This window comes from Sminthopsis crassicaudata, chromosome 4, assembly GCF_048593235.1.
Source record: "Sminthopsis crassicaudata isolate SCR6 chromosome 4, ASM4859323v1, whole genome shotgun sequence".
In the NCBI taxonomy this organism is placed as follows: domain Eukaryota; kingdom Metazoa; phylum Chordata; class Mammalia; order Dasyuromorphia; family Dasyuridae; genus Sminthopsis; species Sminthopsis crassicaudata.
The window spans coordinates 270858295-271002473 of NC_133620.1; the positions used below are offsets into that span (position 1 = coordinate 270858295).

General features: G+C 34.6%; 1 protein-coding gene across 1 annotated transcript; it reads left to right on the forward strand.

The window, feature by feature from the left end:
- Window positions 1-13964: 13964 nt before the first annotated feature.
- On the forward strand, window positions 13965-82065 carry ADGRF1 (adhesion G protein-coupled receptor F1). The gene is given in 18 exon segments (XM_074310724.1): window positions 13965-14194; window positions 19662-19776; window positions 36687-36782; window positions 38298-38355; window positions 40204-40353; window positions 42203-42376; window positions 50205-50227; window positions 50229-50294; window positions 50428-50439; window positions 55030-55088; window positions 58295-58446; window positions 62219-62382; window positions 64581-64769; window positions 66357-67730; window positions 69368-69409; window positions 70724-70786; window positions 76409-76472; window positions 78183-82065. Coding segments are annotated over 17 exon segments (2802 nt in total). The 5' UTR covers window positions 13965-14194; window positions 19662-19734; the 3' UTR covers window positions 78257-82065.
- The last annotated feature ends 62114 nt before the right edge of the window (window positions 82066-144179 follow it).

A 144179-nucleotide genomic window follows, 5' to 3' on the forward strand; every position in this document is an offset into this window, starting at 1 on the left:
AGATTTTTCTTTTTTCCCCACTTAATAATATTTTTCCCAGTTACATATAAAGATAGTTTTAAACATTCATTTTTTTGTAAAATTTTGAGTTCTATTTTTATTTCTTTCCTTTCTTCTTTTCCTTCTCCTCTCCCTAAGACAACAATCTGATATAGATTATATATGTGCAATCATTTAAAACATATTTCTATATTTGTCATGTTGACAAAAATCAGAACAAAAGGGAAAAACCATGCAAAAGGAAAAACAAAAAAGTGAAAATAATATGCTTTGATCCACATTCAGTATACATACTTCTTTCTTTGGATTCAGATAGCAGTTTCCATTACTTATCTATTGAAATTATCTTAGATCATTGTATTGCTAATAAGAATCAAGTCTATTATAGTTAACCATCACATAATACTATTGTTACTTTGTACAATGTTCTCTTGGTTCTGTTCACTTCACTCAGCATTAGTTCATGTAAGTCTTTCAAGGCTTTTCTGAAATCCGCCTGCTCATCATTTCTTATAGAACAATTACAGGACAGTTCTTTTATTAAAGCAATAAACTAAATTCTAGATGTCAAGTGCTTAGTATTATTTTTTTGTACAGTCCCTTCAGTCATAGCTGACTCTTCATAACCTCTAGTTTAAGGTTTTCCTGACTACGAAACTGGAGTGGCTTGCCATTTCCTTCTCCAGCTCATTTAACAGATGAGGAAACTAAGGTGAATAGGGATTAACTGATTTGCCCAGGGTCTAATAAATGTCTGAGGTCATTTGTACTCAGGTTCTCCAGATACCAGGCATTCCATCCATTGTGTAATCTAGCTATCCCAAGCAGAATTCTACTTAATAGCAAATACCATGTCTCATGTTGAGTTATGACTGTACTAGAGTGAAGAAGCATTTACTAAGCCTCAACCTTATGTTTTTTTGTAGAAATTCAGGGAGCATTGAGTAGACTCATTTGAGAAGAATGGGAGTCATATGAAATAATGATAGAAAGCTAAGCTGACACCAGATTGTGGAAGGTTTTAAAATCTAAGGTAAAGAATCATTCTGGAGAGCAATCTGGAATTATGCCCAAAAAGTTATCAAACTGTGCATACTCTTTGATCCAGAAGTGCTACTATTGGGCTTATATCCCAAAGAAATACTAAGGAAGGGAAAGGGACCTGTATGTGGAAAAATGTTTGTGGCAGCTCTTTTTGTAGTGGCTAGAAACTGGAAAATGAATGGATGTCCATCAATTGGAGAATAGTTGGATAAATTGTGGTATATGAATGTTATGGAATATTATTGTTCTGTAAGAAATGACCAACAGGAGGAATACAGAGAGCCTTGGAGAGACTTACATGAACTGATGCTAAGTGAAATGAGCAGAACCAGGAGATACATTTCATTATACATTTCAATACACTACATTATACATTATACATTTCAATAACGATACTGTATGAGGATGTATTCTTTTTTTTTTTTTTAGAAATTTTTCCCACAGTATATATGCATGAGTAATTTTTTATAATATTATCCCTTGTATTCATTTTTCCAAATTATTCCCCCCTCCTTCCACTCACTCCCCCCTCCCCGATGACAGGCAATCCCATACATTTTACATGTGCTACAATATAACCTAGATACAATATATGTGTGTAAATACCATTTTCTTTTTGCACATTAAGTATTAGATTCCAAAGGTATAAGTAACCTGGGTAGATAGGCAGTAATGCTAACAATTTACATTCGCTTCCCAGTGTTCCTTCTCTAGGTGTAGTTATTTCTGTCCATCATTGATCAACTGGAAGTGAGTTGGATCTTCTTTATGTTGAAGATATCCACTTCCATCAGAACACATCCTCATACAGAATTGAAGTGTATAGTGATCTTCTGGTTCTATTCATTTCACTCAGCATCAGTTGATGTAAGTCTCTCCAAGCCTCTCTGTATTCCTCCTGCTGGTCATTTCTTACAGAGCAATAATATTCCATAACTTCATATACCATAATTTACTCAACCATTCTCCAATTGATGGACATCCATTCATCTTCCAGTTTCTAGCTACAACAAAAAGAGCTGCCACAAACATTTTGGCACATGCAGGTCCCTTTTCGCTCTTTAGTATTTCTTTGGGATATAATCCCAATAACAGCAATGCTGGGTCAAAGGGTATGCACAGTTTGATAACTTTTTGGGCATAGTTCCAAATTGCTCTCCAGAATGGCTAGATTCTTTCACAACTCCACCAACAATGCATCAGTGTCCCAGTTTTCCCACATCCCCTCCAACATTCATCATTATTTGTTCCTGTCATCTTAGCCAATCTGACAGGTGTGTAGTGGTATCTCAGAGTTGTCTTAATTTGCATTTCTCTGATCAGTAGTGATTTGGAACACTCTTTCATATGAGTGGATATAGTTTCAATTTCATCATCTGAGAATTGTCTGTTCATATCCTTTGACCATTTATCAATTGGAGAATGGTTTGATTTCTTATAAATTAGGGTCAGTTCTCTATATATTTTGGAAATGAGACCTTTGTCAGAACCTTTAACTTTAAAAATTTTTTTCCCAATTTGTTACTTCCCTTCTAATCTTGTTTACATTAGTATTGTTTGTACAGAAACTTTTTAGTTTGATGTAATCAAAATCTTCTATTTTGTGATCAATAATGATCTCTAGTTCTCATGAGGATGTATTCTGATGGAAATGGATATCTTTGACAAAGAGAAGATCTAATTCAGTTCCAATTGATCAATGATGGACAGAATTAGCTACATACAGAGAAGGAACACTGGGAAATGAGTGTAAACTGTTTGTATTTTTGTTTTTCTTCCCAGGTTATTTTTGCCTTCTGAATCCAACTTTTCCTGTGCAACAAGAGAACTGTTCAATTTTGCACATATATATTGTATCTAGGATATACTATAACATATTTAACATGTATGAGACTGCTTGCCATCTAGGAGAGGGGCTGGAGGGAGGGAAGGGAAAAATCGGAACAGGAGTGAGTGCAAGGGATAATGTTGTAAAAAATTACCATACATATGTACTGTCAATAAAAAGTTATAATTATTTTTAAAAAATAAAATAAAATTGAAAGAGAAATTTTAAAAAATCCAAGGTAGAACTGTTTGCATTTTAATCTAGAAGCAGTAGAGAGCCATTGAAAGGTTCTTGAAAAGAGGACATGTTCAGACCTATGCTTCATGACAATTACTTTGGCTGTAATAAAGAATGGATTATAGAAGAGAGTTGCTAGAAGATACTAATTAGGAGAGTATTTCAATAATCCAGGTAAGTGGTGATAAGAAACTAAAATAGGAGCATTTCAAAGATAGGGCAAGAAGATTAAATTATTTCTTGAGGGTCACACACTGTCAGAGGTAGGAATTGATCCCATGATCTTCCCAACTAAAAGTTGAATACTCTATGCATTGTAAGCCAGTCTCATAATCACTACCTTCAACTTTTCCCAAAGATAGCCCTTACTCCACAACACTGGAAACTTGCTATTTCACTGCCCTGCTCTTCCCAAGAGTCACTCAGAACATTTTACTCAAAGTGAAAGGATTTTTCTACTCCCTGAGTTATGATGGTACAATACTGGGCCTGGAGTCAGAAAGATTCATCTTCCTGAGTTCAAATCTAGCCTGAGACACTTACAGGATGTGTGACTCTGAGCAAGTCACTTCCCTTGTTAACTTCAGTTTTCTCATTTGTGAAATGAGTTGGAGAAGATAATAAAAAACCGCTCTAGTATCTTTGTCAAGAAAACCCCAAATGGGGTCACAAAGAACCAGATTTGATGGAAAGATGGCTAAACAACAAGCTATGGTACTTTTTAAATAATTAGAATAAATGATACTGAGTAATTCTTTCACCTTATAGGTTTTAGCTCTGAGAGATATAAAAGATCACCTTTTTCTCCCATTTTACGGATGAAAAAAGCTGAGTCCTAGAGTGGTGAAATAATTTGCCACAAATCAATAAGCAGTAGAGAAGGTATTTGAATCTAGGTCTTCTGATCCCAGATTCGGTTATTTTCCCAATACATCAAACTGTCTCTATAATTTCTTGCTGTCCTGTTTCTGAGCTGTTCCTGTGACATTTTTCTGCTATGTTTAATTTGTTTATTCTACTCTAAACTGGTCATTCTTTTGTTAAGTATCCCATTGAGTTCAGAATAATATAGAATGTAACCTCTTTGAGAGGCAGGAACCATTTCATTTTTGTCTTTGGATTCCAAGCTCTTAGCATAGTTAGGAACAAGGTGGCTTGTTTGTTTGATTGATAGAAAGAGCAAGAGTCTGAATCAATTAATTTAAAGCAGTCTCACTTTGTGATTATTTTGCTTCAATAAATATAAATTTTATGGGCAAGTTCTGCAATGGGCATCATTGAGTCATTTTAGTCATACCTGAGTCTTCATGTCCCCATTTTGGATTTTCTTGGTGAAGATACTGGAGTAGTTTCCCATTTCCTCCTCCATCTCATTTTACAGATAAGGAAACTGAGGCAAGCAGGGTCACATAACTAGCAATATTTGAGGGGAGATTTGAACTCAGGTCTTCCTGACTCTGGGTCCAACACTCTATCCATTGGACCACGTAGCTGCCAAAATAATACCTTATTTACTTTAACACCTTACTATCTTATATACCTTACTACCCATGTAATCTTTAGGAAAGTAGCTAACTTTTCTAGGTCTCAGTTTCTTCATCTATAAAATGGGGAGGGAGGAGAATGTAGAAGAGAATAGATGATTTCTAAGGTCCCTTCCATATCTATATCCATGATTCTATGATTCTATCAGAACCTTTAAGATTTCATAATAGAGAAAGGGCCTCAGAGGTTCTGGGCACTTGGGAGCAGAAAAGGAGAAGCCAGTGTGGGAAAACACAGAAGAGAGAAGTAATTTTCCAGAGACTCAGCCTTGATTATCTTCAGCCATGGACATGCACAATAAAACAGAGTTGTGCTGAAATCTTAAAATCTTATGGCATTAGATCAAGAAAGAGTGTAAGATTCTGGATTTGGAGCTGGCTACCCCATTTAACCCATTCATTTTATAGAAGAAGAAACTGAGGTCCAGGAAGAAATCACAAGATTTTAGATCTTAGATCCAGAACTGGAAGGGACTGCTGGGTCAATCAAGTACAACCCCACTCCCCCATTTTCCAGATGAGTAAATAAAGGTTAAGAGAGATGTAATGGCTTATTCAAAGTCATTTAATAAGGTACAGAACTGGGATTTCAGCTCAGGTCATAGTAAGATAAAGGACAAAAATGTAATGTTAATTTTCAAATTATTTTCTTCCCAAGGGAAAACAAAACAAAACAAAACAACTCAGTATTTCTTCTAATGTAGTTACATTATGCTTAAAAATATTTTAAAAGTTAATCTTCCCACAGACTAGGAATGGGAAATGATCCTGAACTCCACATGTTTCAGTAGCAGGTTCAAACTTTCATATTTATTAAGGATGGAAATATACAAAGACCAGTCTTGCCAAAGATCAAGAAATCCTTTACTGCCCATCTAATTAGTTGATTTTACTATGTGGCTTTGTCCAGATAGTTTGACCACTAGATGTCTCCCTCTGCTTGGGGGACACTCCAAGGACCAAGGGTCAACATGTGGGATGGCTAAAAAAACAACAATCAAAGAATGTCCTAATCTCTGGCCACATCTTTCTCAGATGTTTGTCCTCCAGAGGAAGTTTAGCACAGCCGGGATGTCAAAAAAAGCAAAATTAAATAAAATTAAATAAAACAAAACTACTCAGGATTGGAATCAGATTTCTTTTGTTCTGGGGGAGGTTCTCATCAACAGGAATGAGCCTGTCTGGCATTCTGCACATCATGTTTGGTTTGATTCACTGATCTCATGGACACAGCATTGTTCTTCTCAAGGTCTGTTTGTATTATGTTTCTCCCTTAGTCTGGCTTGTGCAGAAATGCAGCTCCAGGGTGAACTTGAGGACTCTCAGGGGCCTTCTGGAGAGAAAATTCAGCAGGCTGGGGAATTACATTAGAGGGTTGGCTCTTTGATTCAAAGATTCTGAGACTGATCCTACTGAACTTCCTGTGCCTCTGAATACTGTCTTGGAAAGGGCATGATGTTATTAGGAATATCACATGTCCTTACTCAGTTCTCTCCAACCTTGGACACATTTCATCCACTGCTATGGACAATCTTCTTGGGATGAGCTCTTTGGCATTTAGTTAAATTGGAAGGTATGGGTGGTTGGTGCTGGGTCCATCAAGTTCATGCTTGATACTATTTGATAGGGCCTTCTCATTGTTACTACAAAGACTCTGAGAGTCCAGCCAGAAAGCCCATCTTATAGATATGGTTGAAATTTATCTATAAGTTTGTGTAATGACTTGTCTCTATCCTGAAAAGATTTCTTGTAAGTACCTCTTCTTCAGCAAATTCACATTGCCAATAGGATAAGATAGGATAAGGAGTAGACCAGTGATTTCATCTGTGTCAGAAATAATAGCAACAATTTCAATCATTTTTATACCTCTTTAAGGTTTGCAAGCCCTTGATATGTTATTTTATTTGATTCTTACAACAACCCTCTGGGCTAAGTACTTTTATCTCCATTTTATAGATGAGAAAACTGAGGCTCAGAGAGATTAACTTGCCCAGGGTCATACAGCCAGTAAATTCCTGAAATAGGTTTTTCTTATTCCTAGATCAAGGAATTTCCCCTATCAAGTGAGGTTGACAATCTTTCTGCAAAATATATCTTACAGGATTACCTACTTTTCCCACTCTGATACAAAATATGAAAGACAAGATTTGAACCTAACAATTTTAACCATCATGTCATATTGTATTTCAGAGAGAGGTTCTAGAATAAGGCATAAAATCCTAATGTTGTTACTTAACATCTTTAAATGATCTATCCAGCCTTATTATACATTTTGAGCCACCACATTTCACAGATTTTACCTTCTCCAATTTCTATGTGTGACATAGACCATCCCCATTCCTGGATGTATTCCCTTCTCATCTTTATAGGTTGGAATACACTTTCTTCAAGATCTAGCTTAATCATCACTTCTTTCATAAAATTTCTGTTTTCTCCATTTGAGAGTTTTCTTGCTTTCCTAAATGCTGCTAGCATACTTTGTCTAGACTTTCCTTTGTCCTTGTATACGCTTGTATATGAGTACGATTTATATGTTTGCATATGACTTGTTTCTATCCTGAAACAATTTCTTATAAGTACTACTTATTCAGCAGGTTCACATTACCAAAAGAATAAGATTGGGTAGGGAGTAGATAGTGATTTCATCTGTGTCAGGAATAATAGCAATAATAACAATCATTTTTATAGCTCCTTAAGATTTGATCATTTCAATTGTATCTGGGGTTTTCTTAGAAAAGATATTGGAGTGGGTTTGCCATTTCCTTCTCCATTTGGTTTTACAGATGAGGAGACTGAGGCAAACAGATGACTTCCCTATAGTCATAGATGTTTGAAATGTTTGAATAATAAATGTTTGAAATTGAAAGCTTTGATTCCTAAAGCCAGTTTGCATGGTTATTAAGATAACTGCTTCCAAACCACCTGTATTTGTTTTTGCGTCCTCTTTCATTATTTGACAAGTGCTGAACACCTGTGTTTATCTCTTCACTCAACTGCTAACATCAAGGAGTCTAAACCTGTGGTATCTCCTTCTTAACTTGCTGTCATTGGCCAGTAACAGTGCCTGGAGAGATTGATGACTTTTTTCCCCTGTCTATTGAATTAAAAACATTTTCCCCAGCTGCAACTGTTTCCACAATCTGACAAATGTTGATTTAAATCCCCTTTTCTTAGTTCTAATCAATGCTAAATGCAGAGGGAATAGACTCCTGTAGAGTGTAAATGAAAATTCATTTCTTTATCAATTATTTCAAGCGGGCATACTCTATTCCAATAAAGCTGACCTAACAGATGTTCCCTGTACATGGCAATATATAAAATGCCGTTTCCTTTCTCTGCACTTTTATACAAATGATCTCCCATTCCCAGAATATATACCCTCTTCTTTTCTGCTTGGTAGAATCCTTAGTTGTCCTTTTAAGACACATCTCAGATGTCCCAGGTAAACAAAGTCTTTTGTGTTCTCTTTATGTTTAACAGTTCCCTCCCTCTTGAAATTACTTTGTATTTACTTAGTACAGTCCATGCTAGGTCTTTTTAGTAGGTATAAAATTATTATGGAATCATAGATTTAGAGCCAGAAAAGATCTTAGAGATAATTGACTTCAAACCTTTCCTTTTATAGATCAGAAACCGAAGCCAAGAGAGAATGAGGAATAACATTCATATTAATAACCTGCATTGATATAATACTTTGAGGGTTGCAAACATTTTGTATAAATGTCTTATTTTATTTTTATGAGCTATTATTGTTTTTCACATTTGAGAAAACTGAGGCAGATAGAAGTCTTTACTTGTTCAGGTCTAGTAAGCCCCAAAATGAATTTAATCCCACCTTCCTGATTCCTGGTCCTCTATCCATTATACCATGATGAGTGCCATAAGAACAACAACTTTCATTTTTTATCTTCACACAGCACCTGGGACGTAGTATAGGTGCTCCAATGTTTGTGGAATCAAATCCTATCCTAAAATCCTCCACAGACTCTACCAGTCTTCCCACATATCAAATTCTGGTCTTATCACTACATTTTAAGACTTTAGATAAGTTTAGCTATCCTTATCAACTTCTGGCATTTATCTAACTTTCGTCCAGTCAGGCAAAGTTCCTCCCTGTCATTTATAATATATCCTATCCTCAGTCTTATCTCAGATTATTCTTCATGCCTGAAATAGACCTTCCCATTATTGAATATTATTTTCTTAAGAATAGTTAACACAGGTCTTTTTTCTCTATCTGCCAAAATATCTCCTGGTTTTATTCATACCTCCATAATAAATCATTTTCTAACTAAACTGAATATTTCACAAATGAATGACTATTTATTACTTTATGAAAAATAAGTTACCCATTACTATCAGCTAATAGTATCTAAGTAATTTGCATAGTAGTTGTGCTTAATTTGACCTTTCCATTTCTAACTATTGGCATATTTAATTAAGTGACATCACTGTCTTTATTAGGATATATTATCACATAAAAATAGTATTTTCTGAGTTCGAGGTGATAAATTCGCACTTTTTAGTTTTCAACATTAGCTTTCACTTTTTGTTGTTATGTCCTTAAAAGAAGACTGAACAATCAATCAAACAAATGAATCATTAACTTGGACATGAGATATCAACAGCAGCACCATTTACTAGTTTGCCGATCAAGAGGCATTAGCTCATAGATTTTGGATTTTTTGGCCACATGTACTTGTTCTTGCATCTCCCACAGAGTAGAAAACCAAATTTCTCTGTTCAATATAAATGGTAATAATGATGGTTATATGTTATAGTGTTAGAATTAGAGAGTGTCTAAAATGGATAAAACAGAAAAAAATAATTAGATAATTTTGGAAAGATGTTACTTTAGCTCAGGACTGAACCACTAAGGTCGTAGTTGCTATTTATTTGTTTCTTATATTTGAGCATTTTGAGTTGGTTTCCCTCTTAAGGAAGTAACCATTGAAAATAAATGGGAAAAAGATAGCATCAATGAGAGAAAAAGCCAGCTGGCAATGCTTTTCCTAATGCTTTAAGCAGCTATTGCCAGTTTTTAAGTCATGATAGTTATTTATTATCTTCTTGGAGAAAATCGAGATCTTGTCCAAATCCACTTGTGTCTCCCTCTAGGAAATGAGCTGTTGATGGGTCAGCCCTGGGAAATCTATTGTAACCTTACAGAACATCTTTCCCATGCTTTTTGAGTGAGTGGCAAACCCATTGGAAGGGCAGGAGGAAGATATTTCCTTTTAAGCTATCCTCCAATCCCCATAATTCTGTGCCATGGACCCCTTTGGCAGTATAGTGAGGCTTCTGAACCCCTTCTTAAAATGTCTTAAAATGCATAAAATAAAATATACATTCTCACAAAAGAAATATAATTATATTGAAAGATAATTATCAACATGTATTGGTCAACCTGCCATTTGGGGGGGGGGGGAAGGAGGGGAAAATTAGAACAAAGGTTTGGCAATTGTCAATGTTGTAAAATTGCCCATGCATATAGCTGGTAAATAAAAACAATTAAAATGTATATAAAAATAAATATAGTTATCAAAAATAAGTTGTTTTTTAAGCTCAGGAACTACCAGGTTAAGAATTTCTTTTCTAGCTATTCCTTGAGAGAAGTTATTTTTCATTCATCACATCTACCAGAGCTGTGATTAGGAATTTCTGCATCTGGCTCATAACAAGCTGAATAATACCCTTCCCTCAGTTGGAGAGTAAAAACTCTGCCCTGTAATAAAGAGTAAGAAATCTCAGGATACTTGTCATCTTGGGACCTCACCCTGCCATTAGGGAACTTATTATTTTTAGCTTATTATCCTTGACCAGTGCTTGAGTTCTATGTTGAAGATATGGAAATGCTGTCAGATATTTCCAAATTTAGTAACATGGGCCACAATCCTGATCACCCCGCTCTGCTTATACCCCTGATTCTTTGTTCTCTTCACACCTCCTAAAATGGAAAATGAAAGCAATTTCAATATGCCCCATGGATATCTTCAGATAAGCCCTAAATGTTGGGGCATACCAGTAGGAAACACAGCACTGAAATTCCAAGATGGTAACCTTTCTGTTCTCCAGACTCTCAGAAATTCCACTTCTCTTTCCCTGAGTGTTTTCATACATTTTCCTGGGGTTATCTCCCGACCCCTTGCCTGCTTCTCTTGTCTCATTTTAAAAGTGCACATAGTGGGTACTCAGTAAATATTTTGAAAATTTTAGTTTAATTTGACTTGATATAATAAGTTCCACTAGTTTGTCTTCTATTTACTGTTTTCTTTCTCCCAGGATCAGTGTTGCTGCTATTTATTCCTGTGACCCTGCCCTTTAGCTGGGAACCACAGCGGTCAGCCTGTAGACACAAAGCCAACACAAATAAACCCAAGATGTTAGAAGATTTAATGAGTGGCTTTTCTTATTTATTCAGCATTTATACAGTGTTCAGGACTGAGGGCTAATACATTCAGGCTCTACTAAAGAGTAACCAACTTCTATGATGAGGATACCCAGGGAACATATGGAAACAATCCAAATCTGACTGAAATGTAAGGATATGTATATTCTATATAGTAAGTGCTTAAAAAATACTTGTTGATTGATTAGTTAGTTGGTGGTTACCCAGTATTCATAGTGCATATGGGCCAGAAGAGGAGATGTCTGGAACAAAAAGGCCTTTCTAACCACCCCCTCAAATCCCAATAACATCCTGGAGGTGGTTGCCTACTCATTGATCCCATTCCCATAAGGTCTGCCTTGCCAGGGCCAGTAGACCAATGCAATATAAATATTGTGCATTCAAAACCCAACCTGTTTACTGTTTTTTTTTTCTGACTCCCTCTCTTTGGAGTATGTGTAGGGAGGAGGGAAGTAATTCATGAGGAAATAATGAGGAATTTAAGCAGGAATAAACATTTTTTTTTTTTAGGAGAAAAACAGTATGGGTTCTTAAATGGTTTATTGGTGAGTCATCTGTGAACCAGCAATATACTCTAATTATGGAACAACTTATCCATGGAGAAAATTAATTATAGACTCTTTTTCTTAAATGAGACATTAAAAATAATTTTTAAAAAGAAGTATATTTGTTCACTTGGATTCAGATAACTATTTTTGACCTCAATGCATTTTATACTAAAATGTGTGCATTTATTAAATAACTACTACATGCAAGATGCTACAGATAAAACAGCAAGATATAAAATATTCCTCATCCTTGAGGAGCTTACATTCTTCTGGGATAATATGACATATAATTCATATAATATTATTCATTTAATACTAGCATTCATATAATACTATTTATATAATACTACAAAATTGGGAAAATGTTTTATATGTAGTATTTCCTTTGAAAGAATCTTGCTTTATTATAGTTGTGTTTTTGTGCCCATTTCATAGATGGGCCATCTGAGGTTTATAGGTGAAGAGATTTGCCCAATATCATACTTCTAGAAAATGTCAGAGGTGGAATAAGAACCAAGCTGAGTTCTCAGTGTCATGTTATCTTTTATGTGATTCGAGGTTCCCTTCCACCCAAGGATTCTGGGTAAGGGTCTAGCTCTAAAATGTTTAATTGCTCTTTTTTGGTTTGCTGTCTCCACCTAGGAATTTAGCTCTAAAGAAATCTCCAAATGCTTACTCTGCCTAAGGGTCCTTTACCAAATGTCTTCCATAGTGCTGTTTGTAACTCTTATGAATAAAGTAATTTTAATTCTAGATTATTTGAGATAATTTTAAAAAATTATGGAGACACATATTCAGAATGGGAATTGAATTCAAAAAAAGGGAGGAAAAATAGTATATTCTGATCCCTCAAAGAAATATTAAAGAAAAAAAATTAATTACAAAACTACTAGACTTCCATTATTTGGGTTCCTTTCTTCACTCTCCCAAGATACTTGAACAATATGAGAATAATGACTGCTCAAAAATTGTTCATTTGCTTACCAAATAAAGTTTGGACTTCTTAGCTTGACATTCAAGACCCTTCACAAGTTGACTCCACTTTACATTTCAAAGCTTTATGAGCTCCAGTCTCTAGTCAAACTAAATTACCCATCATTCCCTCAACATTCTTTGTGCCTATCTATCTCTAGTCCATTCCTTCTGCTATTCCTTGGAATACCTATTCCTCTCTCACTTTTGCATATAAAAATCCTACATAGCCTTCAAGACTCAGCACACAGCATACCCCTTTCTCTGACTGTGAGGAATGAACTCCCCCTTTCTCTGACTGTGAGGAATGAACTCTCTCAACTCTCAGCTTCTACAGACTTGTTCATACTACTCATAAGGCCTTTAATCACTGCCTCATATTAATTGAATGTTTTCATTAATGGGACCTTGGGAACCAAATATCTTTTAATAAAGTCATGGGTGGTGAAGGAGTAGAGTATAAAATCATTCTACTCTCTTTAAAGTTGTCAGTAGCACTGTGGAGGAAATCCTGTGGAGGAAATCCTGTGGAGGAATTACTGAGAATGATCTTAGACACAGGTTAAGGTAGATAAAATACTTCCTTCATTTTATATATTAGACAATAATTGTGGATAATCACTGCAACTTTGAGGCATAGGAAATTCACTAGAATTGGTTAGTTAGATGGTACAATGGATAAAATGCTCATCTTCCTGATTCAAATCCAACCTTCAGCATGTAGTAGCTGTGGGACCCTGAGTAAGTCATTTACCCTGTTTTTCTCAGTTTCCTTATCTGTAAAATGAGCTGTAGAAGGAAAAGCAAACTACTCCAGTATCTTTGCCAAAAAAAAAAAAAATCCAAAACAGGTTCATGAAGAGTCAGACTTGATTGAAATGACCAAACTACAACAAAAACTTATTAGGAAAGCATTTTAGAGGTGCTGGCTGAGAAGAATGTGATTCTTCATTGTTTCTATCAGAGGACTCTGCAGAAAGAGGAAGAGACTTTTACTAAAGAAGTTAAGCAGGTTTTGCCCTAGATTCTTTAAGAACAAAGAATTTGCCTCATATACTTGTTCCTGGCATGTTTTGAATTTTTTTTTTTTTTTCTCATCAGGTTCCCTCCCATTAGTCCCATTAATCAGAGGTGCATCAGGTAGGTGCAAATAAAGTGAAAAGTGAGGTCTAAGGAAGGTCTTTTAGCTGTAAAGAAGGGGAGAATACTTGCCTGGAGTGGAGGTGTTCCTTATTGCCCCAAAGTAGTTCAGGTTTTCCCCCTCGATTCATTTCCTTTTCCCAAGTTCAAAAATCTGCTCTAGCTCTGGACTACTTCCTCTTTTCAAAAATGATATTGATTCTAAGGGGAGGGAAAAGACTCACAGAGAATTCTTTCTCCCTTCCTTCTCAAAGAGGTGTGTCCTGGTCCTGTCTGCCTGAAACTACATATTAATGCTTCAGGAGCTACAGATAACCCAGCAAGATTATGTGTGCCAGGTAGTTAGTTACATAGTTTATGATCTTTATTATTTTTTTAAATTTCCACTAGAAAAGTATAAGTTGCAACTGTACAAGAGTTATGTTGGAAGCAAGGTTCCCTTTGACTACTCACTGAAAAGAGGCACCCAGAGGTAAGCTAAACCCTGCCCAATTGACCCTTCAGTCTCCTGTCCTGGGCAGAGATAGCATCTTATTTAGCATCGTATGTTCCTCTAGTATTTAGTACAATGTCTTGTACGTATTGGGTACTCAATAAATGTTTATTTGATTTGTTGAATGAGTGAGAAAAATGAATGGAGGAAGTTATATTAAACAGTCTTGACTCTCTTGGGCTTTGTAGGGGTAGAGCTCAGAGGTGAAAATTTAGTTCTTCTTAGTGAGATTAGAGAATGAAGATACAGGCAATTATTGACGTAAGTCTGAAAAGAAAAGTTAGAAGATGGAATATGGAGATGAGAGCAAACCTGGATAGCTGGACATGGGTAAATCTTTCCAATGGACTATCCTAAATCTGGTTCTTGATCCTCAACTTCTAACTTAATGAATCTGGCTTAACTTTTACATTTTATGAATGAAGAAACTGGCCCAGAATAGAGTATTAACTTGCCCAAAGTCATTCAGTTAATAAATGTCAGAGCTAGGATTTGAAGATAGCTTTTCAGATTCCAAATCCAGCATTTCCCCCCACTTCATCTTCTAGGATAATATTTTTGATTATATTATATGATGTCATGTTATATTATACTGTAGTATATTACACTTGTATTATATTAATTGTATTAAATATACATATATATGTATATATATATATATATATATGTATATATGTTCCCTTTGGGAACACAATATGTAAGTTTGTTTTACCTCTGCAGACCTTTTCTTCTCTCCTTGAATCACCATCATCCTCTCCATAGAAGAGAAAAAGGTCTACTTGCTTAGCTCAGGCATTTGGTTGTGCAACCTATCCGTAGCTCTCCAGAAATCTCTTGCTATTGAACCTGAGTTAAGAAGACCTTAATTCAAATATAACCTTACATACTTACTAGTAATGTGATCCTGGGAAATCTTTGTTTTAGTTTTTTAATATGTAAAATAGAGCTAATAATAATATCTGTCTCCTAGGATTCTTATGAGGAAAAAATGAGCAAACATTTATAAAGGATTTTCCAAACTTTAAAGTGTTAAATAAATGCTATAATTAGCTATTTTATTATTAATCCAGTTGCCTTGGTAGAACTACTTTCCACAATAGAACTTTCTTATGCTTATGAGATCATAGGATTATCTATGTGTGTAAATATATACATTTTTTTGTTCAGTCATTTTACTTGTATCTGACTCTTTGTGATAGCATTTGAGGTTTTCTTGGCAAACATATTGGAGTGCTTGGCCATATCTTTCTCCAGTTTTTTTTTTTTTTAATAGATGAGGAAACTAAGGCAAATAGGGTTAAGTGACTTACCTAGGGTCACACAGCTAATAAATGTCTAAATCCAGATTTGAACTAAGGAAGATGAGTCTTCTTCTTGACTCCATGTTCAGTGCTCTATCCACTGCTCCATTTAGGTGGCCAAATTCATATGTATATATATATGTATATATATATATATATATATATATGTACATATATGAATACATATGCATATATCTTGTAAATAAAAAGCTATTATATGCATGGGTAATTTTTCAGCATTGATAATTGCAAAATCTTTTGTTCCAATTTTTCCCCTCCTTCCCCCCACCCCCTCCTCCAGATGGCAGGTAGACCAATACATGTTAAATATGTTAAAGTATATGTTAAATACAATATATATATACATATCCATACAGTTATTTTGCTGCACAAGAATAATCGGACTTTGAAATAGTGTACAATTAACCTGTGAAGGAAATAAAAAATGCAGGCGGACAAAAATAGAGGGATTGGGAATTCTATGTAGTGGTTCATAGTCATCTCCCAGAGTTCTTTTGCTGGGTGTAGCTGGTTCGGTTCATTACTGCTCTATTGGAACTGATTTGGTTCATCTCATTGTTGAAGATGGCCACGTCCATCAGAACTGATCATCATACAGTACTGTTGTTGAAGTATATAATGATCTCCTGGTTCTGCTCATTTCACTCAGCATCAGTTCCTGTAAATCTCTCCACGTCTCTCTGAAATCATCCTACTGGTCATTTCTTACAAAACAATAATATTCCATAACATTCATATACCACAATTTATTCAGCCATTCTCCACTTGATGGGCATCCACTCAGTTTCCAGTTTCTGGCCACTACAAAGAGGGCTGCCACAGACATTCTTGAGGTGGCCAAATTTATATGTATAGTCATATATATTTCTTGGTATGTATACTTATATTTTTAATATATTATTTAGACAAATCTTATGATTTGATTAATGTAGAGAACTTTAGGTCAGTAAACTTTTTTAATTGATATAAATTGGCACCTTCTCTGAAGTTTAAGTCTCAAAGTTGATTTGCTCAGTCAGACAACTAGCATTCATCAGAAGCATCACTTGAACTCAGTTCCCTGACTTTACTCACTACACTAAAGCTCTTCTTTCTGCCAAGGTTAATTTTTCTTATTGTTTCCTTGATCCCATTTTCTCTCCTCTACTCTGGGACTCATTCCTCATTCGCATCTTCTTTTTCCCCCCTTTTCCATTGGTTCCTTCTCCTCTGTCTACTGAGGTTTCCTCTAGTCCCCCTAATCTTCCTTTGATTTTTTGGGAGTATTCCTATAAGCTACATGTTCCGTTTCCTTTTTCTTATAGGTTTCTTAAAAGCATAATTTATATTATTTCACTATTAATTTGTTCCTCAACCTAAATTTATCATTTCTGAAATTGTTGCCTCTATGATAACCAGTGGCACATTCTCCCTCAGACCTCTACTTGTTTTGATATCCATGGGCTTTTTCTGAACTTTTACCTCCCTTGATTTCTCTATAGTATTAGAATGTGAGATGAACCCCAATAATCTCTCCTTCTTTGATAATGTGTTATCTATCTGTTCTCCTGCTTTTCTAATATCTCTTTCTTTTTTTTCCCCTCCCATTTTTTTAACATTAGAATTTTTCCCAAGATCCTTTCTTCTTTTCTCTACATTTTTCTTCCTTTCTTATGCACACTATTCCAATTCCACATCTTACTCCCAGACTTCTCTCTATAAAGATTTAGGCTTAAATTTATTTTTTTTAAATAGTATTTTATTTTTCCAAATACATGTGAGATAGTTTTCAACATTCACTTTTGCAAACTTTGTGTTCCAATTTTTTTCCTCTTTCCTCTCCTCCCACCTCCTCAGGATAGCAAGAGATCCAATGTATGTTAAACATGTTCAATTCTTCTAAACATATTTCCATATTTATTATGTTGTGCAAGATCAAAAGGGAAAATAACACAAGAAATAAAAGTAAAACAATAAATAAATAACAATAATTTTAAAGGGGAAAATACTGTGCTTTGATTCACATTCAATCTCCATAGTTCTTTCTCTATCACAAGTCTATTGGAATTGCCTTGAATCACCTCATTGTTTAGAAGAGTCACATCCATCACAGTTGATCATCACATAATCTTGTTGTTACTGTGTAGAATGTTCTCTTGGCTCTGCTCACTTCACCTTGCATCAGTTCAAGTAAGTCTGTACAGGCTTTTCTGAATTTAGCTTGTTCATCCTTTTCTTATAAAACAATTATATTCCATTACATTGATATACCATAACTTATTTAGCCATTTCCCAGCTGATGGGCATCCAATCATTTCCAGTTCCTTGCCATTAAAAAAAGAGTGGCTACAAACATTTCTCAGGCTTGAATTTCCAACTGCCACTTACATGATCCACTGATTTTCCCAGGATCACACAGCTAGGATATATTTGAGATCATGTCTGAACTTAGGTCTTTCTGACTCTAAGCCCAGTACCCTATTCAATGTGCTCCCTGGCCATCCACAATATGAACAATGAAAATAATAATAACAATAATGATAATAATAATAATAATAGTATTACATAGTGCTTTAAGGTTTACATAGCACTTGATATATATTATCTCTCATTTGATCTTCACAATAGCTCTAGGAAGTTGGTGCTATTATTATCTCTAACTCAATTTCTTTCTCTGTATAATGTGGATCTTAATGTCCCCACTTTCCAGGGTTGTTGTGAGGATCAAATGAGATAATGATTATAAAGCACTTAGCACTTTTCCTGGCACATAATAAACACCATATAAATGTTGCTCAATCTCATTTTTAATTGTGTTCAGCTTTTCATGATCCCATTTGGGATTTATTAGCTCTTTTATTGTTCAGTCTTTTTTTTTTTTTTGGACTTTTTATGAGATTTTCTTGGCATAGATACTGGAGTGGTCTACCATTTCCTTTACCAGATAATTTTGCAGATGATGAAATTGAGGCAAACAAGGTTAAGTGACTTGCCCAGAATCACATATCTAGGAAGTGTCTCAGGCCAGTTTTGCTCTCAGGAAGATGAGTCTTCTTGTCTCTAGGTCTGGCATCCTATCCACTATGCCACCTAGTTCCATAAAAATCTTAGTTCTTCTTCTTATTGATTATAAATGTCTTAATTGATGTAAGGGGATTAGGGTGAAACTTTGCTGATTTCAGTATATAACTTAGAAGTTGCTTTGAGTCTATTATAGCATTAATTTATTTGTCAGCAGATTATACATATATAGCTGGAAAGGACAGAAGCAGCCCTCTATTCCAGCTCTTATTGTACAGATAGGTGGAGGTGGAATTCTTGCCCAGGGTCACACAAGTAATAGGGAGTTCAGTCCATATCCTCTGACCCCAGAACTAGCACTCTCTGACTTTCTCATAAAATTTGATTACAGAAAAAATTACAGAATATTAAAGTACAGAGACCATTTTGGCTAAAGGCCTTATATTTTTAATATATTATTTAGATCAGTCCTGTGATTTCATTAGGTAAACAGGATAAAGCCTGGGGGGTGTATCTTGCCCAAGGTCATAGAATCATAAGTAGCAGAGGGAGGAATGCTAATGAGGGCTTCATTTCAAGTTTTCTGTTCTTTCCCTTAAAGTGTACTGAACTTTCTAAGTGTCTGGATTATGGATAAGCAAACAGAATTTACTGTAAATATGAGATATGCTTACCCCCACAGGTATCTTTTGCTTAATGGAATTAGTAAATTTGCCAGAAAGTGGACTTGTTTGTACAAAGCAGATCTTATCTGACCCTCTGGTTTTTTGTTTTTTTTTTTCACAAAAAAGACTACTTTTTTTTGCACTTAATAGTATTTTATTTTATTCTTCCAATTATATGTAAAGATAGTTTTCAACATTCATTTTTATGAGATTTTGAGTTCCAAGTTTTTCTCCTTCTCTATTCCTTCCCCAAGATAGCAAGCAATACAATATTGTTAAACATATTTCCATATTATCCTTGTTGTGAGAGATGAATCATAACAAAAGGAAAATAACCAGAAACAAAAATTAAATTTAAAAAAGTAAAAATAGTATGTTTCAATCTGCATTCAGACTCCATAGTTCTTTCTCTAGATATGGGTGACATTTTCCATCATGAATATTTTTTAATTGTCTTAGATCATTGTATTGCTGAGAAGAGCAAAGTCTATCAAAGTTGATTATCTGCACGTTGCTGCCACTACTTTGTACAATGTTCTCCTGGTTCTGCTCACTTCACTCAGCATCAGTTTGTGTAAGTCTTTCTACTTTTTTTCTTAAACCCATCTGCTCCTCATTTTTATAGCTCAATAGTACATTTATATTCTACATTCATTTATACTACCATTACAGTCATACCACAACTTGTGACTTATTTTTGTTTGTATCCCATCAGTGTTATGGTAGTAGGGGCTTTCTTTTGTGACATTATAGAAAGATGCCTATGGTGTAGAATTCTTGGTTTTAGTCCTGATCTAAATACTAGCTTTGTGACCAGAGCAAAAATAATTTCTCTTTTCTGGACCTTAATTTCTTTTTCTGTAAAATGCAGAGGTTAGAACAATTGACCTCTTAGGTTTCTCCTAATCAAAATCCAGATGTTTTTGAACTTTTAGACTACAGATTAGAAAGTGGGCTAATTGTGTAGGGGACCCAGCTTTGTGATAAATTTCTTGATTGTAAACTATGTTTGTATGCATAAAAATGTCTCTATGTGAGTAGCTAGATGATACTGTGAATTGGGCTCGGAATCAGAGCCCTTGAGTTCCAATCTGGCCTTAGACACTGACCTATATGTGATCTAGTTATGTGATCACTTTCCATTGTTTGACTCAGTTTTCTCATGTGTTAAATGGGCTGGAAAAGGAAATGGCAAATCACTCCAGTGTCTTTGCCACAAAAACCCCAAGTGGACTCACAAAGAGTAAAACATAACTGAAAGCAACTGAACAGCAGCAGTTCTCTGTCTCTATCTATGTCTCTATCTATCAATCATATATCTTTTTACACTGCTGACTCAATAACATCAGAAAGGCTATCTTTTTTTTTAGTTTATTTTTAATTCACATTGTTTTATGAATTATGTTGAAAGAGAAAAATCAGAGCAAAAGGGAAAAACTATGGGAAAGATTTAAAAAGAAAAACAGAACAAAGACGTGAACATAGCAAGGCAATCTTTTATAGAAAAAAGAACAGACAATATGGTAGATCTGTGAGGTTTATAATCATTGGACTTAGCTACTTAAATCAGTAGCTACTAGTATGGAGTAACTTGGCAGAGAGTGACTTAAAAGCTTAGGTTTGTACTTTATCAGCAGAAGACATAGATATCCATAAAGTATAAAGACTCTTTTAAAGCTCAATTTGATAGTGGATATTGAACATGAAAGCCTTTAGGCCAGTGCAAAAATAAAACAAAAAATGTGGCTCCTATTTGAATATATCTGATAGTAAAAATCATTTTATTAAAAAAAAAACATAATCTGTAAGTTTCTTGAGAGCAGCAACTGTGTCTTATAGATGTTTGTATTTTTGGCACATAGCATGATGCCTTGTACACAGTGGTCACTTAATAAATGCTTGCCAAAATGCTAAAGTAATCATACAAGAGGATGATATCATTGACCTTTCACTAACAAGACACATACTTTTGCTTCACCAGTTGTGATGATGAGTTTGTGCTGATTCATCTACACAATTCTGCCTGGTCCTCTTAATGACATTGGCAGATGTCCTCAAGACAATTTGTTGGCTGAGGATGAGATGGTTCATGCTTGTGATCCTGGTCACCAGGGAGGCTGAGATTGATGAGTCTCAAGCCAAGGAGTTTTGACCTGCAGTAGGTGACTATGTAGATTGAGTGCCCAAACTGTTTGTTATTAAACTCTGGGGTTTTGAGGGGCTATTAGGTTGCCTAAGAAAAAATGAAGCTGTCCAGATCAAAAATGACATAGGCCAAATCTCTAATGACAATAAATAGTGAAATTGGTCTCATAAGTAAGCTTTGCACTCAATCTTTTGGGTGAGATAAGGAAATCTTATCTTTGAAAAGGAAAAAAAAATGATGGAGTGCCCTGCATGTAGTACCACTCCATCACTGATTCATTAATGAATGAAGATTCATAGTAGCCAGGGAGTTTAAGTGACTAAAACAGAGATAGAACTCATTCAAGCCTGATTCTAAAATATCTGTTAATACACTTGGTAGCTTAAGGGGAGCTCTGAAAATGGTTCTTTCATTCCCTTTCCAGTTTTAACTTGGTAGCAGTTATGGCAGCATTCTAAGGATTAATTGGTGAGTATCAGACTACAGGGATAGAGTGGAGAAAGGAGGCATATATAGGTTGATTGAAACAAAAGGCTTGAGATAATTGGAAAAAGATCAAACAAACCCTGGTTATTATAAAATAGTTGGAATTACTCAATATTGGAACCTTTGTAGATATACAATAATTTAAGGCTACATAGTCTGAAAACTACATACAACAAAGGGAAATGTGACATGAGAAATTCTGTGTTATCCTTGGAGAGAGGAATTGGATGGTAAACATACTTGTCCCTGTTCTTATGCTTAAAATGAGTCATCTAGGTCAATAAAGTTCTGTTCATTTTTGAAAGGTTCAATTCCTATGATATGTCATTTTAACTTTCTATCAGATATAGTAAAGAAGGTCCATGAGTGGAACATATGATGGAGAGGGATACAAAGTCAATAGACTCAGAAGAGTGTATAATCTCTGATTTGAAAGCATGATTTTTCTTTGAGAGGAAGTGGTAATTGGCTTCTAAGGGCTTGGATGGGTGTCAAACCTATAATTGTACTTACATTAACACTATTTTCTAATCAAAAGAAATGATTATAGGACTTCAGAAGAAACATCAGAAGCCACCTAATTAACTTACTCATTTTACAGATGAGAATAGGCCCATGCAGTTCAGTCTAGACACAGACACAGACACACACACACACACACACACACACTCTTACATTTATAAATTTATATAATTATTATATTTATCTACAATGAGCCATTCCATCTATCTGCCTATCACCTTTTCTAAAGTACCTTTCACCATTATGACTTGGATACTTTTGTTAGAGAAACCATTCAAAAGGAAAATCAAGTTCTCTGGACTTTGACTAAACAAAATCAAATGGGGAAAATGAGAAATAAGCGTGACTTAAAGTTTCTAGGAGTGTCATGTCCTTATTGCTAAGCTGAAGGCTTGGCTGGGAACAAAAGGCTTGGCATCTTTGCTGAAATGCTATTAATTCTCATTTAAGGGAATCTGCTGTTACTCCAGGCCATACCAAACCACAAGTGAGAAGACAAAAATCTCTGCTAACAGAGGTTTGGAATGAAGCCAGTCTTTAAGTACTGAAGCCAGATTTTTTTTTTCAAAACTAAATTGGGCTGGGCTTGTCATATGCAGGGGATGAACACCAAGAGGATGCTAGAGCAATTGCTGGGTTGAGAAGGAAGAGGAAAATTTTCTTAAAATTAGGCAAAAGAAGCCCTTCAAAGGGACCTATAAACAATCAATCAGTAATCATTTATTAAGTATGTACCATGGGTGAAACATTGTGCTAGATGTTAAGGAAAGGAATTTCAAAATAAAATAAAAACTGTCTCTATCCTGGAAGATTTATGTCCCATTGGGGAAACAACAGGTACCAACATATAATATAAATATGTAGTTTGTATATGTATGTAGCCTATAGTATGTAGTATAAAAATATAAGATCATTTTATGGGGAGGGAACCCAAAGCTGAGAGAATCTGGAAAGACTTCATGTAGACTCTGAATGGGCATCTTATGGCTTGCCTTCCCATTGATTAAGGGAAGGGCTAGAGAGAGGGAGAGAATTTGCCATTCAAAATCAAAAAGTGAATGTTGATAAATTTAAAAAAAAATACACATAATTTAGACTATGTGGCTTGAGTTGAGTTTTGAAAGAAACAATTGTATAAAGATCTGAAGTCAGTAGCTAGGAGATAATATGACAACAGAGAGAAAGGTTAATGAGAAATAGAGATCAGAGTTTAATACCCTTGATACAGTAGACTTACAGGTATTAAAAACTCCCTCCACTGACGTTAATCAGCAACAGGTTTCTAACATTCTTTTAGAGTTTCTTCCATTGTGAGGTTGAGTAATTTGCCTATCATCAGAGATGATCAGAGATCATCACTCTTTGTCTTGAGAAACATGGTAGATCATAAGACTAGAAGGGAGGTTCACAAATGGGCCCTTCAAGTCAATGTCTTCATTTAAATCAATGGTGGAATAAACCAGAAAGAGAATCAAGACTAAAGGAATGCTTTGCAAATTATTGATTTTAAGTTTTTATTAATATATTTTGTGTATCACTCATATTTCCCATTGCCTTATTTTTCATACCATCTTTCAGAGCCATTCCTTTAAGAAAATAACTGAAAATGAAGAATTTGAGTATATGTACTTGAATACATATACACATACACTTAGATATACACACATTGTATATAAGTATATATACATTTCTCTCTCTCTCTCTCCAAATGTAACACACACACACATTATATATATATATATATATATATATATATATATATATATATATATATATATATTTAATATACACTTTTTGTTATTGAATTGTTTCAGTCATGTCTGACTTTTCATGACTCCATTTGGGTTTTTCTTGGTAAAGATACTTGAATGATTTGACACTTCCTTCTTTGGCTCATTTTTGCAGATTAAAAAATACTGAGGAAAACAAGATTAAAGGACTTACTAAGGAGCACACAGTAAATGTTTGAGGCTAGATTTGAACTCAGAGAGATGAGTTTTTCTGACTCCAGGTCTGGCATTCTTATCTACTGCTCCACCTAGCTGCCCCATACATATATATATACACAACATACTCACATAGGTATGCATATTTATGTATATACATATATACATATATTTATATGTGTACTCATATAAATATGTTATATACTTACAAATATGAGTATATATATGAATATGAGCATTTTGCTAATATCTACTAAAGCTTAAGTGTAAGTACTCAGCAGGGATTATTTCATTTTTTGTCTTTCAATAAATCATCTTGAGCATATGTTAAATATATACTATGCCAAATGCTGTGCTAAATGCAAGGGATATAAAGAAAAAGCAAAACTAATCACTTTGTCTATTTAACATAGTGTCTAACACATAGGAGATGCGCAATAAATATTTGTTGATCGATTAATTGGATGATTTACAAATTAATAAATTTGTCCATATTTTAGAGAATATAGTGGATAAAGAGAAGGACTTAGATTCAGGAAGATTTGGGTTCAAGATCTGCCTCTGATGCATAAGTAATGATAGGCAAATTACTCAACCTCACAATGGAAGAAACTCTAAAACAATATTAGAAACCTGTTGCTGATTAACATCAGTGGAGGGAGTTTTTAATACCTGTAAGTCTGCTGTATCAAGGGTATTAAACTCAGATATAAAGGTGGCCACTTAACTCTACATAAGCCCTTCAGGCTACATATTGGCTTAAAAAAACACACAAGTTGACAGATTTCTTTTTATTGTTATTATTAATACATCAGTGTGTTAAAAATCATATAGGAATTAGATTTTAATTAGGTTCAGGTCACACTGAGAAGTGTTGTGGGCTGTATGCAGCCCATGGGCCACATGTTTGACAACCTCTGCCCTAATAAAATCATAATAAAATGATCTATTTATACTACCTCCTTACTATCTGTCATTTTTGATGCTTCTGTTCAAAGAAGGAATAAAAAATTTATTGGGGTACCTTGGGCAAATTTTGAAAATCTTACCACGTTAGCAATTACCTAGTGGAGCCTTTACCATAACAGATCTTTGTACAAACTAATGCCTTTGCAATGATGGGGAGAAAATTTTTTTCAAAATTAAGATATGGACTTTAAAAAGTCATGTTAGAAAACAGCACATCATTGTCCCCTCTGTCACGATGAGCACTTTGTCTAACCTTTACCCCAATTCTACATCTGTTCTTGAACTAGGAGTCTTTTTATTTTTATTTTTCTCAAGTTATAAAGAATTGGGCAACTGACTTGGGTCTGCTTTCTGAGGAAGGCCAGCTTAAATACAAAGATGTTCATCACCAGTAGACTGCTTACTTGATGATGAAATCTTTGGCTATGGCAACCCATGAAACAAACAATCAAACCAATACCAAATGGCCCTTGATCCAGTGTAACCCCTTCCACTTCTCTAGTAATAGTTCCAGAATAACAAAGAGAGAATCAGAGAGTGCTAGGAATCATGTTTTTTAAACTATCTATAAATCATTTAACTTTTGGTATTTTGATGGTACCAGATCCTTGTCCAGTGACCAATATGTAGAGACACTTACAGAGGAACTATCTCATGTTAGATTTGACATTCTGGCTACATATGCAACTAGGAGACCAAAGAAAGTTACAATTAAATGTAAGGATGCCTTGCATATTTTTCTTGGAGAAACTAAAATAGTTTGCACTTTCATCATATGTCTAAAACATCATTTCAGAAGACTATGTTTATTCTCTGTCTTGGTAAACATTTGCCAAAAGATCACCAAGTAGATGATCGTTGCTTATATACCAATTTCTGTTCCAAGAGATAAGGAAATTATTTAAAACCACTTGTGAAAACCTTTCAAATTAAATTAAAATATACTTTAATATTTGCTGAATTAAACATAAAGGTGCACATGGAGGATGAGACACAAAAAAATATAGAAAATTATGTCTCAGAATTAAGAAAGAAAAAATCCAGAAATATATAGTCTATAAAGAAGTTCCATGCCTCTATTTATCATGTATACTTTGTCCAAGAAGAGGATTAGGAGGTTCTAAGGGGTGGAGATCCCTGAGTAATACCACAAAAATGAAACTGATATTATCTTAACAAGCAGGAGGAAGTAACTGGTTACTAATGTCAGAATTGTTTCTAAGTCAGCTGTGAAAGTACAATACAACTGGTTGACATTTTAGGATAAAGATAAAAAAATAACCACTGTTTGAGGTTATATAGGATTGGCCACATTGTAGAAAAAAGAAAAAAACATTAGAAAAACTAAGAAATTCATAGAAGACAGAACTCAAGAAAGAATCCAGAAATAAAACTCATATCTTCAAATTCCTATTCACAAATGTACCAAATGTGGTTAAGAAGTAAGATAAACTCGAGATCATAATTCAAAGAACAACATTTGATTTCACAGGTATCACTATTAATTCATGGCATGAGACCTATTATTTCAATATGCTTCTGGAAGAGTCAAAGTTTGGAAGAGAGAGAATTCAGGGGTAGGTTACCACAATCCTAGCACAGTAACATGACATGATAATAGTAATAGTTGTCCAGACATCTGTCTTCTAAATCTTCCTCTTTGCCAAGAGCACAGCAGCTAATATTTTCTTAATTTGCCTTAGTAATAATTTTATTCCTCAAAAAATTGAATTAACAAAGGGAAATTCTATTTTGCATCTCACCAAGGAGAAATTGTGTCAGTGAAAATGACACAAAAGTTGTAAGGAAACTATCATTTAATCTAAATCTAAATTTGTGATAGAATTTTTTTTATTAAAACTTTTTTAAAATTTGCAGTTCCTAGTTCTTTCTCTTGGAGAGAAGCAAGAAAAACAATAGCCTTTATATGTATGAAGTCATGCAAAACACATTTCTTCGTTAGTCATGTTAAAAAAACAAAAAAAAACCAGGGAAATAAAAGGGGAAATATACTTTGTTCAGCGGTCTCCATTCTGGGATTGTCAGTTTTCTATTTAGTTGGGAAAGATTTTGCATCATGAATCCTTTAGACTTGTAGTAGATTACTGTATTGACCAAAGTTATAAAATTTTTTGTAGTTGATTATCTTTACAATATTGCTTTTACTGTGGAGATTATTCTTTGGGTGCTGCTCACTTCACTTTGCATCAGTTTTTCCAGATTTTTCTTAAACCACCTCTTCATCTTTTCTTACAACACAATAGTATTCCATGTGAGAGAGATTCCATGACATGAAGATGGATAGAATCAGGGATAGAGCCTAATATGCACAATGGATTGTGAAAAAAAAAAAAAAAACTTTTTTCAAGTCCCAATTATGTTATCTTCGATAGGAAGCCTTTCCCATTACCTCTTAATTCTGGTTCCTGTTTCTCTTGATTTCCTTTTTATGCTATATATAGTTTCTCTGTACAAGGAATATTGTCTCCCACTATTAGATTATGAGCTCCTTGAGGACAAGGACTATCTTTGGCCTTTCTTTGTTATTCTAGCACTTAGCACAGTGCCTAACATATACAGGGACCTCTTTACTAATAAGTACAAGATAGACATAGCACTATTTTGGAAAAAATATTTGGAAAAAAAGTTTGAAATTTTTAAATCTGCAAGTACATTAGTACTTGATGATAGCTTCAAAGCCCTATTCTATAAATATATTAGGGACAGCAAGGGGGCATGTAGGATAGCATGCTAATCATGGAACAGGAAAACTTGAATGCAAAAATCTATCTCAGACATTTAGTTGTGTGACTCTGGTCAAATCACTGAATTTTACTCAGTCTCTGTTTCCTCATCTACAAAATGGAGATAATAACAGTTCCTGCCTTGACAGGGTTATTATAAAGATAAAATAAGATAACATATATAAAACATTGGGCAAAACTTAAATGTCTATATAAATGCTAGGTATATGTAAATGTGTAAGTCTTCAAAAAAGTAATTTTTTGCAATTTTGCAATTTTTCTTGCCCTTAGGCAAGAAAAAATCTATTGAGTACAGAATTTTTCTTATACACCCACTTTCACAATCCAGTTTTCTATCCTTCTCATTTATTCTTACTTCCTCTCTGATAGAGGGAGTAAAGCATAGTAAAAAGAACAAAAGGATTGGCCCTAAAGGAACTAGGTTCCAATGCCAGCTTTGCTACTTATTACCTGTGTGATCTTTGATAAGTAATATCCTTATGGACCTCAAATTTTTCATCTGCAAAATGAAATGAGATAATTGGTCCAGATCATTACCAAGATCCCTTCCTGTTCCAAGTCTATGATTTTATATATAAAGAGGAAGCAGCTGCCAAAAGCAAATATTTTTGGCACATTTGTGTAAGAAAAAACCCAATAAGTGGTTTAATTAAGAAATACTGTCTTATAGAAATATAATCACAAATACCCATGATCTGTAAGATTAAATTCCATAATTAAATTATGAGAATAATCAAGAAAGTAATTTAAATTAAATGATTATTCTTTTAAAAAAATATTCTGGATAGGATAAGTGGGGAGTGTGAGCAATCCAAAATGAGGATCATTCTGTGATAAAGTGACTAATGTTGACATAAATAAGCAACATTGGCCATAAATACTTTCAGGGCAGGTTATAGAGACAATAGAGAGTTTCTCTCCAAAGCCTGAGAAGCAAATCCTAGTGATTGTTCACAGCAAGCTGAAGGATAAGAATTTTCAGAGAATAAATTTATCCATATGAATTCAAGGAAATGAGAGAGTCTCTACTATGGTTAATCCTTTAGACCAAGGTTTCTGCCAGTACAGCTGGAGAACATTCAACAGAGAGCCCACAGCTGGCCCAGAGAATAATACTATGTAAATACCCAGCATCCTGATTACAGGAGCTAATGAAGCCTATCAAGGAGAGGGAAACAGTTGTTGGATTCTGAGACTATGTGATAAACAGGCCCAGGTGTTCTTAACCTTTCGGGTGAATGTGACAGGGATCCCTTTGACAGATAGGAGTCAATAATAATAATCTCCTTATTCTGAGAATATTAGCTTTAAATGCATAGAATGAAATATATAGAATTATGAAGGAAACAAATTGTACTGAAATGTAGTAAATTAACGAAGCATTTTTTAAAAAACAAATTCAAATATCCAGGTTAAGAACTCCCTTGATTAGGATCAGAAAAGATGCCTAAGGGGATTGTGTTTGTTAAGAATACATATGTGTTACAGGTAAACATTTTCCCTACTTTTCCATTTTGCTCTTGAAATTTAATTCAGTGGAAGAAATAGTACCTGCCTTCAAGAGCAACAGGAAAGGTGGGCAGCCCCTTTGTATATATCTCTCTCTCTTTTTTTTTCACTCTCCCTTCAGTGCTAGTCAAGAAAATTAAAGCCACAGTCAAAACAATGCAGAAATGATTATAAAGAAATTTTAGAAAAAATCTCAATTGAGCAGAGGGGGAAAACTATATGAAGCTCTCACTTTGAACCAATGAGCCATAGCAAGCAGATTTTTCATTTGGGGCAACAACTTTGGAATTTGATTCAAAACACAGTGAATGATAAAGCGAATAGTACATTGGAATTGGAAACAGTACAACTTGGGTTTGAATCCTTAACAGATACTATCTATGAGACCCTGATCAAGTCACTTCACTTTGTGCCTTAGCTTCCTCAATTACAAGAAGTTATTAATGGTGTCTTTCTCACAGTGTTGTAGAGATCAAATGACAATAAGAAATTCTCCTCAACATAAATTAAGCTCTACATAAATGTCAGCTGTTGGGAGAAAGAACCAAGATGGAGTATTAAAGGCAAGAACTCCCAGTGCTCTCCTCTAAACCCCTCCAAATACATTTAAATAATGAAATTATAGAGTGGCAGAAACCACTTTTCCCACCCCAATTTTCCCCTAAAACAAATTAAAAGGTCATCAGGAACCAAGGTGAGTGTAGAGTGCAAAGCTTGAGCAGGTCTTGTAGCAACTGAATCAATAGTAACAGTTGTGATTTCTAGATCTCTTGGCCCACAAATGGTAAGATAATTAGTCAATGGGTCAGAAACATATTTACAGGAGTCCCTTTGCTTGCACCAGGGGCCTGCTCTGTTGTATTACCTATACTTAGATCTGGGTCATAATCCTGGATCTTAATCCAAGTGAGAGGAGCATTAAAATATAAAAACTTGTAACCACAAGATAGTAGAGACCCTCATCATAATTCCAAAGTTGAAAAGAGTGTTTGTGGTTGCTCACAAACAAGTGCACAATACAGGAGAATAATAAACACATATCTTCCTAAATCATACTATCTTGGAAGAAGCAAAATCTTATAGGTCCTTAGAATTACCTTTGAAAACAGTTACAGAAAAAAGCCTGAAGCTTGGGACAATGCTACCTTCACTGTAGAGTCATACTTTACCAAGCATTAAAAGTCAAGAAATCAGTTGTCAAATGAGCAAATAACAGAGGAAAAAAAAAAAACTCTGACCATAGAAAGTTACTATGGTGACAAGGAAGATTGAAACACATTAATAAGAAGACAACAAAGTCAAAGCTCCTGCATTCAAAGCCTCAAGGGAAAATGTGAATTGTTCTCAAGTCATAGAAGAACTCAAAAAGGATTTTTAAAAATCAAGTAACAGAGGTTGAAGAAAAATCAGGCAAAGAAATGAAAGTGATACAAGAAAATCATGATAAAAGAGTCAATAGCTTGTTAAAGGAGGCATAAAGGACACTGAAGAAAATAACAATTTAAGAACAGAATAGTTTAAATATTGAAAGTGGCACCTAAATACAGTGAAGATAAAAGGGCCCTGAAAAACAGAATTGGCCAAATGGAAAAAGATATATAAAAATTCACTGAAGAGAAGAGCTGTTTAAAATTTTTTTTATTTATTTATTAAATATTTTCCCCAGTTCCATTTAAAACAATTTTTACTTTTTTTTTTAAACTGAAGCAATTGGGGTTAAGTGACTTGCCCAGGATCACACAGCTAGGAAGTGTTAAGTTTCTGAGGCCAGATTTGAACTCAGATCTTCCTGACTTCAGGGCTGGTGCTCTATCCACTGCACCATTTAGCTGCCTCCAATTTTTACATTTTTAAAACTTCTAAGTTCCAAATTCTCTTCTTTATCCTCATCTCTAGCCCCCATTAAGAAACTACATGTGAAATTATGCAAAAACATTTCCATACAAGTCATTCTGTGACAGAAAACAGATTTCTCATTCCAATTTAAATATAAATAAAGATAAAAAAAGAGAAATTATTGTTCCAGCAGTATTCAGACACAACCAGCTTCTTCTCTGGGTATGGATAGGATTTTTTATCATAAGTCCTTCAGAGTAGTCAGACATCATTGTACTGCTGAGAATAACAAAGTCATTTATACCTGGTCATCCTAGAACATTGCTATTACTTTGTGTACAATACATTTCACTTTGCTTGAGTTCATGGAAGACTTTCCAGGTTTTTTTCCAAGAGCATTTTGCTCATTATTTCCCATAGAACAACAATATTCCATGACAATCATGTACCACAAATTATTTAGCCATTCTTCAATTTATGGACATCCTCTCAACTTCCAATTCTTTGCCCTGAGAAGAGAGCTGATACAAACATTTTGGTATATTTAGATCTTTTTTCCTTTTATTCTCCCTTTTAAAAATATCTTTTGGTATTCATACTTAGGAATGGTATTGTTTGGTAAAAGTATATGTATGAATTTATAGCCCTTGGGGATAGATTATATCTCTTGATCATTTATCAATTGGGGCATGACTCATTTTTATGAATCTGACTCAGTGTTCCCTCTGTTTAAGAAGGCCTTAACAGAGAAACTTTCTTTAAAATTCTTTGAGAAGAACTCTTAAAAATAGAATTGACCAAATGGAAAAGATATAAAAGCTCACTTAAGAAAATAATTGCTTTAAAGTTAAAGTTGGTGATAAATGCTTAAAGGATATGAAGAGACAAATTTCATATGAAGAAATTAAAACCATTTTTAATCATATGAAAAAATGCTCTAAATCACTATTGATCAGAGAAATGCAAATTAAGACAACTCTGAGGTATCACTTCATATTAAGTTCTTACAACTTTACAACTTCATACCCCTCAGGTTGGTTAAGATGACAGGAAAAGATGATAAATGTTGGAGGAATATGGGAAAACTGGGACACTAATAAATTGTTGGTAGAGTTGTGAACTGATTCAATCATTCTGGAGAGCAATTTGGAACTGTGCCCAAAGAGCTATAAAACTGTGCATACCCTTTGATCCAGCAGTGTCTCTACTAGGTCGGTATCCCAAAGAGATCATAAAAAGGGAAAATAAATGTTTGTAGTAGCCTTTGAGGTGTAGTGTCCAGGAACTGGAAACTGAGTGGATGCCCATCAGTTGGAAAATGGCTGAATAAGTACATGAATGTTATGGAATATTACTGTTCTATAAGATACAATCAGCAGGATGATTTAAAAAAGGCCTAGAGGGACTTATACAAACTGATGCTAAGTGAAATGAGCAGAACCAGGGGATCATTGTACACAGCGACATTAAGATTATGTGATGACCAACTCTTTTCAACAGCGAGATGATTCAAGCCAGTTATAATAGACTTGTGATAGAGAAATCCATCTGCATCTAGAAAGAGAGGGACTATGGGGACTGAATGTGGATCACAACATAGTATTTTCACCTTTTTATTGTTATTTGCTTCCTTTTTTCTTTTTCTTTTTTTCCCTTTTTAATCTGATTTTTCTTGTACAGCATGATAAATGTGGAAATACATATAGAACAATTGCACATGTTTGACATATATTAGATTACTTGAAGTCTAGGCAAGGGAGAAAAATTTGGAATACACGGTTTTGTAAGGGTGAATGTTGAAAACTATTTTTGTATATATTTTGAAAGTAAAAAGCTATTTTTTTAAAGTTTAAATTGAGCAAGTGGTAGCTAGTAACTTTATAAGACATCAAGAAAAAATCAAACAAAACCAAAAAAAATGAAAAAAAAAAATAGAAGAATATGTGAGATCTCATTGGAAAAAAAAAACAAAAAACTGACCTGGAAAATAAAGCCAAAAGAAATAATTTAAGAATTACTGGACTATCTGAAAGTTATGATTTTTAAAAAAAGTTTAGACATCTTTCAAGAAATTATAAAAAAATTACACCGATATTCTAGAACTAGGGAGTAAAATAGAAATTGAAATCACCTCCCTAAAGAGATCACAAAATGAATTTTCAAGAACAGAAGCCAAATCTTAGGTTAAGGAGAAATTACTGTAAGAGCCAACAATAAACAATTTAAATATTTGTAGATCCACGGTCAGGACAACACTAGATTTAGCAACTTTTACATTAAAATATTTGAATGCTTGGGATATTATATTCCAGAGGGCAAAAGAGCTACAATTATAATAAAGAATTGCTTACTCAAAAAAAAAATGAGCATAATCCTTCAGAGGAAAAAGTGGACATTCCATGAAAATTTTGATGAAAAGACCAGAACTGAATGAAAAATTTAATTTTCAAATACAAGATGCAAAAGAAGTATAAAAAGGTACATAGGAAAGAGAAATCATGATAGATTAGATAAGATTAAACCATTTATATTCCTACCTGGGATAATGATATTTATAAGTCCTAAAAAAACTTTCTCATTATCAAGGCAGTTAGAAGTAATACTTATAGATAGAAAAATTGGATCTACAGTGAATGTGATGGTATGATTATGTTTAAAAAATAAATTAAGCAATGAGAGGAAAGAATGCACTGAGAGAAGTGGAAAGGGAAAGATAGAATGGGATAAATTACCTGACCTAAGAGAGACCTGAAAGAGATTTTCCAGGGGAGGGAAAAATGGAAATCTTCCTCTCAGAATTGGATCAAAGAGGGAATAATATACACACTCATTTGGGGGTAAAAATCTATCTTATCATATTGGAAAGTAGGAATAGAAGGGGATAGGAGAAGAGGAAGGGAAGCTAATAGAAAGGAGGGAAGTTTGGGGAAGTCAAAGTTAGGAGCAAAATACTTCTGAGAATGGACTGGATAAAAAGAGACAATGTGTAGGATAAATGAGGGGCACTAAGATGGAGAGAAACACTAATTGGTAGTCATTATGTTAAAAAAAAAAAGAGTTTTTATGGTGAGTTTTCTCTAAATGACAATTTCTCAAACAAATAACCACAAAGTCAAATTTATAGAAGACCCATTCCTCAATTGACAAATAGTCAATTATCTATAAAAACATGCAGTTTTCAGAGTAATCAAAGCTATCTACAGTTATATGACTATTGATTAGAGAAACTGAAGTTAAAATAACTCTGGGCTATCATCTTATATCTATCAGTTTGGCTAATATGACAGAAAAGGAAAAAGGCAGATGTTGGAAGGGATGTGAGAAAATTAAAATACTAATGTACTATTGGTGAAATTCAATCCTTTTAGAAAGGAATTTGGAACTATGTACAAAGGGCTATAAAACCATGCATCCTCTTTGACCAAGCAGTAGCACTATTAGGTCTGTATTCCAAAGAGGTAAAAAACATAAAAACACAAAGGAAAAGAACCTATGTGTTCAAAAATATTTATAATAGCTCTTTTAGTGGTTGCAAAAAATTGGGGAATGGCTGAACAAGTTGTTGTATATGATTGTGTTGAATACTATTGTGCTTTAAGAAAGAATGAGCAAGATGCTCTCAGAAAGACCTGGAAAGACTTAGTGTGAATTGATGGAAAATGAAATGAGTAGAATTAGGAGAACATTGCACACAGTAATAGTAATATTGCATAATGATCTACTATGAATAACTTAGCTATTGTCAACAATACAATGATCCAAGACAGTTCTGTAGGATTTATGATAAAAAGTGTTGTCTATCTCCAGAGAAAGAACAGGTAGAGACAATTCAGAGCCAAGATACTTTTCCCCCTCTTTTTAAAAATTTTCTTGTTTTTGTCGTTTGTGTTTTCTTTCACAGAATAACTTACATGGAGATGTGTTTTGTATGACTACAAATGCATAACATATGTTGAGTTGCTTTCCTTTTTCAACAAGAGGGGAAGGGAACAGGGAGATGAATTTGGGTGAAAAAAGAATGTTAAAATTGTTTCCACATGTAATTAGGAAAATAAAATATTAAATAGGAAAATGTCAACTATCATCATTATTATTGCCATTATTATTGTTATTATTTCCTGGGACTAGTCATACCACATGTGTCACTGTCTAGCAAAGCACTGAGTTACTATGACAGAAAGGAACTTCTTCCTTCTAATTTCGAGGAATAACCATGCCCTGATAAAAGGCACTATTTGCTTTAAACTAATTAATTGTATAGTTAGATAGTCCTAGGTCAGTGGGGAGACTATTAATGGTCACTGGTTTTTAGAATCTACAGGGATATAAAAGATCATTTAATCTAACTTTTTATTTTATAATTTTTATTGTTTTTTTTATTCTTACCTCCATCAAGATGAGGATGGGAGGAGATATCTATTCTTTTACACTTGGCCTTATTCTTATAAAATAAATTTTACATTTGACTTTGCTCTAGGTATTCTTTTAAATTTAACTCCAAACAAACCTACTGTCCCTGTCTATAAGATCATATGATTCAAAAACTACAGGAGATCTTTTATTTGATGAAGAAATTGATATCAAAATAATTTCCCCCAAGATACACAGTTGACAAGATTTGAACTCATGTTATCTAGTAATATTTGCACTGTGTCAGATTTTTTTGAGGAGGTTAGAGAAGCTAGGAATGGAATTTTGCTATTAATCTCATGAATTATGGATAATGTGTTGTAGTTAGTAAATCCTCAAAGAACTTAGTAGATTTTCAAGGTTGGTTGACTCATCTCTTTGTATTATTTATATAATGAAATTCATGAAGCTAAATGATCCAGTGCTTTGGTATTTTAACTTTATCTTCCCTGGAATAATTTTTAAAAACCCTTTCTGTGTAATAAAAAGAGCAGGATGGTCAATGTTTCTAATCATAAAGAAAAGAGGATCATTTTTAAGCCCAATAGTCTGTACATGTACAATTCTAAGAAGGCTGAAGAGTGGTCTCTTTTTAAGATCACAAAACCACTAAAATCCATTTCTTTCTGCAAAGAAGGTTTTAAAGCAGTACTCCCTTTGGTCAGTATAGAATATTAGTAGATATTTTATCAAGCTATTATGGGAAATTTGATCAGTGTAGAAATCTCAGTTTACATTGGGCTCAGTGGTGCCCAAGTTTTTTACATAACCCAATAAAAATTATCTTTTGGGCCCAAACCACATAGAGAGTTGCCTTATCCCTATAATCTAACTCCAAGCTGCTTGCCTTGCCATAATTTAATTTCAATTTACATGTTCTGCTATTTATATTCAGTCTAGGGTACAAAAGAAAAAAGTGAAGATGAAATTTTGGGAGCTCTGTTTGGTATCCCTCCTGACTTTGGCTATGGGATCTGAGGACCTGCTGGAGGTGAGTCTATTTACTCTACTTTCCTTTATCACTTCTAATAGCTCTCATCTTGACTCTTCTGAGATTCTTTAAAAGCCAAGAAACTTAATTTTGGAGCAAAGAACATTAAACTGGAAGCCTCGGTAATAGTCCTGGTTCTGATGCCAATTAACAATGTGACTTTAAAACAAGTGACTAAATTTCCTGCACTTCAATTTCTTGGTGGTTGAACAATGGTAATAGTGAGTCAAAGTTCTTACATCTATGAGGAGTGAAGTGACAAAAAGAACTAATAAAGCCCAGGATCAGCTTTGGATCCTGGAAGAGGTCTTTTACTTTCCTTGAGATGAAATAGTTTCAATTGTATTGCGAGGGAACCACCACTTGCAAGAGAACCATCTGGACCTGAGCTCATTGCTTTAAAGCTGGAAAAGACCTTGGAAATCATTTCCCCATTTTACAAATTTAAAAATGTGGTTTTTGAATTTAAAGTGATTTCCCCCAAATCTCATAGGCAGCTAGCATTTAAACTCTGGTCCCATGTCTTCAAATCCCATGTTTTTAGAGGCAACTAGGTGATACAGTAAATAGATCATTGAACTTACTATACTGGTGCAAGTCCGCTGACCATTCTGATGCCCTTATCTGCAAAATGAGGATAATAACATTATAGTTAATTAATTATAAGTAATATTAAAGACTTGTGATTAATATCAATTAAATGATATTAAGTAATGCTAATTACTTTGCATTATTAGTAATTGTTATAATGATTAATTAATAACATTGCATATTTCAGTTGTTGTGAGAAAGAAATGGAGAACAAATCTTGTTTCTAAAATACAAGCCTTAAAGCATTATATAAATTTTCAATGACATGATATGCCTCTGTATAAGACCCAAATCAAGATGTTCTCTGTACCATCTAGAGACCAAGTATATACTCAATTTTGCTGAGATGCTGCAAAAACATTTCTCTGAGATACAAAAATCCTATTATAGTTTGCATTTAGATCTGTCTTCTCCAATAATTCTTGTGTCTGGAGGGCCTTTTCCCTGCTTTGTTAGTCAATGTCATTTATTTGGAGCAATCTTCTGAACTCCAGGGCAGCTCAAGATTACATTCCTACAATCCTATGATCTTAGACTGTAAATCAGGAAAGATGTGATAGTATTTTGTCCACAAAAGAATAGAGTTGCTTAGTAGGTCTCTGCTTTTGTGGAGAGATTCAGAAGTAGGTACTGAGTTGGTTAGCCAAGGTTGTTGCGGCTACTGCTGCTGTTGTTATTTATTTATTTTTTTTTTATGTGTGCTGTTTTGCATCCTTTGTGCTCCAAAAGTACCAAGACATTAGGAAAGTGATGCTATGACATGCAAATGAATTGGATTAGGTAAAGAGGTTAGCAACTACTATTGAGTTCTGGCATTTCTTTTCTTGAGGATTTGAATCCGTAGTTTCATTTGAGTCTAGCTCAGAAAATGTAGCAAATTAATTTAAAATACAACTTTTAAAAATTCTCTTGCTTCCCTTTCAGAGAAACAAGAGTCTCAAAACAAAAAAGGATCTTGCTGTGAACAAGGAAACATATCCAGGTGAGAGTTTTCAGGTCCCATAGTCAGTCATAGAATCATTTTCTCATTTGGAGACAAAAACTCTGTGTGTTTATGTGCATATGTGTGTGTGTGTGTGTGTGTGTGTGTGTGTGTGTGTGTGTGTTGCAATTCTAGTTAGCCAATTTGGAGAGGAGGTAAACGGATGATCCCTAGGACATTTCCTTGGATATCCACAGAAATGTAATAAGAAATTCTTATACAATATGTATAGGGCTATGGATTGCCACTAATAGTGGTATAAAGGTGAGATCCTTAACATAGGATCTCTAAATTAGCATTTAAATATACATATATATATATATATATATATATATATATATATATATATATATATATATATATATATATATATATAACTGGATTTCAATATAATTGGATTCTTTTATAATCGTGTATATTATATTTTATGAATTTAACATTTTGAAAAGGGGTTCATAGGCTTCATCAGACTGTCAAAGTGACACAAGTTAATGTAAACAAATCATTGTTATAGGGAGCTCCCAGGTGAAGAAATTCCCTCATTCAATGCACATACTCATCTTCTTTGTGATTTAGTCTAAGACTGACTAAAGCACTGAGAGAGTTCAAGTGATTTACTCAGTATTTCTCAGCCAATATGTAAGAGACAAAACTTGAACCCAGGACTTTCCAATTCTAAGGCTATGAATTAAACGATATCTTATGGCATTAGGAATTCTTTGTCCAGGGTAAAATCAGTTGGATGGTGATTTACACACCCAACACCAGTTGGGCTCACTTTCATTTGGGAGTGTTATGACATGACTGCAAGTAACATGATTGTAACCAATCAATGTACATTTATTAAATAACTACTATGTACAAACAGCTAGATGGAATATTAGATAAAATACTGAACCTAAAGTCAGGAAGATTCCTCTTCCTGAGTTCAAATTCAGCCTCAGACATTTCTTAGCAAGGTGACTGGCAAGTCACTTGACTGTGTTTGCTTCAGTTCTTCTGTAAAATAAACTGGAGAAAGAAATGGCAAACCACTTTAATATGATTTCCAAGAAAACCTCAAATGGGATCATGAAGTCAGACTTGACTTTAAAATAACATAATATGTACAAAGCACTGTGCTTGACATTAAGGATATGAAGATAAATATGCCATTAACTCTTATGTTGTACAGGAGCTTCTATAGAAGTGGAAAACAATACTATCTGCACTATTAAAACAGTTTCCAGCTAGCAGAGAGCCTACCTCTCATCCTTTCAAACAGATAAAATAGGCAACTCATCAGAATTATTGTGCTTCATATTTCCCTTTATACCTCCCAAATACATTTTCTCCAGATTCAAGAAAGGAGGAACACTGGGAGAATGGAAATCCTAACAAAGAGTTCTTATGGTGGTAGTGCCCTGTGGATGGCATATGTAGTAGTTCAAAGGTTATAGGAATGGTGGTCTGGGGCTAGTGAAGGACTTTGAGAGATAGAGATGGCAATAGAAGACAACCCAGGATAGGAAATGCAAATGTCTCTCCATCCTAGCCAAACTGGGCCAGATATACAAGTCATTTATTAATGAGTTAAGTTATCTATCTAGAGAGAATTCTTAACTCCAGGGAGCTCTTATAACTTGGGGTTCCTTAATAGTGAAATGTAGAGGTTGAATGGGTATGACATAGAGGCCCCTTCCAAGTTAACAGATTCTGAGATTCTGTGGTTCTGAGAACATTGTATCATACTAGAACATCCCTTTGTATCTATGAATCTAGAAATCCCTTTGTATCAGTTCATTAGCATTTTTTCCCATCTTGACTGAAATAAGAGTAAATTCTTATATTTCCTATTTCTTTCTTTAGGCATGAAACAGAAATATGAGCTGTTGTTTCAGATAACCTATCAACATTCAGCTGAAAAATGGAAATTTCAGAATTTTCTAAAGGCTCTGAAACCTCAATACTCCTGGCCAAATGGGACATTGGAAATTATCAGAAAGAAAGCTACTACATGTGAGCCAACACTCTTTTGTTCAGGATTGGTCTGGGGAATAAGTCAATAGGGATGTGCCTTAACTATTTAGAATGGGGTAAAATTACCTGCTATTATGTGGCACAGTAGATAGATTACTATGAAGACCTGAGTTAAAATTCTGCCTTAGAAACTTAATAATGTGTGACACTAGATAAGCCATTTATCCTCTCAGATCATTTTTTTCATTTATAAAATGAGGAGATTAGCTTTAATGGTTTCTAAGGTCACTTCCAGCACCAAATTTATTATTATACTCTGCCCTTGTCACTTTTTAAGATTTACTTCTTTACTTTTAGAACCTGTCCTATTGCATCTGACCTCTCTGATACAGGATGTTCATATTTTATTCCAACTTCCCCAGTAATTTCCAAATTTCCTAATGTCCTGAGCCCTTAAAAACTCTTACTTTCCCAGTAATTTTTGTAATTTTGTAATTTTGTAATTTTTTCATCACCTGGGTATCCTGCCTCCAAACTCTGGTTTCTCTTCCATTCTCTTCCCAATTGAAACTTAATAACCTTATGTAATTAATGACTGGTAGTCAACAAATATTAGGATCTTATTATGTGCCAGGTATTTATATAAATCATTTCATTTGAGCTGCACAATAATCCTAAAAGATGAATATTTCAAATTCTATTTCACAAATAAGGAAATTGAGGTTTTTAAAGGTGAAGGATTTGTTCCAGTTATATAAATTGTAAATGACAACAGCAAAATACAATCACAGGTCTTTCTGATGCAAATAAAACACTCTTTTCACTATCCCATGCTGGGTTTTGTAGCATCTTAATGGTTAGGCTAATGTTCTGTGCAAATATGAGTAAGTTATTTCATCATTAATGTATACTAATGGCAACAGCTGTGAGAAGATACCTTGTTCCCCCCCCTTATTCCAGGAAATACAAATATATTTTCATATTTGTCTTATGGGGCCCAACTTTTGTGGTCTGACCTAAGAGAATGACTCTTATTGTGAGACAAGGAGAAATAAAGATCAATAAGACAAGTTGCTTAGAAACAAGGCCAGCTCCAGAAGTGGGGGATATCCTTTGATAGAGTCGTGACCAAAGAGAATCTCCTTATCTACAGAGAAATTCTCTGGACCCCACAAAATAAATCCCATAATTCACAAATATTACTTTTCCATCACAATGTCCAATGAAAATATGTATCCTTTCTCCAAGATTATTGAGCTTCTGTTATAATAATTGAATCTGTTAAGTTGATCTTTTACCTTCTTTTAAAACTTCTTATTTTGATAATTGGTTCTATTACTTAAGTAAGGTGGTATCTAGAATCATAGATTTTAAGTGAGAAAGATTCTAGGTACCACCTTACTTACTAGAAGAATTAAAGAGACTTATCCAAAATCACAGATACTAAAATAGAGCCAGGATTTGGATTTGAATCCTCTGACTTCAAATCTAGTTTTCTTTCCCCTTGACTGAGTGACTAAATCCATATAAATCATTTTTTTTCTTAATGATTGAAGATATACATGTTAAACCCAATAAAAAATCCAACCTTTCTTCTTATGTAATATTATTTGTGAGCACCTTTCTTAGTAGGTGCTTAATAAACATTTATTCTGGGCTAATATGGGAAGATATTTTGTGTGATTTTACATGTATAATTGAGATATTGCTTACCTTCTTAAGGGATAGGGGAGGGATGGCTGGGAGGAAGAGAATTGGCAACCCAATTTTTTTAAAGAACGAACATTAAATTATTTTCACATGTAACTGGGAATTATTTAACTACCCTTATAAAATTTTACTTAAAAAACAAATACTTATTCTCTTATCTCTTCCTTCTTCTATGCAGATTGTAGCATCCTGAATGGAACCTTAAGATGTGCTTGTGAGAATGGTTACCACTGGTTTCCTTATACTTGCCTGGACCCCAGGAAATGCCATCTTAAAAAGACTGGGGCACATCAAAGCTGTGACTGTCAGTTGAACAATCTTCGTGACAGTATCAACTTCTGTGAGAGGACAAGTAAGAGCATTAAATACTATACAATACTTGGAGAGGGAAGAATGGGAAAAGCTTTCCTCTAATCTTGACACACTTTATTTCTCACCCTACCAGTGATCCCTAAGAGAAAGCTCCTAATATTTGGGGAATGCAATAGATTTCCAGAGTTAAGATAGAGCCACAGATGGGCATCATGGTTTCTACAAAGTATACTGGATTTAAAGCCAAAGAACATAGGTTCATATCTTAATTATACCTATTTACTGCCTGAAGGATGCTGGACAAGTTACTTTGCCGTTTTGAACTTAAATTTCCTCATCTGTAAAATGAGAGGGTTGGACCCCATTATCTCTAAGGGACTTTTCAATTCTAAATCTATGACTAGGCAAGCACTTGAACTTTGTGTATCTCCTGGCATCATCACCCCCATTTCTTCCTACAGTCTCTTAAAGAATGAGAGAAAGAAATGAGGAGCATGGCATGAATGAGTTAAAAGAAAGTTTAAAAATATCAGAGCAAAGCAGAGATTAAGACTATTGTGCTAAAAGCCAGAGTTGGCTAAGTTCCCTGCTTTCAACTCAGTTCTAATTTTTGGTAGGGGATAAACTAGGGAGAATATCTTGGACTTTATATTTTAGGTGACATTATGAAGCTGCTCCATGACCAATCCAGTGAGCTCAAGCTACTTTTAATTGCTACTTGCCAGAGTGGGTCAGAGAAAATGGGAGACTCAGCTCAAGCACCAGTTTCTATATGAAGTCTTTATTAGTCTTCTTAGATGTTAGTACAATCCTTCCCCAAAGTACCTTATATTCATTTGAAAATATTTTTGTAATTATTGTACACATATCACCTTTATTAGATTGCTTGCCATTTTGGGGAGGATGGAAAAGAAGGAAGGAGGGAAAAATATGAAACTTAAAATCTTATACAAGTGAGTGTTGAAAACTATCTTTAATGTAATTGGAAAAAATAAAACACTATTTAAAAAGAAATATAAATAATTCTATATGGCGTGTTATCTTCCTTATTAAAATATAAGATTCTAGAGAACAGTAATTGATTCACTTGTTACTATCAATGTGATGCCTGGCCAATAGCAAATGTTTAATATTTATTAAATACTTGTTAATTGATTGAGCAAGCAATTAATTAACTCTGAGCAATTCACAGCCTCTCTGAGCTTGAGTTTTCTCACCCCTATAATGAAAGGGTTAGACCAGGATCCTCAATTTGGTGCTAGAAGATAGCTGAGGGGCCATCTAGTCCAATCTCCTCATTTTATTAAATGAAGAAAATAAGATTTAAGGAAATTAAATAATGGATCTTTAAAGTCCCTTCTAACTCCTAAGATTCTAAGTTCTATGATCTATGTGTAGGGCAGTTATAAGACTGTTCAGACTAGAATGGAAGGGACATATTAAAAGATGTGAGTGAAAAGAGTGAAAGATGAGGTAGAAGGGGGACAGTTAACTGAGAACCTTGAATGCCAAGCATTTTGGAATTGTTCCAAGATACCATAGGAAGGAAGTGATTATAGTTGTTTTTTAAACTTAAAGAAATAACATTGTAAAACTAGTATTTTGTGAAAATTAATCTTGCAAAAATATGTAGATGTATTAGAATAAGCTAGAGACTTGGAGGTGAGAGTTGGTACAGAGAACAAGACCAATTAAAGATCTATTTCAGTATTTCATATACTCATTTGGGGTGAGTAGGAAGCTTCTTCAAAGGCTCCAATACAAGCAATATGGTAAAAAAAAAAAAAAAAAAAAAAAAAAAAAAAAAAAAAAACAATCAGAAACAAACAAACAAGGACTACTATAATGACAAGAGAAATGGCAATGAAAGAGAGATACTGCTCCCCTTCCCACTACCTGGCCCCAACTAATTTGCAGAAATATTCAAATAAAGCATAGGAGAGAATTTCAATTTGTCTTCTTAAACCTATCTGATTTCCCCAAATTTCCCCCAATGTGGATAAACCTTTGATTGCTTCTCTACTCCTTTGAACCCAACTTTGCTGTAAACTCTATAAAATCTAAAAGCAATCCTTTATGAATACAGAAGAGGTGTTGAATCAAATGTAACCCTCATGTCAATATGCCTATGCAATGGAAAGTCCAGAAAATCTTAGGGCTTTCACATTTTTCTTGGCTCAAATTCCCAACAGAAACTTTGGGAAAATCCATTAATTAGGCTGTTATAAATTCCCTAAATACCATGCAAACTACCCATAATGTATTGAAAGGACTTATTAAAAGAAAAATCAACAAACCATTTCTGCTCATACAACCAGGTTCAAATACAGTCAGAGCTGGAAAAAAACCTTAGTGACTACTGACTCCAATACCTACTTGAATAAGAATTAATGCCAGTACAAAAGACCTGATCAATAGTCATAGAATCTTTGGCCAAAGAGCTCCAAGGAGGAAGAATCCACTACCCCTATTGGACATGGAGTTAGATTGGATGACTCATTTATGGATTAGTTCTGTTAGGAAGTCTTTCTTTGTATCAAACTTAAATTTATCTCAATGTAAATTCTGTGTTGCTCCCAGTTTTGATATCTCAAGGCAAGAAAACAAAGCTGATTGCCCTTCATTTGAATACTTGAAGCCAGCCATTAAGTTTCCCTGTCTAAAGGTTTGGTGTTTTTTTTTTTTTCCCTTTCTGTCTCCATTTCTTTTAAAAAATTCTTATATAGCACCATCTCAAAGTCTCTTACCACCATGGTTGTCATTTTCTGGACATTTTCCAGCTTGTTGATTTTTTTTTTTCTAAAATGTGGCATCTTAAAAAGAATACAATATTGCAAAAGAGAGGAAGAGTATCCCCTTCTTTATTCTGGACACATTGTTTTTCTTAATACAACTTAAGAGGACATTAGTTAATTTAGTAACATCACACTCTTCATTCACATTGAGCTTATAGGCCACAAAACTCCTTAGACTTTTTTTAAATGATCTAGCTAAGTCTTTCCCATCTTGGACTTGAAAAGTTTATTTTTTTTTAACTAAAGTGTTCATTTTATCACTATTAAACTTTATCTTTTAGGTTTAGTGCAACATTCAAGGCTATTGAGATATTTTGTTGAATTTTGATATTTTTTTTTGTTTACATATGTGATGCCTTTATCCTCTTCACTGATATAAATGACAAAGAACATGAAACCAAACACATCCTCACAAACCCTATTAGAAATTTTTTTTTTCTTCTGTAGTGACATTGAGCCATTAATACTATTCCTTGGATCTTGCCATTGAATCAGTTGCATATATATACCTATTCTCATGTAGCCCACATCCTTTCATCTTGTCCTCAAGAATAGCATGCTAGTCAAATGCTTTCCTAAATTTTAGGTAAATTTTATCTACAGAATTTCCCTGACCTAGAATGCTAGTAACCCTTTGAAAATAGGAAATGAGATGGGTGTGCAAGATCTGACTTTAATAAAACTATTTTGGTTTTTGTAATCATTATTTCCTCTTCTAAGTATTTGCTAATTATCCTGTTCAACAATACATTTTGGAATTTTTCTAAGAGCAGAGCCAATTTCACTAACCTATAATTTTTATAGACCCTATTCTTTAGTTCCTCACCCTTGTTTACTTATGTTAAAATCAGATCATTATCAGTTTTTCTCCAATCCTGCAATGGCTCTCCTGTTCTTTAGGATCTTTTAAAGATATTAAATACCTAAAAATAATAGTAAGTATTAAGGACAAGACTTGAACCCCAATTTTAAAGTCAGTTCTTCCCATTGTACCCCTACCATCCTCCTGGCAGAGCAAACAGAAGCAAAATCAAGTCAAACCATATATCTCAAAAAATGTTTTTATTATTTCTTTGATCCTCCTATTTTCTCAAGTATGATTAAAAAACCTAAACCAAAACACTCTCTCCCTCCCCCACAAAAATCTAACCCTTTGTGTTGTGCTTAGTGTTCTTCACCAGACTTAATTAAAAATTCTAGAGTTGAATTTTTGTTGTTGTTGTTGAAATGTTTTCATTTGTGTTCAACTTTTCACAACCCCATTGGGGGTTTTCTTCTTGGCAAAGACTGGAGTAGTTTACCAATTCCTTCTCCAACTCATTTTACAGATGAGGAAACAGAGACAAATAGGATTAAGTGACTTGCCCAGAATCACATAGCAATTAAGTGCTTGAGGCCAGTTTGGAATTCATGACGATGAGTTTTCCTGACTTTAAGTCCAGTATCTAATGCATATATCCAGCTGCCCTATCAAAGATTAACCATCCATAAATTTCTTCAAGAGAGGCATGATAAATAAGGAGGGAAGACTAAAATCCAAAATGTTGAGTTTAGAATTAGGAAGCACATCCTTAACATTCTCTTGGTTCTCCTCAACCTCCAGCTCTGGGTTTTCTAATTTTCCTAGATCATATTGATTCAAAACCTTACAATTCTTTTTAACTATTTCCTACCCAAGACACCTGAGAAGCTGTCAACAAACATAGAATTGTAGTGATTTCTTTACAATGACCTTGTGATGGAGACTGTGTAAATAGTGTTATTCCTATTTTGGAGTTGGATGGAAGGAGTAAGCATTTATTAAATGTCTGTTATTGCATCTATGTGCCAGATACCTTACAAACATCATCTTATTTGATCTCCTCAACAGTCCTGAGATGTAGATGCTATAATTATTATCCCCATTTGCAGTTGAGGAAGCTGACATTAGCTGTCCAGAGTTTCTGAGATCAAATTTGAATTCAGGTCTAACTTTAGACTCAGGATTCTATCTGCTATATCACCTAGCTTCCTCTATTCTCTTCCTTAGATGAAGAAACTGAGACTAAGTAATATGGTCAGGACCATAAATGCCTGAAGAGAGATATGAAGTCAGAACACTTTCCAATCTGCCAAGTCCTACAGAGGCTATCTCCAGAATTTCTATTAAATTCACTTCCTTTTGCCTACTCATACACCATCCTTGTTTAGGTCATCATCAATAGCATCATTACCATCACCACCATCATCATTCTCTTCATCACCACCTCCACTATTGCCATTACCATAATCATCGTCATCATCATCATCACCATTGCTCTCTTCATCATCACCACCACCACCATTACTTCTACTACCATCATCATTATCACCATCATTATTTTTCTCTTCAAAATAGCCACCACCACCATTATTATTACACTCATCATCATTCTCTTCATCATTACTACCACCACTACCAATATCATCACCATCATCATTATCATTCCCTACCTCACCACCTCTACCACTTGCACTACTATCATCATCATCATCATCATCATCATCATCATCATCATCATCATCATTGTTTTCTTCATCATCACAACCAACACTATCAACATCATCACCACCACCATCATCATCATTTTCTTTCTCACCACCTCCACTGCTAGCATTACTGTCATCATCATCATCACCACTATTCTCTTCATCATTACCTCCACCACTATCAACATCATTACTACCACCATCATCATTCTCTTCATCACCACTTTCACCACTACCATTATCATAATCATCACCATCGCCACTGTTCTCTTCATCAGCACCACCACCACTACCACTTCTACCACCATCATCATCACCATCATTATTTTTCTTTTCAAAATAACCACCCCACAATCATTATTATTGCCCTCATCATTCTCTTCATCATCACCATCACCATATCAACATCATCACCATGCATCATCATTCTCTTCTCCACCATCTCCACTGCTAGTACTACTACCATCATCATCATCATCATCACCACCACTATCAACATCATCATCACCACTATCATAGTTCTCTTCATTATCACCATACTACATCATCACCACTAACATTTTATCATGCTTTAAGGTTTACAAAACATTTTACACAGGATTTCTCATCTCATTCTCAAGGACAGTTGGCTCTTTACACAGATATCCACCTCTTTGTTACCTAGCTACTAGGACTTTCAATGGAGAGAACACTGGGCTTGCAATCAGGAAGACCTGAATTCAAATACAATCTCAGACATTTACAAGTTGTTTGACTCTGTATAAGTCACATAACTTCAGTTTCTTCAACTGTCAAATGGAGACAATAGTAGCACTTGCCTCCTAAGGTTATTGTGAGGAATAAATAAGATAATATTTGTAAAAAGTACTTAGCCCAATTCCTAATACATAGTGGATATCATACAAATATTTATTCCCTTTTCTTCCATCTCCATTTGTTTCCCTCTCTAATTTATGCTCTATACAGCTGCCAATATCATCTTTCTAATACTTGTGCCAAGCCATATCACTCATGCATAGAAATCTTCAGTGGCTCTCAATTATTTCTAAGATTAAATATAAATTTAGCTAGGTATTCCACAGTTAAAGTCTTCCACAATATAAATCCTACTTATATTTCCAACCTAATTTCATATTACTGTCCTTAAGACATTTTATACCTCAGCCAAACTAGATCATTAGAACTAAACATAGAACAACTGATTGGTTTAAGTTTGGAAAAAAAAAAGTATGACGAGGCTGTATATTGTCGCCTTATTTATTTAACTTGTATAGATTATTCATCATGTAAAATGGCAGGCTAGTTGAACAAAAGCCAGAAGTAAAGTTTCCAGGAGAAATTAACCTCTTTTTGCATACTACACCACTCTGATGGCAGAAAGTGAAGAATAATTAAGAACCTCTTTGATGAAGGTGAAAGGGGAGAGTATAAAATCTGACCTGAAGCTTAACATAAACAAAACAAAACAAAACAAAACAAAATCCTAAAACCATGGAAAGTGGTCCCATTATCTTCTGGCAAATAGGAGAAGAAATGGAGAAGTGTCAGATTCTATATTCTTGGGTTCAAAGATGCTTGTAGATGGTAACTGAAGCCATGAAATTAAAAGATTTTTGCTCCTTGAAAGGAAAGCTATAACAAACGTGGATAATATGCTAAAAAGCAGAGATGTCATCTTGTCATCAAAGATCCACATAGTCAAACCTATGGCTTTTCGAAAAGCAATGTATAGCTCTGGGAATTAAACTATAAATAAAGCTGAGTAATAAAGAATCAATGCTTTCCAATTATAGTGCTAGAGAAGAATTTTGAGAGTCCCTTGGATAGCAAAGAGATCAAATCAGACAGTACTTGAAGAAATTAATTCAGCCTCTTTGTGGGAAGTTCACATACTGAAGCTGGAACTTAATATTTTTAACTGTATAATTAGTAGATGTGATTCATTGAAAAAGACCTTAATGCTCAGAAAGATTGAATGCAAAAGTAAAAGGGAATATCAGAGAATGAGATGCATAGATAATGTCATGGAAGGAATAAATGTGGACAGACTTCAGAAGATAGTAGAGGATAGAAGGACCTGTTGTGTTATGGTCCACAGGGTCACAAAGAATCAGACATTACTGAATGATTGAACAACATTATTTCATAACATTTTCTATTTTTTAAGACTATCCTTAACTCTGTGATTGAAAATTCTAGATAAAAAAACTGCCATCACAATCAGGTTATTGAATTAGGTAATAGATAAGGAAGCATTTTAAAACTGTAAAGTAACCTAGAAATCATGGTCATTATCGTTAGAATTAATTTGATTTTAGGACTATCATCTAAATAATCTGAAATATGGCTTGCAAAGGTCAGTAGGCACTGAACAAATGTTTTTAGGAAGCCTACTGCTTCATTTTTGTGTTAACTCTAAACTTGTTAGTGACTTGTATCTAAATTTTTATAAAACTCTCTCTCTCTCTCTCTCTCTCTCTCTCTCTCTCTCTCTCTCTCTCTCTCTCTCTCTCTCTCTCTCTCTCTCTCTCTCTCTCCTCTCTCTCTCTTTCTCAAATTTCACAGAAATTTTTGGCACTTTTAAAATTTCATGAGAAATTTGGAAAAGATCTCCTGAATTCATCATCTGCACTATACTCCATCTACACAATCGGTGCAGATTGAAATCCAAGTAAATATTTTTCTCATTTGCCAGCAAGAATATTGGTTTAGTATTGTTTTGTATTGAGTCCCCTTACAATTTTGAGATTTTGTGATTGTCTATTATTATATAATGAAGTGACGATAGATAGATATATATGTTCATAGAGCTCTACCTGTACATGTTGTTATATATTTGTATCTCTCTTATCTTTATATAAATGATTATATATCTATATCTATACCAAGAAGTCAACTCTTTCATAATCATTTTTATGGGTGGCTGTTGCCACCTCAAGAGGACCAAAATGACAATCACTATGTTAGAGTCGACTTACAGTATGTCTGTGTCTGATCAGACCAAACTCAGAGTGCTCTGCCACAGCTCAGACACAAATAGTCCCTATGAATATTTGGGGTGACTTCTCTAACTTTGTGCATCTCATATTTCTTCTGAGTTAATTCAATTGTACTTTGTTTATAGAGCACAACATTGGTAAGACCAACAGGGTTCTAAATATCTTTTTGAGTATTAGGACAGGCCTAATTTAGCAGCCTGTTAATTCAGATTTATTGTTGATAGAAAAAAAAAATCACAAGTCATTGAAAAGTTAACAAAAGAAGGCCGATCTTGCCCTAATTCAGTAAGGATATTCACAATATACATTCAACGGCAGCTTCTTTAAATGCAGCTCCTCTCATTTGAAAATATTAATGGATCTCAGCAGGACTGGGTGACTGACAGCGCTTGAGAAATCAATCAAGTTGTATGTGTTCTGACTCCATGTGGGTGGAACTTTTAATGTCCTTAGGTGAGTCAAAGAAGGCAAAGACCAATGAAATCACAGGAATAGCTTTCCTGCTTTTTTTTTTTTTTTCTTTTTTTTTTTTTTTTAAGACATTTCAGTTATATTTAACTTTGTGACTCTGAGGTTTTCTTAGCAAAGATACTGGAATGATTCACCATTTTCATCTCCAGCTCATTTTACAGATGAAGAGCAGAGGCAAACAGAGTTTAGTGACTTGCTCAATTAAAGCACACAGCTAGTAAAAATCTGAGGTCAGATTTGAATTCAGGTCTTACTGATTCCAGAATCAGTATTCAATCCAATGCACTACCCAGCTAACCCTGGTTGCTTTTTAGGGAAAACTAATCTTTATTATAAAGAATGGGGAAATCATGGCCAATCATAGTCTTATGGATTCCTTTAGCAGTCTGGTGAAACTATTGGACCCATTCTCAGGATAATTTTTTAAATGATAGAGAAAAATGATAAATTTCAAGTAGAGCTTAGTGAAAATAAAGGTCTAAGTTGATAGATCCCCTGAAATCTTTCCTTGGACCCATTAAAAAGCTATATTCTAGGGGCAGCTAGTTGGTACAGTGGATAGAGTACCAGCCCTGAAGTCAGGAGGACCTGAGTTCAACTCTGATTTCAGACATTTAACAATTTCTAGCGGTGTGACCCTGGGCAAATCACTTAATCCTAATTGCTTCAGCAAATAAAGTAAAAGAATTTTTAAAAAATCTATATTCTAGATATCTTTTCCTCTGCCCATAAATGTGACATTCTTCAACTAATGTGCTTATATTTCTGAGGCCTCAATTGAGCTATTACTTTTTTATAGGAGTTTTTAACATTTAGAATTTTTAATCACAAATTATTTGAGAGAAAATAACTCTGCAGTTATTATGTACAGGTTAAAGGTGTACAGGGATAAACTAATTTAAATTATACTCCCCCCCAACTCCTATAATATTTTAGGATCTTGGTACTTATTGTTAAAAAATTAATGGTTAGGAAAAGATAGCTAAGAAAACAAATTAAAATGCATTAGCATTTATTTAATTTAATAAACCAGCTATGAAAGCTCTGGTGTTTTATCCATGACATGGAGGTGACTTTGAGTTCTCCAAATATAAAGTGATGGAGTAAAGTTCCAGTAGGTCCCACAAATTGGAAAGATTTCAAGTATAATCCATGTACTCAAAGTGTCAAATATTTACAAACCATCTCAGCTAAGTTTTGAAAGAGACTTATTATAAAATTGGTCAGAGGGTAATTACTTATTTGGCAAGCAAGTCCTGGAGACTATTAATTAAGACATAGAAAGATTTAGGTATATGTTGAAGCAGTATTCACACTGATGACAACTTTATAGAATTGCAGTTTAATGAAGGTTAATCTCTATATACCAGACTGAATTAAGAAGAGTAGAATGTGGTATTAGAACAGCATCTGGTCTAAGAGTCAGGAGACCAGTATTCTAGTTCTTCTTTCCTTCTGTAAGATCTTAAAACTGTTGTTTAACTTCCTGAACCTCAGGTTCCCCATTTGTAAAATGAGAGAACCAGATAAAATAATTCCCTAAGGTTCCTCCTACCTCTGAAAGTCTATGCTTTTATATAACATAATAATGTCAGAAAACTATTTATGAAATTTTATGTTTTCATTAATTATTGTTTTTATAAGCTTTATTACTGAAAAAGGAAAGTAAACAAAGGTTTCAAATGCCCCTAATATGGAAGCAAATATGCCACAGGAAAAAAAAAAGTTTTCTCACTGCCTGTTTCTTACTATCTAGGCTATAACCTCAGTAAAAGCTTTTTTGGCCAAATGCCATGCTTTTATATTCTCTGTGATCTCTTTCGGAGAGTAAACATAGTCATTTAATTTGTGTATCTGTTTCTAAAGAAAACATACTCACATGATGTCTTTTAAATGTATGACAATGGTTTTCTTTAAAAAAAATCTAGTGTCCATCCCTGATATTTTATTAGCCTTGAACACAGTAAGTGCTGGATAAATATTTGTTGATTGTTCCCTTTTTACCACCCAGGTATTTGTATTTTTAAAACTGGTTGATTTTTGTCCATTTCTTTTTGTCTATTTTTCATTCATTCATTTATTCATTTATTCAAAAACCTTAATTGAATACTTACTGGAAGAACTATGTAATGTAGTACTTATCTTTCAAATACTGTGCTGGATGCCAGGAGATCAGGGTTCTGGCCCTGACTTTTCTTTCTGGTTAATCTTGAACAGCACAGTTTCTCTCCATGGGACTTAGTTTGCTTAAATTGAGGGGATTAGACTGAACATTCCTGCAAGTTGCCCCAGTTTTAAATTTTGTGCTATTCTAGGCACAAGGGGAGATATAGTGATAAATACATTTGAGTGCCACTAAAAACATCTTCACGTTTTGGGGTATATTTATGGTATTGTTAAATTTTTACTTACTATAAGATATGATTTTTATACTGTAAGGAATTGAAGCAGGCTCCAACAAAGATAGGACCTATATATGAAATTGTAAGTGAGACTCCATACAATATCTAGCCCAAACTTGGGGCTTACTATTGTACCAAAACATATACTTTGAAAACCACTGATTTATAGAAAAGGACTTTTTGTGGGCTTGCTAATAGCTAATATTAATACAGCACCTACTGTGGGATAGAAATTTTACCAAATTTATTTCATTTGATCCTCACAACATCCTGGGAGGTAGATTCTACTACCAGATGCTATTATTCTTATAGTTAAGGGAACTGAGGTAAGCAGAATGATCTAAAGATCACATAGCTAGTAAGTATCTGAGGAAAGATTGAATTAACATTTTCCTGACTCAAGGATTCTATTCACTGTACCACCTAGGTACCACAACCTATCAAATGGTGAAATTGGAATAAATTTGCAAGAATTCCAGTTCATGAATAGGATATAGATCATGACATATGACAGTTGTTTGAAGGAAATGAGAATGTTTAACGTAGAGAAGACTTATAACTGCCTTCATATATTTGAAAGACAATCACATAGAAGGGGATTGTACTTGCCCTGTTTCTCTTCAGTAGACAGTACTAGGAACAATGGAAGGAAGTGGCCTATAGGCAAATTTCTTCTCAATATGAGGAAAACCTTCCTTACAATTTGTTCTGTCTAAAATTACAACAGGACCCTTCAGGAAGTGGTGAGTTTCTCATAAGTCAGAGAGGTTGAATGACCAAGTACTTGTCAGGAATGTTGTACAAGGTCTTTTTGTCTCAGGTATGAGTCAGCTCACACGTTCTCTGAGGTATTTTCTAACTTTGAGATAATGTGATTTTATACAAAAGACTAGTCCTCAGAGAAAAATTCTGTACCCTGAACTTAAGTACTGAGAAAAATTAGGCGATCCCTCATGGAAGTCTTCAGAAATCACTGGTTGGATTTTCTTCAGATTAGGATAATTCAGGTATAAGTGATGGCAGTCAGGTTCATCCAAGTTATCTGCCACAGTCTTTTTTTAGAATTTAATTTAATATTAAATAACTATTACCTCTTTATATTGGGAAAAGGCATTTGGCCCGAATCTGTAAGAGTACTCACCATCTAAACTAAATGCATCTCCCATCCTACATTGTTATTGGCTCATTTCTTCTACAATCCTAAAATAAATAAATAAATAGATTTATATACATACATACACACATATATTCATACAAACATACATATGTATATATACATATATATATACACATGTATACATATACATGCCCATATATACACACATGTATGTATGTATGTATGTATAAAAGGGCAACTGTTATTTGGCTTGCTTGTTTAATTTTTAGATCATATCCACTGTCTTTTCAGGCCTTTCTTGTTCATCTAGTTAATTTCCTATTTGTCTCCACTGGTTGCTCATAAGTCTTTCCAAGGCAAAGGGATTAAGATAAAAGTGTTCCCTCTGTTCTCTTTCCCAGCTCAAGGAAGCCTACAAATGGGTTCCGGGTTTTGATTCTCTTCGTGTCACCCAGTTTCGGTAAGTAGCACAATAATTCCAGAAGGATAGGTCCCTCGATTGTATAATGCAAAAATATCTATTGCCATTCTCCAGTGATTTTACAAATTTGGTAAGAAGTCATTCTTTCAAATATTTATTTTGTCATTTGTACATTCGCCCATCTATCCATCATGCATTTATTCAGTGTCTGCTGTTTGTAAAAGCCCACTATGTAAAGTGTTCAAAAGGATTCAAAGATATATAAGAACTGAATTCTGTTATTGTGGAACTCATAGGCTTATAGAGAACAAAAGATACATACATAGCAATTATGATATATTGTAGAATGAAGAGTCCCATAGGAAAGGGATAGGGAAGATAAAGCATAAAATATTCATATGATCACAATATCACAGATTTAAAGCTTCAAAAATCTTATACAAATATTCTTCAAAAAATATTGTCACAGGAATTCAAGGCTAATCTCTGACCTGTAAATTGGAGAGCTAACTGCTCTAATATTTAAATTTACAGTCTGTTTACTAATTAGGTGACCTTGCATAAGCAACTTAACTTTTCTATGCCTTGGTTTCCCCATCTATAAAATGAAAAGAGCTGAATTATAAGGCTATTTAGTTCACAGTAAAAAGATATTTCACCAATTTACTATTCATTCTACTTTACTATAGACATTGGTCTTTGGACATATTCATAAATCCCTCTCCATTTCATTCTTATCATAAGGGATTGTATTCTTTGCATTTAAAGCTCTTTCCAATCTGACTCCAGCCTACAGTGTAATAACCCATTACTTCACTTGACTCCAGTTTTCCAGGTTTTCCAGGTAAACCATATACCATTACCCACTTCCATGATTTGTACCAGTTGTCTCACTGTTTCTGGAATTTACCATCTCTTCATATATGTTCGCTCATAGAATTTCTAACTTTATTTAAAGCTCAAATAAAGTGTTACTTTCTATAGAAGGTCTCTTTTGCCTTTCCTTTTTAATAACCATCCCTGGGGAAATGATTTTACATCTATTTTAAACATATCTTATATTGACTTATCTGTGTACATGTTTCTCAGCAATAGAGTAGCAACTGTTCCTTATTGAGATTTTGTTTGTGTATCTCCAGGACCTGGTATATAGTAGGTGCCTTAAATGCTTATTGATTGAATTGTACCTCAAGTTAAAATAACTTTAAGATTGAAGCACAGTTGAACAACCTTTGATAAATTATTAAAATAACTTTGAGAACAGTAAACAGATAAAGATATCATAGACAGAAGGAAGTTAAGAAACTGGGGCTTAGAGGAACTGAGTGATTTGCTATTCAATTATAAGTTTTTTAAAAGCAGCAACTGTGCCAGATTTTTTTGTTTGTTTGTTTGTTTAAAGCTCCTACTATAACAAGGTAAAACAATGGATAAAATACTGGACCTAGAGTTAGTATGACCTGAGTTCAAATACAGACCTCATACTCTGGGCAAGTCATTTAACCCTGTTTTTCTCTGTTTCCTCATCTGAAAAAACGAACTAGAGAAGGAAATGACAAACCATTGCAATATATTTGGGTCCCAAAAAGTCAAATATGACTGAAATGATTGAATAATAGAAACAACAACATTATTTATATTAGTAATTTAACAAATAGTTGTTTAGATTAATTGGATTTAATTGCCCAATATCACACAGTTTGTTAATGGCAAAACTGGGACAATAATCCACATGTTCTGATGTCCAACATTTTAACAACTCTACCAGGTTGCCTTCAAAGACATATTACTCTGGAAGAAAGATTTCTCTGATTACAGAGCTCCTTCCTCAGGGCAGTACAGATAGATACTAAGATAGTGTCAATAGTCACTGAGTAGGAAATAAAACTGAGATAACATTATTCATCTCAGTTGGGCAATCCCAGTGACTGTAGCTATTGACAGCTCATTCCTTAGGAATGTTGGCACATAGGGCAAGTTTACTGGGGTCAGACAGAGATCTAATGAGATGTCTTATCCTTTTGAGGTAGATTGAAGAAAGAGGGGAGCCAGAAAGGTGAAAAAAACTGAGAAATCAGGGTATTTATTCAAAGGAGGTAAGAACTAAAATCAAGTGTCAACACAGGATCCAAAGATGTATAACCAGGTTAAAATGTAATTAGGAAATATTTAATAAAATACAAGAAAACAGATAACACTGTAAAATAGTCAATATGTGGTTTGAAGGATCCTTATGTATGGATTTGTTGCTATTCAGTGATGTCTGCCACTTTGTAATCCATTTGGAGTTTTCTTTGCAGAGTTTACTAGAATGTTTGCCATTTCCTTCTCCAGCTCATTTTCCTGATAAGGAAAAGCTAGAAAAGAGTCTGAGCCCAAATTTAAATTCAGGTAGATGACTCTTCCTAACTTCATAGCCGGCATTCTATCCACTGCAGCATCACTAAGCAATCATGTATAGATTTGTGCTTCTTTTTATATTTGAATTTGATGCCACTGGAAAAGATTGTGAGTAAAGTACTGATGCTTTTGATTATGAACTGTAAATATTAAAGGTAGCAGCACTGGCTAGGACCGGGCAGAGTGACTTTTGAGGAAGAAAATGACTTGTCAGTGATGATAGAAAAGGGAAGGTCTGAAAGTAGCACTGGGGAGCAAGGAATATATCAATTGCATCTTTTGATTCTAAACATCAGGATAGGTGAGGGAAGCGGCAGCCAGCCCACAGAGGGTTCCTAGAGATGGAACTTGGATCACAGGGAAGACAGGAGGGCAATAGATTTTTTTTTCAGAAGATGCAAAGCTGAAGGAAACTTTGTTAGTCATCGAGGAGGGTTCCAAGAGATAAAATGGAAATGAAGAATGAGGGGGAAAGGTTAAGGTTGAATTTGTTATGGGCTTTGGGATGGGAAGGACTCTTTGGAAGTAGACAGCATGTACTGCCTTTGAAACAAATCTCACCTGATGATTCCAGTACTTTGTTCAGTACTGAAGGTGGGACTTACTGAGACATCCTTAAGATCCAGGAGAGGACTATAATGACCCTTCAATCTTGGAGAGTGACAGCTCAGGTGGAAGGAGAAGATGGCTGATGAGGCATTCTGCTAGAGGGAATGAAGCATCTCCCCTTTAAATAGCAACACTTGCAACAAATACCCAGCTGCTTTATACTTGTTCCATCTTGGCTTAACGTTATTCCATTTTTTTTCTATTTCACATTGGTTCTTTCTTTGTGATTCTTCTAGGGAAGGAAGTATTATTGTTGGATATGAAATCATCGGTTCTAGCAGCACGTCTGAGCTTTTGGCTGCTGTTAAGCAGGTCTCTGGGAAGGTGAAATCAAATCTTAAAAAGTGCTATGTAATAGAAGAAAGTTCTTTCAGAGTATTTGGAAAAGGTAACTATTTCTCAGTCCTCTGTTCTATAATTTGTTTTTATTGTTCATGGGAATCAAAGAGCTGGAAGGAACCTTAAAGCCTATACAGTCTCACTCATTCCTTTTATGAATACAGAAACGAAGACCTCATACAAGTTAAATGACTTGTTGAAAGTCACACATCATTCTTTTGACATAAAACATATGAGCTCAATGAAATATTGAAAAATAAAATCTTATAAGTATATAATATTTCTCATTCATTCATTCAACAAATATATATTAAAGGACTTCCTAGAAATGTCCAATCTGATATTCAACATTTCCCCAGTATGGCCAGGAGCCAGACGAAAATGTATTTGGGAAATATTTACCAAAATAAATAAAAATACAATAAAACATAGGTAATATTAAATTTTAAAATTAAGTCAATATGTGGTCCACAGGTATTCTATCCTCCCTCCCACCTCCCTTTCTATTTGACATTTGTATTTGACATCATTGGCCTATGGCAAGTGTGTAATGAGGTCTTGAGCCAAGTGCTACTCTTGATTGGATTAGGATGACTGATGCTTTCTATGCTCCACTGACTCATTCAGATGCTTGCTGCTCACTGATGCAGTGTTTTTCTCTCATGCAGAAGAAGTATGGTATCTTTGGAAGCTGCGGTTGGAATGATTACATAAGAATGGTCCCTGAGGAAACCATGTTGAGAATACTTAATTTTCCTTCTTTCCTAGGCGATGATTGAACTAAATTTGAACCCAATAACTCACTCTTTTTCCCAGGACCATTTTCCTGTGTCTTTGACACTTGAACTTAGACCTCTCCAATCTAGATTTGCCTTGTCTTTTCTGTCTCCACTGAAGAAAACAGATAGAGTTGAATGAGATCTGGGGAAGTGGTGTGGTACAGTGAAAAGAGACCTGGGTCTGGAGACAGAAGCTGACAAATCCCAGCTCAGCTACTCACTATTTGATGTTGAACATATCGCTTAATTTTACTTATTAACCTCAGATTTCTCATCTATAAAATAAGGGGGTTGGACTAATTGACCTTGGAGATGAGCAGGAGAAGAAAATATTAAGTCAGTATTTTTGCCAAGAAAACTCCAAAAAAGGTGTACAAAGTTAGACATGACTGAAAAATATTTAACTAGTTGTCTCATCCAAGCAGAATCCCTTACTCCCAAAACATCAAAGTAACCATTCACATTGCTGATTTATTCAGCTTTATTTCTTTGGGTCATCAAAATATTGGAGTTTCCAAAAATACCTTTATTAGTGTCAAAACTCAAGAAGAGGTCACACCTTAAGAGGAAGGGATCAAATGATAACCACCTAAGGACAATAGGACATAGGATAGGTATCTGGAGTGAGAAAAGCGTATTGACCAAAATGTGATATCTGGATAGAGGAAAGATCAGGAAAAGGGTGGAGGTAGAATAGAAATGGAAGATCAATATGAAGAAATAGTATGATCTAGAATCCAGATATCTCTGATGTTATCTTGGGCAAATTTAAATTAGTATTCAGAACTAAAGAGATATTTTGTTGTTGTTATTGCTATTATTGTGAAGTTGTTTCAGTCATGCTTGTCTATTCATGATTCCATCTGGGGCTTCCCTGGCAAAGATACTGGAAGGTTTTGCCATTTCTTTCTCCAGCTCATTTTACATAACAGGAAACTGAGGCAAACAGGGTAAAGGGACCTGCCTAGTGGCACACAGTAAATATCTGAAGATAAGTTTGAACTCAGGAAGATGAGTCTTTCTGACTCCAGAATCTACTATTCTACCCAACTGTCCTAACAATTAGTCCTAGTTAAAATAGAATGAGTTGCTTCAGGAGGTAGTAGTTTTCATCCCCAGTAAAATCTTCATATAAAGGCAAGATGGTCACTTGTTTTAAATATTGTAGAAAAGACTCCTGGCCATGATTTGGACTAGGAGGGTCCTTTTTAGCTTTAAACACTCTAAGATTACATCAAATGGATCAATGGAAATGTTTGTTTTTATTAGGGAAAAACAACAGGGAGGAAAGAAAGGTCCAAGATCTGTTGTTGTTCAGTCATTTCAGTCATTTCTCATTTTCCATGATCCCATTTGGGGTTTTCTTGTCAAAGATACTTGAGTAGTTTGCCATTTCCTTCTCCAACTCATTTTACAGATGAGGAACCTGAGGCAAACAGGGTTAAGTGACTTGCTCAGAGCTATACAGCTAGCAAATGTTTGAGATCAAGTGTGAATTGACAAACATAAGTCTGACTCTAGCTCAACACTTTATACACTATATCATCTAGACTTACCTCAAATCCAGTTTTGGCTATATATTTTGGGCATGGCTTTTTTGTACTTAATATTTTTCTCAATTAAATGAGAAAGACAATTTTCAATATTCATTTTTTGTGAGATTTTGAGTTCCATTTTTTTCTTTCTTCCTCCTGTTTCCTTCCCTGTCTCTAAGACATCAAGCAATTTAATATAGGCCATACATATACAATCATGTTAAACATATTTCTATATTATTCAAATAGTGAACAAAGAATCAGGATAAAAAGGGAAAACATGAGAAAGAAAAAAAATAAATTTTTTTTTAAAAAAAGTAAAAATAGTATGCTTTGATCTACATTTAGACTCCATAGTTCTTTCTCTGGATGTGAACAGTATTGTGCATCACAAATCTTTTAGAATTGTCTTGGATCATTGTAAGGCTGAAAAGGGTTAAATTTATCATAGTTCATCATCACATAATCTTGCTGTTACTATGTACAAAGTTTTGGTTCTGCTCATTTCACTCAGCATCAGCTCATGTAAGTCTTACCAGGTGTTTCTGAACTCTTCCTGCTTATCATCTCTTATAGAACAATAGTATTTCATCATATACCACAACTTGTTCAGCCATTACCCAATTGATGGGCATTCCCTCAATTGGCAATTTTTTGCCACCATATGTATATTTTTGTACATGAACTTTTTAATGATTTCTTTTGGAAACAGATCTAGTAGTGGTAAATTTAGATCAAAGGGTATGCACAGTTTTATCGCCCGTTAGGTATAGTTCCAGGTTGGATCAGTTCACAACTCCACCAACACGCAATAGTACCCCAGTTTTTCCACATTCCCTTCAATATTTATCATTTTCTTTTTCTGTCATATTAGCCAATTTGATAGGTGTGAGGTGGTACCTCAGAGTTTTTTTCTCTAATTTCTCTAATCAATAGTGATTTAGAGCATTTTTTCATATGGTTATAGAAAGCTTTAATTTCATCATCTGAAAACTGCTTATACATATCCTTTGAACATTTATCAACTGGAGAATGACATATAAATTTGACTCACCTCTATATATTTTAGAAATGAAGTCTTTATCAAAAACACTTTCTGTAAAATGTTTTCCAGCTTTTGGCTTTTATTCTATTTTTGGTTTCATTGGCTTTGTGCAAAATCTTTTAAATTCAATGCAGTTGAAATTATCCATTTTGTATTTCATAATGTTCTATTCTTGTTTGGTCATACATTCCTCCCTTCTCCAAAGATCTGAGAGGTAAACTATTCTTTGCTCTCCTAATTTGTTTATAGTATCTCCTTATATGTCTAAATCATGTAAGTATTTCAATCTTAGCTTGGTATAGGGTGTGAGATGTTGGTCTATACCTAATTTCTGCCATGGCTATATTGTTTTGAAAGCATGAGCAAGCTCTTAGGGGTCTTGAATGAATTTGGGGACCAGACATTTTAGCATCAGTTCTCCTCCCACCCTCCCCACCCCTGTTTGTTTCTGTTTTTTTCCAGCTGAGTGTGACAGCATCGTCTTTGGATTTGGTTCTGAGAATGATGAGTACACCCTGCCCTGCAGCGTTGGCTATGTGGGAAACATCACTGCCAGATGTCACTCTTCCGGCTGGCAACTAGTCAAGGAAACGTGTGTGCCCCATCAGCTGGAGGAACTGAGGAAGGTCAAGTATTTCCACACAAAGGGGCTCATCCCAGCTTTCAGTGAATGTGACAACTCCAGTTGTCCTTGGCAGGGGTCAAAATAATTCAGTTAACTCAAGGAACAATTTTGTATATTGCCTACTAGGTTCCCAGCACTGGATGCAGTGACAATTGTGAAAATGGTCCTGGTCCTCAAGGAACTTGTATTCTAAGAGACAAGTAAATACATTTCAGAGTCCTGCTTGGAGTGGGCTTAGGATCAAGTAACAACTTATTGAGGCAGCTGATGATATAATGTAGCAGAGAACATAAGGTCTAGAGTTAGGAAGATCTGAATTCAAATTCAACCTAAGATACTTGCTAACTCTATGACTCAGTTGAAAACATTTGATCTTGTCTCAGTTTATTCAACTGTAAAATGGGCATAATAATAGCACATAGGGTTGTATTATGAGGATTAAAAGAAACAATATTTGTAAAAAAAACACTTAGTATTAGCACTTAGTGTAAGTACTAGCACATAGTAGTGTAAATACATTCACTTTCTTTTCCCTTCCCCTTATCCATGCTTAGGGGTGGCAGCCTTAAAGTCATATTGAAGATGGGACTTGGAGTTCCTGAGGTGAGGAAGTCTCAGCTAGGTAGGAGATCACCAGCAAAGCAGATAATCAAAAATCCAGAATCATATACCAGCTAAAGGTCAGGATGAAGTGTCATTGTGGCATTCAAGGCTCATGGTACAGTGATAGAGTGGATATAGCACTATGCCTGGAGCCAGGAAGATCTGACTACAAATGCAGCCTCAGAAACTCACTGGCAGTATGACCCTAACTAAATCACTTAGCTGCTGTCTGCCTCAGTTTCATCACTTGTACAAAGGGAATAAGTATCTAGTCTAGTAGATGGCATATAGTAGGTGCTTCTTCCCTTCCTCTTCTCCTTCATATTGTTACCACTCTGCTACATTGGTGTTGATCATAGTCAAGGTCAGAGGGTTTCAGATAACTGTCTTTATTATGGTTGTATCTCTCTCCATGCCCAACAGAAGGTTTTATACAAAATAAGTGCTCAATAAATGGCTGAACAAATGAATGATTAGGTTGAGGAAATACCCCAGAACCAAGTGATCAATAAAGAATTAAAGGGACAACCAAGGTTTTCTTTTTTCTTCCCTTTTACTTTTTTGGCCTCCTTTACCACTCCCACCCCCACTGGAAATAAAGGAATCAGAAAAGGAAAAAATAATCCTTAATTATTGTGGAAAAAAATAATTAAAATAAATTAAAGGGACAGGAAAATCCAACATTTAAAGCACGAGGGCTACAGAGACTTTGATAATGAAGCAAACCTTTATTTATGTGAAGTTTTTTTTTATAAATTGACTGAAGTCATTCTTGAGTGAGACCTATAGATGTACTTGGATAAAGGAGTTCACTTCCTGGGCTGGAGAAGGTAGAAAGCAAGTATAAGAAAAGATCTTGACACAGTTTAATATTCAATAGTCAATGGAGAATAATGGTATTGTTACTGAAAGGGAAGAGGAAACTGAAGGTTCCTTTGGGTAGTTCTAAAGGGAGCACTTTCTCATACCAGCTAACCAAGAAAGTGTGACTCAATAGCCATAGAAATGAATTTTTGGGTAGGAAGCAAATTTGAGAAATCAATGAAACAAAAATAACCTTCCCCAGACCTAACACAGGGTTGGAGAAATAAACAGGCCCAAATAACAATTTGCATCAATTTTCTTATATGTGTCCCTACTAGATTATGAGCTTTTTGAGAAAGAGACTCTACATTATCCTTGTCTCTACTTCCATAATCTAATTCAATCTTCTGCACATAGTAGAGGCTGGATAAGTGTTTACCAAATGTTGTACTGAACTCAGTTGAATTGAATTAGATTATGTAGTTCTCAACAAGAAAATCTAAAAGTGGAATGATAATAGAAATGAAGTCATATTTGTATGGTGCTTGAAAGCATAGAAAACACTATCTTTCAATGAAAATAATAGATTGTCAGCCACTTGAGGGAAGAAACTACTCCTTAAATATGTATGTGTGTTTCCATCTCCTGTGACTTATTTTTAGTAGATTCTTAATAAATATTTGTTTAATGGAATTCAGTTTAATTTATTGACAGCAATCAACAAATCTCTTGTACCTTGGATGTTGAGTAAGCATTACCTTATTTTCTAAAACTTTGATTATCCTTTTCTAGAATCTCAGTGCAACTCAAGGTAATATCACTGAGGCTGCTGTATCTACTGTGATGCAAAAACTTTCTACTATCATTCAAAACAGTCCATCCACCACAGCTGGGAGCTTAGGATCCATGGTCTCAATTCTGAAACATGTTTCATCTCTGTCATTCTCCAGCCACATCCAACTCTCAGCCCCAACAACAAAGGTATTTGGCCCTGGGTGCTTGGTGATGCTCATCCCAATTGTTCATTTAAGTGAGGACAGTTGGGAGCTATTTAACAAAGTTGTAGTAACTTCCTAAAGGAACCATAGCAAGGCTAACCACTTTCTTCAATATAGGGAAAGAATTCACAACCTAAACTCTGGGACTTGGAAATAGTTTGAACTAGCTTTAAATTGGCTGTCTATATGACACATAACAAAGCTGGAGTCACTATTTCATGTTCAAGGCAAGCTTGGTTAAGTGAGAATACTGAGTTCAAATACTGCCTCTAACATTTACTATCTTTGCAACTTTGGACAAATTATTTACTCTCTCTGTGCTTCGTTGTCCTAATACAGATGAATGTCTGAAAGATGGAAAAACAATAAAGAAATAAACATTCATGCCTGCTCCCCAAATTTTACTTAAACTCTAAATTTGAACAACTTAGGTTCATTTCCCAGGATGATATCAAGGGGACTGTGGAAGGATTAGGCCTCCAGAACACTGGATTCAAAGAAAAAGCCAGATTAGCAATCTAACAGGCTTGAAAGGATGGGGCAATAAAGGGGCTGGAAGGAAAAGCACATGGGGATTAAAAGAGAGGACACAGAGTTTGTTGAAATCAGATGTTTCAACCCAATCCTTTAAGCCCCAGGAAAACCCAAAATGTGCACAGCATGCATTCCCAGTTAGCATGGATTTTTGCTATCTTAATGGCAGTAAACATGGAAACACGAATAAACACAAAATGAAACATTAATAAAGAGATCATGAAATCAGTCTGTCTATTGTTAGTAAAATGAGTGCAATATGGGAAAAAGATTTCAAGACCCACCTTATTCAGCTGGCAGGCAGTTATACTGTGACCTCAATTTGATGGGTGCACATGGGTGTCTCTCCCTGTACACATGTTTTTTCTGTATATATGTCTTTTATTTCATATTTGCTCAATCTCTAATCTCCTCCTAAGAGACAGAAAGTCATCAGCCATGGATACAATCCTATATTTCTACTGATGTCAGTCACTTCAAAATTCTTATTGCACATATTAGGGAAACTAATTTGAATTGGTGAATTTTGTTATGAATTTTATGACCTATGAAATAGTTCTGGTTTTCCATCACATGGCTCTACACATCACAATGGCCACTAACTTCTCTCTTAGCTATGCCTTTGTGAGAAACAAAACTAAGATAGGGCAACTGAGGTTTTCCCCCAGGATCCCAAATACACAAGATTATAACAGCACTTAGTCTTTCAGTAGTCATAGAAAGATCAAAGTTTAGTACTCAGTTAATAAGCATGCTTAATAAAAAAGTTGGAAGCTACTAGATAGCAAGTTTGGAGTGAGTTCCTCCCCTACTCTGACCTGCTCTCTCTAACGCAATTTCCCCAAAATGACATCAAATTGGACTCGGTTGGGAAGATGCTTTGTGCATCTTGCCCCAGGCATTATTAGTGGTACTTGCCTTGAACACAAAAATTCCTAGTCATAACTTTGGCAATTCTTGGTTAATTTTTCATGTTCTTGCAGTGATTCTCCTTGTTCCTTCAAAATACTAATTAATTTCTCACTTTGTATTTCAGAATTTCCTAAGTGTAGCTGACCACCTCCTTAATTTTACAGCCATAAGTAATTGGACAGTATTGTTGCAGGAAGAACAGAATGCCGGCTCACAGCTGCTAAAGACATTGGAAGACATTAGCATTCTAGCTCCTTCCAAAATTATGCCTTTGATGTTTTCAGGAAAATTCCTTGATTGGAATGGAACTGTAGCAACAACAAGCCAGAAACAGGAAGGTTACAACTATCAGATAGAATTCGTACAGGAAAACAGTTCTGTGCCTATCAGAGGGAAACTATCAATAGGCAAAGACCAATTCCAGAAATCTCTTCCCCAAACTATCATCACTATGGCCTCGCTAACTTTGGGAAGAATATTACCCAGCAGCTCAAAGAGTAAATCTATAGTCAATGGACCAGTGATATCAGCCATTATCCCAAACTATTCATTAAGTGAACTTGTCCTGCTTTTTTCCAAGATAGACTCCAACTTGAGCAAGCCATCCTGTGTGTTCTGGGATTTCAGACACTTGGAATGGAATGAAGCTGGCTGCCAACTGTGGAACGAAACTCATGACACCGTGATGTGTAGATGTACCCACCTGACCTCTTTCTCCATGCTAATGTCTCCTTCTGTCCCTCCTACCATCGTCCCTGTGGTGGAATGGATCACTTATGTTGGTCTCGGTGTCTCCATTGTCAGCTTGACTCTATGCTTGGTGATTGAGGCTATGTTCTGGAAGCAGGTCAAGAAAAACCAGACTTCCCATACCCGCCACATATGCATGGTGAATGTTGCTCTGTCCCTTTTGATAGCTGACATTTGGTTTATCATTGCAGCCATTTCTAATACTCAGAAAAATGCCTCACAACTTTGTGTCGCTGCTGTTTTTTTCACTCACTTTTTCTACCTTTCCTTATTCTTTTGGATGCTGGCGCTGGGCATCTTGATGGTCTATCGAATAGTTCTGGTTTTCCATCACATGACTATGCCCACCATGATGGCCATTGGCTACTCCCTTGGTTATGGTTGTCCTCTCCTTATAACCATCATCACCATTGCTGTCACACAACCAAGCAACAGCTACCAAAGCAGAGACTCCTGCTGGCTCAACTGGTCAGAGAATGCCAAACCACTCCTAGCTTTTGTAGTTCCAGCCCTCACCATTGTGTTTGTGAATCTGATGGTTGTGCTGGTGGTCTTACTTAAATTACAGAGACCTATCATCGGAGAAAGGTTGAGCCGGGAAGATAAGCTTACTACCATCCGAATTGGAAAAACAATAATCATTCTAACACCTTTGCTAGGTCTCACTTGGGGATTTGGCATAGGAACAATGGTTGACAGCCAATGTCTGGCTTGGCATATTATATTTTCCCTGCTCAATGCATTTCAGGTGAGAATAATAAAAATATAGTTCATATATAAGAATCTTATTATAATCATGGCTTAATAGAAATCTTAAGGTATAAAAGACATGGAGGTAAGAAATATAACTTTAACTGATTACACAGTCCATGTTCCTGTATCTTAAACTATCCAGAAAAGTGTTTTGTTGATTGTTTATTGTTTTCTTTTGCTGAGGCATTTGGGGTTGTGACTTGTCCTGGATCACACAGATAGGAAGTGTTAAGTGTCTGAGGCCAGATTTGAACTCAGGTCCTCCTGAATTTAGGGCTGGTCCTCTATCCACTGCATCACCCAGCTGCCCCTGTTGTTTTTTTAAAGAAGAAATTGATGGTAAAACAAACAAACAAAAACATGTAAGACTACCTTTTGCTTTTATTCTAAAATAGGATATTCCATCACTTTCCCCACAAATCCATTTTTAAAACCCCAATATTTTCAAGAGGTTTTAATATTTAGTCTAACTTCTGCCTCCTAATGATTAAGAACACTTCCCTTGATTTGTTTGTGTTTTTTTCCTTGTTGAAATAAGACTTTTCCCTGAGCTTTATCCTTGGTCAGAATAAGGCACACAATTTGACAAGTAAGGGCTAAAGTTAAGAGCTCTTCCTCATAAAACTTTGGCCCTAAAAACAAGGCAACAGAAAGGAAATCAAGAATGAATTATGGAATTTAGGGGATGGGAAGATCTTTGAAACTTCTGGAGTATTATATAAGATTCTTAGGCTGCCAAATAGATGGATTCCCATGGGTGTAGTATGGATGGAGTCTTGCTTAAGTTAAAGCAATTACTGAGGGAGGACCCTAATAATTCAATTCAATAATTCAACATTTCTGTAGTGCCTATTATCTGTAAAGTATTATTTCCATCTCCAGCACTCTTCTGTCACTGAAGCTGGACCATAATTAAAAGCAGCAGTTCCTTCCTGTCTTCCCCCCTTTTCTAACATATAAGCATAAATTTGGGTGATGATTGTTGATCTTTAAAACTGTGGCTAGGACAAATGTGATCGACAAGAAACCCAAAGGGGATGGGGGTGGGCCAAGGTGTATCAATAGAGTACAGACTTACAGAACATGTAGAAAGTAGTTTCAAGATAGTATTTCTACATGCATTGCTTCCTGGGATGATAACATCTGCATTCTAAGACTATATAATTATAAATTACTGAGTAGGTGACCACCTGAATTGATTGAAAGAACTCCTTCATCCTGGTGTTTTCTATATCAGTGAAATCACACTCCCACTCAGCCCCATTTAATCCTGCACTAAGTTCACAGCACTATGCCAGGGCCTAAGAGAAATTATAAAGATAATACAAAGTTAAACAACATAGGGCTGGGAAGCTTACAATCTAGTAGGGGAAAATAATGCATTTGTAAATGATTATAATATAAGACTAATCATTACTTGCATAAAAAGGAAAACTAATAGTAAATATATGTAGTGAATACAGAGTACTATGTGAGACTCATGCCTCTAACCAAATATAACATCTGGCCAAAAGAAGCAGTTTAGGACAGACCCAAGAAAACAGGAAAATCAAATCTTGTAGGTCTTTAAAAGTCTGTTTGGGAAAAGATAAACAAAGGGATTGTGGTTTATCAAGTTTTTTTGTTTTCTAGGGATTTTTCATCTTATGTTTTGGAATGCTTTTTGATAGTAAGGTATGTATATACTTTTTTTAAAAATTGTTTTGCCCCACAGGGTCATTCTATTGTCATTCAAAATCGCCTGCCTTTTCTAGGTCTCAAGTTCTTCATTTGGGAAGTGATAGGAATCAATTAGATGAGCTCTGGATCCTTCCCAGATCCAATAGCTCTAACATGATAAAATAGATGGTTTCTCTGAGACACAGAAGAGCCCAACAGTAATCATTGATTTCAATTTTTGTGATTGTGGATCAGTCGTTTTTAGTCATGTCCAAAGCTGTGTGACCTGATATGAAGTTTTCTTGGCAGAGATACTGGAGTGGTTTGTTATTTCCTTCTCCAGCTTATTTTACAGGTGAGAAAAATGAAGCAAATGGGGTTACATGACTTGCTCAGGATCACACAGTTATTAAGTATTTGAGGTCAGATTTGAGCTCATTAAAATGAGTTTCTGACTCCAGTTACAGGACTCTATCCACTGTGCCACCTAATCACACAGAACTATTCATAATGCAATTTTTGAAAATACCCAAATCCAGAGACATTATACAAAATGACTACAATAATGTAAATTGAATAGGCATAAAAAATCAAAACATTAAAATTATCAGGTCTGGCTCTCTCAGAATATATAAAAATCACAGAAGCATAAATTTACAACAGGAAGAGCTTTATCTGTCTAATTCTCTCATATTTGAGATGTGGAAACTGAGATTCAGAAATAGTGACTTTCTCACAGTCATACCATAAGTAAATGACCAAAACAGGATTTGAACCCAGGAATTTCTGATTGTCAATTCATTATTCCTTACCAAAACTACATCTCCCTTCTTTGCATAGATGGGGAACTATAGGTGTACAATTCTGCATAAAATGTGACACTTGGTTAATTTGTTAAATTCTTTAGTTTCCTGAATGGCGTTTTCCCTTCCCCCTCATTTTTATATGTTTTTAATATTAAGGAATGGCTCCCTGGAAGGGGAAAGGAGGGATATTTTGAAAAGGAGTGGATAATGAAATAAAAACAAAAGATATCTATAAACATTTACAAAAGATAAGAAAATAACTATCTATAAAGATCAATCTATCTTTATGCAGAGAGATTTTCCATAACTTCTTAATCCCAACTCTGATATTTATTATGTGACAAATCACAGTTTATATCTGTAAAATGTGGAAGTTGTACTAAATAGCACCCAAGATTCTTCCCATCTTTAGATCTACAACCCCAAATTTCTGTTAAAAAACTATGAAACTAAAGCACCTCCTAAGAAGTACAAACAAACATGGGTGTATATTATATCTTAATATTCTTTGTTGTCTTCCTAGGTTCGCCAACTTCTATTTAAGAAGCTGTTTCCAATAAGCTCATCTTCAATGCAGCCAATGAAGGTAATTTGTGATAATGATGTCCAATTGCAGTACTTCATGGATTATAAGAAGGATCTTTTTTATCCAATACAGGAATTTCTTCTGAAGAGGAGTACTCAGTATGAAGTCATGAAAAGTCATAAGTTTAGCAATTATAACAACTCACATGTATATCTTGAATTAACATATATAAAGTGCTTTGCAAACTCTAAAACACTATAAAATATTATATATTGTTATTTTATATTAGTTTATACCATTTATATTTATTATTTTTAATTACATTATAACAATGTAAATAATTACTTTTGTTTAGATGTGTCCAACTCCTCAAGATTCCCTTTGGATTTTTCTTGGCAAAGATACTAGAATGGTTTGCTATTTCTTTCACCTGCTCATTTTATAGATATGGAAACTGAGGCAGACAAGAGTTCAGTGACTTGCTCAGGGTCACACAGCTGCTAAGTGTTTGAGGCCAGATTTGAACTCCAAAAAATGAGTCTCCTGACTCAAGCCCATTATAGCTCCCCATTATTAAATATTAGTTGTATTTAAATATTTTTATTATATAAAACTGAAGCCTAGAGAGGCTAAGAACCTTGCTGAAGGTCACTAAAATAGTAAATAGAAGATGTAGGATTTGAATTTATGTCTTTTGAGTGTAAATCCAGTGTTCCTTTGTCTATATTTTACTGTCTCTATGGAGGTCAAGGACTATATCCATTTATCTAAAATTCAACTCAAAAGTATTTCTCAACACTATCAAAGAATTTATAGTGAGAAGGGAACTTAATCCACTCCTCTCATTTTTTAGGAAACTGAAGCCTAACTAAAGTAGTTAATTGACTTGAATAGGGTGACTTAGATAGTAAAATAAGAGGCAAAGTTGGATGAACCCAAGTTGCATGTACATCCCTTTAACTATACTATTCCTTAAGATTTTGTAAGGATTTAGGAACATCTATCATAAGTTCCCTCATCATAGCCACCATTTCTCATACTGAAAGGCTATGTCCCTGCATTTTCACAGTTGCAGTTAGAAACTTTTTTTCCTCTTCTAGGTATAAGCCTGAATCAGGTGGTTGCATGCTCTCCAGAGATGATGTGCCTCATTGTCATCTCTTGGCAATTTAGGTAAAAATACATTCAATTACAGCATGCCTTTTTTGTCCCCAAGGATGGAATTGGAGGCTCCTGAGGCATGGGTTATGGAAAGCTTCTCTCTCCCTGGTCTGTCTATATATACTTAGTTTTCAGTATCTCCTCAGATTATCCCTGATAGAGTTGCTTTCTTCTTTTTATAGGTCCAGTTAAAAAAAAAGTCCAATTCAGAGCAGCCTGAACCAGTTAAATCATATCCCAGAGCCTGGGGGTCACTTACTTAATTTTAATGAAGTACAAATAGATAAGTAAGTAGATTGAGATGTCCTTAATTCTCTTAACAAGTGGTTTATAGGTATGTCTACACCTTTCTTTTGGGGTGTGTCCCTATCAAAGCCACAAACAATTGTTTCTTATGCTATAGTGTTACTTAGCTATTTAGGCTCCCTTGATTGAAGACTATCAAACTTTAAAGTCTATTTATTTTATTTTTTGGTCAGGACCTATAATTTTGTTGGTAGAAGGAAATCTTTCCTATTAATGCGGATTAGAAACCATTATGTACTTTTAGTCTTAAAGCTGGGTTTCTGAACTTTGAGTTCATAAAACTCTGAGAGCTTGTGGATAGATTTCAAGGAATCTATGAACTTACATAAAAAAATATTCCATCTTTATTTTTGTTATTTAATTGAAATTTGCTATTTTTCAATTCTGAAGGCAGACAATAAACATTTCTCTAAAGAGTCTTTAGGCTTTATCAGGCTACCAAAGGGGCTGTGGCACCAAAATGGTTAAGAATCTCTGATTCAGAGAAAGGCCATGGAGTCATATGGCAAAAGCAATATGTCTTAGTTGTGTAATCTGGGAAAGTTACTAATTTTCTTTCTTTCCTCATCTGTATTATGGGATAATAATAATACTTATTACTCATTGTTACTATGAGGTTCAAATGATATATATATATATATGTATATAAAATATATATATTCACATATATGTGTATGTATATATATATATATATATATATATATATATATATATACATATATACACACACATGCGTATATGTATGTGTATGTACATATATGTGTGTGTCACCAACTATGTGATCTTGGCTAAGTCCCTAAATCTATCTAATCTCCAATTACATCATCCTTTAAATGAAGTGGGTATTAGAGATGATTTACAAGATTCCTTTTAGCTCTAACAAATTCTTTGTTGTGGTAAATGTTTCTCAATCATAAATAAATGTGTGTGCATGTATGCATGCATATGTGTATATATATATATATACATATAAAATACATATGACATACATAAAACATATGTGTGTATATATATACACACACTGTGCATGCACATGATTGAGGAACATTTTTGCATCTTTCACTTTTTAAAATTATTTGGTTTTTTTCTTTTTTGAATGTTTAAACAATAGAGCCTTTGAATAAAATCAGTGTCATTTATGTTACCAAATAACATAATACCTTCTTGTCCAGGATTAGGTGTAGATCCTTTTTGTTCTTACCTTGTATCTTCCTTTCTGTATTTTCCATAATTAATTCTCATTCCCTAGGAAAGTAAGGAGATGGTCTTCACAATCCACTGTCTCCAAAGAAATAGCTGCCTAGGTTTTCTGATGGGGGCTGGTCCCACTTAACTTCATTTCAGATTTTTTTATTACTGAAGACCGAAAATTTCTTTATAGAAACACAAGGTTCCAATTTCACTCTTTGCCAAAAGAGTTCAGCTGAACACAATGGTTAGAAACAAACATATTTGTTTTTGGTTTGTTTTGTTTTTTTTTTTTACTCTGGCTTTGAAATTTGGCCTTGGGGAAGTTAATTAGGACCCATCTCTCCTGTCCTTGAGCCTAATTGCTAAAGTGAGAAATTTCCAGTGTTTTATATAAATCAATGAATTCAACTGTAGGGAAACCTACATAAGTCTTCATAGCTTTGTTGTTGCTTTTAGAAAAAGTTTTTTAAATTCTTATTTTGCACTTGTTAAATGACAAAAACAAACAAAAAAATTACCTTTGATATTAGGCATCATTCTCAAATCTCTTATGCTATAGTAGGAAGGAGCATGGTGTATAGAAAGGACACAGGAATAAGAGACAGGGATAATAGAGCCATAAATTGAGAACTAGAAGCTACCTTAGAAGGTATATAGTCCAACTGGAGTCCAAGCAAGTTAATGACTTAGTTAAGGTCATACATGTTACGAAGTGGGATAGCAGAGATTTGAACCCAGATCTTCAACATCCCACTATGCTTTCCATTGTATCATTCTGTCTCAAATCTTAGCATTGTCACCAATTATGTGATCTTGGATTAAGTCCTTTGGATTAAGTCCCTTTATCTATTTGAGCCCTAACTGCCTTATCTTTAAATTGGAGTAGGTAGAACAGATGATCTATAAAATTACTTTTAGCTCTAACAAGTTATTTGTTAGAGTAAGCTATTATTGTGATGGTTCTATTATGATTCTAAAAAGCTAACATTATTTATGTTGGTATCTATAAAATTGTAACCAATTAAAATGCTTTAGTTTTTTATGAATTCATTTTTTAAAAAATTAAATTCAACATTGTCTACTTTTTTCTCCCCCTCCCAGTAATAAAACAAGAAAAATAAAATCCTGTGTAGTCAAGTAAAACAAATTCATGTCAAAATACACATACATATCTAGATATGTGTATCTATCTCTATTTCTCCATCAGAATACTGAACCTATTACCTCTCTACCAGGAGGCAGGTTTTCATAGGGGAAAGGCAGAAAAAAAAAATAAATGTTGGATAATTGAAAAAAGAAAAAAAAAAAGGAACAAAAAAAATAAACTGGGTATATGGATCCTAAAAACATTTGTATTTCCAATTTTCAGATAAGAATCTGAACACACACATACCCACATATACATACACATAAACACACACACACAAAAACATTATTTTCTACTATTGTTTACCATATTCCTAATGTAGGGAATGGTATTTTTTCTTTTTTTTTCATTTTCCCCTCAATTATATGTAAGGACAACTTTTTGATTATACATGTACATTCATTTTTTAAAATATATTTTCATATGAGTCATATTAGGAGAGAAAAATCAGAACAAAAGGGAAATATCATGAGAAAAACCAGAAGAAATAAAAAAAAGAGAACAAAGAATGTGTTGATTTACATTCAGTCTCTATAGTTCTCTCTCTGAATATGGATGGCATTTTCCATCCAAAGTTTATTGGGATTGCTTTGGGTCACTGAACTTCTGAGAAGAATCAAGTCTATCATATAGGTCATCGCATTGCTATGTACAATGTTTTCTTGATTTTGCTTGCTTCACTCAGCATCAGTTCATGTAAATCTTTTCAGAACTTCTTAAAATTAGCCTTTTCATCATTTTTATAGAACCATAATATTTCATTACTTTCATATGCCATAAATTATTTAGCCACTTCTCATTTTCCTACTAAATTTCCAATTTTTGCCATTATAAAAAAAAAAAAAAAGACTGCTCCAAACATCTGTGCATTGGATCCTTTCCCCTCTTTTATGATTTCTTTGAGATAAAAAAACAAAGTGGTACTGATGGATCAAAGGTTGTGCACAGTTTTATAGCCTTTGGGGAATAATTCTGAATTGCTCTCCAAAATGGTTATTTCATTTCACAACTCTACCAACAATGCATTAGTAGTCTGGTTTTCCCATAGGGGATGAGATTTTTCAAAATAGAGTACCATTAGTAAATCAATTTATGGGGCTTCCTTATAGAAATTAAATATGGAATAGTAGAAAGAGTACAGATTTTAAAATCAAAAGACTGGTTTGAATATTACATGTGGAATACTACTGGGGACCTTGCAGGGATTACAGGAGTTTTATTTTTTAAATCTCTAATAATAAAAAGGTAGATGTGCAATCCTACTTAGTAAATAGTACACTGATTGTCTTATTAATAACAAATACTTAAAATTCATATAGTGTTTGACAATTGGAGACAATTACAGCATATAAGATCAAGATGTTTTCATGACAATGTATATGAAGAGGATGCTTTTATCAGCTAATGACAAGTACACAGTCAGTTGACTAGTCTCAGAATCCAAAATGTTAGCTCTAAAAAGTTATCTCTAGAAAATAAAAATAAAATGTCAAAAATACTGACAAAATTGCTGTTAAAAAGTACAAAAGTGTCTGAAAATTGTCTTTATATTGTCAAAGTATTTTTAGGATGCAATAAAACAAGGCCTAATGTCTTGAAAAGAAAAAAAAATAATGTGCAAGAGAGATGTGGTAGAATCATTGATTTTGTTACAAATATTTGGTATATGTAGAATATTACTAATGTTAATATCATTAACAAGTCCCATTTCTCCTTCCCTTCCTTTTTCTTTTTCTCCTCATCTTCCTTCAAAGAAATAGGAAAGGGAAAAAAGGAAGATAAGAAGGAAGATGAAGAGGAGAGAAGAACTTGAAGGAGAAGGAAGATAAGAGAAAGAAGGAAATATTTTAAAATGCTGTTTTCTTTTTCTTTTGCAGAGTACATCAGATCTAGCAATGGGACCCAAATTCTTACAGACATTTAACCCATTAAACCAAAAAGGTGAGTTCAAATAATTCCAGGCTTTTTCAAGGGATAGTGTGCTAAAGGAAGGAAATTTTACATGAATCATCCCAGAATTTCTGGAAACATATTTATATTGCAAGGAACTCAATGGTCATCTTATCTGACTTATAGCCAAAAGGAATCCCTCCATAATAAAAGTGACAAGTGTCCAGAATAACAGGTGTCTAATCCTTATAAAATCAAGAATACCACAGTTGAAGCTGAATTACTGCCTTCAACATATGATTCAGCTGAATGAAGAAACAGAGACAGAGAGGGAAAAATAGAGAATATATACACACGTGTACCACATATATGCACGAATACATCCATACATATATATATCATATATATATATGATCATATGTATATACATACATATGTGTGCATGTTATTGCTCAGTCATTTCCAAATCTTTGTGACCCCTTTGGGGGTTTTCTTGGAAAAGATACAAGTGGTTTGCCATTTCTTTCTCCAGTTCATTTTATAAATGAGGTAACTGAGGAAAACAGAGTTAAGTGACTTGCCCAGGATCACACAGGAAGTTTCTGAGGATGGATTTGAACTCTAAATTTTAACTTTATTCATTGTGCCACATAGATACTTCTTATGTGTATATTGTGTATATGTATTATTATTATTATTATATATAATTACATATATTATATAGATAGATGATAGAAATATATACAGAAATGATTTGTTGTTGTTGTTGTTGAGACAATTGTGGTTAAGTGGATTACCCAGGGTCATACAGCTAGGAAAGTGTTAAGTGTCTAAGACCAGATTTGAACTCAGGTTCTCCTGCAGGACTTCAGGGCTGCTGCTCTAACTACTGTGCCACCTAGCTGCCCAAAATGATGCTTTTTTAAAAAAAAGCTTTTTGGTACTTCTATATTATAGTAATTTTTATGTATGTTGGATTTCCCTAAGCAATTAGAATAATATTGATATTTTATTTTCAAAAATAAATTTGCTATATTTTATTTTTAGAGTGCCTATATTTTCCAATATATACTTTCCTATACTTCCTCCCAAAGAATTATCCTTTATAATAAATAAATATTATTGGAAGCACAGTTTTATAAAAGTAGTCAACACATTAAAATTTTTGACATTTTATCATTCTATACCCTTAATTCCCTATCTTTATAAAAAAAAATGGAGTGGGAATGCCTTCTCATGATTCTTCTAGCTTTCTTATTATAATTTCACATTGTAATTAAATTTAATTACCAAGCTAGAAGATTTAGCTGAAGTGAATGATTAGCTCCATGACCTACCTGGATATTGAAGATTCTCTTGAAATTCGAGGTTAAGATACTGATCACAAGAACGAACTCTGGCCAAAGTCTCTTCAGTTAGTATTATGGGGAAAAATTAGAGTTGTGAAAAGTATAAAATCCTTTTTCATCTAAGCTGCTTGACCTCCTTTGCTGATAAAGCCAGATAAAACTGTAATATCTATAGATATAGATAAATAGGTGATAACTATAAATAAAGATAAGTCTTTCTATCCAAAAGGGAAGTTCCAAGTACATCAGTATCTATCATTACATCATTGAGCTGGTGCCTACTGGCCAAAATTCACCCCTAGCCTTATTATTGCCCAGAGTTTACCTCCACAGCAATGAAAAAAATATTGTTGGCTTATCCTATGCATTTTAGTCCATTGGTTACTTATGTTTTGTTTGTCCTTTCTTTCAGGTACATATACACTTTCTGGTGTAGAAGAGTCGACAAGTGACATTACGCTTACTCAGTTTTTATCATCTGAATGATCCCAGGCTGCACAAAATCAAATAAGAATCATTCTGCACAACTTAACATTTGCTGCGAAATGTCAGGAGAGAAATTGTCCTTGGCATTAGGTGACATTTATGGGATCATTGTTAGTCTTATTAGATTGTGAGATTGGAGCCAAGACAAGGGGGCCATAGATGCTCTGCCAATGCCCCATTTTATCTTCAATAAGGTGGATATTGTTCCTCTCTGGAATGATGGCTAATTGAAAATTGTGGCCTAAAAAAAATAAATGCCATTGTGATGATATGAAGGGGCAGGGGCTCATATAATTTAGTACTTTCTTTGCCTTGTCAATGTCTTTAAAAATAGAGATCCTGACTTTAAAATTAATCTCATATCTCTGGGACTGGCATTAATGAATGAAAAATGGACAAACAGATGAGTCTGTACTTATTTCATTTTAGAAAACAATTAAGCTAAATGACACTCCCCATCACCTCCCCCCCCACACACACCATGAATATGTTAGCCCCTATTTGAAGCAATTCCTATAATTGAGGGTTCATGTAGACAGCCTTTTTCTGTAAGTGCCACATTTTCTTTAGAACAAGGGTAACCTGGATAGAGCATGGATTCAAATGGAACTTTTTTTTTTTTCTGAGGCAATTGGGGTTAAGTGACTTGTCCAGGGTCACATGGTTAAGTAAGTGTCTGAGGCCACATTTGAACTCAGGTCCTCCTGAATTCAGAGCTGGTGCATATCTACTACACTACTTAGCTGCCCCCAAGTGGTACATTCTAGAGCAGGAGTTATTAACCTTTGGTTTGTGTGATGGTCTCCTTGAAAATCTGATGAAAATTTATGGACCCTTTCTTAGAAAAATGTTCTTAAATGTATAAACCAAAAGATATAGAATCACAAAAGAAATCAATTATAGTGATTATTTTAAAAAAATCTTTTAAGTTTATAATTTGTACTAGAGACATAATTAGTCTGTATCAAAATGGTGACATTTCCTTGAGATAGCAATTAATTAAGAATATCAAGTTTCTACTGATACCATAGCATGAAAAAAGTATCTGTAGCTATAGGACATTAGCTGTAGGACATCAGTCCCTTAAAAACACACACACTCTCTATCTCTCTGTCTCTGTCTCTCTGTCTCTCTCTTCCTCCTTCCTTTTTCTGTCTTTGTCTCTGTCTCTGTCTTTCTCTGTCTCTGTCTTTTTGTCTCTGTCTCTGTCTGTCTGTCTGTCTTTCTCTCTCACACAAACACACACACACATACACACACACTCCATTATAGAGCTTTTTCACACATTGGCACCTGCCATAATTATATGTGTGAGGAGTTAGTTATCACAAAGTCAAATAGCTCTCCTCTCTATTAAAGGACTATGTTCTCAATTCCCTACATGTCTACCCAAAAGGCTGCATCCTATTGATGTTGTGATAGTCCTATAATTTATTCCTAGAAGAAACATAGCTAAACACTGAGGTTTATGGGATCATAGACATGGAACTGAAAGGGAACTAGATCACTGAATCTAATACCCTCATGAGGGGTTAAGTTGAATAAGTACCCAACGCCACACAGATAATAATTAGAACAACTAAGTTTTGAGTTGTCACCTCTGTACTCTTAACCAACTGTCCCTTGTTCTCAAAAATTTTCCCTTTCCTTATTTTCCCTATGAAACTTTTCAAACTATAGCTTAAGTGCCACCTTTTAAAGGACTTTTTCCTGATCTTCCCAATTGATAGCACTCTCCCACATTCCCATACCAAAATTACTTAGAATTTATTTTACATACACTTTAATTTACTTTTCCATGGGTTTTATTCCCAGCTGAATGTAAATTACTTAAGGGTAGGAGCTGTCTCATTTTTGTCTTTGCCATACAGTACCACATGCCCAGTAGATAATAAATGTTTGTTGAAATTATTATATAAAAAATGAAAGTGAAGACTACCCACACTATCCATGTAGCTTCTCCCTACTTGCACCATTCCCTTCTCCCTACTACCTCAAATCCATAGAGTCATGGCCAGTCTTACATCTTATGTCAATAGAAATCTTCTTCCTTTCTCTTTATATATCAAGCACCATAGCTAAATACTACCCCTACCCCTGGAATAGTGGCACATTTAGTCTTTGCATATCTTGAGTATTCCTCACCTCTGTGGCTCCAGCCACAGTAGTCCTTGGATTCTATTACTTTCTCTGTCAATGAATTAGCTGAGTGACCTTACTCAAGTTATTTAACCTTTATAGCCCTCACTACTGAGTCCCTATCTCCTTTGAAAAAGGGGAAAAGGACCCATTTGTGCAAAAATGTTTGTAGCAGCTCTTTTTGTAGGGGCAAGGAACTGGAAATTGAGTGGATGCTCCTCAGCTGGGGAATGGCTGAATTAGTTATGTTAGATGAATATAATGGAATATTATTGTTCTACAAGAAAACGATCAACAAGCTGCTTTCAGAAAATCCTGGAATGACTTACATAAACTGATGCTAAGTGAAGTGAATGGAACTATGAGAACATTATATACAATAACAACAGGATTATGTGATGATCAACTGTGATGGACTTGGCTGTTTTCAGCAATAAGGCAATTCAAGGCAATTCCAATAGACTTGGGAGGAAAAATGCCATCTGCATCCTGAAAGAAAACTATGGAGACAATGTAATCAAAATATAGTATTTCCATCTGTTATTTTTCTTTCTCATATTTTTTCTCCTTTTGTCTAATTTTTCTTGCACAATATGACAAATACAGAAATATGTTCAAAAGGATTGTACATATTTAACCTATATCAGATTGCTTGTTCTCTTGGGGAAGAAAATAAAATACTATTGGGAAAAAAGATCACAGGTGTAGAGCTAAAAGATATCTTAACATCTATCTAACTTTTCAGATGAAGAAACTAAGTCACTTGTCCAAAGCTACACGAATAGAAGCAAATGGAAGGCCTGGGCATTGAACTCTGAATTAAATCAAGGTCCTTTGACTTTAATCCAGGCATCCTTTTCACTGCACCATGATGGCTCTTCTGTTTCTACTTTACCATATGTAAAAGAATATGTAGTGATTAGTTTCTACTCTACCATATATAAAAAGGATATGCAGTGCTTACTAAGGCCCTTCTACCTCCTAAATTATAATTTTTGATTCTATGATTTGTCAAACTGTGTATACCCCCCTATTTAGGCTATTGGGATTTGGTGAATAAAATAATATACTTTTTATTCATTCTTCCTATGATGTTGGAGAACAGGTGTTCTTAACTTGGGTCCCGTGAACTTTTTGAAAAATATTCTGATGTGTTTCAAGATATTTATTTCCTTTGTAATTCTCTGTATTTAACACATTAAAAACTATTCTAATAAAGAGTGAGTTATAATGTCCCAAAGAAGCTCAAAATCCCTGAATCACCATGTAAGTCCATCAATAATAATTCAAAGCCCGTGGTGGGTGGAGCCAATTCATAAGGAATCTTGCTTTTCCCTATCAACACAAATTAGTACCAGTCCTCAGGAAAAGGCTGCTTACTCCTTTCTCCTATTGTCTGATTCTGATAGATACAGATAAGAACCCTATAATATCTCCCAGATTTTACTGTTCTATGCTTCGTGCTATGGGACTGTCAGTGTCATGCCCAGTCTTCTATAGGGGAGCTGTGCTGTTCTGAAATGTCTTCTTTTAAATGTATATGAAAATCCAATAAACTTGAAAGCATTGTGAAAAAAAAAAAAAAACAACAAAAAATTGGGGAACCAAACTCCAGTTGAATTCCTCCATCCTTTTGTATCTCCCCTTAATAAAACATTTTTGCTTTATTATCTTCTTGTGTTTAATGTTTTTTCTTGTAGAGAATTTTGGTACTCTAAATCTAAGTTTCTATTAAAAGAGTCTTTAGGCTTCACCAGTTTGCCCAAGGGGTCCATAACACAAAAAGATTAAGAAACATTGTGGGATATGTGTGTATACACATTTTTGTATATATTATATGAGAACGTATATTTATATATGCACATTTTTTTAGTGACCTTGCTCAATCTTTCCTAAGTTTTGACTGTTTAAGTTTATTCTTAAGCAGCGCTTCCATGTCCATTATTTGGACTAGCCTTCTTGAGTCTTGAGATCATAGATTTAGAGTTTGAAAGTCCCCCTGAGGTTACCTTGTTCAGTTCCATCATTTTGCAGATGAGGAAACTAAGGCTGTCAGAAATTTAAAGATTTGCCTAAAGTCATATTACATTGTTTGCACCTTTTTTGATGGACCAGACACTTGGTATTCTTGGAATAAAGCTCTTACCAAATCTTAGAGAGTATCAAATATTGCTGTTTTAACTATGTAAGAACTAAAAAACTTCATATCTATGAATTTTTCATAAGTTGACTTAGCAATGTCCTATCCATAACCTCAGTGCTACTTTCTAGGACCTAAGTACCAAAGCTGGCTATTAAAGAAACTCTAGGGAGTTTGGAAAAACAGCTTTCCAAAACTGTCCACCTGATACTGTTTGGGAAAGACTCATGACAAAATTCCATGTGACTTCATTTTTTTTTTTTTAACACTGGCTTTCATTCTATTTGTTTCTTGTTTATTTTAATCCCCATCCCAGTAGGACAGTAATGGAAAGGGTTCTGGGGCATGTGGTTTTTATTCAAATAGAACCACATCAAAGAATAGTAGAGCAGAATAAGAAGTTGCAAATATAGCCAAAATTATGATGATACAAAAATGAATTTATAGATTTTATTGTTATAATCAATGATACCACTAAGATATTACTTTATAGAACTAGTCAAATAAAAATTGATTTGAAATAAAAAAAAAACCTAGAAACTCAGGAAAAAAATAATGGAAAAATACATACTTGCAGATCTCAGGTCATTATAAAACATTAATAATCGAAGCTATTTGGTGCTAATTTTAAAAAATAGAAAAGAAAGTGTTATTAAAAAACCCATGGAATTCAACAGGATTGGGGAGTAAGCCCAGGATGAGCTGCTGCTGCCCACTGCTTCCCCAGTTGCAAGCTAGTCCATGAGTAATGCAAACAATGCTCTTTTACAATGAAAGAAGAATCCTTTATTCAGCAATTCTCATGAGAAGCCTATGTGCTCCCAGGTGAGGTTCACACCAGACACAGAAGTGAGAACAAACTTTGTACTGTTAATTTGGTTCCTTGCCCCTCCCATTCAAAGTTCAGATTGATCAAATTTACAATCCTAGATACTATTGATCTGATTTACAATTTGAGTTATAATTTTTCTTAGTGCCTTATCATTGACTAGCTAGATTGAGCCAATTTAGACTTGGGACCCTTTTACAGGAACTTGATTGCTTAGGCAGTTTCTTGATGCACAAGGTGATTGGTTGGAGATATCTTGTGTGTGTGTGTGTGTGTGTGTGTGTGTGTGTGTGTGTGTGTGTAGATCTGACTTTATTTTTGTGGAAAGTGTTTTGTAATTGTGTTTATATAGTTCCTGACTTTGTCTTGGCAGATAGACTCCTGAATATTTTTTTATTATCTATAGTTATTCTAAATGTAATTTCTGTTTGTATCTCTTACTGCTGGGCTTTATTAATAACACATAAAGATGCTGATGATTTATGTGAATTACTTTGTATCCTGCAATTTTGCTAAAGTTATGAATTGTTTCTAGTAGTTTTTTTTTTTTTTTAGTTGATTCTCTGGGGTTCTCTAAGAGTACCATTATATTATCTGCAAAGAGTTATAATTTTGTTTCCTCATTACCTACTGTAATTCCTTTAATCTCTTTTTCTTTTCTTATTGCCAAAGCTAACATTTCTATTACAATATTGAATAGTAATGGTGATAGTGGACAAACTTGTTTCACCCCTGATCTTATTGGGAATGGTTCTAATTTGTCCCCCTTACATGTGATGCTTGCTGAGGGTTTTAAATAGATGCTACTGATCATTAAGGAAAAATCCATTTATTCCTATACTCTCAAGTGTTTTTAATAGGAATGAGTGTTGGATTTTATAAAATGCTTTTTTTTCTACATCTATTGAGATAATCAAAATTTTTTTTTCTTAGTTTGGTTATTGATATAGTCAATTATACTAATAGTTTTCCTAATATTGAACCAACCCTGCATTCCTGGTATAAATCCTACTTGGTCATAATGTATTATCCTGAGGATGACTTTCTGTAATCTCTTTGCTAATATTATAAGATTTTTGCATCCATATTCATTAGGGAAATTGGTCTATAATTTTCTTTCTCTGTTTTCACCCTTGCTAGTTTAGGTATCAGTACTATGTATGTGTCATAAAAGGAATTTGGTAGGAGTCCTTCTTTCCCTATTTTTCCAAATAGTTTTCATAGTATTGAAATTGATTTTTCTCTAAATGTTTGGTAGAATTCACTTGTAAATCCATCTGGCCCTGGAGAATTTTTCTTAGGGAGTTGATGAATAGCTTGTTCAATTTTTTTTTTCAAAAATGAAATGTTTAAAAATTTTATTCCCTAATTTGTTAATCTGAGCAATCTATATTTTTATATTTATCCACTTCAGTTAGATTATCAGATTTATTGCCATACAGTTGGGCAAAACAGCTTTTAATTATTTTTCTACTTTCCTCTTCATTGGTAGAAAGTTCACCATTTTCATTTTTGATACTAACAATTTCATTTTCTTCTTTCCCTTTTCTAATCAAATTAACTAAAGGTTTATCTATTTTGTTGTTCTTTTCATAAAACCAACTTTTAGTTTTGTTTATTAGTTCAATATTTTTCTTATTTTCAAGTTTATTAATCTTCTCTTTTATTTTCAGAGTTTCAAATTTGCTGTTTAATTGGGAGTTTTTAATTTTAATTTATTATTTTTTCCCCTAACTTTTCTAGTTGCATGCCCAGTTCACTGAGTTTTCTTTTTTCTATTTTATGCAAGCATCTAGAGATATAAAATTTCCCCTAAGGACTGCTTTGGCTGCACCCTACAAATTTTGGTGTGTTTTCTCATTACTGTCATTCTCTTTGATGACATTATCGATTGTGTCTGTGATTTGTTGTTTTAGCTAATCATTCCTTAGGATTAAATTATTTTCCAATTATTTTTTGGTCTGTTTTTCCCTGGTTCTTTATTACATGTAGTTTTTAATTGCATCATGATCCAAAAAAGATGCATTTACTATTTATGCCCTAATATATGGTCAATTTTTGTGTAGATTTCATATACCACCAAGAAAAAAAGTATATTCATTTCCATCTCCATTCATTTTTTTCAAAGTTCTTAACTTTTCTAAAATTCTATTTACTTCCTTCTTTCTTATTTATTTGGTGGTTCAATTTATCTAGTTCTGATAGAGTAAGATTGAAATCTCCCCTTTTGTATTATTCTTGCAGTTCTCTTAACATTTCCTCTAGGAACTTGGATGCTATACCACTTGATGTGTATGTGTTTAAATTGATTTTACTTCATTATCTATGAAACTCTTTAGTAAAATATAGCTTCCTTTTTATATCTTTTAATTAGATTTATTTTTGCTTTTTTCTTGACCTGAGATCAGGATTGCTAACTCTGATTTTTTTTTTTTAAACTTTCAAATAAAGCATAATAGTTTCCATTCCAGCCTTTTGCCTTTACTCTATATGTATCACTCTGCTTTAAATGTGCTTCTTGAGAATAACATATTGTAGGATTCTGGCTTTTAATCCAGTTTGCTGTTTCCATTTCATGGGAGAATTCATTCCATTCACATTTATAGCTAAAATTGATGTTTCCTACCATCTTATTTCTCCCAAGTTATATTTTTCTCTTTCTTTTCCCTCATTCCCTCCTCACCATTGTTTTGCTTCTGACCACCATCTTCCTCAATCTAATCTCTTTTTCATAGCTCCTCCCCCATTTCTTATCCCTTTCCCCTTCTACTTCTGTTCTTCCTTCTATTACATCCCCCTTTTCTTTCCTTTTTCTCCTCCTACTTCCTTATAGAGTGAGATAAGTTTCTATATTAAATTAAACATGTGTGATCTCTCGTTGAGTCAAATCTGATGAGATTAATGTTGATACAATGCTTATCCACTCCCTTCTTTCCCTCAACTGTAATAGGTCTTTTTTTGTCTTTTCATGTAATATAATTTACCCCATTTTATTTCCCCTTCCCTTTCAGTACAATTTCTTTTCTACCCATAGTTTCTTTTTTATATTATCACAGTAAAGTCAAATTACCCTCTAAGTATAACCTTAACAAAAATACACTTCTTAAAAGTTAAACATACCATCTCCTCATATAGGGGTATAAACATTTTAACCTTTAAAAGACAGGTTTTTTTTCTTCCCTTTTTATCTTTTTTATGCTTCTCTTGAGTTCTATATTTTAAGATCAAATTTTCTGTTCAGCTCTGGTTTTTTCATCAAAATAAATGAAAATCTCCTATTTCATTGAATGCCTATCTTTTGCCCTAAAAGATAATACTTCATTTTTTGAATAGTTGATTCTTAGCTGCAATCCAAGTTCCTTTGCTCTTCAGAATATTACATTCCATGCCCTTCAGTTCTTTAAAGTGGAAGCTTCCAGATCCTAATTAATGCTGATTGTGACTCTTTGATATTTTAATTATTTCTTTTTGGCTACTTGCAGTATTTTCTCCTTGATCTGATAAATCTGAAATTTAGCTACAACATTTCTTGGAGTTTTCAATATCTATTTTGCCCTCTGATTCTAGGATACCAGGGCAGTTTTCCTTGATGATTTCTGAATGATGTTGTCTAGATTCTTTATTTCATTGTGGTTTTTAGGTAGTCCAATAATTCTTAGATTTTTCTCTCCTTGATCTATTTTTCAGGTCAATTGTTTTTCCTGTGAGGTATTTTACATTTTCTTCTATTTTTTTTTTTTTGGTTTTGTTAAAATGATTATTGATGTCTCATTAAGTCATTTGCTTCCATTTGTTCAATTCTAATTTTAAGTGAATTATTTTCTTTAGTTAGCTTTTTTATTTCCTTTTGCATTTGGCCATTTGAACTTTTAAATGAGTTGTTTTGTTCATTGGATTTTATTTTTCATTTCAGAAATTCTGTTTTTCAAGGAATTGTTTTCTTTTTCTCTTTCACCAAAACTATTCTTTAAGGAGTGATTTTCTTCAGACAACTTCTGTATTTCCTTTTCCAGAGCTCTCATTTCCTTTCTCATTTTTCTTCTCTTTTAACATCTTTTTTGAATTTTTCCAAAAATGACTTGAGATGGAGACCAAATTATATCACTCTTTGAGGCCTTATTTGGAAATGTTTTGCCTTTAGTTTCCTCAGGGTTTGAGCTCTGTTCTTCCCATTCTTCATAAAAGCTATGTATGTATGGTCAGAACTCTTTAAGGTGGATCACAACATAACATTCTCACTTTTTGTTGTTCTCTTGCATTATGTTTTCTTACTCATTTACTTTCTTTTTTTTTAATCTGATTTCTCTTGTACACCAAGAGAATTGTATAAATTTGCTTTTACATATTGGATTTATTTTATATGTAATTTAGATATTGAAGCATGTTTAAAATATATTGAATTGCTTGCCATATAAGGGAGGGAATAGGGGGAAGAAGAGAAAATCTGAAACACAAGGCTATGCAAGGATCACTATTGTCAAATTATCTATGCATATGTTTTAAAAATAAAAAAAAACTTTATAAGAAAAAATATTTGTGAGTTCTGTCACTTCAAAGCCCATTCAGAGACATGATCTGGTGTTGATCTGAGGGAAGCCAGGAAGAGCTCAGACAAAGACCTACCTACTCTCTACCATTTGGCTCCACCCCCTCAAGATATCTTAACAAAGTATTTCACCCTTTCCTTCATCCTGTTTTGACAGTATTTGTGGAAACCTTTCTTTTCATACTCCTCACAATTATAAATGTAATAAATTATATTAATAAGCATCAAAAGTCATTTAACTAAGTAAACTAATATCGGATTAACCCAAGAATACAAACTACTTGGGAAAGGACTCTGTACAACTAGGATTACTAGAAAAACTGAAAAGCAATTTTGAAGAAAATGGATTAAGACTATTATCTTACACTATATACTACAATAAATTCTAAACTGATATACAATCTAAATTTATTATGTAACCTTAGAGGTCCCATCATTTCATTAAGAGATTATAGATAGATGAGGAGATAGATAGACAGAAGATTGGATAGAGATCTAGATACATGTATCTAGGTATGTATCTAGATGTATCTATATCTATATACCTAGATGTATCTATTTGTAATTTTTTTCTATCTATCTATTTATCCATATATGGCAAGAGGAGGTACAAGACTTAGAAAACTAAATAAAATCAACTCCAACTTGTTAGGATTACTAGGTGCTAACTCAGTTGTCTAATTTAGCATAGTAATTAACAATTCTCTAGCTCAGAATTCACACCTTTAGTTCACATCTTTAAAAGGAGTTTATACCTTTAATCTTTTGAAACGAGTTTACACCTTTAAAGGAGTTTACACCTTTGGAATACCCACAAGCCCATTCTCTGGGAGGATAAAAGGAGCCAAGATTGGAAGAAGACAATTTGAGATTTTACCTTCTCTCTGGCTGGAGGCTCCAAAAGCCTCCCAAGAAACCTGCTCACAGAGAAAAGGATTTACAGAAAAGAAACCTCCTCCCAGAGAAGGATACAATTGAGAGACAACAGAACACTACACCAACTCCTTTTACATTCCATAAATACCTCAGTAGAATGATCATTCCTAGAGAGTAGGAACTGTTTTCTTCATGCTTCCTCAAGAGCTTGATAATTCTTATTGAATTGAACTGAATTGAATTGAACAGGAAGTAATTATGGTATAACAGGAGTGTCCTAGAATACTGAGCACTCATTCCTATCTAGGATATTAGGAGGGAAAGGGAAGGGCAAAAGCAGTAATATAATGCTTAATATGTGCCAGACCCTATGCTAAGCTCACATCTCTTTTTTAAAAAACAAATATGATCTCATTTGAACCTCAAAACAACCGTTTGGGCTCTTCTCTCAATTTACTCTAGGTACTCTTACTATTTCAGTATACAGTGGAGGTTTAAACTGAAGCCAAAAAAAGTCAAATAACTTGCCCAATATCACACAGATATTAAGAACCAGAGGCTGAATGTGAACTCATCTTCCTGATTCTAGATTCAGCACTCTATTCACTATCATCTGCTCTAAAAGAAGTACTGGTGAACACTCACACACATAAACACACATACACAGAGAGAGAGAGAGAGCAAATAGATACTTCAAGTATATTAGAAATGAGATAAGAATTTTTTTTAAATTTCACAAATCAAAATCACAACAGGTAATACAAAAATACAGACAGAAAAACTTAAGGCATAGAGAATAAAAATAATAAAAACATAAGTTGTTGTTCAATTGTATCTTACTCTTTGTGACACCATAAACTTTTTGTGGGGTTTTTGGAATTTTCTAGGGTAATTGTATTGATCAGAGTAACCAAGCCTTTCACAGGTAATAATCACTATTATATTGCTATTACTGTATACAATATTCTCCTGATTCTGCTTACTTCACTTTGCACCTGTTAATATGTCTTCCCAGATTTTTTCTGAAACTATTCCCATAATCATTTTTTGTAGCCCAAATAGTATTCCATCACAATCATATATCACAGCTTGTTCAGCTATTCCCCAATTGATGGGCATCCCCTCACTTTCCAATTTCAAATTGCTATAGATATATTCATACATACATACACACACACACACACACACACACACACACACACACACACACACACACATATATATAGGGCCTTTTTTCCCTTTGGTCTTTTTGGAATATAGACAAATATACATATTATTCATGAACCTAAGTAATGACCTCATTTTGAAGTTTTCTTGTTAAAGATATCAGAATAGTTGCCATTTCTTTCTCCAGATCATTTTATAGATGAAGAAACTGAGGCAAACAGTGTCTAGGATCAAACATCTTGGAAGCATCTGAAGCCAGATTTTAACTCAGGAAGTTCAGTTTTCCTGACTTTCAGAACAGCATTTTATCCACAGAACCACTGCATCAGAATTCATGGAATCCAACCGTCTTATAAAGATTTTTTTTTAAATTGAGAGTCAAATAGCTAATCCTTATAATGCTGAATTCAGAACTGTCCCTTGATTTCTGGTACAGACCATTTCTTTTATTCACCATGCTGCCCCTGAGGAGGAAATCACAGTGACAGAATATTAGATAGGAAGGATCTTAAAGAGATCCAGAAGCTCTCACTTTCCAGATGAAGATCTTAATCTGGGGAAGTTCTGTTGTGATCCTTGAGCATTAAGGAGGTATTAAGGGTAAGAAAAGAAATTATAAAAGAGCAAATGTAGAATTCACCACCACCACTAAATTCACTTCTTATAGCAAAATGAAAGCTAGTCTAATTCAGTTTTCTTAACTGTTCTTGTCATTTTGTTGGCTATCATCCTGATTTTCATCAACTAGAAATGTACTATAATATGTCTTTTTAATGCCATTTCATTTTTTTGTGGTACCAATTTTGTTAGAATAGCAGAATCCAGGTTAAGAAAAATTTCTTCTAATGACCAACAGGAGGAATACAGAGAGGCTTGGAGAGACTTACACCAACTGATGCTAAGTGAAACGAGCAGAACCAGAAGATCATTATACACTTCAACAATGAAAATATATGAGGATGTATTCTGGGAAGTGGATATCTTCAACATAGAGAAGAGTAATCCAATTCCAATTGATCAATGATGGACAGAATCAGCTACATCCAGAAAAGGAACACTAGGAAATGAGTATAAACTGTGAGCACTGTTTTGTTTTGTTTTGTTTTTCTTCCCAGATTATTTTTAGCTTCCGAATACAATTCTTCCTTTGCAACAACAACAACAACAAAATTCGGTTCTGCACATATATATTGTACCTAGGATATACTATAAAATATTTAATATGTATGGGAATGCCTGCCATCTAGGGGAGGGGGTGGAGGGAAGGAGGGGAAAAATTTGGAACAGAAGGGAGCACAATGGATAATGTTGTAAAAAAAATACCTATGAATATGTACTGTCAAAGAAAATGTTATAATTATAAAAATTAATAAAACAAATTAAAAAAAATTCTTCTGCAGAGCATCACCTTGGCATGCATGGACAGTGAAAATATTTTCAACAAAATTAGCATCTCTAAATGTGGGAGTGGCTTTGGGGGAAATTTAATTTTTTTGGAAGTCACTTCCACAGAAGTGAATGACCACGTTTCTGAAGGGCTATGGGTAGATGCAGATTTTGGTCAATGCTGAGGATCACCAAAGTCTCAAGAAGAAAAGCTATTTATCTTCACAGGAGCACAGAATCATTTTTCTGTACTTACCCATCCTTCGCTACAGGGGGAGAACTCTATCCAAGAAATCAGAGCCTGGGTGGAAGAGGCAGCTGGTTGCTGAGGGAGGACTTGGAATCTTTTCTTAAGCAAGGAAGAATGACTGGTTTGTTAATCCTGCTAATCTAATTAGGAACAACCCAAATTGTTGCCGTTTTGCTCTTTATGATGAGAAGGATTAGGGAGTTGAGAACATAATGACTCCCCTTTCAGAACGGCAAACAGAAGGCTTGATTTACTGAGTTCTTGTCAGAGGCTGCCAGGGAGTGCCAGGAAACAATGCCCTGGAGGTTCCAAGCAAAGCAGGAATGAGACTCTCTTCTGTCATGAGTTTCCACCTGTCAGGAAAAAAAAAAAAAAACAAAACTGTTTTGTTTGATTTTAAGCTGGGCTAAAGGCATTATATATGATTGCAGCAAATCAGTTTTTCCAAACTGTGATCCAAAAAGTGATTTCAAAGATAGTCTGTCTTCAGAACCCATTGCTAGAGTTTTTGCCAAGGGCAACTTGGCCAGAGTGGGATGTTTCATCAAATTAGGGCTGCTGCACTTTGGGGGGAGAACAAATCAACTTCTCAAGCCCTATTCTATGTGTGGAGTCCTGAAATAAATCAAAAGTAGAAGATAAAACAGAAATTTAGATCCCATTTCTGGATTTTAGCAAGGAAAGGGCATCCTTTGCCTTTTCACACCAACTCAGTCTGTGTTGAGTCAGTCTTGGATGAAATCTTGGACCCTTATTCCTTATTTCTCATGGTTTGGAAGGCATCACAAATAGGTGTCAGAATATGTGGTCCTTGAAGACAAAATCTAGGAAGATTTGTCTATCTAAAAGTATTTCAACAAAGAAGCACAATTGGCATCTGAAATTTTGTCAGTAATAAATAATTATAATACTAACAATGATAGAAGCTAGCATTTAGAGGGAAACTAAAAATATGGCTCTGGAGTCTTCCTGAGTTCAAAGCTGACCTCACATACTTGCTAGCTGAGAGATGCTGGGAAAGTCATTTAGCCCCATTTGCTTCTGTTTCTTCATGTATTAAATGTATAAAACTGCAGAAGAATATGGCAAACCACTCCAATATCTTTTCCAAGAAAAACCCAAATAGGATCATGAAGAATTAGACACAACTGAAAAACAATTGAACTGAATGGAATTAGAACTTATATAGCAGTTTTTATTGTACATATTTATCCTATGTCAGATTGCTTGCTGTTTTGAGGAAAGCAGTTGTGAGGGAGGGAGAAAAATTTATAATACAAAGTTTTACAGAAATGGATGTTGAAAATTATTTTACATGTATTTGGGACAAATGCTATTGAAAAAAAATAAAGAATTTATTTAGCATTTTAAGATTTGCAAAATGCTTTCCAAATATTACCTTATTTTATTTTCATACCTGCAGGGTAAACATAATTAATATTCTCATTTTACTGTAGAAGAAACTGAGGCAGGCAAATAACTTGTCCAGAGTTCACACAGCTATTAAGAATCTGAGTTCAAGACAATTCTCAGATGATGAAATTGAAATTATATCCACTCATATGAAAGAGTGTTCCAAATCACTACTGATCAGAGAAATGCAAATTAAGACAACTCTGAGATAACATAACACACCTGTGAGATTGTCTAAGATGACAGGAACAAATAATGATGAATGTTGGAGGGGATGTGGGAAAACTGGGACACTAATACATTGTTAGTGGAGTTGTGAAAGAATCCAACCATTCTGGAGAGCAATTTGGAACTATGCCCAAAAAGTTATCAAAATGTGCATACCCTTTGATCCAGCATTGCTGCTATTGGGCTTATATCCCAAAGAAATACTAAAGAGAGGAAGGGGACCTGCATGTGCCAAAATGTTTGTGGCAGCTCTTTTTATAGTGGCTAGTAATTGGAAGATGAATGGATGTCCATCAATTGGAGAATGGTTGGGTAAATTATGGTATATGAAGGTTATGGAATATTATTGCTCTGTAAGAAATGACCAGCAGGACGAATACAGAGAGGTTTGGAGAGACTTACATGAACTGATGCTGAGTGAAATGAATAGAACCAGAAGATCTCTGTACACTTCAATGCTGTATGAAGATATATTCTGCTGGAAGTGGATATCTTCAACATAAAGAAGATCCAACTCACTTCCAGTTGATCAATGATGAACAGAAACAACTACACCCAGAGAAGGAACACTGGGAAGTGAATGTAAATTGTTAGCACTACTGTCTATCTACCCAGGTTACTTATACCTTCGGAATCCAATTCTTAATGTGCAACAAGAAAATTGGATTTACACACATATTTTGTATCTAGGTTATACTGTAACACATGTAAAATGTATGGGATTGCCTGTCATCTAGGGGAGGGAATAGAGGGAGGGAGGGGATACTTTGGAAAAATGAATACAAGGGATAATGTTATAAAAAATTACTCATGCATATATACTGTCAAAAAATTTTATAATTATAAAATAAAAGAATCTGAGTTCATATTTGAATTTAGGTTCTTCTGATTCCAAATTTAGAATTCAAAACACTTTGTCACCAAGTGGTCACATAAAAATTCATAACTTTAGATTAATAATTAGATTATGCAGTTTCCTTTTAAGATGAAAATATATTAGATGAAAAAGCATTAAACTTCTTATGAATATATTGTTCATGTATAATTAATAAACCCATAGGATTTAAAGCTGAAAGGGACTCTCATAGCATCATAGCACAACACCCTGATATTATAGATAAACAAATTGTGCCACTTCCTTACCTGCTTCCCTTCTGAAATTACCTTCATTCTACTCTGCATATATCTTATATTTATCTAGTTATCTATGTGCTAACTGCCTTATTAGGAGGTAAGCTCATTGAAAGCACAGATTTTTTTTCTTTTCTTTTGGCCCTTTCTTAATATCCTCAGTGATTAGGGTCAGACATGTAGTAAGTATGTAATAACTGATTGGTACAATCATATGTCAGTATGAAATTGTTGTCATCTCTATATGATAAAAGTTAGGACTGGCAGCAAATAAGGAAAGATTATGAGAAAGGTAAGAATTGAAAAGAAGCTTTCTTGAATTCTAGATCTACTCTCAGTACGACATAGCATGCTGCTTCTGCCTGGATCAGAGGTACAAGCACCCTGCCACCCCTTCCCCACAAAGGCTTCAGGAACCAGATTAAAATATAAGTGGGAAATATTTTAGCAAAATAAATATATATTCAATCTATTGTCATTCATTTGTTTCAGTCTCTTCATAACCCCATTTGGGTCTACTAGAATGGTTTGCCTTTTTTTTTTTTCTTTAGATCATTTTACAAACAAGGAAATTGAGGCAGAGTTGCCTAGAATCATGTAGCTAACAAGTGCCTGAGGATGAATTTGAACTCAGGAAGATGAATTTTTCTAACTCCAGGGCTGGTACTCTATCCACTATGTCACCTAACTGCCCCACATTCAATAGAATTCAATAAAATAGAATTTGAAAGATTCAATAGAACATGTAGATAACACTAATGTTGTCTAAATAAATCTGAATACTGTGTTCATGAAGCCCCTAGCACTGATTCAGATTCAATATAAAATGAACATATAAAGAAAGCAAATCCCAATTGCCTACTGGCATCATTGGAGCTATCAATCATAATGTTGTCTGAAAATGGGAGAATGATTGTAAAATGATATACAATCAGAGAGATCCTGATCCAGGAACACATTGTCTTGGTTAAATCATACTTGGAACATTATGTTTGGTCCATGATGCAACATTTTAGGAACTAAATCAGTGGGACTGATTTGACATCCAAAGGATGTTTTTACTTAGCTATCCCAGAGACAAAAGGCCATATAAGTGTAAGATTTTGCCTCCACACTTAGCTCCGTGGGAAAAACTAACATAAAAGGGAAATATGCTTTCTTGTCTATTGATAGAAAGAGAAAGCAAATGATAGTCATCATGAACCTAAGTACATGGTGTTGGAAACAGACTTCTCAATACCAGGTCTAGAACTATTGGGACAATATGCAAAGTGTAGCTTATGCAAAATGGGGTTTTATTCTAAGATTGCCACCACACCTGCAGATTCTCCTCACATGGGCCTGTTGTGAGAGCTATGATCTCCAGGGATGTCAGCAAGTCCCATTTGTTTCCAACTTGAAAAGAATGACAGATGATAGCCACAAGTCAATGATAAAATCCTTCTGAAAGCATTAGGAAGGAGATGGGTAGGAGGCAAGAAGACAGAAGCAAATAAATGAGACTAGAAGCAGCATGTTATGGGATAAGGAGAGTTTCAGGAATGAGGTCTATGGAAGATACCAACTTGGAATAGTAAGTGGAAATGCTGGCTGAGAACTATAGAAAACAAGGAAAGATCATGCATCTCAACCACTTCTGACAGAACCATAACCAGTCATAACAAAGGTGGTCCAGTAGATTGTTCTAAAGTATCTGGAGGAGAAAGAAAGTTATTTATTGGTAAATATTATCCTTTACTGGGCTCACATACAAGCTCTTATCTATTGGCATTATCCTATAAATACGGTTGTTCTTGGGTCAAGCCTTAACAGTCTATGTCTTTGTAAGGGTAGCTAATGATGACACTTGGTGGAGAGGGAGGTATCAAAGTTCCAAACTTATACAATCTAGTGGCCATCTATTTCAATCTGTATTGCTCAAAAAGAACCTTTGCTAAAACATACTCCAAGATTACTCATCCAAGACTTCTAACAAAGGAAAACCCATTATTTTCTTTCTTTCTTTCAAAATATATAAAAAAGTACAATATTTTAAGTAAGTTTTACTTAAATTTTGTCTAAATATGTTTTTCTGAAACTCAACTTATAGCTTTTGATTCCTCCCTTTAGGGCTAAGTAGAACATATCTAATATTCCTCTCACATAATGTATTATTTCAAATATTCAAAGATAAATCCCACATCATCAGGATAGAGAAACAATGAATCAGAGAAGCAAGAGATCCCTCGTTATACCTGCGCCTTTCAACTAAAAAGAAAACCTCTGACTAAGTTGACAGTGATTTCATTTACTTGGTCAATTCTTTTGGTGGTAATGGAGACTTTATCCTGAAACATGACTTCAGAGAAAAACAGAATTCCACACTGCATGAATTTGCTAAGATGCCATCCTGCTTGGCAGGTGTCCTGAAGAAAACTGCCAACAATAACACTTATGACACACAACAAACTGTATGGCAATACCTCCTTTGAGATTTCAACCTGCTGCTTGAAACTAGAGCGGATGACAGCTTCTCTCTGAAGTGTTGCCAAGTGACACATTGGTTCAGTGCAGAAGGTTAACTTGTTCTTTGTCCACAACTGCTTCACTCAACAAGGTGAAACTCAGGCAGCTGTGAATTCTGTGACACATGACTGGGCACTGCCAAGGACAACTGTGGGCTGCATGAAAGGGCTGCCTGGTGTAGGTGATAATGTGACCTTGGTTTTTCTCAGAGGGATTCAGAGCAGGCCCTTCCTGTCTGCTATCTCAGCTAACTATGGAAAGTTCATGCAGAGAAAATAAGAAATTACAATAATATCAGAAAAGAATTATATCTAAGAGACTAATCATTTTTAGACTTCACATTTGGAACTGTATAAAAATCTGGAGGAAAATAAATTATTTATAGAATACAATTTGTTCTTTCATAAAAAATGATAAGAGATAATAAGAGAGTGGTGGGCAGAGGCCAGAAATCATGCCCATTGTTTCTGGGTCACTTACTGAGTTTTCAGCTGTCAAAGCCAATCATCTCTTCTGAATGGCAGACACCTACCTAAGGGGTGAAAAGATGCTATGATCTTTTATTATATTGTCTTTTATAATATAAAATAATATATTTATAATAATATTATAATGTAAAATAATATATTTAATAAAAATTATGACATTATATATTAGTATATTATCTTTTAACCTTTATAATTGTATGGTTTTATTAGGACTGGAAAAATGTTAAATCACTCTTTAACCTTTTTTTTTTAATTTTGCCTTCAAGTCTCTATAATAGTCTAAAAATGATTAGTGAACATAATTCACTAATCCACTGAATTTAAATTTAAGAAAAAGATTGGAACTTTTTCAAAAAGATTTCAGAGAAAAGATAATGCAGGCAAAAGATAGATTCTTGCTTTAAGAATATTATTCTTTAATTAACTTATTCAATTCACAGAGTAACAATATGATACAACAGAAGGAAGCATTCATGTCAGTAGTTTCTGGCTTCAAGCCCTGTCTTGACTCCACTGGCTATGTTATCATATTTCAATCACTTAACCTTTCAATGGCCCTAGCAACTCTAATGCTATAAGTTACTGAGTTGCACATCTGCATGATATACATCCAAATGTGAGGATAGTCAGAAAATTATTATGTAAATAAAAATTTGCCTTTTGACAAGATTATACTATTTCAGTGTTCACCTAAAGCCATGTGAAATATATTTAAATCCACAAATTCTAATCTTGCTAGATGGCAAAGTAGAGTGCTGAGTTTGAGTCAGGAAGACTCATCTGGCTTCACATGCCAGCTGTATGACTCTAAGCATGTCACCGAACCCTATTTACCTCAGTTTATTCATATATAAAATGAGCTGAAAAAGGAAATAGCAAACTACTCCAATTATTTTTTGGCTAAGAAAAACTTCAAATGAAGTCACAAAGAGTTGTATATGACTGAAATGACTGAACAAAAAAAAATTATTACATGATCTTGGTGTCTCATTTCCCCTATCCCCTTCTAAACTGGAAAAGGAAGGACATGAAATAAGTTTTCTCCACCTTTTTCTTGTCTTTTCTCTGTTTTGGTTATGTCTTCCATATCCTAACAGTACAAATTTTGATTCCATTTCAAATTGAATAACACATGAATATGCATTTAACAAATTAAGCAAAGGAGAATTGGTTATAAAGTAATAAAAATGATATTTTTTAAACAAAAACTATTATTACTCTATCCAAATGAATGCTGTCCCTTTCAAAGTTGCCTCCTGTGGAGTCCATATTCTAATTCTAATCATGTTGCCAATTTTCAAAACATTCTTGGAGATTTTATTTGGGAATTGCCCTTCTTAGACCCAATTTATCAGCAACTGACTGCACATGAAATTCAATCTGATTACTTCATAGACTTACTTCACATTTCTTTGACTGGCTATTTGTTTTCAAAGTAAAACAGAATTTTCAGTCTGGTTACCTCACTTTTTCACCAAATGTGGCTTCCAATGACTTTTCACCATTTCTAAATTCCAATCCATCTTCAAAGGATGAAGATTTGTAGTTAATGGTGATATTCAGAAAATTGCTCTGGGATCTAAAGGCAATTCTAAGGAGAAAGTTTCCAAAATGTCTTCAATAATAACAGCTTCTTTGGAATAAGTAGGTTTTACCATTGGGGATTACTTTAAGGAATATAATATGATAACATTTATGAGGATGTGTATGTTGTTATTTATCTATTAAAAAAAACAAGTCTTCTTTGATAATCTGACTTCATATACATTATATAATGTAATAACAAGTACAAATATCTATGTGGATCAGCTAGATGGCACAGTGGGTAAAACACCTGGTCTGAAGTTAGAAAGATTCATCTTTCTGAGTTCAAATTCTTTCTCAGATACTTGCTAACTGTGTGATCTTGGGTAAGTCATTTAACTCTACCTCAATTTCCTCATCTGGAAAATGAGTTGGAGAAGGAAATGACAATCCATTCTAGTATCTTTGCCAAGAAAACCCCAAATGGGGTCACCAAATATTTGGCACAATTGAACAATAAATGTCTCAAGTACCTTTTTTATGTAAAATTGGGTAATTTGTTTTCCAAATAAATGACAGAAGTTTGTGGATGACGGTGGTGGCATATTTAAGAAGTACTTATTTCCATGGGATTTTCAAGTAGACTTTGTAAATGACACATCAGAGTCAGGAGGTGGCTTTTTTCAGGACAAATGACAGATTAACTAGAATATCTTTCCACTAATGGAAAATAAAACAGTTTACAAACCAGAACCCATTGTGGGGAATCATATACAATCAAGTAAAAAGTTTACTAAAAAATGTTAATTATAGTTGTTAGCCAGACAAGCAACTAATTAATCTCTTTTATATATTAAAATAAAGATGCAAACATTATTCCATTTTTGATTGGCAATTTTACCATATCACCCATTGACCACTTTGATATTGACTCTTTCTATAATGTTTAAGATAACAAAGTACCTTCCCAAAAATCCAATGAAAAGTAAGAAGCATAAATATTATTTTACTCATTTTACAGATTGGAAAAAAAAACTGAGACTTAGGTAAAGAGATTTGTTTGTGATCAGTCAAGTCAGTCAGGATTCATACTCAGGTATCATGACTTCATATTCATTGTCTATCAGTTCCAAGAGGCTTCTCATTATAACACTTTTCCTTTGTGTCTCTGTTTTTCTACATGTGCTGTTGCTCTTTGGGTTCTTCAATTTTTATGGAAAAATAATACAAGAAAAATTATTATTAAATAACAAATTATTGGGGAGATCTCTGCCCTTGCAGAAAAATTTACATAATATAAGTAAATATAATAAGAGCTAGCATTGTTGCATATAATTCATTCTGCTGAGTGGATTGAAAAGGAATTCTGACTACTCTATAGTTAAGTCATGACAATATACAGCACAAATGTTATGTTTGGATGTATCTGTAAAGATAGTTGGTCCTTTAAAAGGAACCTTAGAAACCTTTTCTTCAAAAATCCATTGCCAATTATGTAATAGTTGGGTTATCTTTAATGGAGACCTGTGTGTAAAATTTGGAGCTGTAGCCAATATAATTGCCACTCTGGGATGGTTTCACAGCAAACATTAATTTGTGCATTGGTATAAAAGGGTTATATTTTGTCAGGTTTTATCACAGATAATTATACTACTCTCTTAATGTCCTTTAATAAGATTCTAGCCACAAGCACTGGGTAAGGAGTAAAGCTTTGTTCTGGTTGTGCTGGGAGGTTCATCCACTCTATCATAGTCTCCTTGATGGAAGACTGCTGTGAGTACCTCATTTGTAGCAAAAACTGATATTTCAAACCTTACTGAGAGACTCTTTCAATCACATTGGATAAAGCCAGTTCAACCTTTCTCAAAGCCTCTTGAACTTCTTTTGTAAGCTGGTGTGGCAAGTTTAAAGCATTGTCTCCCCTTAAAATGTCATATAAGGTTGTAATCGATAGGTCATTAAGCCTAACACTGGGCACATCCATTGGGTATCTCCTATCAATTTCTGAAAAGTCATTTAAGGTGTTTAACTTCATACTTCATTGTAATGTTCTGTTGTCTCCAGAAACTGCCGATCGCTCTCTGGGAGGACATCTGCCGTCTCAACTCTGTCTCAGAGTAGACTAATTCCTTGCTCTCCTGCCCTCCTCTTTTATCCTAGCAGAGATTGTAGTGAAAATTCAAAGGGGCTTGGTGAGAAAATACTTCAACCAATGAACTTGCTCCTTTTAAAAGTTGTGTAAACTCATTTTCAGAAGTTCAAAGGTGTAAACTCCCCCTAAAGGCCGGAATCTGAGTTCTCACCTTGTAATCCTAACACTTCATAATAAATATAGAAAAGAATCATACCTTTTAATTTTTTCTGGAGGTATATGCAATTTGTAGTTGCTTAGTGTTTCTATGGTCTTTTGTAGACATACTTCTAACATTTGCTCCTCAAGTGCACACCCCCAGATATCATCCATGTAATGTAACAACACAACTTTTGGAAATGCTTTTTTTACTGGAGTAAGAGCAGAAGCCACATACATTTGACACATAGTAGGGCTATTTTTCATTCCTTGTGGCAAAACTGTCCATTCATATATTTTATAAGGCTCAGCTAAATTAATTCTGGGTACTGAAAGGACAAATCTTTTCATATCCTCCTTATCCAGAGGGAAAGAATAGAAACAATCCTTAATATCTATAGCCATTCTCTAGGCAATTGAATAGGAGAGGGAAGTCCAGGCTAAAGAGTTCCCATAGTTTCCATCTGTTCATTTACTTTTCTTAAATCAGTCAACATCCTCCATTTTCCAAATTTCTTTTTTACAACAAATACAGGGGAATTCCAAGGATTTAGAGAAGGTTGTAAGTGTCCTTGGTCAAGTTGCTCCTGTACTATATCTAATAAGGCATGAATTTTTTTCACTTTGTAAGGGCCACTGTTCCACCCACACATTTGTATCAGTTTTCTATTGAATAGGAACAGGTGAGAGTGAAGACAGGCTTTCAACAGCAGCCTTGCCTAAAATGTTGAAGTATTCAATTATAATCCTCACTGTTATAAGATGTTTCTTCTCCATAGATTGATGGGGATTTTTTCAACTACAAAAGGAGTAAAAACTCCTGTTTCACCTTCAAATATCCATCTCAACAGGGTAGCACTAATTTCAGCTGCTATTGATCCTCCTATGCCAGACAAATAGGTATCTGCCTTAATCTTTAACCATTGGCTGGGCTAAGTTACTGGGCTATTGCCACCTTCAATAACTGTACAAAATGCACCCATGTCTACCAAAAAGGGTATGGCATTTACATAGATAGTGAGCATAGGATGTTCAGCTGTAACAGCTGCAATCTAGAATGTTCCTGGATTCTATTGTGGGGAGCCAAAAATCTGGATAAATATCACCAGATTTCCTATAGGAGGCTATATCAGTAAACTTGATGCTACTACTTCTCCTGGTTAATAGGTTACACATTGTCTACCTATATTTGTGACTGGAATATTAGCTATACATTCCCCAGTTTCCCACATCAGTGTATGGATGAACACTGTTTTGTTAGCACTCTCAGCAGATGAAATGGTCAAGCCTATTGTGTCTGGAGGCAGGATCTATTAGTCAGACAGGAACAGATTTACCTCTCCTGAGGATATCTCAATAGTCCCAGCTGTATACAGCTCTATTCTCCCCAATTGTAATCCCTTTCCCTCATCAGGTTGCTTCTTGGCTGATTGGTCATGTTGGTGTACTGAACTTCTAAAGACTCTCTATGTATAACATCGGCTGCCATCATGCCCCAAGTGTTTTTTGCCTAGGGCCCTGAAGCTGGACCCCAATTCCCGTTTTCCTGAGTCAGTCTACATTCTGATGTCAATTGAAACCTCTGTTGCATTTTCAGCATAAGGTTTTGTTCTTGTTCTCCCATCCTGTCTTCTATGCCAACATTGAGTTTTCAGATGCCCTACTTTATCACAATGAAAGCATTGACAAGTCTCTGGAAATCCAAAAGGGACCCTGTCTTCCCATGTACAAATCTTGAAAAGTCTGCATCATAGCCTAGGTATAAAAGGTATTTGTGCCCTCTCCTCTAAAGGAGTATCCTTGTGTAGTCCTAGTATAATTCTTCTACAAACTTCATTAGCATTTACTTCAGCAAATTGTCTTATCATAATTTCTGTTGCTGCATTTTCATCAATAGTTCTTATGACATCTGTCTGTAGACATCCCATGAAATCAGCAAAGAGTTCATTTGGACCTTGCACTATTTTTGTGAAGGCTTCCCTTCTATCTTGTCTTCCTGGCAGGGTGCCCCATGCTTTGATAGCAGCAGAAGCAATTTGCTCATATGCTGCTATAGAGTAATTAATCTGTGCTAAAATGTCTGCAAAAGACTGCATAAACCTGCTAGTCGATCAAAGGTGACTGGTATATTAATTCCAGGTTGCCTATTTTCTTGGGCTTATATTCTACAGAGTTCACTATACTCAGAAAGCCACAGTTTTGTCCAGCTTCTAAACATGTCTTTACTATAGATTTCCAATCACTAGGGGTTAAAATTTCATAAGCTAAATTTTCTAATACCATCTTAACATGAGATGATGTAGATCCATAAAGAGTGCAAGCCTTTTGCAGATCTTTGATAATTTCCAGATTAAAAGAAGTGTATCTTTTTATTTCTTGACCTGAAGAGTCAAACTCTTCAATCATAGGGTATGCTTCTATTCTTAAATCAGATGTATTCTGTCTTTCCTCTTTAGCTTTAAGTAATGCCTTTTTTTAATCTTGTCATGGGGGTAAGCAAAACTGCTGCATTGGTGGTGCTGATGGTGTCACTGCCCCTCACACTCCTCCTAATCCCTGCACTCATGAAGACAATATTGAGGGGGGGAGGGTCAAGAGATGGAGAATGCCTAAGAGTGCCTCCTTAGAAGTACCACACTCAAATTCATCACCACTGTACTTAACTCCTTTCTTGTCCAATTCTTCATGCTTTTCAGCTGCTTTGTCAGTACCATCCCCCTCCTGCTCGTTCTCCCCACACTTTCTTGTCTGGCTGTCTCCATTAAAAATTTTCCTTATTTTAAAACTTGTAGGGGCAGCTAGGTGGCGCAGTGGATAGAGGACCAGCCCTGAATTCAGGAGGACCTGAGTTCAAATCTGGTCTTAGACACTTAATACTTCCTAGCTGTGTGACCCTGGGCAGGTCACTTAACCCCAGCCTCAGGGTAAAACAAAACAAAACAAAACAAAAAAACAAACAACAAAAAACAAACAAACAAAACTTGTGGGGTTCTTTAAAACCAATTGTATTATATTGTAGCTATAGAATGTTTCCTCAGGAATTGAATCAGGACCCTTAGCTTCATAATATTCAATTAGTTGCTCTCCCACTAGTTTTCACATATCTGGCTCTAATTTTTCTTCCTTAGAGAATCAAGGAATCATACACTCTAATATATTTAAGAGTCCCAGTGATCTGCTTCCAAGTTACTATGCATTCTCCACACTTCCTTTGGGGTAGGGAAGGCTCTTTTCTTAGTATTTGCCCCATTTCAGCTGAAAAAGTAAAGTGACTAGTTTACTCACCCTATTTTCAGGTCATAGGGGCTTCTCCACTGAACTTATGATTGTGTCAGTCAAACTGCTGAATGTAGGTTCTTACATCCAGAGCCTCAAAATGTAGTGTGCTTCTTTCAGTGTCCCATGTTGGGTGCCAAAATGAAATGTCCAGACTACCTCTCTAGAGGATCTTGGGATCAGCCTTGATCTTAGTAGAGGAATGCAAGAGGCAGGAGAGCCACCAGGAAGATGGTCAAAGATGGAATATCTCTATTTCCAGTCTTCTCAGCCCTTAAATACCTCAGTATGATTACATCATAATAGCACACTAAGTATGTGTGAATTAGAGAATCATCATCTCATCAATCACAGAGGTAATACCCTGCTTTAAATATTTTTGCTTCAAGGATACTTTTCTGAGTTCTCCAATATCTGCAGTCCTTTACATATGTGTTTCTATTTGTATATGTTATTTTCCCCAATAAAATATAAGTTATTTAAGGCTACAGATGTTTTCCTCTTTGTAACCTCAGCATTTAGTGATATATCACCTGATACATAATAACTGTTTAATAAATGTTTGCTAATTTATTTTATGTTAGAATACTTTAAGGTTCTGCAATTTCACTATTTAGAGATATCTGAGTTTGGAAACCACTTCCACTAGCAGCCTACAAAATGATTTAGAAATGTCTTAGAGTTGTCTAAGGCTCAGTGTCTCACAGCTTTTTTTTTTTTTTAAATAATGTTTTTTTTTAAATTTTAAAATATATGCACAAATAGTTTTCAACATTCACCCTTGCAAAACCTCCAAATGTTTTCTCCCTCCCTTCTCCCTACTCCCTTCCTGGACAACAAGTAATCTAATATATGTTAAATATGTGCAATTCTTCTATACATATTTCCACATTTATCATGCTTCACAAGAAAAATCAGGTCAAAAAGAGAAAAAATGAGAGAAAAATAAGATGGCAAACAACAACAAAAAAGTTGAAAATACTATGTTGTGTTCCACATTCAGTCCCTACAATCCTCTCTCTGAATGCAAATGGTTCTTTTCATAACAAGTCTATTGGAATAGACCTGAATTATCTCAATGTTGAAAAGAGCCATGTCCATGGGAATTGATTTTTACATAATCTTATTGTTGCTGCGTACAATGTTCTCTTGATTCTACTCCACTTAGCATCAGTTCATGTAAGTCTCTCCTGGCTTTTCTGAAATCATCCTGCTGATCTTTTCTTATGGAACAATAATATTCTATAACATTCACATACCATAACTTATTAAAACATTCCCCAATTTATAGTCATCCACTCAGTTTCTAGTTCCTTTTAATGAGGGTGAATTTTGAAACTGTCCTCCTTGACTTTTGGAGTGAGCTCTGAAAGTCTCCTCTGACAGAAACCCACTCTTTAGGACATTATCCTGGGACCACTCCCTACTTAGCTGGAACTTAAGTGGTCTCATTCACCTGAAAATCTAGACCATTCAATTAGAAAATCTAGAGGACAGACAACATTGAAAGAAACTCATTAAATAGAAACCCCAGTCTCAGATTTCTTCTAAAAAGGCGATTTTAAACACCAAATCTTTGCATAAGTCTGAAGCAGGAATTATGCTTTGCCAAGGGACCTCTCTTCTTGAAACAGCTGCTTACCAAGACTGCCCTGTGAAGAGACCTTCTTCTCAGTGATAACTTTTTGTTATTTCTCTGCCATGACCTCTTGCCATTAAGAAGCCTGTCTTCCTAGCAAAGCTGGCTTCTCAGCCAACAATAAACTTCCCTTTTGAGATTCAGACTTTAGAGGTTCGTGAATTCTTTCATGTTGGACCCATGTCGACCAGAAGGGGTCCCACAACTCTCTGCTCTGCCACTAACTGTTCTGCATCACTTTTTACTATAAAGAACTGCTACAAACATTTATGCACATATGAGTCTTTTTCCCTTTTTTATGATCTCTTTGGGATACAAGCCCAGTAGAGACACTGCTGGATCAAAGGGTATGCACAATTCGATAGCCCTTTGGGCGTAGCCCCAAATTGCTCTACAGAATGGTTGAATCAATTCACGACTCCACCAACAATGTATTAGCATCCCAGTTTTCCCTGTCAACATTGATCAGTTTCTTTTCCTATCATCTTAACCAATCTGAAAGGTGTCTCAGTTCTTGAACCTAAGAATTTGAACTCAGAATTTTAACCCAAGTCTTCTTGAATCAACTCTATCCAGTATACTACAAAATGTAATCTTTTGTATGTATCATTTAACTTTACATGTAGTTTTTCTTCTGTTAGGTGATTCCAAGCTCAGTCCCCCTTATGCATGGAATATTTTAATTGTTATTGATCTCTCTCTCTCCCTACTTCTAAACTTCATCTCTTTTGTTCTTACTTTTTCAAGGGAGTTGCATATACATGGTGAGATAGTACTGGCAAGAGTCTAGGAAAGAAACATTCTCAAACAAGCAGCACTTGACATGCATAGGTTCAAATGCAAACAAGGATCTTTATCTATTTGTTATCTACTCTCAGCTCTCCAAAAGGGTGGGTGGGGGGAAGCTCCTAGAGTTTCCAAGCATATTTGAAAAAGAGAATTAGGAAATCTAAAAAAAAGCAGCCTATTCCAGAGGGCTGTGGAAAAACCAAATCAAAATCAAACAAAACTTTTAAATTTTTTAAAGTACAATTATCCCTTCCATATCATGGGATTAGTGGCGAGCATTTCTGTTATCTGGAAGATCCTCCCTTTATACCAGAGAAGTAGTCTGAATTATTATGAAATATTATACAATAATATACATATATTTTATGCATATCTATCTAAATTTTTTCTGTGTAATTTGATCGCTTTAGCATCTCATCTAGAGCTTCCAAAAAACTACTTCCAAATTCTCATTTAATTTTTTATGCCAATCCATATGTTGAAACCATGAACCATGAAAGAGAAAGTCATGATGTGGAAGAAATTACTGTAAAGTAATTTTTATGGTCACAATCATTCTACTACTTGCCAAATATCAGAACCAGCTTGCTATCCGGATTTTAAATCCTAGTATATCATGAATAGAAAGAAAAATAATCAAGGTAGTCAAATATGGAATTAATTCTTATGTGTAATTTTCCTCAGAGTGAATCTGAATTAGTCAATCAGCAAGGCTGAAACTCAAGTTGCTTTTGTGCCGCTTTACCTCATCTGAGTGACATTAAATATACTGAAATATCAAAGGCAAAAATAGGGACATATATTCTTTGTTCCATTTGACTCCTGGATAATTAGGCAGAGGGACACAATGGAAAGAGCACTTTGAAGTCTAAGAACCTTGGTTCAAATCTTCCCTGTTCTACTTACTCTCTATATGTCTCTGAGTAAACCACATCTCTTCACATCTCAGTTTCCTGATCTGTAGAATTAGAGTTAGATTATTTGGCCTCTGAAATCTTTTACAGCTACAGATCTATGATTCTATCATCTCCTCTTCTTCTGTCATTTTGGAGGTAATAACTTTCTTATTTCTTACTAACATTCCTTCTAATGCAGCAGTCTAGGTCCTGACTAGGGAGGTAGATATAATAGACTGGCTATAGAAAGGAGTTGCACAATCATACATTATATTTCTGCGCCTAATCCCATATTTCTCTACCTATACATAGCTATTAGAAAAATCAATAATTTCACTAGTACATGTATTACTTCCATCAAAGCAAAGCAAGAATCCTCCTCTCGTTCTGGTGTTTGGCAAACAGCAAAGTGATTGTGACATTAAAAATGTCTTTTATCCCTTCTGCATTGCATTCTACATTCTGGTTTTTATATATTGGGTTGACTACTCTCCAAAGATCAAAAGATAAAAACTGAAAGTAACAAATAAGAAATATATAAGTTTCCCTATTCCTCTAGTTAGAGGAAGGAGGGACAGGGTTTTGCTAGACTGGTAGAAGATGTGCCTCCTTTGAACCTGTTCTCACCATTCAAGCCTGTAGGCCTTTGGCTCTGGACTTTCCTGCTATAACATGGGATCTGTTCAGATGTTCTGATCAGATATGATGGATTTTCTCTTGGCAAGCTCTCAGTTCTTTCTTTTTGTTCTGGGTTTCAGTTTCATCTTCCTATAATTTTCCTCAAAGAGAATAGCATTGTTAAATCTTGGAATCTCTTTCTCCAAGTATCTCTGCCTCAAAGACAGAGTACATTGTAAAAGATTTTTGTTAATAGATTCACTTGGCAGGGGAAGGAATATATTTTGAAATGAAAGTGATAGAAGAAACACAAAAATATGAGGAATACAGAGAATCACAGAAATGCTTATATGAACTTATGCAAAATAAAGTAACCAGGGAAATGATATATGCAATAACCATGATAATATAAATGGGAAGAAAAAAAATAGAAAATAAATATTGCAAAATTGTAAATAATAAGCCTGACTTCCCAAAAGAAATATGAAAAGAAAACATTTCCAAACTTATGAGCAAAGATGGCAGGTCCAAGTCTGTGGAACATATATTAACATATTAGTTTTGCCTATTTTTCTTTTTTTCTTTGTTTTCTTTTTTCTTCTAAAAATTCTTTTAAAAAATAAAAGATGGTTTGGGGAAAGTTTATAAGGGAAAATTTAGGCAATATATAAATAAAAGATATCAGTAAAATTTATTTTTAAGAGAGAAAAATAACAATTTTTAAAGATGCTTAAAATTAAGATAATTAAAATGTTAGTATGTTAAATGAAATAATAAGAATTTGAAGGATTAAAAAAAATAGTCCTACTTGGCATCTATTTGGAGATGAAGGAAATAGCAATATTTCCTAACCAGAACTTTATAATAGTGAATATTTATTGGTCCATAGATAGGGAGTGACATGTTCTGTCATTTAATAACTGTATGACTTTAATTAAGTCACTTCCTTTCTTTCAGTCTCAGTTTTTTAGAATGACAGAATTTGGGAGCTAGAGTTACCTCAGTCATCAACTAATCCAACTTTTAGACAAAAGAAACTAATACATACATGCACACACACACACATAAGCATACATGCATGTAGTCTATAAAATGCTTCTGTCCAGCCTCTGCTTAAAGACCTCCAAATGGGGATTGAGGCTGAGTAAGGAGAATTCCTCACTTTGATCATTCCAATAAGGGACACTTCTAATTATTAGATAATTGTTTTTCCTCTAACATCATACCTAATTTTGCCTCTTTTCAACTTCCAACATTTTTCCCCTCTGGGCCCAATAGAGTAAGTTGAAAATCTTATTCCATATGATGATTCTTCAAATCCTTGAAGACAACTATTATCACTGTCAATCCTCCCTGTCAATCCTCCCTCTCCCCTGCCTCATTCTCAGTCTTAGTTCCAGGCTAAATTTTGCCCTTTCCCCCTTCTTTTCCTTTACCATAATTTTGCCTTCCTTTTGATAATTTCCAATTCATCAATGATTGTCTTAAAATGTCACCCAGAACTGAAAATCACACATTAGTTATGGTCATTTATTCACTTTTACAATGAGATAGCACGATCAGGCAAACTCATTGTCTTAACATTTAAAAATTCTGTAATTCTATGACTTTCAGGTTTCATCTGAAATAAGAAGCAGAATTAGAGCTAACTAACAAAACTTGTCCTTTGTACCTTGCGGTATTGCCTTTTCTCACAAAGTCTTGTTTTTAGCTAGCAGACACTACTGGAAAGCAAATGGACAAATTAATTCTGAGCTGCTGAGAGATGTGAAACTATAAATTGCTTCTACCTATTCACTGGTAGGTGTATTTGCATTAGAATAGAAGGCTCTGGAATTATAAAGGCTTGAGGAACAGGTCCGAACTAATGATGGGATCAGTGTTGATGGGAAGAAGAGAGTTCTGGGATGAAGGATTCATTTTGGTGCCCCACAAATCATACCAACAAAACTATCTTCACCTCCATCTTTTCATGAAGGCAATTATGGTGAAAAATGGGTTCATCCAGAAGCTGAAATACAAGGTTTAGAAATGAGGGAACTACTGACTGCTGATCTTCAACAAGTTGCTTAATTTTATAAGGTCTCATTCATTCATCTCTGTCTCCATAATTTCCCCTGGTTTCATCTAACATATAATCACCCCAATTTTTTTAAAAAGGCAAAGACTCTTGGAAGTATTGCATGACATCCACAAAGTATACCAATTAAATTCCCATAATGAATTGGGCAGTAGTAGTAGAAAAACTACTACTGTTTTTCCCTCCAGTATGAATATACAAAAAGTCAGATAATTACAAAGTCCACTAGGAAAATATCCAATTAAATTCTAGGGCCATCTCCAATACCTGGGAAAGGATTTGATAGTCTAAAGCAGTGGATACTTATCTGTTAGGATCCTTACTAAGTGCTAAGTCAATATTTAACAATTCTCTAGTTCAAAGTTCACACCTTTAAAAGGAGTTAGTTTATTGGCCCCTTATGGAGTACCCACAAGCCTCTGGGGGCATATAAGGAGCCAAAATTTAGGAAGGAGGATAGATTCGAGATTCTACTGTGTTGCTGGCTGGGACACTTGGACAAGAACAGATTCACAAGTCTAAAGGAAAAGCCTGCTCATGGACTTCCAGGAGATTTACAATTAGGATTGAATTCTGGGAAACCCACAATCCCACACTCTTGGAGGCAGAGTCTGATTCATTCCCACGTCTATCTTTGTGCTGACTGGAGGCTTTGGATTCAGAGGGAGCTAGAAACTGAAGCTAGCTGGAGACATTCTGACAGGAAAAGATTCAAGACTGAAGGACATAATATAGGATCCGGACTTTAACTCCTGGCTGCATTTTGGGATTACTGGTACAGGAACTAAAGCCAAGGCTGCCTCCAGAAGCTCCCCCAAGAAACCTGCCCCCCCTAGAGAACGATCACAATCTAAAGACAACAGAACGTTACACTTATCAAATATATGATCATGAAGAAAATGAAGATAGAAGAATGAGAAAAGAGATTACAATGCTGTTGATGAAATCACTATGAATATAATATATTTAATATATTAATATATAACATAATATATATAATTATGAATATAATAATCATGTACTAGATTTCTAAGTTCTCTGAAAATATAGAGTGTGAATTCTGAGATTGATAATTACAGGGCATTATTATTATTATTAGGACTAGATGTGAGTTCTTTGGTATAGGTAACTCCTATAGAAAATTTCCTCTAAAAGTACATGTCAGCAATTGTTGGACAATGTATTTTTGAGATAAATTAATATTATGTTATTAATAACCAATTGCCAATTGTAATCTTTTTTTTTTCCTTCTATTTTCTGCAAAGGCCCAACTCCTATTAACATCAGTCAGTTTCTGAAGGGCATGGCTGATTGATAAGATTGCTTCTAACCCTAAAGAAACAGGCTTGTCAATTTGGAGAACTAAATTTCTGTTTAGAGTGTAAACAGAATCCAGTCAATATGACCCCTTACCTCCAGAAAGAAATCCCCATCCTTCATCTCCTCCATTAGAATTTGGGTGACTCAAAATGGGAAGGAGTAAACCAGGCAGAAAAGGCTGGATGGAAATTACTTCTTCTACTCTGATTGTTGGAGGCTGCTGACAGTTATGATCAAGTCACATTATCAGTAGGAGGAGTTGAACATTTTTTAGCCCACCTGCCCATTAAATGTCTACCATTCAGGGAAGAATTTTACTTACCAAGAGAATTCCCTTTCAGAAGAGATTTAAGAAATTTCAGGCTCTTCTTTGGCATCTTTGATTATCAAGAAAAACCACTGATCATCTATTTATTGATTGTTGGTTAGCTTAATTAACAAATTTATTATTAGTTACCCAGAAACTCAGCCTGAGTTTTCATTCATATCATTGTCTTGGAGAATTGACTTGGGACACAAAGATTAAGTGAATTCTCCAGTGCCAGAATGTATGAAAGGTGGGACCTGAACCCAAGTCTGCTAATTCTATGTACTATGTTAACTAATCCACCAGAGAGCCTTTATTAAATGGCTTTAGTGTCAATCATTGTGTGCAGTTCTGGAATTAACTGTAACAAAAATAGAAAGATTTCTGCTTCAAGGAGCTTATAGTCTATTGTGGGAAACAACTATAAATAGACATAAAAATGAATTCAAGATCAGTGGGAGTAAGGGGAGTTCAAGATTAAGAAAGACTTGCTGAGAGATCAAGAAAAACTTCTAAGGTGTCAATTGAGCATAATTCTGAAGGAAAGAAGAAATGCTAAAAGATTGAAATAAGAGTACATTAGAAGCATGGAAGACAGACAATAGGTGCAAAGGCAAGAAGATGCTAAATAGGATGCTGTGTGTGAGGAACAGCATGAAGGCCAGTTTGCCTGACCAAAAAGTGTAGGAGGGAGAGTAATGTGTGGTTTAGAAATGTAGATTGGGTTCAGGTTATGCAGGGCTTCAAAAGGTAGATTAATTTATACTTGATTCTAGAAGTAATGGGGAGCCATCAGAGTTAATTAAGGAAAATTATATTAATATTCAAGAAAATCACTTTGGTAGCTTTGTGGGAAAAGCTTTAATAAGAGCATTTACCTACCTTAATTGGGCAGCGAGGTGGCAAGCACTCTGTTGAGTACTGGGCCTTAAGATAGGAAAACAACTTCCTAAATTCAAATCAAGCCTCAGACCTGGGTGACCCTGAGTAAGTCACTTAATCCTATTTGCCTCAGTATTCTCATCTATAAAATGACCAGGAGAAGAAAATGACAAACTACCCTAATTTTTGCCAAGAAAACCCCAAAGGGGATCATAAAGGGTCAGATAGGAATGATTCATTAACAATACCTACTTTAACAATAAGAACTAGTATTTATGTAGAATATTAAGATTTACAAAATACTTTTTGCCAGGAGCAGAAAATATATGCCATTTGATCCCCACATCAACTTTTGGAGGTAGATACTATTATATTATTATATCAGTATAACAATACTGAACTACAAAGGTGAAATAACTTTACCATAATTATAAGTCCATTACTATCAGTACCAACCCAGATTGGAACACAAATCCCCATCACTAGATCTAATATCCTTCTATTACACTATGCTGTCCCTGCTGTCTTTTCCTGAAGGGCTCATAGGATCAAACAGGTATTTGCACAAACCCAAAGGAACACAAAATGCTGATGTGAGGATTCTTTTGTTTATTTGATCAATATTTTTTAAAGAAAAAAGTTGACATGGGAAAAGTAAAAGAGAATGGCAGGAAGATGTGTTTGTCCCCATTAATAAGACACAGAATGGCATGGCTAATCTTGATGTTAGTACAAAGAATTTTATAGGGTTGCTGGTCAATTTCATGCTATGAAATCACCATCTCCTCCCATTTCCACTTTGCCTTAATTCAGACTTTCTAGCTTATGAGCTTATGCTTCCTAACAATTGACAAGGTCCCTCAGATCTTGGTCCAGGTCCTACCTTCTTCACAGACTGTTGAAATGAAGCCAGTATATTTAGCCTTGCCAGAAACTCAACTTAACTCCCTTCCACCTCACATACTCAACCCTGGGAGTTCACCTCTGTCAGAAGGCAGCAAAGCAGAGGATCTGACTGAGCTTTTAAAGGACTAAACATTTTTATGACCTTTATGAACATTTGTAGTCATGCTAACCTTGGAATGAACAATCAAACAGTATGCCTCATAGATTTAAGGAGGAAATAAATGAGTTCAGGGAGAGACATTTTACCCCCAAGGACACAATCACCCAACTGGCAGGGTATGGCATGGTAGTGAAAAGCTAAAGCTCATGAGCTTTAGCATTTAGCATTCTAAAGGCCAAAGTCTTAGAAACTAATTTCTAAATTAAAGTACCAGTGGTCTGACCTATTCCACAAAGTATTTTCCCCTCATACCTCATAGAACTCCAAGAATAGCTCTGAGCAAAAGTTGAGGATGTGAGATCATTTGGAATTGGAACAAAGCTGCTATATTGCAGTTATGAATTCCCCTCTTCAACCCTCCAACCCCCAGTATTAGTGAGAGTTTTAGCATTGGCAAGAAAATTCATTTAGGCACCAGGAGATCTGAATTCTAATCTCAGATCTGTCCTTGACTGGGTGACTTTGGAAATGTCAGTTAAACTTTCTGATCCTCCATTATCTCTTCTATACAATAAAATGCTATAACTTCTGTATAATTTGTAGCATTTAAAATTTTATAAAGCCTTACAACCTTTATAAAAGCCTTCCTAAAGGAGGTAGTATTACTCATCCTCTTCCTCATCTCCTGCTCCTGCTATTACCACTGCTACTGTTATTACTACTGCTATTGTTGCTATTACTGCTGTTGCTGCTGCTACTGTTATTGCTATTGCTACTCCTGTGACTACTTCTCCTGCTTCTGCTCCTATTACCACTGCTATTGCTACTATTACTACTGCTATTGCTACTATTACCACTGCTACTGCTATTACTACTTTATTGCTACTATTACTGCTGCTGCTGCTACTGCTATTGCTACTGCTACTCCTGTTACTACTACTCCTGCTCCTGCTACCATTACCACTGCTATTGTTATTATTATTACTGCTGCTGCTGCAACTGCCATTGCTGCTGCTGCTGTTGCTACTGCTACTACTATTTCTCTGCTCACTGAGCCACCCAACTTCCTATCACTCCCTTTAGCAATGAACAAATATTGTGGTAAGAGCTCAACAAAGTTTGACTGATAGGCTATTTAATAGTTGTTTCCAAAGCTGTATGAGTATTTAGATTCCTTTTTCTAATTACTCATTTGAGGTCTAGAGGAGATCCAGTAATTTAAGTAAACCGCATAATCAAGATTTAGCATTCTTTTGCATTCATGGGGAAAAGGAGCTGAAAAGGATTTTTTAACATAGATTCACATTCTACCTTTAACCAAAAGATGGAATAGTAGATTTTTTGTTTGTTTGGTTTAGCTTTTTGTTTACTTATTTGTTTGTTTCTTTGTTGAGTTTAAGTCGTTTTTGCTTTGGCTTAGAGGGCTTGTAAAATCTTTTAAGGTTGTATCAGCATGAAAGCCACCATCTGGATGAATGGCTGAAAAACTGTTAGCCATCCAGATATCCTGCCTAGAATGCTTTAAACAGCCAGAAGACTGTATTTTTCAGTTTTCAGAGGTATATTGGGTGTCTCAAATGCTAACCAAGTCATTAAAAAAACTAGTTCTCATAATAATATTCAACATTTGTGTGTCACTTTAAGGTTATAAAGCATTTTATGAATATTATTTCAATTTATTCTGAGAATAACAGTGAGAACAGGACTTAAGGGTTATTATTGTCTTCATTTTACAGATGAGGAAGCTCACCCAGATAAAGATTCTATAATTTGCCAAAGATCACACAAATGGTACAATTTGAACTCAGGTCTTCGTTACTCCAAATTCAGCATGCCTTCCACTATATCACTAAGCTGTCTTATATAGTTTGTGGCCTATGCCATAAAAATATCATAGATGTGCTAGTTTTAAAGGCAGTTCATTTATTAAATGACTTTTTAAAAAGTAGGCATTTATTTAAAAGTGTCTGTGTGCCAGATACTGTGCATATTCTAGTGAGAAAAAAGATTATTTCTCTTTTGTATTAATAACCAATTATTTAATTAGAACTAATGTTTTTTCCCCTTTTCTACTTTCTCATTCAGAAATCAGCCCCAGATTATTCAAGCAGTCTTTGAAATCTTTTGGCTGATAATGAGAGGGGAAATTCAAATCTGTTCAAAATGTATAGGAGTTTTAGTTTAGGTGAATAGATGGATTTTTGTCAGGTCTGGACAAAAATATTTTCCTGCTTTTGTCTAGATTACCCTAGATGGGATGATATGGATATTAAAAAGTCTCTTTAGCCAAGACTGAGTGATCATTAGATCCCAGACACTCATTAGAATAAACCCACCTTTCATTATAATATTCATTTTTTCATTACTTAATGACCAATCAGAACTGATGGCCATTCTCAGGAACATCCATTATTTCAAGGGCATGTAAGTATTGAGTGGATTATATAAGCAATTTTTGGTATTAGAGAGTGCCTTTTATTAGTTTTTTCTAGCATGATTTAAAAAATCTTCAATTACCCAGAAATTTTGTCTCAAACTTTTTATATGTCACACCGACAACACAAAGACAAAAATGAAACAATTTGATCTGGTGTATATGCATTATGTACACTAGTGACTAAATGCATAGCATCTTCAAAATGAAACAAAATAATTTCAAAATAGAGAAAGAACTGCCAAGCAGGGATATTAGGAAGGAATTCCTGATGAATGACATTTGAGCTGTGCTTTAAAGGAAGTTAAGGATGCTAAGGGACAACGAGGTAGCAAAATGAATAGAGTGCTAGGCCTACAGCCAGGAAGATTCATATCCCAGAATTCAAATCCAATCTCATTTGCTTAGTGTTTAGTTATTATATATTTAATATAACACTAGTAGTAGTATCTAATATCAGTAGTAGTTATTAACTTTATAGAATAAAAGTTCATGCTGAACTATATACTTCTTCTTTCTTGTTCTTTGTATGCTGAAATACTTGCATTTACTGATGATTGCTAAGTTCATAATCAAAAAGAAAATTTAAAAGAAAATTTCATTTCTGACTTTTACTGCAGTTCAATTCAGTTTTTTTTTTCAGTTATTTTCTTGGCAAAGATAATGGACTGATTTGGCATTTCATTCTCCAGCTCATTTTATAAATTAAGAAATTGAGGAAAACAGCTCAAAGTGACTTGCCCAGGCTTATACAACTATAAATATTTGATGAAGGATTTAAAGTCAGGAAGATGAGTTCCTCACTTGAGACCCAGCACTCTATCCACTGTACCATCTAATAGTCATATTAATAATTCCTGGACAAATTACTTAACCACTCTATGCCTCAACTAACTCCCTGAGATTTAGCTAAATCATTGAATTTATGTCTTCATTGATTGAGTTCCTCAGGTTGAGAAAATCACAAGTATTTCCTGTAGTAATTTATTTATCTACTTCTATTCAGGTGAACTAAGAATGAAATAATAAAAATGCAGTATGATGTGGTGGAAACAACATTGAACAGAAAACCCAGTTTCCTATCCTAGTTCTCCTTTTGATTTTGGGAAAGTCGCATAATTCAACATACATTTATTTTGATAAGTATCTTTGTAATTGTATTTTGTACAAAGTACTGCATTAGGTCTAGAAAGAAAAAAAAAGACTTTCTACTCTATTTCTTTTGGAAGAGTGTGAACATTTTAAAAATAAGCTTTAATTTTTTTTTTATTATTATTATCTCATTTGATTCTTAAAATGACCACCACTGACCTCTCCTGGCTCTTTTTTCCCATCTATAAATTTTAAAGTCCCTTCCTGCTCTAAATCCTATGACCATAAATTCCCATGTGTTCATGTCTCTAAGTGATAAGCCTACTTTACCTACTTTATCTTGGGGTTTGGGATAAAGAGCTTATCACCTGGCAAAGCTATAGCTAGGAATTTTTCTCTTGGGGAAAGGGCTATAAACCACACCCAGGGAAAGTTTCATTAATGTTGGGTTGGGCCACCAACTGGTAAGTGGGAAACAGAGATCTGAGTACATCAGAGAAATCCACTGGGAGGGAAACTGAAGTGGCAGAGAAAACAGAGTAGTTTGGGGGAGGGAGAGTTTCACTAATGTGGAATCAAGTTGTTTCCTATTGTTATTATTCAGTTGTTTGAGTTGTTTCCAACTCTTTGAGACCCTACTTGGTGGTTTCATGGCAAAGATACTTGAATGGTTTGCCATTTTCTTCCCCAGCTCATTTTACAGATGAGAAAATTGCGGAAACAAGGTTAAGGGATTTCCCCAGGGTCACCTGGCTAGTAATTGTCTGAGGCTAGATTTAAACTCAGATTTTATTTTTTATTTTTTATTTATTTATTTTTTTTTACTGAGGCAATTGGATTAAAAGAGTTGCCCAGGGTCACACAGGTAGGAAGTGTTAAGTATCTGAGACTCAGGTCCTCCTGATTTCAGGGCTGGTGCTCTACTACTGTGCCACCTACCTGTCTCCATAAACTCAGGTCTTCTTGAGTCCAGACTGTAACGTGCTCTCCTGGCAGTTACAATTACTAGCTTAATAACTGGTAGCGCACTCAAGAACAACCACGTGTAATCTTAAAAGCCTTTATTATATCTACTCACATAATGCCCTAACTGATGCCCTGACTTGTTGGTTCCCGAGTGAACACCTGGTCAGAAGACCCATGTGTTCACTACCAAAACCCTTACCTCTTTTGGCTATCAATCTTGGCTTGGCCACCCAGGCTGGGAAGCCAGGGTGAAGAACGCCAGGTTAAAGAGGGCGATTGCTGCCTGCAGTGGGCTTACATAGGGCCTGTGAGGTCACACACACACAGCCAATCAGCGAGAGAGTCACCCATTACGAAGCTATTTCAATATGGCCAGGATCCCGCCCAAGGGCAGTCCTAATATCCACAGAAATTACTTCCGGGCCTCAATGATGCGCTGTGGTGCAGCCCATTTAAAGGCTCCTTACACCAGACCACTAGCCACTTCTAACCACTACACCACTTAGCTGCCTCCTATTACTTAGAAAATGCTAAATGTTTCCTGTTCTTTAGCATAGACTTCTGACTTCATCAGTTTGGGAAAAGGCCAATTGACCTACCCTTGTTATTGCTTTGTCTTCTGGTTGCTCTCAATTCTATCACCATTCTTCCAAATTTATGGTTTTATTAGTAAACTTGGAATTAATGTGAGGAGAGGAGAAAAGAGAAAGAATTGGATGCATTAGGGGAAAGAGGCATATGAGAGGATGAAAGAAGTCTATTTTGTGCAGCTTTTCAAACCTTCTCACATATACCATTAACCAAAACTCTGCATGTATTTTTTTTTCCTTTTTTAACACCAGATGAATGCTTTTAAGTACATTTCAAGTATTTTTCCATCCATTGTTTGTATTGCTCTTGTGGAACAGGGAAAACAAAATGCCATTCTCTCTAAGTTGCTGTTTGGTCTGTCTAGTTGGCTAACAGTCAACATTTCCACCCATACTGTTGTGCTCTGAATGGAGTACAAAATATGAAGAAGAATTTTGTTTTTAAGTTAGTCATCCCAATGCTGACTTTAATAGTGCAAAAGTGAATGCCCACATCTCCACCAAACAGAGCTTTTCTGTGGTCTGAATCTAGTAGCTAGGGGAGATGAAGTTAAACACAATTTTCTAGGTATCCTAGGAGGACGAATTCTTGGAGAATATAAAAAGACATCTTATTTGTATGGCAGAGTAGAAAAAGTGCCAATCCTGGGGTCAGGAAGATGAGTTCAAATCTAGCTCCAGACAATTCCTAGCTTTATGAGCCTGGACAAATGGCTTAATTCTATCTGCCTCAGTTTCCCCATTTTTAAAATGAGCTGAAGAAGGAAATGGCAAACTACTTCAGTATCTCTGCCAAGAAAACCCAAACTCAAAGAGTTGGATATGACTGGAAACAACTGAACCAAAAAAAATATTATGGATATAGCAGGAAAAGAAGCAGAGAGAATGTCCCCACAGATTTGTATCTTGTCTCTCCTCTCCAGTGGAAGGATTTATAAATGAATTCTCTTATTACTCTTCTAATTGCATAAAAGGCTAACATGGACTAGGAGATAGAAATTAAGAAGAGGCCAGAAATTCATCTCAGTGGTTTCTCTCCTGCCTTAAAGGAATTGGAGAGATTGGATCTTGGTTCCAGATAGTTGTTGTTATTGTTGTTGTTGTTTTAACTAGACCTTTAATTTAATTGCAACTATGGAAACTCCTTCTACTGAAAAAGTCCAGAAGGAGTTCCTTTATTGTTGATCAGTCCTGTCCAATTCTTCATGATCTCATGGACCATACTACTCCATGGGGTTTTCTTGGCAAAGATAATGTAGTTATTTGTCATTTCCTTCTCCAGTAGATTGAGGCAAACTGAGATTAAATGATTTGTCCAGCATCATACAGCTAGGAAGTTTCGGAAGTTGGATTTGAACTCAAGTCTTCTTGACTATCCATTAAGCCTCTTAGTTGTCTTGTATCAATGTTTGTTGTCAGTTCATTCAATGTTTCCACCAATGCATTACTGTCAAAGAAAGCCTCTTGTCTTCTTTTCTGAGTACTTCTTCCTTCCTCCCTCCCTCCATTTATTTTTATTTTCCCCTCTCTCAATCTTACTCTATCTCTGTCTCTGTCTTTCTTTTCTCTGTTTCTCTGTCGTTTTTTGTCTCTGTCAGTATGTCTGTTTCTCTGATTTGTGTTTCTATCTCTTTCTCTGTGTCTCTATTTCTGTTTTTGTCCTGTCTGTCTCTCTCTCTGTGTTTCTTTGTCTCTGTCTCTTGTTATTTCTCTATCTATTCCTATCTATCTCTGTCTGTCTGCCCTTCTCTCTCCCTAACTGGACTACAAGTTTCTGCCTGAAAATTATATTTTCTTTTTACCAACCCCTTATCCTGAGTTCTTTCTCCTTCTGCTTCTATTTGAGAAAGGGGCAAGTAATATGCTGGTTGTCATGAAGAACTAAAGCATATTTTATAAGATGCTCACTCCTGATGGGAAACAACTGTCTTAAAGTAAACATTGAACTAGATTCTTCCTTTTAGAGAGAGTTCTTAATATACTCTCCTAGACTGCAGGGAGCCTATTTGCCACAACAGAAAATGCTATTTATTTAGGTTATAAGAGACTAGATGAATAATTCCTCTGCTTTGTTACTGTGTTGCATTCAGACCCAGTTTTTTTCAGGATCATGTAGTTTGACTCCTGTTCATAAGTGGTTGTGATGCTTTCAAATTATTTCATCTTTAGAGGGCCATTCCCCCAAGTTTCTGAGGTCAGTGTCTCTTACTTAACTGTACCCATCAAACTTGGCAGCATAATCCTGAGCACATAGTAGAACCTCAATAAATATTCTTTCTTGATTGTCTTTCAATACTATACATTTTCCACAAAATAATTTGGATGAGTCAAAATTTTTGGAGACTTTGACTTATGTTAAGCAAATTCTAAAAAGAATAGAATAGCCAGGGTTATTATCAAAATTTATCAGGGGAAAGGAGAAAGGGAACAAAAATTTATTAAGTATTAAGAAAACTCATGGAGAACAGAAACTGTCTCTTGCCTCTTTTTGACTCCTGAACACTTAACACTGTGATTGGCATATAGTGGATGCCTAATAAATGTGTATCGATTAAGTGACTACTGTTCATCTAGACATACATTTATTATCTCATTTAAGACAACAACCATATGACATAGGTGCTATTGTCCCCACTTTTCAGTTGAGAAAATTAAGAAGGTGCATAGAGTAGAAGGCCTGGTTTAAGAAAGAGCTATCATCCTAAGTTTAAATCTGACCATAAACATTTATTAACTGTGTGTCCCTGAACAAGTCACTTCCCTGTGTTTATCTCAATTTTCTCAACTATAAAATAGGTATAAGAAGGAAATGGAAAACTCCTCAAGTACTTTTGCCAAGAAAACCCCAAATGAGGTCACAGTGAATTAGACATGATTGAAATTTGGTGTAATAACAACAAATCATTACTTAAAATGGTAATCTGAATTTGTCTTAAAAAATTGTCATTAAAAAATGTTTTGAGGGTTGTTCAGGGCTGGGCTTGCATCAGGCCCTCTAGTCCTGTGGTAATTTGTGTTCTGTATAAGAACAAAATAAGATGGTCAAAGGAATAATTACATATAATTATTATATACAATTAACATATATATTAGACAATTATACATAATTATATAAAAATTTAAATATATATATATATAAAATTAACAAAAATAGATTTACTTAACCATAACAAGAGAAGGATACTCAATAAATATTGACACTTGGAAAGAACTCCAAGTTCATTTAAGTGCCTTTTCCTGATTTGAACATCATTTTCCACAAGACAAACATCAGAGTGCTCTTGGAGGTCCTTTTATACTCAGGTGACCTAGAATTGATGTCAATAATTTAAACTGAGGCCCCTATGTCAATCAAGTGTAGAAGTTTTTTGTTGTTGTTTAATGTTTTTCTTTATTTGCTATTAGTTTTTCTTTTTTTAAGGAAAATCAGTCTAACTTGCATGGGTGTAGGGATTAAGATACTGCTCCTACACCAAAGGTTTGTGAAGCTTGCTCTAGGCATCAAAATGTCTACTTAAGGCTCTGGCTGTGCTAAAGTTCCATCCTAAAACATGATTCTCAGCAAAGTTTTTAGGTCTATGTTTCCTTCCCATGAAAATATTGTCTCTTCACATCACCTACATCCTCATCTCATTTATTCTCATCAGTTCTCTGTAATGTTCCTTTTATTACTAATGTCTGTTTATTTTTGTTATCTATTTTACTTTTTTAAAGTTTAATTTTCTTTGAATTTTCTGTTCAATATATTGTGTAACCAGCCATCCTAGATGCCCAGTACTTTACTGACCTAGTTCTTTTAAGTAACTAGCTCTAAGCCTATACTAGAGAATAAAATGGTCTGTTTTTTACCTGCATTTGACTACTTCTGAAATACAGGTCTCCTTTTTTTTTTTTTTTTTTAATCTTCCTGTCATTCCAAATCTCCTTTAGAAAAGATACAAGCCTTTGAAACATCAACACTCTTAAAGTTCTTTCATTTAGTAGGACATTTGGCTGATGAACTGTGGAAGTCTTTTGTTATGTCTCATTTAAAAACACTTTCCCTATAACTACTTATTCCTGGGAGACCTACTTCTGGATGCTTTGAAGCAGTTTAAATAAACCAATTTCAATCTCAAAGTAACATGGCCTTCTTTCTAATCATCACTCTAATTCAAGACATAATAAGCCATCTGCCTATTTCTGTTAAAGGTTGGAGGGCGGAGATTCACAAAGTATTTTCAATGAAACATTGGGGGGGTCACAATCTTTGCAATGAATTTTTAAAATCTGACATTTTGTTGTATTTTCCTTCTTCCTTTAGGTTGCAAAGCAGGGATTCTAATCAGTGTTTGAACTTGGTCAACATTGAATGGAAGGAGAAAATGAGAATAGGGTGTGGATCAAGATGTCTTCCCACATTTTTTTTATTAAAACTTTTATTTTCAAAACATACGGATAGATAAATTTCCAACAGTGATGCTTGCATAGCCTTATTTTCCAAATTGTCCCCTCCTTCCTCGCATCCCCTCCCCTAGATGGCAAGCAAGCCAATATATATTATACATGTTAAAATATATGTTAAATCCAATGTATATAAACATTTATACAATTATCTTGCTGTATAAGAAAAATCAGATCAAAAAGGAAAGAAAATGAATAAGAAAACAAAAGGTAAGCAAACAACAACAAAAAAGAGTGAGAATGCTATGTTGTGATCTACACTCAGTTCCTACAATCCTCTCTCTGGGTGTAGATATCTCTTTTCATCACAAGATCATTGGAACTGGTCTCAATCGCCTCATTGTTGGAAAGAGTCACAGACATCAGAATTGATCATCCTATAATATTGCTGTTGCAGTGTAAAATGATTTTTTGATTCTGCTCATTTCATTTAGCATCAGTTCATGTAAGTCTCTCCAGGCCTCTTTAAAATCATCCTGCTGATCATTTTTTAATAGAACAATAATATTCTATAACATTCATATATCATACCTCATTTAGCCATTCTCCAATTGATTGGCATCCACTTAGTTTCCAATTTCTTGCCATTACAAAAAGGGCTGTCACAAACATTTTTGCCCATGTGGGTCCCTTTCCCTCCTTTAAGATCTCTTTGGGATATAATCCCAGTAGAAACACTGCTGGATCAAAGGGTATGCACAGTTTGATAACTTTTTGAGCATAGTTCCAAATTGTTCTCCAGAATGGATGGATCCATTCAAATTCCACCAATAATGTATTAGTGTCCCAATTTTCACAGTCCTCTCAAACATTCATCACTATCTTTTCCTGCCATTTTAGTCAATCTGACAGGTGTGTAGTGGTTTCTCAGAGTTGTCTTAAATTGCATTTCTCTGATCAATAGTGATTTAGAATCCCTTTTCATGACTAGACATAGTTTCAATTTCTTCACCTGAAATTCCCTCACCTGAAAATTGTCTGTTCATGTCCTTTGGCCATTTATCAGTTGGCGAATGTCTTGAATTCTTATAAATTTGAGTCAGTTCTCTATATTTTAGAAATGAGGTCTTCATCAGAACCCTTAAATGTACAACTGTTTTGCCAATTTATTACTTCCCTTCTAATTTTATCTGCATTAGTTTTGCTTGTACAAAAGCTTTTTAACTTAATATAATCAAAATTACCCATTTGGTGTTCAGTTATGAGTTCCAGTTCTTTTTTGGTCACAAATTTCTTCCTTCTCCACCAAACTGAGAGGTAAACTATTCTATATTCTTCTAATTTGCTTATAATATCACTCTTTATATTTAACTCATAAACCCATTTTGAACTTATATTGGTATATGATGTTAGGTTTATATCAGTGCCTAGTTTCTGCCATACTAGTTTTGAATTTTCCCAGCAGTTTTGGTCAAACAGTGAGTTCTTATCCCAAAAGCTGAGGTCTTTGGGTTTGTCAAATACTAGATTGCTGTAGTCATTGACTATTTTGTTCTGTGAACCTCACCTACTTCACTGATTGAAAACTCTTATTTCTTAGCCAGTACTAAATGGTTTTGATGACTGCTGCTTCCTAATATAGTTTTAGGTCTGGCACAGCTAGGCCACCTACATTGGCATTTTTTTTCATTAATTCCCTTGAAATTCTTGACCTTTTGTTTTTCCAGTTGAAATTTGTTTTTATTTTTTTCTAGCTATGTAAAATAATTTCTTGGGAGTTTGATGGTATTTACTAAAGAAGTAAATTAATTTACCCAAATTAATTTAAGTAGTATTATCATTTTTATTAATAGTCACTCCGCCTACCCATGAGCACTTGATATTTTTCCAACTTATTAGTTCTGGCTTTATTTTTGTGGAAAGTGTTTTGCACTTGTGTTCATATTATTCCTACCTTTGTCTTGGCAGGAAAATCCCAATTTTTTTTTGTTTTTATTATCTGTAGTTATTCTAAATGTATTTGAAAATCAAATTTCCTATTTAGCTGTGGTCTTTTCTTTCTTTCTTTTTTTTTCCTGAGGCAGTTGGGGTTAATTGGCTTGCCCAGAGTCACACAGCTAAAAAGTGTTAAGTGTCTGAGGCTAGATTTGAATTCAGGTCCTACTGATTTCAGGGCTGGTGCTCTATCCTACATCACCTAGCTGTCCCTCAGCTCTGGTCTTTTCTTCATAAATGCTTGAAAGTGTTCTATTTCACTGAATATCTACTTTTTCCTCTGAAGGATTATACTGTTTTTCTGCAAAGGTGATTCTTGGTTGTAATCCTAGCTGCACTGCTCTCCAGAATATCATACTCCAAGTCCTCAAATACAATAATGTAGACATTGCTAAATCTTGTTATCCTGAATGTGCCCCACCCCCCATACTTGAATTGTTTCTTTTTGGATACTTGCACTATTTTCTCCTTTTCCTGGGAGTTCCAGAATTTGACTATGTTATCTGCAAGATATTTTCATTTTGTTATCTCATTCAGGAGGTAATTGGGGGATTTTTTCAATTTTTATTTTACCCTTTGATTCTAGAACATCGAGACAGTTTTCCTTGATAATTTGTTGAAAGATAATGTCTAGGCCCTTTTTTATCATAGTTTTCAAGTAGACCAATAATTTTTAAATTATCTCTTTTGGATTTATTTTCATGCCAGTTGTTTTTCCAATTGGATATATCACATTGTTTTCTACTTTTTTTCATTCTTTTGGTTTTGTTTTATTGTCATTAACTTCCATTTTATAATTTTCAAGGAATTATTTTCTACAGTGAGCTTTTGTACCTCCTTTCCCTTTATACCAATTTTGCTGTTTAAGGCATTCTTTTTCCAATTAGTTTTTTGCATTTCCTTTTGCACCACTCTCAATTCTCTTTCTAATTTTTCTCTATCTCTCTTACTTTACTTTCAAAATCTTTTTTGAGCTCTTCCATTGAACCTGAGCCCAGTTCTTATTTTTTCTTGGAGATTTTGGATGTAGGAACTTTGACTTTGTTATCTTCTTCCAAATGTGTGTTTTGATCTTCCTTATTGCTATAATAACTTTCTATAGTCAGAATCTTTTTCTATTGTCTACCCATTTTCCCATCCTATTACTTGATATTTAACTCTTTGTTAAAATAGGACTCTGTTTCCAGGAAGGGGAAGGTTCATTCCTCCAAGCTGTTGTCAGAGATCCTTCTAGGGATCTGATTCCAAGCACTCTTTTTTGCCCTGGAATTGTGAGGATATCCACTGCCCTGTGGTTAAAAGTCAAGTATGTTAAAGCAATAGAGTCCTTCTCCAGGGCTAGTAAAGAGAGCATTACCATAGCTACCTATACTCACTCTTTGCTTTCTGGCTTCCCAAGGGTCCCTCATCCTACTGACAGATCTTTTCTCCTGACCTTCTAAGTTGCTTTTGTTTGGAAAACATTCCACTCCATCTTCTTGTGTGTTCTGACACTCTAAAATTTGCTTAGAGCCATTATTTAAAGGAATTTGAAGTGGTTTGGTGAGTAGCTTTTGGGAGTCCCTGCCTTCACTTCACCATCTTGGTTCTGATTTATCATAATTATTAAGAAGCTTATTATAAACTTCAGATGGAAACAATGCATGAACAAATCATCACCTTATTATTATCAATCAGTTAACAGACTTGTGTTAAATGCTTATATTAAGTGAGGAAATGTTTGAGGCATTGGGATGCAAAAAAAGAGAGTCCTTGTTCTTTAGGTGCTTATATCCTAATAGAGGAGATAACATAAACATGTACATATAATATACACAAGATGAACTATATCATTGCACATGTAGATAAAAATATAATTGCATTTTTTTAGCTGAAAAAATATCAGGATATAAGCCCATCCTCTATAAAACTATTAAAAACATTCTTGGTACAACTCCACTAGCAAACAGGACAATAAAGATGACTTTGACTTCTTTTGCTAGTTAACTATATTTTATCGTCATCAACAACAATGAGAATCATAACATGTTTATAGTACTTTAAAGTTTGCAAATGATTTTTATACATTTCCTTTATGATATCACCCCATAGTTACCTGTGAGTTATTATTAGTCTTATTTTATAGATAAAGTATCTAAGGCTGAATAAAATTAAGTAACTTAACTTTAGGCAGATTTAGAGAAATAAATGTGTGAATGTATCTTTTCTGTCATCTACTAGACTAAGAAAGAAAAGGCTTTTGCAATGCAGAATGAGTGGACTTGGGTTCAAATTCCATCCCATCACTGTGTGTGATTTTGATTGTCATTTATCTTCTCTGTGCCTCAGTTTCTTTATTTATAAAATGAGGTCCATCTAGCTCTAAATCTATGATAAGATCCTTGATAATAAGGAAGGTGTCTGATCAAAACTTTGTTCAGTTGTTTCAGTCATGTCCAATTCCTTGTGACCCCATTTGGTTGGTGTTTTTATTATTGTTTGTTTGCTTTAGGCAAAAATACTGCAGTAGTTTGTTACTTTCTTTTCCAATTTTTTTTGCTAGTGAGAAAATAGGCAAACATGATTAAATGATTTGCCCAGGATCACACAGCTAGGAATTAATAATCTCACTAACTAGCAATATCTTATTAACTCAAGGTCAGGTCCTCATCTGCTAATTTATCTAGTTGTGCATGTATTTCATATAGGAAGTGCTTAATAATTTTTTTCTTTTCTTAGATCATAAACTCTGTTAAGTACAGAAAACTTCTATTCTCAACTCTCTATGGGTCATCTAAGTGATTCGGTAGACAGAACATAGTCAAGAATTTTTGAGTTCAAATTTGATCTCAGATACTAGTTGTCAGAACCTAAACAAGTTACTTAGCCCTGTTTGTCTCAATTTTATCATCTATAAAATGAGCTTGACAAGGAAATGGCAAATCTTTCCAGTATCTTTGCCAGGAAAATGCCAAATGGTGTCATGAAGAATTAGGACTGAAAAACCACAGATTCTCCATACCTTCTCTTATTGGCTAAATATGTTTGTTTACTGGCTGAATTTATAACTTCCTCCTGCCCTTGCATAAAACTGTGGAGACTGCTTTCAGGGTTAAATTTCTTTTTTGCCAAAATATTTAATGGATTAAACAACAAATAGTCTTTTAGATTAGAATAGTAACTTTTCTTAATAGGAGGAAATGATCTGAATGCTGCCATGTACTCCGGCATATGTCATTAGAAATGTGTAGGAACTGATTCTTCATTGGGGAAGTAGGGAAAAGGGAAGGCCTTGATGTTAAAGGTGGGGTGGACCTCTGAACTCAGCACTTTAATCTCAACTATCTTGTGTACAGGGTTTTCATGCCAAGGGAGTATAAAGTGGGGAACAGCTGGGGTGATTCACCAATCTCTGAATAACTGGAGTACTATCCCTTGGGAAAAGACATCCAACCTTATTCTAGGGATGCTGGAAGAACATCAAGTCTGGGGTGAATCTTTGGTCACTCTTCCTGAGGACATAGTCAGTAAAAGGGATTTGATAAGAATAAAGCATGCCCAAGATAAGTGGATTTTGTCAGTATATGTAGGAACCCAAGGATTCTATTCCTGGCCTTTTTTTCTGGTCCACACATCTAGAGATGATAAAACTAAAGCATGGGGTAGAGGGGCACAGTTAACCCTAAAAATAAAACTCTAGCCAGAAGGAGAAGAGAATAAATGCTTCTATAATACCTGCTATGTGCTAGCTCACAGACAGGACTGTCAAATACCATTAACCTGGTTTAGCTCATCTGCCAAAATGGTATTACTGGAATATAGTCACTGCTCATGTTACAGCTTTTTCTACTTATAGAAAAATAAACTGAATGATTCTTAAATGAGTTCCCTAAGAAAAAATCTGTAGGACAGATGAATTTATAAGCAAATTCTACCAAACATTTCAAGAATAATGAATTCCAATGCTATATAAACTGTTTGAAAAAAAAAGTAAAGAATAAATCCTAATACACAAATGTATATAACCTATATCAAATTATAGTGAGGAAGAGAAAAAAGGAAAAGAATTTGAAATTCAACATTTAAAAAAAATGAAAGCTATAATTATTTTTAGATGGAATGGGGGGGAAATAAAATATTAAATAAATAATCAAGCAGATAAAAATATCCCTCTGCAGAATAGGTAGAGGAGAACAATTTGTTTTAAAAGCCATGGAGATAGCTGAAGAAAGTGCTGACCACTTAAAGTTTGGTCAAATATTGATGACACCAAAGACATTTGGTGTATCCCAGGACAATGCTGGTAGCATCTTGACTTTTTTGTCTTGCTTGAGTCATTAAAGTTCAGTGGCTAATGATGATGCACTGCTGCCCTGTTTCAATTAAATCCAGTTCATGTGCAGATCAAGACATCACCTCATGATGTCATTAATCCTTTTCAAAAAATGAAGGACAAGCAACAATAATAACAACCATGTGCCAGGAACTGTGCTAAGCACTTCACAAATATTATCTCATTTGATTTTCCCAACAAACTTGGGAAGTAGGTGCTATTACTATCCTCATTTTACAGTTTAGAAAGTTGAAGCAAATAAAATTAACTGATATTAAATGACTTTCCCCAAGTCACATAGCTAGTAAATGTTTTGGGGTCACATTTGAACTCAGGTTTTCCTGACTCTAGGCTCAGGACTCTATCCTAAACCACTTAGCTGCCAGGCACTATCAGGCTGCCCTTTGTACAGATCTGTGGAAAGCTGTGGACAGTGAAGGACTTAGGAAAACCCTCAGATTTCACCAGACCAGGATAGATACCAGAACTTCAAAAGAAGATGGCAAAAGCTGAAGCAGGTAGAAACCAGTGGGGAGACCCAGTATTTGAGACAGCAATTGGCAATCCTCAGAAATCACTGGATCACCAGTCAAGGTTGCATTAGCAAGAGGTAGAACTCATCAGTTATGAAATGACTATTCTAATGCTGGAAGAAAGCCATATTTTACAGATGAAGTAACTTAGGCTCAAAGTTTAAGGTACTTGACTAAGATCACACACACATAGGTTATAGACCTAGAACTGGAAAGATACCTCAAAGTCATGTAGCTCAAGCTTCTCATTTTACAGATAAAGAAACTGGAATCTGGGGTAGTTATGTGACATGCCACTGTGATACATATGAATTACCATCTTAGCCTAGAAGTTACTTTGGTTTCTTAATCAATTCCTTTTAATGCAATCTGGTCAAGATAAAGTTAAGGACCCAGCAAAAGGAGAGGAGGGCTTCAGTCTACTTGAACCATCTCAAAAAGGCATTGGACTAAGTCAGATTTTCTGAAAATGGGGTTTCCTTTCAATGAGATTGAAATCTGTGCAGGTAACAAGCCCTGATTTCCAGCATAAACATTGAAAACTCATGAGCTTTGAGGGAGCTTTTAGTTCTTTTACTTCCAAAAAATCAGAAATGGCATTAACCAATTTAGGTCCTTTTATATCCAGACAGTCCTATTCTAAGGGGGATGGAGACAATAATCAGGAATTAAAGATCTGGGATAGACAAAGAATAAGGTACTTGCACCCTTAAACAAGCCTGTCTGTGGAACAGTGACTGCCTTTATTTGGAATCTTTTTGAAGTTCTAACTATGCTCAGATCCAGTTGCCTAAATATCCCCCATATCTTGAGAGCAAGAATTGCTTTGCTCATTGTCTTGTGTCTCCAGTACCCAACATAGCTTCTATATATAGAAGGTCCTTCATGTATTCTTGTTAAATTGGATCAAATTTCATTGAATTACTTTGGATTAGACTGATTTGAATCCAACTTACATCTCAAACTCAACAGATTATGAAACTTATCATTTCTACCCTTAAATTTTTTTTTCTCCCCATGTCTCTTGATGGCAACATCATTTTCCCAAATCTGTATGTACTTTTGGACTGCCCTCCCCACCCCATCCCAGGACTCCTTTCTTATTTCTGCTCCATCAAATTCTTCTCTTCCTTCAAGAGGCACCAAATTGTATATGACATGCTAAATTACTAATTTTTATCCCAAGCTATCTTTAAAAAATATATATCTTGAATTTAAAAAATTTTTGCATTTATTTTGAATAAATACACACACATATGTGTATATATATATATATATATATATATATATATATATATACACACACACACACATATATGTAGTTGCATCCCTAAAAGAATATAAGTTCTTTGAGCATAAAGTGAGCGTATTCTTTATATTTCTGCATATCTTCAGCACCTAGCACAATACCTGACATAAGAGAGTTGCTTAATAATCTTTGATTGAATTGAAATAATTGATTATAATTAAATTAGGCACTGGCTGATTTTGTTTATTTAGTCATTTCTTACATACAATCTCATCTGCAGTCTCTTTCTCTCTCCTGCTTCTTTCTTATTTCTTCCAACTACCTTTTCAGTGTTTTTTCACATTATTCCCCTTTTCTGTCTGTTCCAACCCAACAAGATGACTAAGGGTCCTTTGATCTTGTAACATTTTCTTCTTTTTCTGGGTACACAGTTAACACTTAATCAATGTTTATTGAATGATTGCCGTGCCTATATGCCAAATAAAGTAAAATAGAGATAGTCAATCAATGAGCATTTATTAGGTGCCTGCTATGTATCAGGCAACATGATTAGATCTGGATACTTAACAAACCTTAAAGCACTAAATGCTTCCATTTTGCTTATGAAAATGTCCTTTCCTGAATCAGTGAAAATTCTTTGAATGTAACATACAATGACAAATTCTCTAAGTCTCCATTTTCAGCATTTCTGCCATCTTTGCCAAAATTGATTGCACTCTATTTCTTGATGCTCTTTCCTCATTTGGTTTCTGTGCTCAATGACTTTCTTTTGACTCTTCCCCCTATTAACTATTCATCTTGAGTTTCTATTTTTAATTCATCTTCCTCTTCTAACTCTTTAAGATGGGTTCTCCTTGCTCAAATCTGGTCTTAGACAATTAACACATCCTAGCTGTGTGACCTTGGGCAAGTCACTCAAATCCAATTGCCTCAGCAGAAGAAAAAAAAATTAGGTTTTCCTTGTGGCTCATGGCCTTCTTTTCTCCTCTCTCTACACTTTATCTCTTTTCAGTTTTATCCACATCTGTGATTTAATTATCCTCTATAAGCACATAACTTACAGATCTATTTCTGTCTCAATTTTCTCCTTTGAACTCCAGTTCCAAACTTCCATTTGTTCACAAGACTTTCTACCTAGAAATACAACTTACATCCTAAACTCAGCAAATTATGAATGTCATTTCTACCCTTAAATTTTCTCTCTCTCCCCATTTCTCTTGATGTCACCACAATCTTCCCAATTACTCAAATTCAAAACTTTAATCATACTTAAGTTTTACCACTCTCTCTTTTACCTTTCCCCAATATCTGATTGGTTCCATGTTCAAAATATTGTCTCTATAATATTGTCTCATAACCATTCCCTTCATCTCTCTTTTGCCGATACCCTGGTTCAGGATATCATGAAGCTCTATTTGAAACATTGCAATCAGTTCTAGCTCAACTTGTTATTTCTCACTTCCATTTTTTACCTAAACCATCTCCCATACCTGTGATACATAGACAGAGACAGACACCCACACTTACACCTATACCCACACACCTTAAATTGCTCCTCTCTTCCTTTAAAGCTCTGTTTGTACTCCCTCCATGAAGCTTTCTTGAATACCGCTGGCTGAAAGTGACATCTTCCACCACACAATTATTATTCCATTTTTCTCAACTATATATTAATACCTATTTGGCATACCTCTGCTCCTCTTGGTTAATAATAAATTAATTGAAAGCAAGAATTGTGCTGATTTTTATCTTTGTATATGTAGAAGCTAACATGGTATCTTGATTTCCATTCTTCCTTTCTTCCTTCCTTCTTTCTTTCCTTCTGTTTTTTTTCTTTTTTGTTGTTGTTGTTGGTTTGATTCTGTGATTTCATCAATGCAGAGAACTCCACTGAGGATATTTTATCTACCTATGCATATCAGAACCAACTCTACAAGTTACTTTCATAGAGAGTTACCTGAGTCAGGCTCAAGATCACACAGCCAGAATATGTAAGTGGGACTTAAACCCAAGTCTTCTTGACTTTGAAGGTAGCTCTATCCACAAGGACATATCTCACTTATACGTACCCTGACCTTAATATTAATAAATTTCTATTGAATTAAATAGTTCTACCTAATTTTTTGCTATTGCATTTGCTACATACTGACTTTTGACCCTGTATTCTAACATGCTCACCTCACCTTCCCTGCCCTAGAATCCCTATTGTTCAAGGCAGCTAGTCGCCAGGACTCTTTTTCAGAGTTTCTGAGCAGCAGTTGTAATCATTAGCCATATGACATATTAAAAGTCAGGGCAACTGAGTGGTAAAATGGGTAGAAAATATCAGCCCTGTAGTCAGGAATACCAGCATTCAAATCTGGTCTCAAATGCTTCCTAACTCTGAGTAAGTCACTTAACCCTGCTTGCTTAAGCTTTCTCATTTGTAAAATGAGCCAGAAAAGGAAATGGCAAAACACCTCAGAATCTTTGCTAAGAAAACCCCAAATGGATCATGAAGATATGACTGAAACAATTTAACAATAAATGTGAAAATGGTAGGACAATCATGTGATTGTTTTATATAAATCTTGGCCCTTTTGTAAGGGAAAAAAAAAAACCTCTTGAAACTCTCATATTTTTTTTCTAATGAAGAATTTAAAATGATTTACAACCCTGTAATTTCAATTTTTCTTGACTTCCTATATATCTATGACAGCTGACCAGAAATCATTGTCTGGAAGGTACTTTTGCCTAAATACATTAGTTTCATCAGTCAACACGAATCTATTGAATGCCCCCTTGGTGTCATAATCTCATTGTCTTTATTACAGCATATTCCAGGTATTACAGTTCCAGGTAAAGAAATTTTCCAGATAACTGTCATATATCCTTTGAACCTTAAATCTTGTTTTGTTTAACTTTAATTGTTTTTAGTAAGAAATTCTCTAGTATCCTGATTTCAACATTTCTAGTTTTTCAATTCCTCTGATGTTCTGCTCTACATTTTTTAGCTAATTGTTAATACCTTGAAATTACTCATAACTGTTGTAATTTCCAGTATCTTAAAGTCAAAGATCTATTTTTCTAACTCCAATCTCCTCACTTCATATATGCTCCACTCCTTGATATCTACTGAATCTGTGTCTCACCTGGGTGACAATGGCTTTGAGATCCCTGAGTTCCTCCCAATTTTCATGAGATGCTGGTAGCACAGATTTATTTCCATGTGCATTTCTTCCCAAATTAAGAAACTTGATATATACAATAAAATCTGATTTTAAAAGCATTCTATTCAGTGGAATTATCAATTAACCCCGCTCTTCTATACAGCTACAATGCAATGAATATTTAAGCTAATTCATTCAACAAAAATGTATTATGCACTTAAAGGAAGCAGTTAAATTACAGTGGAAAGTGCTAAGATTTTGAATCAGAGGACTTTGGTTCAAACAGCTTTATTACTGTGCTTAACCACTGCAGACTAAATTTGCAAAAAGAGGAGGGTGGAATTAACAATTTCCACCTTGAAATTCATTTTTCTGTATTCTTACTATGTTCTCATTACTTTATTAAGTACTTTGAGGATATAAAAAATGTGAATGACATAGCTCTTGCTTTCAGGGACAGTTCTTATTTAGATCAAATATAAAATCATCTCTTTGTCTTTTAAAGCCTTTCAGGATGTACCTTGTTTCCAAGTTTTCCAATTTTCTTATATCTTACTCACTTTCAAGTACTCTACAAACCAGTAGCAATGGTGTCCTTGATGTTTCTGGAACAAGACAATCCATTTTTTAACTACAGGCATTTTCATTAGATGTCCTCATGCTTAGATCCTCTCCCTCCTCATTTTTGTCTCATGGATTTCCTAGATTCCTTTAAATCTCAGTAAGCCTTTCCAAATGCACCTTTAAGATGATGCCTTGACTCTGAGATAATCTCTCACTTAACTTGTTTATATCTTGTTTGCACATTCATATTTTCTTCTCTATGGAAAGTAAACTTCTAGAAGTCAGGAACAGTATGGAAATCATAGTACTAACATTCACTTTTTTAGTGAATAAAAAAAGAAATGTTTGGACTAAAACTGGTACGTTCCTAGAGGGCTTTAAATAAGTAATCCTGGTGCTCTCTCCTTTTTCCATAAATAGCAGTGCTTAGTGTCACCTCCAGCTATCCCTCAGTGTCTTTGCCAACCCCTTTCCAGATTGCTTTTATATATTGTCTTTCCTCACTAGATTATAAGCTTTTTGGAGAATAGATACTCTCTTTTTCTTATTTATATCCCTGGAGATTAGCACATTGCCTAGCATATAGTATGTACTTAGTAAATGTTTGATGTATTTTTAAAAAATAACTAATCTTAAGGAAAGTTAGATGAGTGCAAAACTTGGAAACAGAAGTAGAGTAGGAATTGGATATATGTATATATACATGTGTGTGCATGCGCGCATCTGGGTCCATTGATAAGATGTAGGAACAAGATGACTAGAGATAGCATTATTCTAGTGAGGTAGATGACCTTGCACAGCCCTCCCTCACATAAATTCAATTCACTTGCATGTCATTGTATCACCTCCCTGAGGTCACAATCCTCTTAGAGAACAAAAGATAAACAACAGCCTGTGTGTGTGTGTGTGTTTCTATGAATATATGGCATGCAGGTATATATAATGTATATACATATACATATGTACCCCCCCATACAAAGACATATATATGTATGCATATACATGTATACATATATATATATATATATATATATGTGTGTGTGTGTGTGTGTGTGTGTATGTGTGTGTGTATAAATTGATTTTAGATCTATTCCTAAGTATGTTTTGTTAAAGGAGAAAAGTGGAATACTGTTGGGATTACTAGGTGAGAACTCAGGTTGTCTGGATAGTGACAAGGTGAGAATTCAGGTTGGACAATTACAAGGTGAGAACTCAGGTTGACTTGATGGAAGGACAGGCTCATTGGCTGAGGTGGTTCTTCCCAGAAGCCCTTCCATTCACCACTTTCTGGATCTCTCCTCCACTCTGTAATGTAAATGTAATGAAAGGAGATAAGAGGATGTTTCTAAAGAAAAAAGAAGAAAAGACACAGCGAGGCTGATCCTATCTGGAAGGGATCTTAAAGACTGTTTATCTTACAGGTAAGGAAACTGAGGCCCCTCAGAGAGGTTAATTGATTTGTTCGGGGTCACAAAAGGAATAACACAATTTGGATTTTGCTCTCTGATTTTAAATCTCAATCCTTTATGCACCTTAATTTAAAACTTTCAATTATTATAATAGTCATTATTTTTATATGCATCCTGAATTCTTTTTTTTTTTCTTTTTTTAATTAAAGCTTTTTATTTTCAAAACATATGCATGGATAATTCTTCAACATTAATCCTTGCAAAATCTTATGTTCCAATTCCCCCCCTCTCACCTAGATGGTAAGTAGTCCAATATGTTAAACATGGCAGAAATATATGTTAAATCCAATATATGCATACTGATTTCCATAAAATAATTTCCATAATTAATTTTAACTATTAGCAAATGCTTTAGAATTTTCAAGATGCTTTGTATGTATAATTTCATTAATATTACTTAGTCCATATCTTTTTTAACAGAAGAATAAACTGAAACTCAGAAAGACAAAATGACTTTCCTGAAGTCACATAGCTTAATGCGTGGCAGAGCCAGGGCTTGTACTTGAATATCTGGACTCCCAGGAAACCAGTTTTTATTTTCTCCCCCTTCTCCTTTTCAATTGACTAAGAGGAGAATCTTCTACAGATCAAGGTGAGGAGGTCTTTACTCTCTAAATCTTCCCAGGTGTGTTTCACTGTTTTCTCTGTAAATATTTGGTCTTATACTAAGTTTACATTGAGTCAAATGTAAATTACATTAGAATAGGGGAGCCAGATCTTGTTTCTCATATTCAGAAGTGGCACTTTGTAATTAGTCCCCAGATTTCTTGATTGGGCAAGGGTAAATTTTTTTTAATTGTTGAGTGAAGCGTGTTTCCCATTTCCCTTTCTTCCCAAGCCTGATAGAGTCTTTTATTCAATAATTTTTAACTAATGTTTTCTCACATGAGATCAAATCAGATAAAAATTGATTTTTGTGCTAATCCCAGCCTTATTTCCCAATATTTAGAGTAAATATTTGACCTCAAGCTTCTGAGGAATATGAAAGAAGTGTAGAAGTCAACAACTTTTTTTTTTTTTTGACCTAATCTTAGTAACTCTTTATGACTTTATTTGTTGGGGTGAAACCATGTTTCTTTCAAGGATGAGCCCTTCACTTACACTTGAAGGCATCAAAAAAGGTTTAGATACTTATTTGAAAGAACCAGAAGAAAGATACTCACCTATTATTTATGTGATAGAAGAATCAATTCTCACTCCTGAATGACATGCTATATTTATGGGTCCACTAAGCAGATTAGCTTTAGGGAAAGTGATTACTTCCACATTTCCCAGGCTTGTATCTTGTTCTTTTTCCTTTCCCTCCAATACAAGGCAGCATTCTTCAAGACAGACCCAATTAGAGTCATCTGAGCACTTAGAATGTTCCAAATGAAGGAAGCCTATGTGGATACACTCAGTTTTTAGAGCCATCAGCCACCCTTGGAATTTATTTTGTATCTACCCTGTATGTATTTTATGTTTACTTTAATAGATACTTTTGTATTTTCTTTTACTTATGTATTTTGTTTCCCCTCAATAGAATTTAGTTTCCTAGATGGCAGGGACGATTCTGTTTTGCTTTTGCATCTCCAGTGCCTAGCATGGTGTCCAGCACAGAGAGAAATAAAGGAAGATTGGTTGCATGAAGAGTAAGAAACATGCTTAGAGTGATTTCTTTTATTGGTCATGAGTTTTCATTCAAATAATGCGATGTTTCTCTATCATTCAGTTTCACAGTTGTTTCTATTTGTTTTCCCCCCAAAGATGAGCCATTCTTTTTCTGCTGGTAAGTTTCAAGACCAGTGAGAAGTGCACAAAGCTCTCAAAGAAATTGAGTTGCAATAGGTGTTTCCTTTGTGTTCTTAGAGAACCACTATTACTTACATTGATAAATAAACATTCTTTCCCTTTTCCTTGTTTCTTTCTTTCTTTTTTCTTTCTTCTTTTTCTTTTCTTTTTTTCCTCCTTCCCTTCCTTCCTTCCCTTTCTTCCTTCCTTCCTTCCTTGTTTCTTAATTTCTATCAAGTATCCACTCAAATTTCACTTAATACAAGAAGTCAGATCTCCCTAGTGCCTCCTCTTTGAGATTATCTCCAATTTTCCCTGTATATAACTTTGTACAAACAAGTTTTTTTTTCATATCATTTCCCCTATTGGAATTTGACTTCTTATGAAAATTAAGACAACTCTGAGGTACCACTACACATCTCTCAGATTGGCTAAGATGACAAGAAAAAATGATGACAAATGTTGGAGGGGATATGGGAAAACTAGAACACTGATACATTGTTGATGAAATTGTGAACAGATCCAAGCATTCTGGAGAGCAATTTGGAACTGGAAGAAACTGGAAACTGAGTTGATGCCCATCAGATGGAGAATGGCTGAATAAGTTATGGTATGTGAATGTAATGGAATATTATTGTTCTATAAGAAACAATCAGGATGATTTCAGAAAGGCCTGGAGAGACTTACATGAACTGAAGCTGAGTGAAATGAGCTAGGAGATCATTGAACACAGCGATAGCAAGATTATAAAATAATCAATTCTGATGAATGTGTCTCTTTTCAACAATGAGATGATTCAGTCCAGTTTTAATGATCTTGTGATGAAGAGAGCCATCTACACTCAGAGAGATGGTAGGAACTGAGTGTGATCACAATGTAGCATTTTTACTTTTTTGTTGTTGTTTGCTTGCATTTTATTTTCTTTCTCATTTTTTCCTTTGTGATTCAATTTTTCTTGTGCAACAAGATAATTGTATAAATATGTATGCATATATTGGATTTAACACGTAATTTTGCCATGTTTAACATATATTGGATTATTTGCCATCTGCATGGGGTGAGAGGATGGGGGGGGGGAATTGGAACATAAGGTTTTGCAAGGGTTAATGTTGAAAAATCATACATATGTTTTGAAAATTAAAAGGTTCAACAAAAAAGAATCTTAAAAAAACAATGTAAAAAAAAAGAATGTTATTCCTTTGATTTCTTTGAAGGTAGGGACTATTTTAGCTATTTTTTATGTTCCCAGTTCTTAGCACTCTGCCTGACACTAGTAAGTACTTAATGAATGCTTGTTGATTTGACTTGACTTGATTTGACTTGTTTTTCTTTATGCTTTTCCACTGAGGCAAGGATAGGGGAAGGTGGGAAAAATAGAAGCTATATCTCTATAGTAGATTTTTGACTTATTACCAAGTCCCCAAAGAAAACACAAAACAATAAGGAAAAGATCTGAAAAGTCAGGGGTGAAACAGCAGACTGTTGAAGATAAAAAATTAAAGGTAATAATTATACTGGAAAATAAGTGGAGAGGATTTGAATAAGAAACAAAAGTCATACCATTTGACATTAAGAATTTCTGCAAATGACTGTTGAAGAGAAGAAAAATATTTACCAAATACAGGAAAAATGCTGATTGGAAGAAAATCCATATTTGCTTTCCGAGTAATTCCATCTTTTAAGATGCCAATGAAATTTAACTAGAAAAGAAAAACTAATCAAAGACAATAGTTACTCATTGTGAATAGAAAAATAAGAATAATAAGAGAATATAGAAATGCTGCAAATAAAAATCAGGTTGATATTATAAAATTGGTTATAGACAGTAAAGAATATTAAAGAAATAACAAGAAACTTCTGCTATAGCACTTAGGGCTAGAGAAAGCAAAATGATAGTCACAGTTCTGATCCAAAATTCTTCCTATGTAGTCTTGTTCTCATAATTTTTATCATCCTTGCCTAGGTAAATACCGAATACTTTGAGTTTTTTTAAATCAATGATAAATTAATTTATCAATATTATGTATTTAGGAAGAATAATTACTGCTTCTCTTTCCACTCTGTAATTCCTCCAATAAATTTCATTCAGTTGAACATGTCTGACTCCTGTGACCTCATTTGGGGGTTTTCTTAGCAGAGATATTGGAATGATTTTGCTACTTTCCTTCTTCAGCTTATTTTACAGACGAAGAAATTGAAGTAAAGAGGGTGAAAGTGACTTGCTTATGGTCATACAGGTGGATTTGTCTCATGAAATGACTTCAAGTCCAGCACTCTATCTACTGCATCACCTAGCTAGGTACCATGAAAAACTTTCAAAAACAAAAATGAAAATAATCTTTTTTCTCTAGGAGCTTACATTCTACTATTGGGGAAAAACAACATGTATTCAGATTAGTAATTACAAAATGTATATGAAGTAATTTTGATGAAATAATTGTTAATAATTCAGAGAATCAGGAAAGATTTCATTTGGTTACTGGAATGATTCTTGGATCAAGGTGGGGATTTTAAAAGGCATGAATAGAGTCAGAACAATCTGGTTATGGTAGGCAGCTTGTACAATGGGCTAAAGATGGGAAATGGAATTTGTGTTTGGGGAGTAGCAAGCAGATCAGTTCAGTGGGAAAATCAAGTACATGTAGGGGAGTAATATGAAATCAGTCTGGAAAGATGGGTTAGGATTAGATTTTGAAGGATTTTAAATGTTCCACTTCCTTCTCTCCACTCCACTACCATTGCCACCCTGCCCAAAATATACTCATGCACAAATCCTTTCCAAATATAGTTGAGCTTGTCTCTTTCTCATCACTTTCCCATTTCAACATAACATCGTGAGCAGAGCAATTTTCTGATTTCCCCCCATTCATCATTCAGTCAGATATCTCTTTCTTATGGAATCTTTTTTAAAATTTCTCTTTCAATTTTTGCTCAGTATGGGGCAAAAGGGGGAGGAGCATCCACAAAAGCATGGCAATTTATTGTCAGTCAGTCAATAAATATTTAAGTACTTATGATGGTGCAAGGTTCTAAGTACTAGGAATATAAAGAAAGACAAAATACAGGCCTTTTTTCCCCAAGGAACTCATAGTCTATTGGGATAACAGATACCCATTAGGAACACCATAGATGTGTGAAACACCATAGTTTATAACTCCTCACACATCTTAGGGGTGGTTCACATATACAGAAGGATATACATACTGATGCCCAGAGCCACTAAAAGCTCACTCAGTTTTAGAGAAAATTTTTAGACAGCTGACATAGTAAAAATAGGAGACTACTCATACACTATTGAAGCAAGACAATAAGGTAGTTTAGACCACAGAAGCCAGAAACTTAAATCTAGCTGTAGTAGTCATGTGAAAGAGGCAGATGCCTGTTTACCAGATTATTTAAGCCATATATATCCCCCTAATTTTATTTTTTAAATGTATTTATTTATTTATTTATTTGCTACTGTTTGTTCCTTCCCTCTGTACAAATTCTGCTTACACCTAGGTTTATTTTTCAGACATCCATTTTTCAACTACTATCATTTACAGACTTCCAAATTGGCATTGGTGTTAACTGGATTTAAATCTTACCAGAATAAGAGGAGAAATAAACAGAGCTTAAGTAGGAAGTAATTGGCAAACCACTACAGTATCTTTGTGAAAACTCTACTGATAGTGTTGGAGGGATATGGGCCGTAGAGTTTATGGACCCCTTTCAGTTATGACTGAATGATTGAATAACAACAAAGAATACCAAGTGTATTTAGTTATTTTCCTTATTGATAGCTGTGTCTAATCTCAATTCAAATAAATTGCACAAACATTTATTCAACCCCTAATGTGCAGAAAGTGTTGAGAGATAAGCACTTTGATTATTTACTGTCCTTGAAGGAGCCTTAAAAACTGAGTTCCAGGAGATCTGTTGCTTTCTCTCTGTTTCTTTAAACTTTTCAACTATCTTCTGTTTTCAACTATTGTAGATCTCCTTTCTATTGACTGTCAAATCACCTATTCTTCTATTCTTGTATTTAAAAAAATAATGAATCAGAAAGCATTTATTATGTGCTTATTATATATTAAACACTGGGGCTACAGATCATGTAAAAAGAAGTTTCTGCTTTCAAGAAGTGCATAAAGTCCTGGGCCTGGAATTAGGAAAACTTGTCACACACATTAACTATGTGACTCTGGGCAAGCCACTTAACTCTATTTGCTTCAGTATCCTCATCTATAAGATGTGGCTAATTATATCATTTATCTTCCAAAGTTGTTAAATGAAATAAGAATTATAAAGTATTAGCATAGTATCTAGCATATTTTTTTTTGCTAGATTTTTTTCTTTTCCTTTTTCTTTTTTTTTTTTTTTTTTTTTTGGTATGGTACAAAAATGTCGGTTATTATTTTTATATAAGAAAGATCAGTTTCATGGCTAAGGAAAAAAAAACTCAGAAGGTTCTAGAGTACATTTGGGTCATTGTCTTATAGAGTATGGAATCTGGAAGTGATAAGCCACTAGAATTTGTTTGTTTGTTCTTCCTTTGGGAAGAAGACCAATGGCTTCAGAAAGGCAATGTCTTGACTTGTAAGTGAATTGGATTTATGAGAAGCAGAGTTGTGATAGTCAACACCTCCAGTTATCTGAGTCCAGTGGCAAGATATAGGTCAGGATGACTAGTGACGGCCCAGGAGGCAGTGGAAACCCACTAAGGTCTTTCCCAAGTCTCAGCATATCTGAGGCAACACCCAGTGATTAAAGGCTAGTTAGAATTGGAACAAAAGATGGTCTTCCCAAAAGAATCACTATGAGGGAAAGACCTTCAGAGCTTCCAGTCAGAACACAAAACAATTGCCATTTTGCACTCAATCTGAGTCATGAAAAATTCCTGAAATGATCTAGAGTCTTCTGCTGGGACCTATTATTGCCAATCAGTGAAAGTCAGATCTCTTGATTGGTAATTTTCTATTCCTGACCACCTTTTTGTGGGGAGCATGTTTATTTCACTACTAATTTAATTCACTTTCTGTCCTCTTGGAATAGGAATTAGTAATCATTTTCTGAGGATTCAACCTTGAATAAGTTATGGAGTAGAATAAGAAGAGGTTCTAAACATACAAAGTGCTTCAAGGAGAAAGAGTCCACACAAGTAAGGTGATCAAGGACTGATCTGGAGGAAGACAGAACAAATGTCAATCTTTCTACTTGGGCTCTTTGTCCTTAGAATCCTGAACATCCTTCCATTTTTCTAATGGTGTTTTCTCAAATTATTGTTATAACTCTACTGAGAGTTTTATACTACATGGACTTGGGGGGAACAAGAGAAATTTGTGCAAAGGCAGGGCAGAAACACTGTATAAAGGGAAGAGCTAGCAAGTTAATTTGAATAGTACAAGAGAATGTTTTAAAAGGATTAATAAGAAATAAGCATCTAACCAAGTACCAAATTGTGAAGGGTTTTATATATAAGATTGATGGTTTTATATTTTATACAATAAGGAAGCTTATTGTATAATTGCATAATTATTGTATAATTGTATTATTACTCTTCAGAAGAGTGAGGGAAGGGGAATGACATGGTCAGACCTAAGCTTTAGGAATCACTTTGGGCATTGTGTGTAGAAGAGGAGAAAGTCTGCAATCAGGTTAAGTTTTGAGGGTTACTGCAAAGCAATCCAGGCAAGAACTTAAAAGAGCAATT